At 41.9% G+C, this 144,179-nt stretch overlaps 4 protein-coding genes, 2 long non-coding RNA genes and 1 pseudogene across 9 annotated transcripts; 4 read left to right on the top strand and 3 right to left on the bottom strand.

Annotated features, from left to right (window-relative positions):
• LOC139334186 (cell adhesion molecule CEACAM2-like) overlaps positions 1-10,440 on the bottom strand; it is a 13,651-nt pseudogene extending 3,211 nt beyond the window's left edge.
• A 2,087-nt stretch (positions 10,441-12,527) lies between these two features.
• LOC139334185 (cell adhesion molecule CEACAM5-like) lies at positions 12,528-27,102 on the top strand. Its single transcript, XM_070966946.1, has 9 exons — positions 12,528-12,573; positions 13,148-13,273; positions 13,322-13,468; positions 15,356-15,628; positions 15,803-16,054; positions 24,767-25,039; positions 25,214-25,465; positions 26,030-26,114; positions 27,009-27,102. Exons 1-9 carry the CDS (start codon positions 12,528-12,530, stop codon positions 27,100-27,102), a joined length of 1,548 nt encoding a protein of 515 aa, XP_070823047.1.
• Positions 27,103-27,164: 62 nt separating this feature from the next.
• On the bottom strand, positions 27,165-29,030 carry LOC139334023 (uncharacterized). Of its 2 annotated transcripts, none has more exons than XR_011602361.1 (2): positions 27,953-29,030; positions 27,165-27,369 (listed from the first exon to the last, which is right to left on the bottom strand). It is a non-coding gene; the product is annotated as an uncharacterized lncRNA (long non-coding RNA). The 2 variants fall into 2 exon arrangements; XR_011602360.1 differs by having other exon boundaries at positions 28,282-29,030.
• A 2,672-nt stretch (positions 29,031-31,702) lies between these two features.
• Positions 31,703-39,774, top strand: LOC139334184 (cell adhesion molecule CEACAM6-like). Its single transcript, XM_070966945.1, has 6 exons — positions 31,703-31,718; positions 37,379-37,429; positions 37,510-37,824; positions 38,904-39,179; positions 39,337-39,585; positions 39,701-39,774. The coding sequence occupies exons 1-6, from the start codon at positions 31,703-31,705 to the stop codon at positions 39,772-39,774; spliced, it is 981 nt and encodes a 326-aa protein (XP_070823046.1).
• A 3,542-nt stretch (positions 39,775-43,316) lies between these two features.
• On the top strand, positions 43,317-48,715 carry LOC139334062 (nectin 1a-like). Its single transcript, XM_070966803.1, has 7 exons — positions 43,317-43,343; positions 43,555-43,627; positions 44,913-45,257; positions 45,773-45,875; positions 46,413-46,447; positions 46,561-46,616; positions 46,765-48,715. Exons 2-7 carry the CDS (start codon positions 43,564-43,566, stop codon positions 46,900-46,902), a joined length of 741 nt encoding a protein of 246 aa, XP_070822904.1. The 5' UTR covers positions 43,317-43,343; positions 43,555-43,563; the 3' UTR covers positions 46,903-48,715.
• A 4,313-nt stretch (positions 48,716-53,028) lies between these two features.
• Positions 53,029-53,907, top strand: LOC139333332 (uncharacterized). Its single transcript, XR_011602322.1, has 3 exons — positions 53,029-53,113; positions 53,504-53,542; positions 53,684-53,907. It is a non-coding gene; the product is annotated as an uncharacterized lncRNA (long non-coding RNA).
• A 3,622-nt stretch (positions 53,908-57,529) lies between these two features.
• On the bottom strand, positions 57,530-137,422 carry grik5 (glutamate receptor, ionotropic, kainate 5). Of its 3 annotated transcripts, XM_070965917.1 has the most exons (23): positions 136,813-137,422; positions 136,380-136,534; positions 131,179-133,305; positions 90,567-90,728; positions 88,898-89,062; positions 85,819-85,916; positions 85,235-85,400; positions 81,167-81,345; positions 80,334-80,387; positions 79,446-79,604; positions 78,876-79,028; positions 77,081-77,185; positions 74,737-74,844; positions 73,456-73,659; positions 72,293-72,406; positions 71,586-71,695; positions 71,163-71,336; positions 70,337-70,502; positions 68,895-69,120; positions 65,971-66,099; positions 64,227-64,393; positions 63,635-63,671; positions 62,736-62,920 (listed from the first exon to the last, which is right to left on the bottom strand). In XM_070965917.1, exons 4-23 carry the CDS (start codon positions 90,676-90,678, stop codon positions 62,868-62,870), a joined length of 2,679 nt encoding a protein of 892 aa, XP_070822018.1. In that variant the 5' UTR covers positions 90,679-90,728; positions 131,179-133,305; positions 136,380-136,534; positions 136,813-137,422; the 3' UTR covers positions 62,736-62,867. The 3 variants fall into 3 exon arrangements, with proteins under 3 accessions (XP_070822016.1, XP_070822017.1, XP_070822018.1); XM_070965915.1 differs by lacking the exon at positions 63,635-63,671 and having other exon boundaries at positions 57,530-62,920; XM_070965916.1 differs by lacking the exon at positions 63,635-63,671 and having other exon boundaries at positions 57,530-62,920; positions 64,272-64,393.
• Positions 137,423-144,179: the final 6,757 nt, after the last annotated feature.

Below are 144,179 nucleotides of genomic sequence, written 5' to 3'. Positions count from 1 at the left end.
CCAGCTTTCTAAAACATCTCCCTGTTCATATATAAGGATTTTTGAATTAGTCCTTGGAGCAGCAGACAATGTAAAAATCAGCAGTCAGTAAATTAAGTGCTCTTACCCATCAGTGCCACCACCAACACACAGCACAGACTTTTCCAGTAGGTAATCGTAGTAATGTCTCTCATGGCTGCCTCCACAATCACAGTATCTTACACTGACTGTGAGTTAGAGGAAGGAAGTTATCTTATAAACCTATTACTAAAACATCTTGTTTAACAATGGATTTTTTTATTTTTTTTTTTTTTTGATGACGAAATCAATGCAATCTATAAGAAAAGGAAATTTTCCCGGTCAATATTTAATAATAATAATAATAATAATAATAATAGTAACAATCATTGAAATGTTTTGTTACTTTTTGTGACTTCTGCAAGTTTTGGGGTGACGAGACTGTAGTTTTTTTTCATGCTATCAATGGATTACTTCATTCATGGATGGATTGGGTAATTCAGGAAAGCAGTGAGAAGATGTGTTGAAATTGCACAACCGTTCTGCACAGATTTGTCAGAGCATTGCATTAAACACTAGATGGCGTTGTCTCCTGGCAGTTTGTCATTACTTTTAGTTCCCTCCTTGTTTGAAATGAGGTGCACAGTACGTGGCCTGAATTGTTTTATTACAGCAGCCTCTCGGTCTGTGTGCCTCAGGCCTGCTGATACAATAAACCATCTATTTGTTCCAACTGAGTCTGATATTAATGAGCCTCAGGGACGTGTCGTCCGATTCAACTGTGAGCTACAGCATGAAGTACACCTAATTGTCCTTTTATTACAATGACAATCAAAAATGATATGTTTTAATGACATTAAAAGTCAATTGTTACTCGATGACTCATCCTTTTCCAGTCACACAAGGAGTGGAGAGCAGTCAGTAAATACTGCCTGTGTTCAAAAGGGTGGGGCTTTTCTGATGATCAGCTTTAGAGAGTGAAAGCTTGAATCTGTATCTCGGAGATATATATATATATATATATATATATATATATATATATATATATATATATATATATATATATATATATATATATATATATATATATATATATATATATATATATATATATATATATATATATATATATATATATATATATAGGGCTGCACGGTGGCGCAGCAGGTAGTGCGTGTGCCTCACAGCAAGAAGGTTGCCGGTTCGATCCCCGGGTCAGGCGGGGCCTTTCTGTGTGAAGTTTGCATGTTCTTCCCGTGCATGCGTGGGTTCTCTCCGGGTACTCCGGCTCCCTCCCACAGACCAAAAACATGCTCATTAGGTTAATTGATGACTCTAAATTGTCCATAGGTGTGAATGTGAGTGTAAATGGTTGTTTGTCCTTACATGTTGCCCTGCAATCGGCTGGCGACCGGTTCAGGGTGTACCCCGCCTCTCGCCCATTGTAGCTGGGATAGGCTCCAGCCCCCCGCAACCCCGAAAGGGATAGGCGGTATAGATAATGGATGGATATATATATATATATAATATAAAGTCATTTTAAAGTCTTCCTTTAACTTTGATTAATACATCTAAGAGCACAAAGGATAAATACATTTTCTGGCTTTTGCTCATCCATTGCTGTGAGGCCATTAGGTTGTCAAAGAAACATATTTAGTCACAGTGAACTTTGAATTTATTACTGTAATTCAACTGCAGTGTCATTCCTGGGAATGGGTTTAAGTTTGCATAGTATTTAATTACTTGATTACTTAAATGCTTTTTTTTTTTTTATTTTGTTGTTGTAGAAGACAGATTCATATCATGCTCTGAACTTCTTCTTGGATTTGTGGTTCTTTATTGGCCCTCGGCATGAATAAACAAATCGCTGCTCTTATGTTCCATTAAACTTTGTAAACACAAAAACAGACACAATCAAGAAACTGCAGAATCAGACTCTATGCTGCCTATGCACAAGAGAAAGAGAGACCACTGTGATGTGCGTGGATAATGTCTGCAAATGCACAAATGTCACTAAAGTGGATGTAAGTTCATGAAAAAAAAAGTTTATTCACTGATCAGTCAGCACAAATGCATTATTTCCAACCTGAGAGTTACATTTACTGCATTCTTTCTTTAGTCAAATATTAATCGCACATTCACTGTGGTGTGACAGTTAAAGAAAAAGCCACATTCAAGTCAAACGGTTCAACAATCGAGGTTAATGGTAAAACAAATCATGATACAACACACTCAGTATTAAACAAGGGTCTCTTGAAACAGAATGAAATACTTTTTAATTTAGCCCTGAGAGCTATTTCAAACTGTGTTGAGCTATTCATGCTGTAAATGTGGGATTAATTAACAGGCAAATTCATAGATTACAATGAATTTAAGTATTATAATTGATACATATGGTTTAATTTTGGAATTCTCCCCAAATATGGGAATAATGACTGGATTTTGTGGACAGTACAGTGAATTTTGAAGAGGTAAAAAGCCCCTAAAAATGAACCACGAAATTTATCCCTGAATTTTCACCTTAACTAAAAGATCAAGGCCTCATAAGGTACAAATTACAGGATGGTTTTCATAATCAACTGTGCTTTTAAATCCATTTAAAATCCATTTCATCCACTGATTATCCCATTAAAATCAAATGAAATGGAATTTTTAAGGTAAAAAAAAAGTATTCCTTCCAATACTTCCTCTCCGTGCAGGTCAAATCAGCCGTGGGAAGAACTCACAGGGAGTTTGATCTTTACTAATGGTTAACTGATGGAGGAGGGGAAGTCTGGCCAAACACCCAGATTCATTAGCTCGGGTTGGGAGACTTCATGCTCTTCATCTCATTTGTTCTGAACCAATCAGTTGTTTGAAAAAGAGGCAAAAAGTAAGAAAGAATTTACGTCTAAGTCAACAAAAAGTTCTGTTATATAATCCTGATTCCTGACCTTTGTCATTGGCCTTTATTCAGAGTAGATTGGTGAATTAGATCTGTTGCTGGCCAACAGTCCAACAAAGGAGAACAGCATTGATCTCTTCATGGGGAGCCTGGCTGTAGACAAATGTGTTTGCCTTCACTCTTTAAATAAACCTTTACAACACAGAAAGACACCTGTCGCTTCCCATACTTGTTATTTCATGCATTTGCCGTTTAAAGTGATATCAAATCCAATCTGTCTGTTATGCATCTGTCTACGTAAAACAGCCGTAATCCACGTTTTTACAATGACAATATATCAAATGACCACGTGGAAACAATGTAAAAGGAGTCACTCATATTGTGATAAAATTGAGGATTAAAATACAGATGATGTCTTTTCATTTATTGGTTGTTTTGCTCATGAAAAAAACAACAACTTAACACTGATTGTGTCCTCACTCCACACCATTACTACCTCTATATAAAACACACCTACTTTATCTTTTATTAACAAAAAAGTTATCAAATGAAACCCTCGTTAAAAAAATGTCAGTGCAAACATTTATCTAATGCCTCAGGATCATTACAGTACACAATATTGCATAAAGGCAAACGTCGTCATAAAGTTAGGTTTCGTACAGGTGTGATGCACAGGTGTGGTTTGTGGCACTGTTTACTGGCACTGCTGCACATATTTAAATTACTTTCCTGCTGTCACAGAGAAAGCATCTTATCATGCTGTAACACAGCAACTTTGGCAGACATTTACTGTAAACATGTCCTGAATTACTCTGACTCACTTTGAGGAAAAATATTGACATATTTCTTGTAGGCCACAGTTTCCACATCCCTGTTGGACCTGTACCTTTAAATATTCATTGAATACCTACTGGACATCTCATGGAGGTTCCTTTAACTTCTATCAACTATTGTTTCTCCAGTGGTTAAAGTGCAACTGGAGAGAAATCCCTTGTTTTTGCTTATGCACACATTTTGTATTTTATGTGCCTGTAGACCTCCCATTTGTGGGATATTTTATCATTATGGAATCAAATTGAAAAGATGTGTTTCTCTATTGATCTTTCCGCTGTTCCATTGGACTAACTGATTGCAAGATCATAATGGTTCCTTATTATAATGACAAACTGAACAAGCTCTGTCAGTGTCAAGGAGGATCCTCCCTGACATTTACAGAGCTTGTTCAGTTTGTCCTGAAAACACCACTACGGTGGTCAATATGCATGGCGTGTCAACGGTCAATACAATATAACTAAACAACTGCTATTTTTCATTCTATAATATGCAAAATAAATACAAAATGAATCCACAACTGACAAACTGCGAGCTGGAACCTCAACTGAAATGACACAGCAAACATCTGGAGTGCAGTGTCAAACATTCAGGCTCAAACAAACAACTAAATCACATAAAGAGAATATTTACACTCAGATATTCAAACTTTTCATCGACTGGACAAAAAGGGACAAACAATGATGTTAGGAAAGCTATTCTATGTAGCTTATGCAAACTAATAAGGACATGTTTCTAGGACATGTTCCTTCTAACCGCAGCCATGGCAATAACTGTCATGAACTGATTGATTATTAACCACCGTGAAAGTGCTTTGACTAAGTAAACTCTGTTCCACATTAGTTCTCTGTAAAATATCTGAGAGGGAAGTGCAGGTTTGTCTCACCACATGTCAGCTGACCAGATGATCCATCATGTCCAATTAGTTGCGATCATGAGCGTAAATTTGGGCGTCGTTAGCACCAGGCTGAGCAGCTGACCTCATTCGCTGCATGTGGTCATCGTAGCTGGGAGGTGATGACGGTGCAGGCTGATGGTTGTTCACTTTGACCTGAGCGTATTCTGATGAATAATCCTGTGGCTCCATCTGAACTGTCCCACCATCTTTGTTCTGGAAAAACCTTAAGTCTGCATAGTTTAGCTCCTAAATATGAAAATGGGAGGGGGACAATATTAGCAAACTGTTCAGGGAACCTAATCATCTCTGTTTGAAATTCTACAAAATCTAAGTAATCGTGTGGGTTCAGGCACGTATCGGATCACTTCTACTCTATTTTGTCAACTGAATATCTTCTTCCCGGTTCAAAGTCTGATCTTGAGCACTGTGGTAAACAAAGGCCCTGTGATGGGGGGAGGAAACCTCTTTCAACCTCTATAAAGTCAAACAAACCTGATCACAGACTGGCCGCTAATAGTGCTGTACATTAAATCAAACCATAAAAAGAAGTTTTGTCATGTTGTATTTCCATGAAAATTCAAAACTTCCATCAGATTCATTTGCTACTTTATTACATTGCTATTTCATTATTACTTACTTCTTACAACTATTACCACTACTACTGTTAACAAATAATAATAACAAATAATAACAAATGAAGGCTTGTGCGTACGAGAATGTGCATGTTTACCTTTCACCATTTGACGCTTCTAAAACTGAATGAAGGCGTAATCTGCACTGTTTCGCATTGTGTCGTGTGCAATAAAATCTTTAAGAACGACCTTGTATGTGGATTATTAAGTGTATCCTGATGCATCCATTCCTTCCAGATTGTTCACTGATGTCTCATGACGTAAAACATTACGATGCAGAATACATGTACGCATGCATTCTCCAGTAACCTGGTTTCTGAGGTGTGTGTAAACTGATGGCTGTTACCTGACTTCCTGAGAATGCTGTGTTATTCTGGCCTCCAGCTCCTTTAAAACAAGAAAAAAATAAATAATTCTTACAAGAATTCAATCAAGGGAGAAAACCACGTACACGCAAGCTTATAACGCACTCACCTGTATTTTTTGTCCGTTTTCTGTTGAAGTAATGAGACAGGTATCGTCAGATTTCTTGTGTATGCTCAACAACCAGGTAAACACTATTTATTCTCATAGTGAGAGCTTCAGCACAATCATAATGTGTGTGTCCAAAATGTATTTTTTCATAATGATTTACAAATAATCATACTTAGTTTTACCAGGAAACGTTCCAAAGCATTCCCCTTTAGCCCTGCAGGACACTGCATGTATCAGCCCATTCCATTTAATTCTCCTCTATTGTCTCCATTGTTTTCAACTTGCTTCCCAGCCACCATCTCTTCTGATTCTGACTTCTGCCTGTCTCTGACCACGACTTCATCTTAACTTCTAACTTTATGTGCCTGGTCAAGTCGTGCTTTTGGGTCCAAATACTCCTGAATAATGCAGAGCTGTTACATGTGTCATGATTGTGATAAAAAAAAAAGGCTCCCTGGTTAAATCTTGAGGTATTTTCAACTTACTTTCTGATATAAATGTAGTACCCTCCGCCAGCAGCAGCTACCGCACAGACGACCAAACATGCCATCACGATTCCAACGATGCAACCAGTCGAACAGATTAGTGTTTTGTTTGGGTTGGCTTAAATGAAACACGAGATGAGAACATGATTTCCACAGCATTTTCTAAACAGGATCTCACGGTTTTTGTGGATACAAATCATTCAGTTTCTCCCTTTATGTAATTTTACAGCTGGCTAGTTAATAGCTAGTTAATAGCTAAATATCATCGATATCTCCTTTAGCTGGAGAACATTCCTGTTTCCTGTAGCCTGCTCCTCATCTTCACTTGAAACGAGCGTCTCAAGGCTATGCTGGCATAACAAATCCAAATCTGAGTTTTAACATGAATATCTCTGATTCTACTGCATTCATTTTGATATATATTTTTTTATAAAGCTGTCCATCATGAAACCGAATATTATCCTACCAAGTTTTGCATTTCAAGCCTTTGCTCTTTCATAATCTTAAAATAAATCTGCTACATTCAGTTGGTGGAATGAATCTGGAATAAAAATCTTGAGGCAGCCTGCCAATCTTCACATTATCAGAGGTATAATCCTGTGAGTTAATCTCAATATCCAAAAGAAGCCTAACAAAGTGTGTAATAACCTCCATATTGGTACCTGTTACGGACAATCCATGCACCGCTGATAATGCTCTCCCAGTTACGTTATTCATGGCATGACAGGTGTAGTTGCCGCTGTCAGAGAGTTCAACGTTGTCTTTAGTGAACACAGAAGAGTTGTGAATCTCTGTCCCGTTCAGTGTCCAGGTGTATCGAGCAGATGGTGTGGACTCAGCAGAGCAGGTTAATGTTAAGGTCTGGCCAACACTTATCTCACTTGGACCTGTGATTTGAAGGTTTTCTGGTCCATCTGAAACACAGATAGTTGTCAAGTTTTTACAGCGGCACAGACAAACAGTAGTTGACATGAGAATCTAAAATCTTGGGTTCAAGGCCAGCAAACAAATCATTTCAGTAGTGCACTGTTATTTATGGCACACACCACTTTGAACAGTGAATGTAGACTGTACACTTTGTTACCTACAGTTAACAACCATGTTGTAATTAGCTGCTCCACTGCTGACAGGGTTGTTGATATTACAGGAATATTGTCCGCTGTCTGTTTTCTTCAGAGGGTGAAACGACAGCACTCTGTTGTTGTCGTGAAATACGATGTTGTCGGCCGGGATCAGATCTGAGCCGTCCTTCATCCACGTTCTGCTCAAGAGGGAGCCGGCAGCCTCACAGCTTAAGTTGACAGAGTTCCCCTCAATCGGCAGGTTTATTGATGATTTGACAGAAGCTCCTGATATTCTCTCTGTTGGGCAAGAGATCATTGTGTTGTGTGAAACTTATGAAAAAGTAAAATACTTATTGAGGGCTGACTGGGTAAATAGATATAGCTTCCTATTATATGTCTATCTGAAATGTATTTTAACATTTACAGTTTTGACAACCAACTCTTCACCTATAACAGTAAATAAAAAAAATAAAAACAGAATATAATCATTTACAAACAATCATGTGTTCACAAAGTGGTGAACCTCACTCCATCCTCGCCTGTGAACGACTGAGCCTTCCCAGGATGCCTCTTTCATACCCAATCATGATACTATCACCTGTCACCAATGAACCTGTTTACCTGTCGAATGTTGTATTTGAGTGGATCATGTGACATAACAGGATAGTGTGTCAATTCACACACTGAATAATGGAGAAGAAACCTGTTTATTAAAGCTGAAATATTCTCTAACAACTGACCAAAACAGGTGACGGTTACAAAACAATTTGATCAAAGGTCGTTTTTTAGTTTTATTCCATAAGGTGCACTGATTTGAGAACAGACTTTGCCAGTACACTTCTAACTTACCCACAACGGACACAACTGCAGGCTGAGATGTTTCATGCCTCAGAGTTTTCTGGCTGAAGGCCTGACAGCTGTAGTTACCACTATGACTCATCTGAATGTTCATCAGACTGAGCTCTGATCCAGTATCAGGCAGCTGGTCTCCATTCAGAAACCAGTAAAACAGGGCAGCAGGTCTGGCGACAGCTGAGCACATCAGATTGATGTTTGATCCTTTCTCCAAGTATTCTTGTGATGGAGATTTTGTCAACGTAATATTTTCTGGGCCATCTACAGCGTGCAGCACATGGAGAGTAAGAACAAGCATAAAAAGTAATGTTAGCAGCTTGAAGGAAATGCTACATGACTTATTACACCTGCATGTGTTCAGTATACTGCACGCTTCCACTCACAGCTGATGGAGAGGTTTACTGGATCGCTGGTGCCATTACTGACAAGATTGAACACGTGACACCTGAACGGTCCCTGGTCATAGCGGCTCACATTGACTATAGTGAGAGTGGAGTTTCCATCAGTGAGCTGAACTCTGTCACTTCCTGTCACCTCAGAGCTGCCGTTCAGCCAGAGGAAAGAGAGGGAGGATCCAGAGGAGGAGCAGGACAGACGGACAGTACTGTTGAACTCCACCAAGTCTGTGGTGTCTGAGGTTACCGCGACATTGGCAACACTCACTGTGGGTGAAAATCATGTCACAATTTACTAATCTTTTCTAACATACACTCAATCGAAAACAGTACAAAGACAATATATTTAACGTTTGACCTCATCAGCTTCATTGATTTTTCTAAATATCTGCTTATTCTGAATTCGATGCAGCAACACGTCTCAGACAAGTTGGTCGTGATAGTATCATGATTGGGTATGAAAGGCGCTTCCTGGAAAGGCTCAGTCATTCACAAGCGAGGATGGAGAGAAGTTCACCACTTTGTGAACACATGACTGTATAAAGGACATTACTGCATGGGCTCAGGAACACTTTGGAAAAGCAGTTTCAGCAAACACAGTTTGTTTGCTTCACTTTTTTGGAATCTGGGTTGTACACTTTCCACATTTCTTGCCTAAGAAAGGGACATTGTTCAGTAGAGGGGAGCAATGTAGAGAGAGGAACGAATCCGGTTTTAGTGATACAGTTGTATGATGAGCAATAATGGCTTGAGGTTCAAGATCTCAGTCATAACACAGTTATTGGACGACTTGGAAACTTAAGCAAGAAACCATCCTAAAGAAATACATGTTAAATTAATTTGAGAGTCAAAGTTTATTCTTAACTTTTGAAAGAGTCATTGATCCAAAAAAGAAATGTTTACTTAAGGTACACTTATTTGCTTTTTTCCACATTTTAAATCACATCTCATAAATCAAATTTTCGAAGTAGAAGACATTCAAACTCATTGTGCTGTAATCATGTCTGACGTCACCTCTCCAGTCACCTATAAGAACGTATCCAACTGGCACCGTGATCTAGTCTGTGTATGAGAGATCATTCCCATCATCCTTTGGGGTAAACAGATGGACATCAAAGATCGGAAAGTCAAAGCCAAGAGCAAGAAGAACCTGCAGCACTAAGACATTTCTGCCAAGAGTTAACTCCTCTTACACGTCTATCATCCGTTCAAAGATGATGATGATGATATATAATGATTTAACTCAACCGCCTGTTATCACCTGTGATGACAGCTAAGCTATTTTCATCTGCTGATGAACACCATGAGATGCAGTTGAAAGCTCTGGAAAATGCAAATATAAGTGGACCATGAGTTAAGATTTATAGTTCAGAGTGTAATTGTTGAAGTTTCTTTAAATTAACCCGAAAACAAGGTCTTTTCTTTTAGTTTGTATGTTTTGAATCTTTTTTATTTTTATCTTCTTATTTGAATCCACTGAATGCCAAAACACTGTCATTCGAACAGAAACAGCATTCATTTATTTCTAAAATGCTATGCATGATTTCCATTCAGCATCGAAAGGGATGCAACGTGTGAAACATCTGCTCACCATATATGTCCAGTCTTATGATCCCATTCTTCTGTGCTTCTCCAGGTTGATTAATGTTGACTGTGTATTCTCCACTGTCATTAAGAGACAGATTCCTGAGCTGCAGAGATCCAGTAGAGGGGAAGAAGGTGATCCTGTCTTCATACTCTGGTGGAGTTATGTTTAAAGCATTGAAAGTGAATATATTTGTCACACCAAAGTTCCAGGACACTGATGAAAATGGTTTTTCTGGTGGAGTCAGTGTTGTGGTGAACATCACCATCCCTCCCACAGCTGCATTCAGAGGACCGTCTGGCAACACACCAGCTCCGTTGGTTAAACCTGGAGGAGACAGTCACAGGTCTGAGAAGAACTCTAATAAGCTGAGTAAAAAATGGACCAGTAGGACAATATCTTTCATCACAATCTAAACCAAAACCTCGACAGACTCATGACATATTTCACAGCCTTTTTCACAGTACTTGACACCTTTTCCTTCATACATTGCAGTGAATGTCTATCTGTTTGGGCCAGCAGCTTTTAGATCACATTACCGATCACAAAAGGTCAGATCTATCAAAACAAACAGGCCACACAGTAAGAGGCAGCTCATCTATGGAGATGTTGATACTATTATTAATAATTAACATTTCCTAAACCACATGCAATGGGGCTAACTGTAAACAACTTTTTGGTTTCAGTCAGTTCAGTTTTTATGGTTCGTTACTCGTATAAGTTTCAGGTAGAGTCGAGAAACAAAAGCATTGATTGCAGAGGTGAAGATCAGGTTTGTTCCTTGACTCTGAGTTAAACTCCTTTCCACAACTTTTCATGAATGTATCTAAGTTTTGAAGTTCAGAAAATGCATTTTAAACAATGACAGCAGTGGACTTATTTCTTACCTGTAAAAGCCACAGAGACAACACAAAGTACAAGTAACACCTCCATTTATGTGTATTTGTGAGATTCAAAACAGCTCAGGGAAGGTCAGCAGCTCCTTTAGTATCACTCAGCAAATGCAGAGTTACCTGCGAGCAGAGTGACAAGCTGTCTGCATGAGACAAACCCACTAAATGTGCAGATGCGCCATAAAGCCGCAACACGTCGCCCTCTTGTGGTGGAAATGTGTTTGTGTTGATATATTGACGTATAATAAAAAGACATAAATACCACAGTGGTATTAATAATCCCACAGGCAAAACTCAGGGTGTATTTGAATGGGATATTTTACTTTTACTGATGTAGCTCGAGACACATGCAAAAGATTTTATGACTAAATTAGACATAAAGCCTGCAACTATGTTTATGGACCTGCAGGCCTAATATGCATGCAGCAAAACAATGTCCATACAATGTGACACTTTGTTGTTGATCTATCAGTTAGTCCAAAATTAGACATTATTTTAAATGGTAGTATGCTACAGTACATAGAAAATGCTCACCAATACAGTGCTAACATATTGATGTTTACCAGGTTTAATGTTAACATGTTCACCATCTTAGTTCAGTTACTAACATGCTAACACATAATAATAAGCACTCCATACAAAGCCTAGCTGAGACTGATGGAAATGTCTGTAATTTTGCAAGTATTTAATCACAAACCAAAGACTGGACAAATAGAAATGCTGACCGAAAGATGGTGCTTGGTGACGAGGTACATTAAAGTACTTCCAGAGGAGAAACTGAAGCTCTGAATCAAATTTCAATCTTTCCGGCAGTGAGTTGTCAAGACAGTTCACTCAAAACCACCTCATAGTGGTACCAGAGGACACACCGCCTGGGAAAAAATCAGGATTTGTACAGATTTCTTTAGCAATTCCTCCAGTAGATCATGACATTACAGGATAGGTAAAAATTTTGACCTGCTGGTGGTGCTAGAGAGGAAGTCAGGAGCTCACTAAAGTGCATTCATGATAATCCCTCAAACAGTTGTTGAGATGTTGCATTGCCATTCATGCTACAAGCATGATAGCATAACTGAAAATCCAAACGACAATATACTAGGTATCATATGTCACAGATCACTTGCAGTACAGGAGATGGTCAGTTAAGTCAAGTCAGTTGTGAGCAATGATTGCAGTGCCATCAGGAACCTGAGGGAATCAAAGTCTGACTGAGTGAGCAGTAAATACCTGCAATCAGGTTTCATGTCGTCACCTCAGTTCACTCTTAAAAAACAGAAATCCTTCCCAGTACTTACAATCTTTAATTATCTTTTTAAAAGCTGCTCTGTGCCTACATTGTTAGTGATCAACAAGGCGGGCCCTGCTGATCATGAGGCGGACCTTTCAGAGATACGATGACGGGAAAATCCCCATTGCACAGCACTTCCTTATACTGGCTTCATATACTAAAATCAGCATGAATTTTCCTGAAAATAGCAAAGGAAGAGTGTGATTCCTCGGTCCTCCTGTCATACCTGATGATACTGTAGATGAAATGGAAACAGCTGTGACACACTTCATCATCCTGGGAGTCATCTCAGGTGAGCTCTCACCACTTGATACAGCAGATAAAATGAAATACTTATTCACTTATTTCTCAGAGAGTGATCATCCATTATTGATGCTTCACAGCGTCACATTACACCCCCTCCCCATGCTGCTGTGGGAGATAAAATGTTACTGCAAATGATTCGTTCAGTTTTTCTAACCATAGCATGATATGAGCCTCTCACTGGTGCTAGTTTCAGTGTACAGACGCACTCGTTCAGTCCACAGGTGCAGTGGATGGAGAAGTCCCTGTTATACCTACATCCCTGACCCTTGTTAGAGCTTGTTAAAAGCCTTTTAAAACAGAACGTGAAACATTTAGTGTAACACTGGACAATATTGTTAAGAGAATCATAAAGGAAATGTTTTCCTAACTCAGACAAGTATTTTCTTCACATGTTAAATGTTGTGGCCACAACGTGAGCGCTACTATTTGAGTAGTATAAAAACGTGTCAGAATATACTGCACACTGATAAGAAGTACATGCATGAACCAGAATCATTGTGATTTAAGGACATCATCATCATCATGAGAGTTCTTTTCAGACCTGTGACTGTCTCCTCCAGGTTTAACCAACGGAGCTGGTGTGTTGCCAGACGGTCCTCTGAATGCAGCTGTGGGAGGGACGGTGATGTTCACCACAACACTGGCTCGACAAGAAAAACCATTTTCATCAGTCTCCTGGAACTTTGGTAATAGAAATATATTCACTTTCAATGCTTTAAACATAACTCCACCAGAGTATGAAGACAGGATCACCTTCTTCCCCTCTACTGGATCTCTGCAGCTCAGGAATCTGTCTCTTCATGACAGTGGAGAATACACAGTCAACATTAATCAACCTGGAGAAGCACAGAAGAATGGGATCATAAGACTGGATGTATATGGTGAGCAGATGTTTCACACGTTGCATCCCTTTCGATGCTGAATTGAAATCATGCATAGCATTTCAGAAATAAATGAATGCTGTTTCTGTTTGAATGACAGTGTTTTGGTGCTCAGTGGATTCAAATAAGAAGATAAAAATAAAAAGATTCAAAACATACAAACTAAAAGGAAAGACCTTGTTTTCGGGTTAATTAATTTAAAGAAACTTCAAGAATTACACTCTGAGTCAGCATTAGACTGGACGTATATGGTGAGTAGATGTTTCCCATATTGCATCTCTTTCAATGCTGAATGGCGAATATTAACAATAACAATTGAACATTACATACTGTTAATTCACAATCGCTGTGATGGGAAACGAAACAGTGATGTACTTGTATTCTAAAGAAGCATGAGTATAATTCTACTCAACTCTCCATCATTGTTCATGAAGTTTATCACTATGATCAAGTAAATCCACATTATTTGCACCAACTGACGAAAATTTACGGTATTTTAGCATGACCAGTCACAGTGTTGTGGTCTATGAGGTCTATCAAGATATAAAAGTTAAAAGTATCTAAATGGAAGCACCTGTACATCACTGCAGCAAGGTGAGAAGTTTAAGCATCATGGTATAATGAATATTTTATGAGATTAATTCCAGGACTCCACTGAACATTACATCCTTTGGTAGATGGTAGCCATTTTGTTTTTCACCCACAGTGCATGTTGCCAATGTCGTGGTAACATGAGACATGAAACATCTCAACCTTCAGTTGTGTCCGTTGTGGTTTAGAAGTTAGAAGTGTCCTGGCAAAGTCTGTTCTCAAATCAGTGCACCTTATGGAATAAAACTAAAAAATGACCTTTGATCAAATTGTTTTGTAACTATCAACTGTCTTTGGTCAGTTGTTAGAGAATATTTCGGCCTTAATAAACAGGTTTCAGGTGGCACGGTGGAACAGCAGGTAGCGCGCGTCCCTCACAGCAAGAAGATCGCCGGTTCGATTCCCGGGTCAGATGGGGCCTTTCTGTGTGAAGTTTGCATGTTCTTCCCGTGCATGCGTGGGTTCTCTCCGGGCACTCCGGCTTCCTCCCACAGACCAAAAAACATGCTCATTAGGTTAATTGGTGACTGTAAAATTGTGAGCGTGGGCGTGAATGGTTGTTTGTCTTGTGCGTTGCCCTGCGATCGACTGGCAACCAGTCCAAGGTGTACCCCGCCTCTCGCCCGTTGACAGCTGGGATAGGCCACAGGTGTCAAACTCATTCCACAAAGGGCCGAGTAGCTGAAGGTTTTCTTTCCAACCAAGCAGCAGCACACCAGACTTGACTCATTTCATTAGCTGATCTCAGTCTTCAGACAGCTAATTGGTCAGACTGCATGCTCTTGATTGGTTGGAGGAAAAACCTGCAGCCACACGGCCCTTTGTGGAATGAGTTTGACACGCCTGGGATAGGCGGTATAGAAAATGGATGGATGGATGGATGGATGGATGGATGGATGGATGGATGGATGGATGGATGGATGGATGGATGGACTATCCCGTTATGTCACATGATCCACTCAAATACAACATTCGACAGGTAAACAGGTTCATTGGTGACAGGTGATAGTATCATGATTGGGTATGAAAGAGGCATCCTGGAAAGGCTCAGTCGTTCACAGGCGAGGATGGAGTGAAGTTCACCACTTTGTGAACACATGATTGCTTGTAAATGATTATATTCTGTTTTTATTTATTTTATTTACTTTTGCAGCTGATGAGTTGGTTTGTTGGCTGTAAATATTAAAATACATTTCAGATAGACATATAATAAGAAGCTCTATCTATTTACCCAGTCAGCCCTCAATTTTACTTTTTCATAAGTTTCACACAACACAATGATCTCTTGCCCAACAGAGAGAATATCAGGAGCTTCTGTCAAACCATCAATAAACCTGCCGATTGAGGGGAACTCTGTCAACTTAAGCTGTGAGGCTGCCGGCTCCCTCTTGAACAGAACGTGGATGAAGGATGGCTCAGATCTGATCCCAGCCAACAACATCATACTTCAGGACAACAACAGAGTGCTGTCGTTTCACCCTCTGAAGAAAACAGACAGCGGACAATATTCCTGTAATATCAGCAACCCTGTCAGCAGTGGAGCAGCTAATTACAACATGGTTGTTAACTGTAGGTAACAAAGTGTACAGTCTACATTCACTGTTCAAAGTGGTGTGTGCCATAAATAACAGTGCACTACTGAAATGATTTGTTTGCTGGCCTTGAACCCAAGATTTTAGATTCTCATGTCAACTATTGTTTGTCTGTGCCGCTGTAAAAACTTGACAACTATCTGTGTTTCAGATGGACCAGAAAACCTTCAAATCACAGGTCCAAGTGAGATAAGTGTTGGCCAGACCTTAACATTAACCTGCTCTGCTGAGGCCACACCATCTGCTCGATACACCTGGACACTGAACGGGACAGAGATTCACAACTCTTCTGTGTTCACTGAAGACAACGTTGAACTCTCTGACAGCGGCAACTACACCTGTCAAGCCTTGAATAACGTAACTGGGAGAGCATTATCAGCGGTGCATGGATTGTCTATAACAGGTACCAATATGGAGGTTATTACACACTTTGTTAGGCTGCTCTTGAATATTGAGATTAACTCACAGGATTATACCTCTGATAATGTGAAGACTAGCAGGCTGCCTCAAGATTTTTATTCCAGATTCATTCCACCAACTGAATGTAGCAGATTGATTTTAAGATTATGAGACAGCAACGGCTTGAAATGCAAAACTCCACTTAGTGCCTTTTAAAGTGCAACATTTAGCATTGCACCTCTGCAGGATGATATTGTCAGTTTCATGATGGACAGTGTTTTTAAAAAGTATGAAAGTAATGCAGCAGAACCAGAAATGTTGTTATTTCTATTCCAAACATTCTTCTTCCTTGTTAAATCCTAACATTTTTTTTATTATCTTTTACTCAAACTTATAGTCTTCGGTGCCCCCTGTTGCTCACTCAAGTGACACCACTTTACCTCTAGACACCTTTGATGTGTAACATCTGTGGAGATATAATTGAAATCTTTGAGTCCATGGGTACAATGAGACAGTCCTGGTTTACACAATTTTGTAAAAATCATGTTCTTACCCCTTTTTTTATTTAAGCCATCCCAGACAAAACACTAAGATGCTCAGCCGGTTGCATCGCTGGAATCGTGATCGCAGGTTTGGTCATCTGTGGAGCAGCTGCTGGTGGAGGGTACTGCATTTATAAAAGAAAGTAAGTGGAGAGACATAACCACAAAGGCATTTTTATTTACTATTTAGACCCAGTCACAATTATGATAAATGTGACAGCACAGCAAGACCAGGTTTGAGCCCAAGTTCAGCTTTAGCGATGGTTAGAAGCAGGCTAAAGTCAATACAGGACAGGCAAAGACGGCCGAGGACCAAAGAGCAGGCAGGAATGTAAATATAGTTGTACTGCCTAACAATTACACTAACTTCTCAGTTAACAATCCTCTATTAAAGTTTAACCAGACACACACAGGTTACTGTTTGAGTCACTTCTGGTTGCATGACCACATTTGAACTATGCTTCATTTCTAACGTTTAGAATCAAGAACAAAGCTCCGCCACAGTCTGCTAATAAAGGTTAGTATTTATCTGATCGTACTTCATTCTGCACTCACATTGTCATGGATGTAATAACATAGACAGACTGAAGAAAAAGTTTACATGTGAATAACTGAAGGTAACTGCAAGCTTTTTTTTTTTTTTGCCTAGAACAAGAACATGTGTATGAGACCGCTTTGCCGGTTTATGGAAATATATAAACTCAATGGTCTTTCCATTTTAAGGTGAGTTTTGAACTCTGCCTTAGCGAAAAGAGACAGAATCACCATTTTTTTACTGACCGCTCTTAATCAAAACAGTGACTCTGCTTGAACAAAATGTTTGCTTTTTGCCCATTTTTGGCCAAAAAAAGGTGAAAATTTTAAAAAAACATCACTAGTAAAAAGAAGAGACACCAATGTGTGTGTGTGTGTGTGTGTGTGTGTGTGTGTGTGTGTGTGTGTGTGTGTGTGTGTGTGTGTGTGTGTGTGTGTGTGAGCCATGTATTCCTCACGTTGTGGGGACATTAATCTGTTTAGAGTCAGTCACACTGTGGGGACTCACCATCTTTGTGGGGACAAAATGCAGGTCCCCATAATGTAAATCATTAAATTTTAGGATGAAGACTGGGGTTAAGGTTGAGGTAAGGATCAAGGCTAGGCTTAGGGTTAGGCAAGTAGTGGTCTTGGTTATGGTTATGGTAAATCTCCAGTAAATGAATATAAGTCAATGTAATGTCCCCATAAATTATGTAACAGTAAGAGGAATACTAATGTTGACTTTTTTGGCCACCTGGAGGCAGAATAGCTCAGCAAAAGGAGGTAGCAGCTGTGACATCATATCACTTTATTCATTTTTCTATTTAATGTCTTAGCAAACAATTTCCCATTTAATCATCCCCTACAGAGCAACAGTAGCATTTCTCCTGTACTTCTAGCCACCTGTTGAATGCAATTCCAATGTCACTCTCCTTTTAGCAGGTAGCTGGTAGCATTGGAAATGTATCAGAGGCAGAGCCAGAAAGAGGGTTTATGAGAGAAATGTCTTCAAACCCAAAGCTCAAATAGAATAGAAAGCTCCATAGAGCTGCAGAGCCGGGTGGTAATTATTTAGGTTTAATTGTTAAAATGTTCATTTGAAAATAAGAACACTAGCTGGTATTGCACCAAAACAATTAAGCTTAGGTGCATTGCAGTGCTTTTATTAAACAGTGGTGAATATGTCTGCATTTAACTCTGGTGTGTAATAACTGCAGCTATGAAATGACTCTTACTGTTTTATATGTTTTGTGCATGTCTGCAGTGTATCTCTCACGCTTGTCTTTTATTGTCCTGTTCTCATACTGCGTCCAGCTTCACACTGCAAAGAGACAAATATTTGGCTGGGATATGACATAATGCAGATTTCAACAGGATACATCAACATACAATATTGTACTTCAAAAATATGAATGTGTAACAGTTTTTGGATATAATAGTTAAACACTTGCAACTGTGAAAATTAGGTTTGAAGTGTGAAGTATTTTTATAAAGCTGTATAAACACTAATCATCAGTCCTTCTCATAAATGTGGCCCTATGGCAATTTCAATTTTATTTTTACACTTGTCCAACTTTATACTGGAAAAAAAAGAAAAAAAAAATCTAAACGCTGTGTTTCAGTGCCTGCGTAATATGATAATCCTTTGACTCTGCAGAGAACTGTCATGCCTAAAGCTGCAGTATGCTGCCCTCCTGTGGTGTATAACTGTAGTTGTTCTGGCAGTCTGGACTGTGGATAAAAGATATCAAGCCAAGCAGTACTGATGTGATTTACTGAGCAGGATATCTTCCTGGATATTATACTCTCCCTGAGGCTAGAGCAGGCAATTAGCATCAGTTCAAGACACAATCAGATTTTTTTTAGCTCGAGTGAAATTGCATCTTTAATATTTAACATTTACAGGAGTGCAAATAGCAGAAAGAATGTCTGTATTATTTAACAGTTAATGTTTAGCTTTGTCATGGACTGCTGTGACATGTTGCACACACATTCATGTGTCCCTCAGGATGAATTTTTATAACTTTGACCTTCATCTGTCATCAGGTACTAATTATCAAATGTTTGCATACTAAAATATTAAACCAAGATGGTGACAACAATAAGGATTAAACCTCTTGTACCTGTGCTGTGCGCCATTTAATAATGCTAGCACACAGTTTTGATTCCAACATGTTTTATCTGTTTTATTATTATTACTGTTTTTCTTTTTGTTTTAATTGTCTGATTTAATTTTCCTCAGTGCAGCTCTGAAATGTTTCTGTCCTGGTACAACCATGTCAAGCATGTTGTAACTTAGAAAAGTGCATTATAAATAAAGTTCATATTATTGTTGTCATAAACTTCATCATGTTAACATTGTTGTTGCATGTTAGCATGCTGATGTTAGCATTTACCTCAATACACTGCTATGCTTAAATGCAGCAGACCTGCTTGAACAGACTCTGACTTTTGCTCCTAAAACTTCTGACATGATCAAATTTGTGCAGAAACAATGAGCCACGATAACAAAGTCTTAACAGAGATAATAATAGAGGCAATAATTAAGCATGTCAAGCCTGTGGATGTCTTAATGACATGTTTTAACTTATTCCATTGTTGCACAAACACAGAGAGCAGAAGGTTAGATAACATGAGAAGAGGACCACACTGAGTTATACACCGTGAAGTAAAGATTTCTCAAGCTCACCATACTTGTGTTCTTCTCCTCAGGTAAGAAATGCATGAGAAGGGATTTTCCAATTCATCATCACAGACTGTGAAATGTTGGAACTATATTCATATTTCAGCAGGTGTTCGCTATAAAGTCAAACCGTCACAACATCTATAAAATTGGCTTGGAGTTTCAGTGGTACATAACTTTATACAGTGCAGTGGAACAAGGCTATCATCCAGGAGCTGATTCAATGCTGAGCTGGAGGTGCAGGGTCAGATTTATTGATCTGACGCTGTATTTAATGTTAGAGAAGAATTGGGAGGAATGCCTGGGAAATGTCTGTTTTAAGAATTCTTTTTTATTAAATACACTGTCACGGGGTTCTCCTTTAAAACACAGGCGTAGTCGAAAATACACTGTTGGTGTTATTTTATTTGCCGGCCTCCCCAGGTGCAAACATATTTACAAAAAAGTGAAATGCAGAAAAAAAAAGAAAATAGAACAAAGTTCAAATAATATTCTAAAAAAAAAAAAAAGTCCTTCAATAACTCACAGTAGTATATTTTCCCTTCAAAGAAATCACTCACACAGTCTCGAGATCGAACACTGTTACCTCCTCTGTAACCAAGTCAAGACTCTCAATCTAGGGCTGAGCAGCCTCCTTTTAAACCAGTTGCCCCTCCCACTAGGCTCGGTATACACATAAAAAAACATATTCAACATTTTCCTTAACCCTATCCATATATTTAGTCTCCCAACTTCCACTATAAATAGAGCAAAAAATAGTATTTATGTTCACAAATGTTCCCCTTTAACCATCCTTAGTTATTCATCACAAAATTCAACTTTACAAACAAAACAAATAATAACGTCAGTCACAGGATCATAAAAACGCGCGAAGACAGACTATTTAATGTAGCTGTCAGTTACGCCCCTGTTTGGCCAACCAAACTAACGACAGCGTGAGAGAGCAGGATGGACACGCAGCACATCTCCACATGGTAGGTGATAAATGGTGGTATGAATACATGTGGAAATATATGTATGAACAGAGGTAGAACTACCAAGTGTGCACCCTTGGCCATGCTACAGAAACGGAGGAGAAAAGGGAAATGGCTATGGGGTATTTTTAATTACTTATTGAAAAGACGGGGAAAGTGAGCAGGGACGTGTGAATGAAAGCGTTTGCGTGCCTATGTCTGTGCGTATGTGTGTGAGTGCGCTGCCCAACGTTAGTGACGGAGCCGCTCCGTCACATACACTGTCACAATGCTTGGATATGCTGTCTTTTATTATCTTTGTTTTCATTTTATGTGCAAAGCCAAAGTGTCAATACCTGCCCTGCAAAAACTTAATAGAAGGTAAAATGTCTATGAACCTTCATGTCCACCAGAGGGTGAATGAAGCACGACCAACCTCTGTTTCTGCGGAGAGTTTGAGCTCAACAAAGTGTTGTCTGTCAGCCTAGAAGAGTTTCTTTGAAAGGTCAGAAATGACTTCAGCATTGAAACAGCCAAATGCAGACTTCAGGTCTATTATAACTGCTTTCAGTTATACTCAGCCATCAAACTTTTGATTGTCATAATAAATGAAAGCAGCTCCTTTAGTATCACTCAGCAAATGCAGAGTTACCTGCGAGCAGAGTGACAAGCTGTCTGCATGAGACAAACCCACTAACGTGCAGATGCGCCATAAAGCCGCAACACGTCGCCCTCTTGTGGTGGAAATGTGTTTGTGTTGATATATTGATGTATAATAAAAAGACATAAATACCACAGTGGTATTAATAATCCCACAGGCAAAACTCAGGGTGTATTTGAATGGGATTTTTAACTTTCACTGATGTAGCTCGAGACTCATGCAAAAGATTTTATGACTGATTTAGACACAAAGCCTGCGACCATGTTTATGGACCTGCAGGCCTAATATGCATGCAGCAAAACAATGTCCATACAATGTGACACTTTGTTGTTGTTGATCTCTCAGTTAGTCCAAAATTAGACATTACTTTAAGTAGTAGCATGCTACGTGTAAAATGCTCACCAATACAGTGCTAACAAATCGATGTTTACCAAGTTTAATGTTTAACATGTTCACCATCTTAGTTGACCTGCTGGTGGTGCTAGAGAGGAAGTCAGGAGCTCACTAAAGTGCATTCATGATAGTCCCTCAAACAGTTGTTGAGATGTTGCATTGCCATTCATGCAACAAGCATGATAACATAACTGAAAATCCAAATGACAATATACTAAGTATCATATGTCACAGATCACTTGCAGTACAGGAGATGGTTATGTAATCAAGTCAGTTGTGAGCAATGATTGCAGTGCCACCAGGAACTTGAGGGAATCAAAGTCTGACTGAGTGAGCAGTAAATACCTGCAATCAGGTTTTATGGTGTCACCTTAGTTCACTGTTAAAAAACAGAAATCCTTCCAAGTACTTACAATCTTTAATTATCTTTTTAAAAGCTGCTCTGTGCCTACATTGTTAGTGACAAAGAAGGCGGACCCTGCTGATCATGAGGCGGACCTTTCAGAGATACGATGACGAGAAAATCCCCATTGCACAGCACTTCCTTATACTGGCTATATACTGAAATCAGCATGAATTTTCCTGAAAATAGCAAAGGAAGAGTGTGATTCCTCGGTCCTCCTGTCATACTTGATGATACTGTAGATGAAATGGAAACAGCTGTGACACACTTCATCATCCTGGGAGTCATCTCAGGTGAGCTCTCACCACTTGATACAGCAGATAAAATGAAATACTTATTCACTTATTTCTCAGAGAGTGATCATCCATTATTGATGCTTCACAGCGTCACATTACACCCCCTCCCCATGCTGCTGTGGGAGATAAAATGTTACTGCAAATGATTCGTTCAGTTTTTCTAACCATAGCATGACATGAGCCTCTCACTGGTGCTAGTTTCAGTGTACAGACGCACTTGTTCAGTCCACAGGTGCAGTGGATGGAGAAGTCCCTGTTATACCTACATCCCTGACCCTTGTTAGAGCTTGTTAAAAGCCTTTTAAAACAGAACGTGAAACATTTAGTGTAACACTGGACAATTTAGTTGAAAGAATCATAAAGGAAATGTTTTCCTAACTCAGACAAGTATTTTCGTCACATGTTAAATGTTGTGGCCACAACGTGAGCGCTACTATTTGAGTAGTATAAAAATGTGTCAGAATATACTGCACACTGATAAGAAGTACATGCATGAACCAGAATCATTGTGATTTAAGGACATCATCATCATCATGAGAGTTCTTTTCAGACCTGTGACTGTCTCCTCCAGGTTTAACCAACGGAGCTGGTGTGTTGCCAGATGGTCCTCTGAATGCAGCTGTGGGAGGGACGGTGATGTTCACCACAACACTGGCTCGACAAGAAAAACCATTTTCATCAGTCTCCTGGAACTTTGGTGTTAGAAATATAATCACTTTCAGTGGTTATAATATGATTTCACCAGAGTATGAAAACAGAATCACCCTCTTCCCCTCTACTGGATCTCTGCAGCTCAGGAATCTGTCTCTTCATGACAGTGGAGAATACAGAGTCAGCATTAATCAACCTGGAGAAGCACGGAAGAATGGGATCATAAGACTGCACGTATATGGTGAGCAGATGTTTCACATGTTGCATCCCTTTCGATGCTGAATGGTAATCATGCATAGCATTTCAGAAATAAATGAATGCTGTTTCCGTTCGAATGACAGTGTTTTGGTGCTCAGTGGATTCAAATAAGAAGATAAAAATAAAAAGATTCAAAATATACAAACAAAAAGAAAAGACCTTTTTTTCGGGATAATTGATTTAAAGAAAGTCAGCATTACACCATTTGGAGAAGCACAGAAGAATGGGAACACAAGACTGGATGTATATGGTGAGCAGATGTTTCACATGTTGCATTTCCTTCAACGCTGAATGGCGAATATTAACCATAACAACATTACATACTGTTAATTCACAATCGCTGTGATGGGAAACGAAACAATGACGTACTTGTATTTTAAAGAAGCATGAAAATGAATCTACTCAACTCTCCATCATTATTCATAAAGCTAATCACTATGATCAAGTGAATCCACCTTATTTGTACCAACTGATGAAAATTTACAGTATTTTAGCATGACCAGTCACAGTGTTGTGGTCTATGAGGTCTATCAAGTTATAAAAGTTAATGAGTATCCAAACAGAGGCCCTGAAACATCACTGCAGCAAGGTGAGAGGTTTAAGCACTGGAGGTCAGCAAAATTTGGATTTTCGGAGGATGTTAAAGGACAAATTCATGATTTGTCAAGTTTATCTTGAAACAACAGTCAGGTGCTGATATGAACTTTGAAACAGGGGCATGGGCTCGGGAACACTTTGTAAAACTGTTAACGCAGTTTGTTTGCAGATACTTATATTTTAAAGAAGCATAAATATGAATCTACTCAACTCTCCATCATTATTCATAAAGCTAATTAGTATGATCAAGTAAATCCACATAATTTGTACCACCTGATGAAAATTTACAGTATCTTAGCATGACCAGTCACAGTGTGGTCTATGAGGTCTATCAAGACATAAAAGTTAATGAGTATCGAAACAGAGGCACTTAGACATCACGGCAGCAAAGTGAGAGGTTTAAGCACTGGAGGTCAGCAAAAATTGGATTTTCAGGGGATGTTAAAGGACAAATTCATGATTTGTCAAGTTTATCTCAAAACAACAGTCAGGTGCTGATATAAAGTTCGAAACAGGAACACTTTGTAAAACTGTTAACACAGTTTGTTTGCAGATGATTATATTCTGTTTTTCTGTATTTACATTTTATCACAGCACCCCACTTTTTTGGAATCAGGGTTGTATAAGAATACTTATATATATATTAATTCTATATATTTATTCTTATACTTATAAGGAACTGTATCTATTTACTCAGTCAGCCCTCAATAGTAATTGCACCTTTTATAAGTTTCACACAACACAATGATCTCTTGCCCAACAGAGAGAACATCAGGAGCTTCTGTCAAACCATCAATAAACCTGCCGATTGAGAGGAACCCTGTCAACTTAATCTGTGAGGCTGCCGGCTCCTTCTTGAGCAGAACGTGGATGAAGGATGGCTCAGATCTGATCCCAGCCAACAACATCATACTTCAGGACAACAACAGAGTGCTGTCGTTTCAGCCTCTGAAGAAAACAGACACTGGACAATATTCCTGTAATATCAAGAATCCCGTCAGCAATGGAGCAGCTAATTACAACATGGTTGTTAACTGTAGGTAACAAAGTGTACAGTCTACATTCACTGTTCAAAGTGGTGTGTGCCATAAATAACAGTGCACTACTGAAATGATTTGTTTGCTGGCCTTGAACCCAAGATTTTAGATTTTCATGTCGACTATTGTTTGTCTGTGCCGCTGTAAAAACTTGACAACTATCTGTGTTTCAGATGGACCAGAAAACCTTCAAATCACAGGTCCAAGTGAGATAAGTGTTGGCCAGACCTTAACATTAACCTGCTCTGCTGAGTCCACACCATCTGCTCGATACACCTGGACACTGAACGGGACAGAGATTCACAACTCTTCTGTGTTCACTGAAGACAACGTTGAACTCTCTGACAGCGGCAACTACACCTGTCAAGCCATGAATAGAATAACTGGGAGAGCATTATCAGTGGTGCATGGATTGTCTATAACAGGTACCAATATGGAGGTTATTACACACTTTGTTAGGCTGCTCTTGAATATTGAGATTAACTCACAGGATTATACCTCTGATAATGTGAAGACTAGCAGGCTGCCTCAAGATTTTTATTCCAGATTCATTCCACCAACTGAATGTAGCAGATTGATTTTAAGATAATTATAAAAGCAAAAGCTTGAAATGCCAAACTCCACTTAGTGCCTTTTAAAGAGCAACATTTAGCATTGCACCTCTGCAGGATGATATTGTCAGATTCATGATGGACAGTGTTTGAAAAGTATGAATGTAAAGCAGCAGAACCAGAAATGTTGTTATTTTTATCCCAAACATTCTTCTTCCTTGTTAAAACCTAACATTTTTATTATCTTTTACTCAAACTTATAGTCTTCGGTGCCCCCTGTTGTTCACTCAAGTGACACTACTTGAGGGAATTTACAAGACCTCTAGACACCTTTGATGTGTAACATCTGGGGAAAAATAATTGACATCTTTGAGTCCATGGGCACAATGAGACAGTCCCGGTTTACACTATTTTTTTTTTTTATTTAAACCATCCCAGACAAAACACTAAAATGCTCGGCCGGTTGCATCGCTGGAATCATGATCACAGCTTTGGTCATCTGTGGAGCAGCTGCTGGTGGAGGGTACTGCATTTCTAAAAGAAAGTAAGTGGAGAGACATAACCACAAAGGCATTTTTATTTATTATTTACACCCACAATTATGATAAATGTGACAGCTCAGCAAGACCAGGTTTGAGCCCAAGTTCAGCTTTAGTGATGGTCAGAAACAGGCTAATGTCAATACAAGATTGCCACAGCTTAAGGCAAGTTAAATGTAAGACTTTTTAAGACTTTTCTACTGCCCTTTGAAATTAAATTTCAGACCAACTTCACAATAAACACAAGTGGAAAAAAAAAAAAAAAAAACACCACATCAATTATCAATTACATAGGGTTAGGGACAGCTTTACCCAAATGTTTATTTTCACATAAAACATGACTTTTTGGTCCAGTGAAAAATTTCATCTTGAAAAACACAACACTTTCCAGAGTGAGAGACATGCAAAACAATACATAAAAGGATGTATACATCATGAATCCTCACTAAAAACACAACTGGCAGATAACTATTTATTCCAAATAACTATTCTGCTGCATTCATGAAGTATTTTGACTCCTAGTGAAGCATCATAAAAACACATGCTTGCAAAAAACACAGTATAACCATTGGCGTTTACTCTTTTTCGCAGCTATGGCATGGATGTGCGGGTTTTCGCCAGTTCCTCCTCCACCTGTTGCAATTCTGTCATTTTTTCTTTGTACCACTTCCTTAGTGTGTTTGATTTGGTGATGAGCTGTGCCATCAGGTCGCCAGCCTTTCCCTCAGCTTGTGTAGCGAGCTGATCGGCATTATCCAGCAGAACTTTTGCCACCTCAGACAGACATTTTTTCTTCTTCTTAAGTTCCTCGATGCGCTCTGCAGCTGCCCTTTGGTTCTGTGTTGCAATTTCATTTTCTTTTGCTTTTCCTCATCTAGGTACATCCTGTACCTCGGCCTAACTGATGCAACTGAGGACAGCGCCTACTTAGTGATGGAGACCTTGAGGACACCGTCACAAACGGTGACATAGTCACAGATCAGTCGCTGGGTGACCATTGTTTCTTCTTGCATGTTGCAAGTTTCAACCTCGTCATTGAGAAGCCTCTCTCCACTGTTGCCTGGCCATGCGATAGAAGAAGTTTCTTACAAAACTCCCATAGCTCAGAGTAACAGTTGCTCTGGAAAGCATGATGGAGGAAGACATCCACCCATGTCTCAGTGGGTCGGTAGGAGTGGAAGGTGTCATTTCTAGCCTCAACAGATAAGAAGTCACAAAACTGCTGTGTAATCACGTCACCTGCAAGAAACAATACCAAGGCACAGGCAAAATTCAATAAAAAATGCAAACACTCACATTTTACAGTCACACTAATTACTAGATAAGAATCAGCCAAATTCATAGTAATTATATGCGCTTTCTGGAAACCTAACGCTTCTTCATATGCTATTCACATCACTCTTAGTTTCTTTTAGATTTAGAGACAGATATCGTAATGAATGCAGAAAGAAAACCTAAACTGCTTTATTCTCTCATACCGGCTGAGACACCTCCTGACAACTGCTTATTGTACAGGAACCTCTGGACGAGACTCCTCATCTTTCTCTGGCACCATTCTGGATCAGAGAACATCTTTCTAGGGTTCAAACAGGTCAGCTGCCTCACAGTGGGATATTTTAAGGGGCTCTTGTCTTGCACTTTCTGCAGTATAGTTGACATCACCTTGATGCAGTCCCTCTTAAACTCTAGGACTGTGAGTTCTCCTATCTTTGTCTGTCTTTGGAGTTACTGACAGGGATATTGAGAGTAACCTATATAACAACTAGTAAATCCATTTTCTGGATCCTGGTAATATTTTAAACAATCACTTGAAACACTATACCTTCAGGGTTGATTCTGCACCCAAGCCAATGTTCACTTCCTTAGGATGGAGCCAATTCTTTTTGTCACCGATATCCAGTCTGGCTAACTGGAGTGGACTGATGACCTGTAGGACCTCCCTCTTGATGAAATGCCTCAAAATACACTGTAAACAGAAAAGCTAAAATGTAACCCAAATAATTATAACCATATTGACTTGACAATATGTCAACACTCCTTTGCTTCTTTGTTTTCAAGATTTTTTCAACATGATATAATTGTCACATCATGTCTATAATATATGTATAAAATCAGAAATACAAACAATGTTCAGTAGTAGAATATAATTGCCTTCATCAATTCTGCCAAATCGTTCACAAGGAATGGTATCATTGGCTGATCTGTGTGGTACTGTATGTGGTCAGGAAGGGGCTGAAGGTCCTGATGACAGACATGTAGAAATGAAGTTTTGCCATAATGAGAGGATCTTTCTGTGCTGCTTCAAGGATGTCAAATGATGAGGTTCCTGGATTTGGTAGCCTCTTGGTCCCGACTACATCCACGCAAATGGTCACTGAAGGACATACCTCTAAAGCCCTCTCCACAGCTGGTAGGTTCTCAAGCCACTGGTGGCCACATAATGGCAGTGGAAATTGTGTGGTTTTGGTAAGAACCGTGAAGTCCTCCTTCCTTGCAGGTGTATTATGGAAGAGTGCGTGCATGGCCCTCAGAACCTTGTCCAGTTGCCACATGACGAAGCCACCTTTGCAAGCGTTATGTAAGGTGTGGATGCCACAGCTTCCTACCACAATCAGTTGAGCGCCCCCATACTGCTCTGCCTGTTCTTGCTGCAATAGCTCCACGAACCTTCCAATTAACGTTTGGTCCATCCATGGAGACAGATAACAGCTTACGCCTATCCAAGCCCTTGGCACCTTCCTGAGAATAAACAATGTTGAAGTAGATGAAGCATATAAAAATCATACTGGATTAATCCAGTAAAGATTTAGCAAACTGTCATACAGCATATTATCTTTGTAACAGATGGAAGGCTGACACAGAAAAGGTATCAATAATAATATCATTTGATACCTTAACAAGTCAAAGTACATTTATAAAGCTGTATATACACTAATCATCAGTCCTTCTTATAAATGTGGCCCTATGGCAATTTCAATTTTATGACTCTTGTCCAACTTTATGCTGGAAAAAAAAGAAAAATCTAAATGGTGTGTTGCTGCGTAATGTGATAATCCTTTGACTCTGCAGAGAACTGTCATGCCTAAAGCTGCAGTATGCTGCCCTCCTGTGGTGTATAACTGTAGTTGTTCTGGCAGTCTAGACTGTGGATGAAAGATATCAAGCCAGGCAGTACTGATGTGATTTACTGAGCAGGATATCTTCCTGGATATTATACTCTCCCTGAGGCTAGAGCAGGCAATTAGCATCAGTTCAAGACACAATCAGATTTTTTTAGCTCAAGTGAAATTGCATCTTTAATATTTAACATTTACAGGAGTGCAAATAGCAGAAAGAATGTCTGTATTATTTAACAGTTAGTGTTTAGCTTTGTCATGGACTGCTGTGACATGTTGCACACACATTCATGTGTCCCTCAGGATGAATTTTTATAACTCTGACCTTCATCTGTCATCAGGTACTAATTATCAAATGTTTGCATACTAAAATATTAAACCAAGATGGTGACCACCATAAGGATTAAACCTCTTGTACCTGTGCTGAGCGCCGTTTAATAATGCTAGCACACAGTTCTGATTCCAACATGTTTTATCTGTTTTATTATTATTACTGTTTTTCTTTTGTTTTAATTGTCTGATTTAATTTTCCTCAGTGCAGCTCTGAAATGTTTCTGTCCTGGTACAACCATGTCAAGCATGTTGTAACTTAGAAAAGTGCATTATAAATAAAGTTTATATTATTGCTGTCATAAACTTCATCATGTTAACATTGTTGTTGCATGTTAGCATGCTGATGTTAGCATTTATCTCAATGCACTGCTATGCTTAAATGTAGCAGACCTGCTTGAACAGACTCTGAATTTTGCTCCTAAAACTTCTGACATGATCAAATTTGTGCAGAAACAATGAGCCACAGTAACAAAGTCTTAACAGAGATAATAATAGAGGCAATAATTAAGCATGTCAAGCCTGTGGATGTCTTAATGACATGTTTTAACTTATTCCATTGTTGCACAAACACAGAGAGCAGAAGGTTAGATAACATGAGAAGAGGACCACACTGAGTTTTACACCGTGAAGTAAAGATTTCTCAAGCTCACCATACTTGTGTTCCTCTCCTCAGGTAAGAAATGCATGAGAAGGGATTTTCCAATTCATCATCACAGACTGTGAAATGTTGGTTAACTATATTCATATTTTAGCAGGTGTTCGCTATAAAGTCAAACTGTCACATCTATAAAATTGGCTTGGAGTTTCAGTGGTACATAACTTTATACAGTGCAGTGGAACAAGGCTATCATCCAGGAGCTGATTCAAGGAGCTGCTGAGCTGGAGGTGCAGGGTCAGATTTATTGATCTGACATTGTATTTAATGTTAGAGAAGAACTGGGAAGAATGCCTGGGAAATGTCTGTTTTAAGAATTCTTTTTTATTAAATACACTGTCACAATGCTTGGATATGTTGTCAACAAGTCTTTTATTATCTTTATTTTCGTTTTATGTGCAAAGCCAAAGTGTCAATACCTGCCCTGCAAAAACTTAATAGAAGGTAAAATGTCTATGAACCTTCATGTCCACCAGAGGGTGAATGAAGCACGACCAACCTCTGTTTCTGCGGAGAGTTTGAGCTCAACAAAGTGTTGTCTGTCAGCCCAGGAGAGTTTCTTTGAAAGGTCAGAAATGACTTCAGCGTTGATACAGCCAAATACAGACTTCAGGTCTATATAACTGCTTTCAGTTGTACTTTAATATGCCACAACACATTTTTTTAACATCTAAAGATTTTGAGTATGGTCTTGTAATTGTTTAAGGCTTTTCTGTTCAGCCTTGTCATGATTATTTTCTATTAACTAATGAACTCTGCTCTGTGAGCTAAATGCTAACAGTGACATGACGTCATGTGCATACAACCTGTTTAACTATGAGGGAAACACTTGTACATAACACATTATATACTTATACGTTCTTAGGTATTCTAGACTATGGGGACAAGAGTTGCAATGATTAATCAATTATCTGATTGGTTGGCAACTGTTGAACAAATTGTCAACTATTCTGATTATCAGTTTATCAGTTTGAGTACGTTTTTTTGAGAAAAGAGTCAAAATTCCCTGATTCCAGCCTCTGAAAAGTGGCTATTTTCTGGTTCTTTTACTCCTCTGCGACAGTAAACTGAACATCTTTGGGTTGTGGACAAAACAAGACATTTGAGGACGTCCTCTCTGGCTCTGAGATACACTGATGGACATTTTCACCACTTTCTAACTTTTTATAGACCAAACAAGTTATCAATTAATTCAGAAAATAATTGACAGATTGTTAGCTGCAACCCTAATGGGAACATTACATGAATGCTGCCTCCTCTACACTTCACTGCCTGTACTCTGTGTATCACAACAGCTCTCTAAGTTTTATACCAAACTCATTGTTCCATACACATCCCTGTGTATTTTATGGATTTTGGTTTCCTGGTCTTCATTAGGTCTAAGGAGACAGCAGCATATTTTTGATAGATCTTTATTTACAAAGCCATGCTGGGTAAACTCCCTTCATATCTGTGTAATCTCCTCTAGATGGCTGCTCCAGCAGGTAACTGGGATTTGATCAGAACTTGGAAGAGCAACTTTCTCCTAGTCAACAACAACTTTGTGATTTTGGCTCTCTGTGAAAGTTCAAAGTCTTTACAAAAAACTGTCTAACTCAAAAACTGTTGTCCCTGTTCAATTTCATAATTATGTAACTTTGTCATGGTGGCCAGGTCTCCCTCGAAAAGAAAGATTGTGCCAGTCCTCTTTCTCTGTGTGTGTCTGTGTTAATGCTCTGATTGCAGGAGTGGGATCAGGTGTGCAAGTGTCGGGCAGCCAGCCGCTGATCATCTCCAATTTTCTCCGGTTTAATCACCAGGTCTAAATTCCAGCACACTGCCCAATCAAAGCCTCAGCTACACAGCTAGTCTTGCTCCAGCCTGTGAATCTCTCAGTTTGATTAAGCTCTTGATAATCGTTTTTCCTCTGTGGCTGCAGCCTCCCCGCTCCAACTCCTGCATCTGATCCACTGCTGAACTACCAGGAAGCATCTTTGGATCAGCACTCTGACACCTCCCACCCCATCCTATATACTCCTAAACACAATGTTATTTACAATGATATGCTTTAAGCAGCTTGCAGTGTTCTTCTACATAATGTTGACAGAATATTCATGGTAGATTTTTAGTGTTTTGCTGTTATATTGCTCCAACTAAGCTTCTTTTTTCTATCCCTACCTTTTCAGCGGTGTTTTTATTTTCCAATTCTGACTATATTAATGCAGTATTTCAGATTATTTTACATAAAATAAGAGATATCCCAGCTATGAACAGCAGCACATTTAGCTCACAGTTCAACAGTCAGTTCAAAGTTTTTACTATCCAAACCACAACTTTGTATCATGGAGCACTTTTATGAAGTATTTGATGAATACCTTAACCGAAAATTTGATTTGTCCCTGAAATGCATCTCTGCTCTGAAATTTTCAATCCACACATTTTGTCCTCGCTCAGAGGTTACAGCCAGCGAGAGTTCAGCTCACTGATGGAGGCTCCATTCTCTCTATAATTACTGTGACACTCTGCGACCGGGGGCCATTCATGTGTCATGTGTTCAGTAATTTCAGTAATTACACCACCAGCCAGTGAACTTCTCCATCAGCTGTGAGTTGCAGTGCTTACCTGCATGATTAGTCTTTGCTGTTACAGCATCTGCATGCAAATGCTGGATAAACCTTTAAATTTGCCGCTTGATTCATGATTATTACGACCGTCATGTCAGGAGTGTTTTTGCCTAAATGACTTTTTATTGTGCTCCTTGCTGTTTGATTGTCGCGCTGTTTGGCTGGTACTGAGTAAATGATAGCTGTATTTAGTTTAATGATGCAGTTCAGCATTTGAACGACATACTTAACAGTAATGACCCCTTCACACTGAGCCAAGCTGAATGCAATATGCAGCATTTCTCAAGCTACTACTCTTTTATTGGTGACCATACTGTTTCATGCCTTCTTCCCCATTTAGCCCATCATAAGAACACAATGTGGAGGGGTCAAACTTCAGCGGACTCCAGACCCTCTGCCCCGTCTCACTGGTTTCTGAATGGAGACATCCTGTCTGATCCTAGACCAGAGCTCAGACTGATGAACCTTCTTCCTTTGCAGGTTTTCTTTGAGTTTTTGTTTTCATATTGTGCCTGTGCTTAATCAATGTATTAACTATGTGCCACAAATAAAAACAATTTTCAGTTTCCCTGTTGTTGTTCAGATTGGCTCATAAATGACACCTTGCTTTAGCCAAGCATTTACTGACAACAGCAGTAGGCGTAGTGTTGATTAAAACACTTAATCCTCTTTCTTTCATTCCTCAACTTTTCCTCCTGCAGCATAAGTAAAATGAGGAAACACTCATAAAAAGCCTTCTGTAATTTCAAAGATCAGCAGTGTCGCAGAAAAACAGCAGCGTTATTGTTTTTTAATGTATTTATTCAACGCAGCCCGTCTCTGCCTCCTTCAGATTGCGGCTCACTGTGCTGCGTGTGATGCTAGAAGCAGCTGCATTGCAACTTTCATTTGACCTTATGAGAATGTCTGATGGTTGTGCAATAATTGCTTTCAAATAGTTAGAAGCATGAGAATCCCCACCGAACTCGGCGTGACTTCCTTTGCCCTTTAAAAGCTTAAAACGCCGTGTAAGTTCGTCAGACATCCACACCGAACTGCTCAGATGCACACATCTACTGGCTAAACGTGACAGCCTCACTCGGTTTAATGAAGCCAAACTCCCTGAAGGATCATGAAATGTTTGCACTAATCTTATCTTTGAAGCTCACAAAGCAATTATAGGTGAGAACAGATAGATAAATATTTGTTGTTTACCATCCTCAATTTAATTTTGATTTGATTTGATTGGTCCTCCGCCACGTCTGATAGTGTGTATGTATTCTGTGTTTTTCACACTCTATGAGCACTGTAAATGAAGCAGTGACCTGCTCTCAGTGGCATTTTACTGACAAGTCGAAAGTTAATTTTATTTGTACAGCCTAATAACACAAAACACAGATTTCAAGGTGCAGAGGCATTTCTGCTAATGGTTATATTGCTGCATTTGTTTTTGCATGTCATCACCATTGAGTCTGCAGAGATGACTGAAAAACGAATAATAACCATTGATAATAATCTCACCATACTGTAAGAGGGTTTCTTGTCAGCAAGGTGATAATAATGTAAATTTGAAGATTTGTGAGACGCAAAACGGCAGATTTTCTCTGCGGTAAAATATTATCATTAAAGAACAGATAAGGCTCGGCAGTAGCTGCACTCTGTGGAGGTCACAGGTTCACTCAGTTGAAAGATCTAAAATGTTGAGACGTTTTAAGCGGCTTTTATCCTTTTATCAAAATCAAACACATGACACAGCCCACGTTCCCTCCTAAATGTTAATTTTCTTTTTGTGGAATCTCAAGGTTAAGCTTTTTGTCGTCACCAAAGGGGACTAACATACAAACTTTCTTTTAGTGTCAGAAATGTGCTGGGGCCCGTTTAATGAAGAAAAACTCTTTTGAGCCTCTCATATCATTGCAAACGGATGAAGGACGCTGTCAGTCTGCGCTGGGTTTCTGGGACATTACATAAACTGTGTGTGTGTGTGTGTGTGAGAGCGAGCAATGAAATGATTAATCATTAGTCACTTGACTGACAAAAAACAGGATTTTAATTATTCCTTTTCAATGATTTTTGACAGAGCACTTTGGCCCTTCTCTTTGTTTGTGCGTGCTGTGACTGTTTCATACATTTACCCAGAGACCAGAACCATACAGTTCAATAGAATAAGGCATTTTCTGTCATGACAATCCATCTCAGGTGAAAGTCTTTGAAAGGAGCGTGTTTCTCAGCAGAACTACGTTGCTTTCAAAAACAGAACACAGACACATGAGATACAGTCATATTGGTTAGAATGTATGCACCGTCTATTAAACCGTGGTCTCCCGTTTGCTTTACCGCTGACTACATACTGTGACATATTTACAGTCTTGGAAAAAAGCCAAAGAATCCATTCAGAGCTCATAAAACCTCAGAGATATAGCATGACTCCATATGTTAAGAATGTGTTTTGTGTCACATACTGTAAACTTTGGTTTCTGTATGAATCAATAAGTGTGACATTCAGCTTTGAAAAAGTGTGTTCGTTTGACATTTATGCTGGATTTTGATTTGACTGTATGTGCCGACTTGGTCTTGATGTAAAGCATTAGGAAGTCATTTGTGTCTGTTTTGTTTTGTTTTGTTTTTTGTTTTTGGGTATCGCAAGATAAACCTGAGGCGCTGTGAGATGATTTAAGAGAACAGATAGAACAAAATAATAAATCTGTTTCATATACATGCTTTGTAAACCAAGTCGATTTTTTTCACAAACAGAAATTTCATTTATGGCGTCACAAGCCAAAAACACCACTTCTCGACTGAAGGATGTGTCTTATCAGTCGCTCAGCACCTGATGAGCCACATTACCTCCATCACTCGCAGCATACAGTGTGACAACAGAGGTAACGCAACATCATATTTACACTGCGAGTGCCTCTTAGCAAAGCACGTCTTATCTGCCAGTGACACTTCCACGACTAACGCTTCCTCCCGCATTGTACAGTGAGTTGTCAGGACGTGCACTTTGTTAATACCTCATTGTTCATTTGATCGTATGGTTGCATCACAGCATCTGGATGGACTGTGACTCATTCCGGATAGATGTTTAAAAGACAGGAAGAATAAGCATTTTAAGAGACACTACATGACATATTTCTGCATTGTTTTCCAATTTAAAATTCAGCCTGCAGACACTGAAGGCAGAGGCCTGTTTGCGAAGCTGTCTGAAGGAGGCTAAGTGTCTCCTGGAGGTCTTTGATCCTCCTCCTCCTCAAGGAATGCTATGGGTCACTGCTGCTTCTCAAACACGATCCTCAAACAGAGACCCAAAACCACTTACTGAAGCCCTCATAAAACTGATTCACAACACGCCTCCAACACCATGACTCAGGCTCTATACCATATCGCCTAATACACTTTTATCCACGACTAGTCTGTTATTAAGTTACTTTATAATTGATTGAATGTTAATGATCTACCATCTTCAGCTCTCTTAAATTTGACTGTTGTCCTAAAGCTGGTGTCCCTGTGCAGGAAGACTTTATTCAGTAATTTTAGGGCAAACATCTGTTTCATAATCAATGCATAACTAATTAATGGTTGTCCTTAATGTAATTTATGTAATTCAGATCAGTGCACAGCCTGGAGACAGTCAAAATATTATGTTTTCATGCCTGTTTTTAATCAATTCTGGTTTGGTGTCAGCACATAAATTCAGAGTTTGGGTCATTTATAGACTTATAGCTGTTCAGCGCAGCCAGTCTGGTGCAACTAGCTTCATACTTGACGCACAAAAACAAGATTCAGGTACAGTCTTGCAAGGAGAGGCAGCTTGATCAAATGTTCTGGTGGTTTATATTTGAGGAGTTGTTAATTATTATCATATTTATTAGAATTACATTCATAAATTGATGGTTGATTAAATGTTAAGTAATTACATGACCTTAAGCATGCGACAAATTATGCATTGATTTGTGCAGCAGAGCTTTCTTTTTCTTATTACCAATTTTCTTTTTTTATTAAGTGGGAAACAATATTAATATGAGGACTGGCTGTGAAGAAATTGCTTTATCAATGAGGTGTCTGGCAGCATGAGATCTCCAGCAAAATCATTATTCAAAATTTTTATTTCAGCGTCTTATTCTGAAAGGATTATGCTCTATCACACTTTGATAGGGGCACATCTACTGACAGCTATGTGATTGCAAAGATCAGGTCAAAGTATGGCTGAGACGTGTTGAGCTAGAGATTCTTCTTTTGATTACACCTTTTTCTGTCTTCGGATGAAGAATTGCTCCTCAAATACTGCTGACCACTGTTTGTCTGATCGAAGGATATCTCGACAAAAACCAGCCAGTCCGACAGAGTCCAGCAACCTGGTTAACTCCTGACTGAACATGTACCCACAGGCGTTTTGGTGTATGTACACAGTGGCATCGTAAACAGTATTTGTGTTTTTCTTGACTGAGTTGGGGGGCTGGAGTTGTGCAGTGGGTGTGGGTTGATAAAAGAGCAGAAGCACCATGACTCAGATATTTTCAGAGAGGACTGTGACACAACCGCACATAAGTCATCATTCACAGTGGACAACAAGATGCTCAGGACTGCTGCGTGTTTGGTGCTCGTTTTCTCAGGTAGATTCAATTCAAATGTGCGAAATCAGTTTGTTTTGTTGAATGCCACAATGGGCTCACAAAATTTTCTATTCAATTAGGTATGTGTGAGGGTATCTTACCTCCCGGGCCCCTGAGCGGAGCTGTGGCAGGCACGGTGAAGTTTACCACCACCCTTAGACCTCCAGAGAAGCCGTTCACGTCAGTCAGCTGGAGCTTCAAAGGGGTGAACTTCATCACATCCACCGACATCAACATCACAGAGCAGAGCCATGCCAACAGGATCACATTAGACAGAACCACGGGGTCCCTGGAGCTCAGGAACCTGGTGCCGGAGGACAGCGGGGAGTACACGGTCACCGTCATACCAAGCGGAGAGCAGCAGAAGCAAGGGAAGACCATACTGAACGTGTATGGTGGGTGTTGTGTTCATGTGATGTTTAAAATATCTGATAAGAAATCGCCTGTTGGTTACATTGCACTGATATGAATTCACTATTTGTTACCTGTATAATAATGCAATATATAATACAGTAATCCTGCAATGACTAATACATTTTCCAGGCTGATATTGCATTACGTTTTTCAATTTAAATTCTTTGAGGTCACAGCATGTGGTTGGGTTGAGTTGTTGCTGTTGGTAAGTATGCTCTGGTGTTAGCTTGTGATGGATTCATTAGGTGTAGCTCAATAAATCCATTATTCTATTCAGTCCTTTTTTCCTGTGTGAGCGCCGGAGTTTCTACTAAGATTCAAGATTTCAAGGTTTAATTTGTATAAGATGTGTAGTGAAATGCTGGGTAGCTAAAGACGAGTATATAAAGAGAGAGGGAGTTTATTGAAATAGTAAATCCAGAGTGGATATAATTTTGTTGTGCTGTTTTACAATCATTAAATTGCTTAAGATTTGCTAGAATACAGTGTCGTGCAAAAGTCTGGGTACCCCCTTATTAAAATTTACTGTGAGTAGTGATTTCCAAACAGCATAAAGTGAAAAATAACACATTTCTTTCACATTTTATGCAAGACTACTTTTTTATTTCCATCTTTTACAGCTTCAAAATCACAAAAAAAAAAGTAAACAAAAGCAAAAGAAGCAAAGCAGAAGCAAACTTTTGGGCACCCTGAATAGTCAGTACTTAGTAACACCCCCACTGGCAAGTATCACAGCTTGTGAAGGCTTTTTGTTGCAAGCTAAGAGCCTTTCAGTTCTGATATGGGGTATTTTTGTCCATTCTTCCTGCAAAGGGCTGTGAGACACTTGGGCCAGCCTGCGTGCACTGCTCTTCTCAGGTTTATCCACACATTTTGGATGATCTTTAGGTCTGGGGACTGTGGGGGCCACTGCAAAACCTTCATATTGCATTTCTTGAGGGAGTCCACTGTAGATTTTCTGTTTTAACTTCATTAGTCCAGTAGTCAGAGCATCTTTTTTCTTTTCTTTTCTTTTTTCTTTTCAATTCTCACTGGATTGACACTGGTGATGTTTTACCAGAGCTGGTCACTGAAGCCACCATCCGCAGCCCCGAAGCCGTCTTGATCGAAGATAGAAGCTCCACCAACCTCAGCTGTGAGGCCTCCGGCTCCATCAGCACCAGAGTGTGGATGAAGGATGGTCGGCCTCTCCAACCGAGCGCCAGAGTGAGCTTCTCCATCGGCAACAGGACCGTGTTCATACAACCCGTTCACAGCTCCAGCCAAGGCACCTACCAGTGTCGAATCAGCAACCCAGTCAGCACCATGACGGCCAGCCATAATCTCAGAGTCAACTGTGAGTACTTCTCATTGTAGGCCACCACTTAGTATTTATGGCAATGAGGCATTTACAGAAATATTGATTACTATGTTGTCCTTAGAAATAAATAAATAGCTCTTGATTCTTTGCCAGTATTAAAGGCCTTTGTGGTACATCTCTTTTCTCTGTGCAGTTGGACCACATAACATATCAATCAGTGGACCGTCGGCAGCGGCACCTGGCCGTAGAGTGACGCTGCAGTGCAAGGCTGACTCTGTCCCACCAGCCAACTTCAGCTGGACGTTCAACGGCAATGAGACACAAGTTAATGACTCCATGTATATTATAAAGCGGATGGAGGCAGAAAGCATTGGGAATTACACCTGCACTGCCAGAAATATGGTGACCATGTTGGAAAACTCCACAGTTCTGAATCTGAGAGGTGAGATCGGAGAGTGACGCATCAGTTTATTCACCAAAAGGAATTTGTGTTTTTTATGCTGTAATTTCATGGCGTTTCATTGGGTAATAATTGTTGTCTTTTTTCCTTCATGAAGCATCCTGCACTGCCCCCTGCTGGTCGTTTTTAGCGCTGCTGATCAGTGCGCTGCCTCTGAGACTGTTGATGTAAAAGGAAGTGGCAGGTGGGAATAATAATTCATGACATATCTTCCTTATTGGTCATATTTTACTTCCATTGATTTATTTGTCATATTCATTTACACTGACACTGCTTTACTTTTTTTTTTTCTTTTCAGATTTGTCGAATGTGTGATAAATGACCTTACATTTGAAAGACTAAGCCTTAAGAGACCATGATGCTGCAGCTTGTCTTTTCTAAGACAAAGTGGAAACTCTTGCATTGGAAAAACAATCATTTATTATTTGCATTTCCTGGGTATTATTTTTGCATGTATGCAGATGTAAGAGTGCCAAACAAATAACAAATTATCGCACAATGAATGCCTTTTCCATAGTAACTTACACAACACCCGTGGACACACAGGTCCTTCACTGTTGATGTGAAAGGCTTGTAGGATTTTTGTTTTGTTTTTGTTTTTTGATCACTGGATTCTAGGATTTCCATTTTTATGTCCCTCCTCACAGATAAACCAGAATGCCATGTGGATGCTTGTAGGCTCCTTGCATCAGTTTTGTGTATTTCAAATTGTGTGTGATAACATGAAAGCGTGATTGTTACGTCATTTATATATTTATTTTCTGGCATATCAAAGTGTATAAATGCATATGCGTATCTTATACTATTCAAAATGATGCATAAATAAACATAATTTCCTCAATAATATGGGATAATCTTCCAGGAGAAATTATGCAGCAAAGCTCAAGTCTAGTTTGTGCCAAATATTATTCCTGTTTACAGCATGACTCAAATTCAGACATTTACATTAAATGTTCTACATCCCTGCAATTTTGCAATATGTTCTTTCACTGAGTGATTAGGTTTTATATTGACCACCAGTGGCCAAAAAAGTTTTTAAGAAAAAAGAAAGGAAAAGAAGGAAAAGGGTCTTCTACAAGAAGTCTAAAAGTCAGCCTAATCAGATCTTTGTGGTTTCCAGAGCTACCAAATATGACAGAAAGTTAGACAAGCCAGCATGCTAACAAACCCTCCTTCTCGGTTGTTCTGATTGCACATTTTGTAAATTTTCTGTGCTTTGACTTGGAGGAATGTAACTCAGGATGCAGCATCTGTTACAGTTGTATTGCCCTGTAGACCAGTGATTTACATGCAGGCGAGAAGCTTCTGGAGTTCGACCAACTGAAACAGGCAAAGCTTTGCATCCCCGACCTGATTACCCTGCCGAACACCTGGGGCAAATTCAGCCAGGGACTTTCCTAAGATGCAGCTTCCTCCAGGAGGCCTGACACAAGGTCACTGGTGTGAAGCGTTAAGATTAATGCACTGTTCAGCTTTATGCCATTTTGTTTCTTCACGCTGTTATCTTCCAGCATCTGGGCTGAAAGTGTGAAGCGAGGAGAGCTGCACCTTTGACTGACAGCCTGAACAAAATCTCTATGTATAAGTGTCGGTGTTGCAACAGCTTTCTACTTCAGTCTGAGGATTTTGTGTGCTCTAATACAACATTTAGACCATCGTGTGCCGACAAAACTCAAGAACTGATGAGGCTGTTTCACAATGAGAAGCACCTCTGAAGGACAATAGCACTTACACAGTTAAAACCTTATGACGCTTTCTTATTATTTTACACAGAAATAAAGAGGACATTAGATAATGCAGACATTACAGATCAGTCACAATTAGAAAATTGGCCGTGCATTAATATTGATAATCACAGCTGATTATAAATGAGGAATATCTGTTGGACAAAAAGTCCAATGTGTGTGCCAGTGAGGTTGATGCTGTCCCTCTAGTGGTGGTGTTGGATGCAATTGTTGAGTTTTTCACTGCAACATAACATGAAATACCAAATTATGACCATGAAGATGGCTGGTGGTATTCACAAAATTTACAGCTAAAGCAAGAAAAGTTTCTTTACATTGTATTTTCAGTCAAAAATGGAAAGTAATGTTTTTTGTTCTCTTGCATGCAATGAAATCTTTTGTCATATCTCTAAATTCAATACGTCTTTGTCGAAGATTTGATTGCAAATTGAAAAATTATGATGAGAAAGTGATTTGGATCTTGCAATGAAAAGGTGTCTCTGTTGATAATAATGCTCTCTGCTGGAGTGTATCACTGCCATGCTTTAAACTGTGCCACAGTTCATGGCTGTCGTTTTTTCTTCTCTTGACGATTCAAACTTTTGATTTCATATCGATTTGATTTTCATAACTTACCTGGAAAAACTTGCAAGCTTCAAAACTTCTTCTTCTTTTTTTAAACTTTTTGGACCAATTTCTCATTTAATTTTACTCTTAAAACTATCTCCGTTCCCTGCTTGTTCTCTTTGAATTCTCTCTAACACACACAGTATCTCACATTTATGGAGATGTTGATATGAAGAGACAAGCAATGGCTCCTCCAACAGTGAAAATCCACTTTTAATTTGACTCTCCATAGTAGTAGGGCACAGATTTCAGAATTGTGCAAAGTGTATATTTATAGAATATAAGCCATCAAAAGCATTGCACGTGACAGGATACCAAATCAAACACTATTAAACTTACTGACAGATCAGTTTTGACTCACATCCGGTATCTACTATCATCTCCAGGAAATCTCTTCACCGCCATCAATCATGTTTGTGTGTGTTTGTGTGTGTCACGCATATGGAGCTGAAATAGAACTGAAACGAGTGCAAAAAGTAGCAGCGCTTATCAGAATCAGAAATACTTTATTGATCCCTGAGGGGAAATTGTTTAATTGTTTTACTTAAACTTCATTAAATGCATTCATCACCACATCCCAACATGCTATTGCAAGTGAAAGGATTAGAGAATTTGATCCACCATAATCCGCACATCTGAATGTTTTTTACCCCCCAGAAATGACGCAAAGCTTCTTAAATTGACGCAGATCTAACCTCAACTCAGTCTTGCTTATGGAGGAACTGCTTTGCTCCGGCAGTGAAGTCTCGTTACATGAGCGGCGTCATTATCATCCTTTGACCGCCTGAGGTCACTGCTCTCCTGGTGGGCACTGCATGCGCGGCAGAGGGGAGTCATGCTGACTGCTGACTTGGAAATTGCAAACTTGAACGCTCACAGGAGGAACGATCGGCCTTGTAAGCGCTTTGATATAGTTTGTAGTGCTGGTAAAAGTGCTGACAGATGGGAAAGCGCTTCCTGCCGCAGTCATGTCCCTGTCATGCTCTTCTCTGTCTTGGGTAAGTTATGTTGATCAGTAAAAACTAATGAGGCAGGTGTGAACACACTTCAGTAAGATCTTATCTAACTTGAAGCTTTAGGATTCTACAGGTCAAGATATTGTAGGCTGTGCACCTTAAAGTGCTGCTCGGTTGTGATTTATTCTCGTCTATCAGAACCAACTGATTTTTGACGCCGTGGTTTTTGTAGCGTTGTGTTGCAGCAGATGTGTATCAGTCAGTACTGGGGATGGCCTTGCTCAGACAATGTTCCTCTTTGCAAATGCTCATTTTTCTGTTTGCCACACATCAGCAGACTCATTGAGATTTTCCTCCTGCTGCCGCTCTGCATGCTTTCTCAGTGTTTTCGACTGAAGCATCAGCTGCAGGACATCAGCGGATCTGCCACCTTGTAAGTTTCCTTCATGTTGGCTTGAAAGTTGATCCAATTATAGTCCTCTACCCAAAGCTGTCACATGATGTGCTCTTTTAACTTCACGTGGCCCAGCCTGTAATATTATCATATTTACTTCCTAAATTTCAGGCGCATTTAATCTAATTATGGCTTTCACACAGCAGGACCGCTGTGTTGCACTGTAACGCATGTCTCTTATTTTGTCCAGTTGCGCACAATGAAAACTTGCATCAGATCACCTCTCGTGCTGCTGAAGTTGATGCACATCACGTTACTTCCAGGTAAGACTTTTTGTTGTGATAACGCTTTAGATGATGTGCAAACGCGTAACGCACAGCGGAATACTTCCCAATTTACAGTGCGCGTATTTCTCCTAATTTTTTTATTTTTATATCAGCACATGTACTGATATAAAAAATACAGGCAGGCCTACACAGGAACAGGATTTGAAGTTGGGGAATTAAAAAGAATTCATATGTTGGGTGTTTTTTAACTATTTGGTACGTGTTGTGTTATTACAGCATACGGTATGGCCTGATGAACAATAGGATTAGTTTTGGGTAAGATGAGGTGATAAGCACCACTAGAATATTATAAATCTGATGAGATTTATTTAAAAAATGATCATACACTAATTATTAACACTGAAGGGTACAAATGATAACAACATGAGTGCAGGCAGACTGCATTTTACTGTGTGTGTTTGTCCTGCAGAGCAAACAGAGGTCCAGGAACATACTGCAGGCCTGTAGAAATGTTGTATAGTAGGCCACCGTACAGTGTGAGCTACAACATGCACTTAGAGGGGACTTCAGCAGCCTGAGGCGGTGCAGATTTATGCAGATGGACGCTGTTGTTACGCAGAGTGCAGTTCATTGTTGTGATGCTGTACTGTAGGAGAGCTCTTTGATGGTGGGGCAGCTGCAGAAGATGAGCGATTTTCTGCCCTGCCACAGTGTAACCGCCATGAACGCTAAAGGACAGAAACACCAATCACTGAAAGAGGTATTAAACTTAAAACTTAATGAGAGTCATTGCACAATATGATGTGATGAGCGCTGGGTCGTAACTTTCAACCTCAGCGTGACTTTTCTCAAGGTAGCTATACAAATCATCTCTACATCATCCCTGAACAGCTCACTTCACCAGCAGCCATGAATGGTGGACGCTCATTTATGACCCGTGTGCAGCTCTCAAGGATGCACAAGCTCACATAAAATATAAAAAAAAGTTGCCCCCACTCACTTCACATCTTGTTCACGTCAGCCTAATTTAGAAGAATGATCTATAATTATTAATTCTAATAATCTAAAGCCTTTTTTTTTTTTTCAGAAGTGTTTGCAGTGCATATTTATTGTAGGCTATTGCAGGTACAGTATAACATGTGGTCACTGGCTACTTCCCCTTCCCCCTGTTTTAGAGTTAGTTCAGTGAATACTCAGTGATGTGAAAAGATAAGTTCGTCTGTAATGTGCTGTAACAGACAAAAAAAAACAAGGTCAGTCAAAGGCCACCAGAGTTCAACAAAGCAGCTCATCTCCTGCCATTATGTCATCTTTTTTTCAGCAGTTCTTGAGGCACAAGAAGTCAAAGTCCAGCCTGAAGTGACTGGATACCTCGGCCGTGATGTCACCCTGCCATGCCAGTTCATCCAAGGACCAAAGCACAGCAATATCACTCAGGTTCAGTGGGAGCTCAAGCCACCAGAAGGAGAGAAAATCATCATTATTGTTTCTAATGATGAATTAGGAGTTAGTATTCAGGATACATTTCGAGAGGAGAGAGTGGAGCTCGCAGAACATTCTTTGGTAATTAGAGCTGCGGAAATGAGAGATGCAGGGTTGTACACCTGCAGCATTGTAACCTTTCCTAGTGGTTCATTTGAAGGAACCACCAACTTTGTCGTTCAAGGTGAGTAAGAAAAGCATTTTCACATAAAGTGGACACATTGACATGAAGCATATAGACAATCTTCAAAATTAAATCTGATGACTTTTCCTGCTGTGACCCAAAATTCATGAAAATCTAAATATTTAAAATCATCATACTTTTGTAAAGGTGCCACAGATATTTGTACATCCAAGCTGCTCCGAGTCAAATTTGACCCGTATCTATTGAAACAGATTTTATAGCAGTGAGGACAGTATTTGATGTTTGGGATAAATGGTTTAATAATAAACCCTATTTTCAGTTTTCACACAATATATTCAAATCATCTTATGTTATTCACATCTTAAGTAAAACAGGTAGGACATGATAATATGTGATCATAGTTGTTTTTTCTCCAAAAGTTAGTGATGTAAAAAAACATACTGTAATGTTTAAAACAAATACTGTGCTGTTATTATTGGATAAACACCATTAACTTAAAATAATGTCCTGATAAACACACACAGGGTTAATAACAGTCATGTTTCTTCCCTCAGAGCAGATGCCGTTATCATCGGGGGTGGTTTCTGCCATCGTGATTGCTGTCTTGTTGCTGTTAGTGATCTTGGCAGCCACAGCATACCTCATCTTCATCAGAAGGTGTGTGTGTGAAGTACAGAAGCTGTAGAAAAGAAAGCTGTTCTATCTGTCAGGCTGATGGTTCTCTTGAAGGCGTATTAATTGATAAATTACTGATGACTATTATATTGATAACTTAATGGACCAGCAATCTTCAATACACTGGTGGCCGACCTTGAGCTATTGATGCATGTGCAAAACTATGCATCATGTATTTTTGTGTTATATTCTGAAGACTGTTCTTTAAATTCACTCCCTTCACTTGCAAGATTGTTTATTTTTTACTCTTAATTTTTAAAGTTGCACATATCTTTAAAATAGCATTTTTACTCTCCCCCTTCACGTGTTTTGAACATTTATTGGTAATAATTTTTTAGTTTAAATGAAGGTTAAGTTCATTTTATATTTAGTTCATTCAAACCACTGAAGTGCATTTTGTATTTGCATAATTTTTTTATTGAAGAAGGGAAATTTATACGAAAAGGTTTTCAGGTTTAGAGAGAAGTTTCATTTAATTATACAGAAACTAACCACAGAACTTTTGATTCCCTCACTCAGACCTGGTTCTTCGGTCAGACACCGTGTCTACATTGGTGAGTACGAAAGCACGAGTTCCCTGTCGTTCTATTTCCAAACAGCATGGGGCTCATTTATATCTTTTGTGGTTTACTTTGCTTCCTGTTACAAAAGCTTGTCTGTCTTTCAGATGCCCACGGTCCAGTGATGGATGCGGCCAGGCCATCTGTTACTGTAAGACAGGAGGTGAGCTCAGAGCTGGTTTGAAGCAGTTTGAAGTTTAGTCACGCTGTTGTTGTTGTTGTTGTTGTTGTTGTTGTTGTTGTTGTTGTTTTCAGCAAAGCAACATATTGATACAGCCAATCTCCACCTTAACACTCCCTCATGCTTACAGGATGTGGTCTACTCTGACGTCAAGCTCAAGTCATCCAGAGGTGCTACGCCTTTATCCAATGACATCAACACACAGACCCCGCATGCTGACGACGTCACGTACTGCAAGGTCGTAGTTAATCGTCAGCAGCCCAAATAAGATGAAATATACACCAGAGCAATGTTAAAGTTCTCTTTTTTGTACTTGCCCACAGGATGTGGTCTACTCTGATGTCAAGCTCAAGCCATCCAGAGATGCTACGCCTTCATCCAGTGACATCCATACAGAGACCCTGCATGCTGACGACGTCACGTACTCCGAGGTCGTAGTCAAACGTCAGCAGCCCAAATAAGATGAAATGTACACCAGAGCAATGTTAAAGTTCTCTTTTTTTGTACTTGCTAAAAAATCTTAAAACTGCTGTCCGTGAGTTGCATTTACCATCATTTTGGTATCATTTATAGCATATCCGGAAAGGTGTCCATCAATCAGCTGCTCCTAAAATATAAGTTTAGCTTTGTGGCTGCTCCAGGCCTTCTGTTCATGCGCTCACATAGGGTGTTTTCATGGGCTCATACCAAGCCAAGCCTTGATTCCACTACAGCCTCACAGCAGCTGACTTTACCGTCCCTATGCAAATATTACAGGGAGGAACAGTGCAGGCACATCAGCACACCTCCAACACGTCATCCAGCTGAAAGACGTCTTTTACCTCGCCGTGCTGTGGGCGTACCGCCCGAGTGGTTATGGATGCTCTGAGCTCTGCTCGGTGCAGCTATCTGCTCCACTATCAACAAACAGCCATAAATGTGACTGCACCTCAGTCAAACCCTCCTGCAGGAGGTTTCAGTCACGTAATGACAGCTGCTCCAGTTATGGATGAGAAAGGCCACCATACTGTCTGGCCCCCGAGGTGTCACATGACTTGCACTTCTGAAGGTGGTCATAACACTGAAGCCCTCACACGGATGTGCTGTTCTTCTGCCCTTTGGTTATCAAATGAGGAAGACAACAAAGGAAGGTTACTCAACAAAAAGGGAACTAACTCAGTAACGCAACACTAGTGTTGCGTGTAAATAATGGCGAGAGCTGATGGTGTTTTGAGATTTGAATGTGACACCAAATTTGCTCAATTTCATCAGAAAAATTAACCTCCTAGATTCCCATTTTGTTGTGAGCCAACTTCACTGGACATCATCATGTGTGAGGCTACGATGCACACCTCTGGCTTTGACTCAGTGACTATAGGTAGCATTAGCAGGGTTAAAGGGGTCATGAGTCAGAGAGGAAGGCTGGGGTGGTTGTGGTTGTACTCTTTCAAATTCTTACTTCTTCTTTCATATTTCTGCCTGTTTCTTCACACTTACCTGCAGCAGTATTAATCCACTATCAAGAATTGCATATCATGACACAATACTGCGTGTATTCCAGTAGCACAGATATTGTATGTAGTTGCACAGCAGTACTATTTTACCCAACCCTGTATTCTACCTGCTGTGGGTTTGTTGTGCAGATGCAGATGTTGCAGCCTGAGACTGTATGTGAAAAGGTGATAAAATATGGTTTGCACTGCATACCATCACTGAAAGCTACCATCAGTCACTATCTATGACCTGCTGTCAGGGTTTCCTGGCAGTGTGATTTTGTGGGTGTGAGATTATGTCTGCTCAGTCAGAACGTGTGAGAACATAAGCAGTTTTTTGTAGTGTAAAAATACTAACTTAAGGGCTCATATTTAATTGTTGTCCCATTTAGTTTATATTCAAAGTCAGTGTTTGGAACTTTGATTACAATCAATGCAATGCATTTGAGATATTTCAGTCCTGTTGCTTGTTTATCAAATCATGCAATCAGGCAGATTGACAGAAGCAGCAGTGCACACTTCTGCAAACTGTCTCGATGTTTGCTTTGAATTATGACTTCTGTTAGTTGCTTTTGTGGCTTAATAAAGTTTTCCAATTTGACACACCTTACGAAATGCGTTTCTTATTTTTGTTTTGTGCTGTAGAGTTCTGCTACGGCAGGAAACAGATAAGAAAGATAAGCTAAATGCTGATTGAAGGGAGTGCATAGTGAAAGACTCTCTATAGCAGTGCAAGGTATTACTCAGACTGAGACGAAAAAAGACGCAGCAAAGACGTGTGTGTGACTCTGGTACTACTGAAAATGAGCCACACCTCAGCTGTGTCATCTAAGTCAAACTCAAGGACAGACAATAAGTGAGCATGCACACAGTGGAAGGGATGATGTGCAAATTGGTAGTTTTCTTGCATTTCAAAAATAGTTTGGTAGCTCAAAACACTCAGCCACCTCATTTGTAGTCACTTTTTCTCTGTTTGTAGTAGTTTTGTGTCTCTTTTTAGTCACTTTGTGTGTGTTTGTAGTAATTTTGTGGGTCTTTTTAGTCACTTTGTGTGTCTTTGTAGTCATTTTGTGTCTCCTTATGGGCATTTTGAATCTTTGTGGTCAGTTTGCATCATTGTAGTGGTTTTGTGTCTCTTTTGGCCTGTCCAGTAATCCATTCATGATATTAATACATAAGATAACTAACTACCTGTCACCTCGTGAGTCATAACAATAACAATTGTTGAATCTTGCAGATCTGAAAGTTATAAAACCTACAAGCATGACGATGATTTACATTACAAGTTTTACCCAAGATGTGAAAATCTCTTACATGCTTTTCCCTTTGCATTAATCCTGAGCTCACTGTGCACAGATACAGTATAAATCCTTGTGATGTCGTGCTTTCTTGTTTCACCTCAGAATGGGAGTTCATTTCCTGGTGGAAATGAACTCCCATTCATAATTGAGAGTTTAGGAAACACCACCCTGATACAGGAGAGATAGCCGAAAGTGTTTGGGGAATAAAATGTGGTTTATTTCTAAGAGTTATCCGACTTGTTTAATTTTTTTGAGGATGTGTTCAAGCTCACTGGTCACCAGGAAACATCATTTTTGTAATTTCACCTTATTGCAGACACATATCCTTTGGTTCTAACAACAGCATGTTTGCCAGTGTATCGTTTACTTGGATCCTTTCTGGGGTCCATATTTAAATACATTACGTATAATCCACAGTGCGTTTACATACAGTAAACAGCAGAGTTACATTGCCTCTGTCTCCAACAACAAAGTGATAGATGTACAAAACATTAAAATAAACGATTTCAATGGATTGACCAGTAAAACAAAACATTAACACTCTCACTTTCCCGAAAGTTCATGTACTGTATTTAATACAGTTTTTAGCAGCCAGAAGCTCACTGGAATTGTTTTGCTCCATTTATACTCTATAAGTATTCATTATACCATGGCCACTGAGAGTTCTCAGTTCTGATTGGTTGGAAGCTGTGGATTAACTTTCAGTAACCAGACAGTATAACCGGACACCTATGATGTACGTGTTTGATTGCAGTATTAAACTGTAGGTTTAAACTTGCTACTCAGACACTCAGTTCTACTTAAGTGAAGACCTACTTTAAGTGTCATAAGTAAGTGCTGATCATGCAAAACAGCCCATTTAAGAAGAATTTATGTGATGTTATCGCATTATAATTATTGATGTGTTCATGAGTTGAATGTTGCAGCTGGTAAGGGGGGAGCTAAGTTTATTTACTCTATGTACTGCCATGCAGTAGTAATCTCTAATAACACATCATAATATATATATTTGCACTAATAATCTGAATCTGCAAATAAGTGACTAAAGTAGACCTAGTGGAGTAAAAAGTACACTATTTCCCACCAAAATGAAGTTGAGAAGAAGTAAAGTAGACATTAAATGGAACTGCTCAAGTTAAGTACAAGTACCTCAAAACTGTATTAAGTACTGTACTTGAGTTTATGGTTACTTCACACCACTGGTAAAGACAGCAACAGTGAGGCTTAGCTAAAGAGCTTGGTGTAGCACAAACAACAACCAAAAAATGGAATGAATAGCTTCCCAGCGAGAACCAGTTTAATTTAATATGGTTTTGACATCTGCATAAATCTGTGGGCCTACGTCCACATTAAGTAACGGCCAGAGGAGGATGTAAATAGAGGACCTAAATAAGCTAAGCCACGGTGAACATGGTAGCATGTGTCTGGGGCACAGCTGGAGGAGAAAGGAGGGAGGACTGGAGAGGAACTATAACCAAACCCACGCAGAAAAGAAGTAAATAGCTTGTTTCAAAACTTTTAAAAGTCCAAGCCTGTTCCTGTTTCCCAAGCTGCACAGACGACAGATACTCTGAGACCAGGAACAAGGGTTCAGCTCTACTTTATGATGTTTAGCTACTTGGAACAGAAAAGTGAGATCAAAATTAGCAGAATCTGTAAATTAACGACTGATATGTTTTGATGGTGTTTTGTTGATGGTGTCCTTAGTGTCGGTAAACATGCTGCACATCATTGTCAAAAATACATCAAAGCATGCTACATATAACCTGCTGTATATAGATATGTACACTGTATGCATGAGTTTATACTGGTTTGGCCTAAATCCAGCGATGTACTGATTTACACATTTCTATTGATTTCTTTGCACTACTTATTGTTTGCACATTATAGAAAGACTTTGACATGTGGAAGTTGTATGTTGTTATTTATTGTTGCCTTCCTTATGTTAGCATCAGTTTCTTTCTTCCTGTAAATTGTTCCTGCAGCTGTGTGCGTGCATTGGCAACAACTTCAAAACAAAGTCAGACTCCTTGTATGTGTGCACAAACGTGGCCACTAAAGATGATTCTGATTCATCCCGCGCGTGTTGTACATCGGCCTATAACTTGACAGGTATTTGCCGTTTCTTTTATTTCACAAAACAGGAGCGCTTCTCTGCACATTATCATCATTTGACCACATGAGGCCACTGTGCTTCTGAGGGTTTCCGGCCCTGACCATGGCAGGGAGGAAGGAACTACTGCAAGTCATGACAAGTCAATTGAAGTTTTATGATGGGAAAACTGAGAAAACACAGCAGGACCTTCTACTATTGAAGCATATCTGTCATTTCGTTGGCCTCCTGCAGACACAGTGTGCAAAATGGAAACCCTCAGCAGATCAGCTCTTGTATTCATGTGCTTCATTTACATCACGATCCAAGGTAGGATAAAAGATGTTCAATTTTGGCAATTTATGAAATGCTGACTGCAGTTATATTAAAACCATTCATCTTTCACTTCTTTCACACCAGTAGCAACCCCACACGATAAAAAGTTAAGAATAATAATCATTATCTTGATTAAATAAACCTTTCTTAAGTAAAAGTACACAAGTACTAGCAGCAAAATATGCATCAAAAATGATAGTAATGTTCTTCTTGAGTTTTAGCCGGCTGAGGACCATGCAGTATATACAGTTGTCCAGTTGAATCTATCACAGTGCATCATAGTTTGTGAATGCCTCATGTTCTGTATGTAAAGTCTGAATCTTCAGTCACTCAACTGTCGGATTAATGTAGTGGAGAAAAAAGGATATTTCTCTCTGAAATGTAGCAAGGTGAAAGTGTAAAGTAACTCAACACTGTACCTAAAGTCAACTTTAGTATGGCTTCAGTTTTGAATAAAGAATCATAAAAGAGTAAAACTGACATGATTTTTTCATGGATCGTTTCCATTTCTATCATTCTTCCTGCTACAGCTTTCTTTTTCTTTTTCTTTTTCTTTTCCAGCTCTTGAGGCGCAAGAAGTCAAAGTCCAGCCTAAAGTGACTGGATACCTCGGCCATGATGTCACCCTGCCATGCCAATTCATCCAAGGACCAAAGCACAGCAATATCACTCACGTTAAGTGGAAGCTCAAGCCACCAGAAGGAGAGAAAATCGTCATTGTTGTTTCTTATTGTTCATTTGGAGTTAATATTTATGATACACTTCTAAAGGAGAGAGTGGAGATCGCAGAACTTTCTTTGGTAATTAGAGCTGTGGAAATGAGAGATGCAGGGTTGTACACCTGCCACATTGCAACTTTTCCTGGCGGGGCATTTAAAGGAATCACCAACTTTGTCGTTCAAGGTGAGTAAGAAAAGCATTTTCACATAAAGTGGACACATTGACATGAAGCATATAGACAATCTTCAAAATTAGCAATTTGAATCCAGTGTTTGTCTGTTTTCTCTGTTCTTATCTAACTCTTTCAGTGAGACTTTCACCTGGCTAAATGAAGAAAAATCCAAAAATTAAACAAATAAATGTATTTCCCAAGATTTCAAACTATTCCTTTAACGTAACATCAGCGAAAGAGAGACTGTGATGGAGTTTGGAGTTGATCGTGGTTGTGTTTCTTTTCTCAGAACAGATATCGATGTTACCGATGATGATTGCTGCTGGAGTTTTCGTGCTCATCGTTGTGAGCGTGTTTGCCTCAACTTACTTCATCATCAGAATCAGGTGTGTGTCTCGTGTATTTTATGAAGAATTATAGGGTCTGAGCTGCTGAAAAGGAAACTCCTTCCATAACTAGGAAGATTAAGTTCATTTTTACATTCAGTCCAGTCAAAATGTAGAGAAGCTGTGATCCATTGGTTTATTTAAGTTTATTATTATTAAGTTTATTTAAGATCCTTTAACAGTACACTATGTACTGTTAGGGTTAGGGTTATCTCAGTGAGTTAAAAGGATATTCACTTCTGAAGACCGCTGCAAAGTAATTACTTATAACTGTATTTTCTTTATCCAGAAAGCCTGCGAGTCTTCCTCTATTTCTAACCAGCAGCATATTTATTTATATATCTTGGTGTTTGTTTCAGTTCCCTTGACAAACGCTCATCTGTCTTTCAGATACGGTCGGTCCAGCGATCAGTGATTGAAAGAGATGAGGTGAGCTCGGAGTTGGTTTGAGGTTTCATACTTCATTATAATGAAGGAACATGTCACCCAGTGCAACAGCGAGACTCATTGATGTGTTTTTATTAGACTTTGGACAACAATGGATCAATGTTGGTTTTGTTCTTTTTGCAGGGTTTGATGGCAATAAGAAAAATGTAGAATATCCTCCAAAACCTCAGCTTGAAGCTTCTCCAGGCCCTCGATTCCTGCTCTCATGAATCTCAGTGCACCTCATTTTCACCAGCCAATCATGATATTTTTCTGTAGGTGATGCTCCTACGTGCCACTCATATCATGCACACAGTTTTAATTAACAAAAAGTTTGGATGTAATAAATAATACATGAGAAATCCAAACATGGCAGCCATTTATTCCTGTGAAAACTGCTCACCCAGCACATAAACTGAAAAAAAGTTTCTCCTCCTGCAGTGGGAGGCCAAAATAGTGATGAATAGCAATAAAAAATATTGTATATATATTTTATATATACTGTAATTGACATAATTCTTGTATTTTTAGCAGTGCTAGCACTGCAGCTGTGAGACGGCAATGTCGGTTTGTTGGTTCTTAGACTGAAATATCTCAAATATTAGTGGACGGATTGCCCTGAAATTTTGTGAATACATTCATTGTCCCTAGACGATAATTCCTGACTTTGATGCTTCCCTGACTTTTCCTCTAGCGCCACCATGTGGCTGACATTTGTGGTTTTGAGTGAAATTTTCCCGGAAATCTGGTTTATGGCTGAACTTGTTGTATTTTGGCAGGATTTGGACCCAATAGCAGACAGAAAGCAAGGGTAGAATAGGAATTTATTGAGTGGATAATGAAGGAAAAGGGGAGAAGGGAGATGAGGATGCACTGCAGTCCAGAAAGCCTGGGGGTCAAGGCTCGTGGCTAAATGATCAACGGCCATGGGTGGATGTAGGCTGGAGACTCCAGGTATCAGGAAACTAGTAGCAAGGAAGTCCTGGGAATAGCAGGTGAGGCAGAGGCACTGAGGTAGAGAGCAGCTCAGAGAAACACTGGAGCGCACAGAGCTCAGATGGCGTGAGTACAGCATTGAAAGCACGAGGTGGTGGAGGCACAGGTAAAACTAGGTGGTGATGGCTGTGGACTAGAGGCTCGAGGCAGGTGGAGGTAAGAGGCTGGGCGGCGTGGTGGCAGAGACGCAACACAAGAGATCAAGTACCAGTAATCAACATGAGAGAAACCAAGACTAAAAATAAACTTCTACTTGCAGATAGCACTAGTAAAGCAGCCAACTCCACCACCAGGTCCTCTGCAGTCCACAGTCTTTATGCTGTGCTTGATTGTGATGAGTCCCAGCTGTGTTGGAGCCAACTCCCAAGTCACTGGGAGAACCACGCCCAGCCTCTGCCAAAAAATGACACCCAGGAAACAAAGGCCCACACCTCTCCACAGTACACAAGAAAATACCAGAATTTCCCAAACCACCACAAAACTATGATGATGACATTCCCATCAGCCTCAACTGTACTTAAATGCTAATTAGCAGTTATTAGCATGCTAACATTTTAAACAGCGTCACAGAGGCACTAGTATGGCTGACTTTAGTCTCATCTGAATGTATGTTACAGTCTGGAAATTCGCTATTTACAGCCCTTTCTGTTTGGTAACAAGTCTATATGAGTCCCAGGGTGATTCCCAGCTTTCGATTTTGACTCTGACAGACAAACAACAAACAAACGCTGCTCCTGAGGGCTTGACATAAGGTGCCTCATCTTATTGCAATCAGCCAAAAATACAAAGCTATGTCGAACAGTACAAGAGCAGCACAGAGATTTTCCTTCCAGCGTGTTGCTCAGTTCTGGGATATAGACAACATAAATGCATGCAATAAGAGTTAACAACATCTCTCCAATCCATCAAAGAGGAACAAAGAAAAGAGAGACAAACATTTAAAGTTACACAACCAAAAGGAAAATGGGTGAAAAATAACATTCTGCTCCATGTGGCTGTGATTTATTGACGTGAGCCCTCTTTATTACAGCTGGTTTGCAGTGTTTTGAATGTGAGCCCTTTTTAGGGTTAGAGCCTTTGAGAATCAGAGGGTTGTTGTGGTTGAACTCCTTCAAAGTGTTAATTCTTCTTTCCTAATTATGCCCCTTTCTTCAAATGTACCTACAGCAGCTTTAAACCAAATACACGAATATCATATTATGATACAGTACTGTGCTGCGTGCATAGATTCTATGTATGCAGGTGTTGTAGTCTGAGTATGCTTTATTCTACCAAAAACAAAAAGTTAAGGATGTTTACATGAAAAAAGAGAGCTGCTCAGCTTGATCTCCTCCTGCAGGTCGTTCCGGAGTCGAGGGTCGCTGGCTCTATGTTGCCACTATGTTGCCAGAACGAGAAAAAAAAATGCTAAAAGTAAAAATATCCTTAGAGACTTCATCTTATATTGAAATTTACTGACATGTGTGCACAGGTCCGTAAACTGTCTCTTCCTTTGCTTTAAAACGGAACTAACTTTTTGTTAGTGGCCATTGTTGCTTAATAAAGCTCTGCATTTTCCCAGAAACCTGCAGTTTCTCATTTCTCTTGCGTGCTGTAGAGTTCTCAGGACAGGAAATTGATGATAAAGACAATACAAATGCTGGGATTGAGGGCCATTTTCCTACAGAACAAGTACTTTTACTTTTGATACAAATACATTTTGCTGATGATAATGCTGCATTTAGGCAGAATTTGGACCCAACAGCAGACATGCACACAGGGACAAAGGGTAAAGGGAGGTGGGCTGCACGGTGGCGCAGCAGGTAGCGCGTGAGAAGGTCGCCGGTTCGATTCCCGAGTTGGCCATTCTGTGTGAAGTTTGCATGTTCTTCCTGTGTATGCATGGGTTCTCTCCGGGTACTCTGGCTTCCTCCCACAGACCAAAAACATGCTCATTGGGTTAACTGGTGACTCTAAATTGCCCCTAGGTGTGAGTGTGAGCGTGAATGGTTGTTTGTGTATATATGTTGCCCTGCAGTTGGCTGGTGACCGGTCCAGGGTGTACCCCGCCCCCTGCATAGAAAATGGGTGGATGAAGGGAGGCTACAGGTATGCAGGAAACCTGGGAGTCCTGGGAATAGCTGGTGAGGCACGAGGTACTGAGGTGGAGAGGAGGTCAGGGATCTGCCCTGACCTGGAGCGCACAGAGCTCAGTTGGTGTGAGTACCTGTGTTGAGGGAACATGGTGGTAGAGGCACAGGTGGGGACGGTTGTTAACTGGAGGCTCAATACAGGTGATGGCAAGAGGTTGGAGATCAGTGCAGGAGAACTCACTGAGCAAAACGGAAAAAGACAGGACACTGTAACTGACACGAAAGAAAACTAAATATACACTTATACTCGCAGGTAGCACTAGTAAACAACCAACTCTACCACTAAGCAGCGGAAACAATCCAGCAACGAGTCCTCTGCAGTCCACAGTGCTTGATGGTGATGAGTCCCAGCTGTGTTGGAGCCAGCTCCCAAGCCACCTGGAGAACCACGCCCAGCCTCTGCCAAAAGAGGAAACACAGGAAACAAAGGCCCACACCTCTCCACAGCACACAGGAAAACAAACCACCACAAACACCTTTGTACTTTTGCTTTAGCAGTAGTTTGAATGCAGGAATGGAGAACTGTCACATAATTGTAGAGGCAGTTTAAATAAATTATCTGTGCACTTCCTCCATCTGTGGCTCGATGACAGCGTTTCAGTGGATCACATCACTCAGACATGAGAGGAGAAAACGCAGCGAAGCTTCCGCTCAGAAAGCAGACACGTTTCACTGTGGGGCTGTTTCAATATTTTTTATTCCAAAAGAAGTTTGTGTGTCTATAGGTTTGAACAACAGGGCGAACTCTCTGAGGAACATCTTTGCACCTTCACCCCAGCACCTCCCGCCCCACACCCTTCACCCACAATCACACTATAGAACCTCTTGCTCCTCAATAGGAATAATAACAACAATTTAATCATAATATTCATCATCAGTTTTAATAATCCATTTAGCACTAGTATAGAAATATGAAAAAATACCAAAGAAAAGAACATAAAAGTAAACAAAAAAGGTTTGTCTCGTGGAGCGACCGTTCAGACACCCCATCTGATTTGTTTTGTGACCCTCCCTTCCCTTTCATATTAACACTAACAATATTTTGGCTTTGTAGGGTTTGTACCCTCCTCTTGCCTCTCCACAATAATGCTTTGCAGCTAACAAATGCTTTCAGCTGATGGTTTAAAGCTGTTGATAGCCACTCAATGGCCATGTGGTGCTGTCACATATCTTACACAGAAGAAACCAAAGAAGACATGGAGAAGAGACCGGAGACAATTTTGAAAATTACAAGAACAACCAGCGGGTTTACAGCCCTTAGACGACAAGGGAATCAGAAATGAAGATGCTATAGATGCTTGTGTCTCTGTTTATGTGTGTGTGTGTGCGTGTGTGCTCTGACTACATGTGACTACAAGTTTGATTGGCTCCCGTTGCCTTGTCAGCAATTCTGAACACAAAGGCAGAACTAAACAGAGAGAAGCAGACACGTCAAATCCAGGCCTGCTTCTGCTGACAGCAATCATGCACACAAACAGCATAATGTGTGCAAACAATGTTATCATTCGTTATCTGGAGCACAACAGTGTCGACAAATCTATTTCACTGCAGAATGCATAATTTTATACAGCAATGCAATGTTTGCCTAGACAACAATACCGGCTTTTTTTTTTTTTTTTTTTCAGGGGATTTGTAAAGGGCTGAACCGGTGGTTTTGCAGGCCACCTCACACATTTCCTATTACTGCTGAATATGGATGGATGGGAAGGCAGTGAGTGATCGCGTCCTTGTTGCTGCACTCGTGCTGTTTGGTGACATCTGAGGCCTGGTCCACATGTACACGGGTGTTTTGTGAAATGTAGCTTTGCCTGCGGGTTTTGGCAACTCGTCCACACACAAATTGCATTTTAGGTCACTGGAAACAGACCTTTCAGAAAACGTGAAGATATTCAGAAACTCTGGTTTCAGTGTTTACATCAGGGACAACAGAGTTTCTGGCTTGTGATATCAGAGTGGGTGCCGTTACCTCCTTTGTTTACATGAGGCTATGTTTTGCCGAACAGCAGACGTGGCCCGGTGCTGCTGGTGCTAACCTCGCTAACAGGACTTTTTTATAAATGTACAGTTACTCTTCCACTATGTTGAGGAGCAGAGGCGTCAGAATGCGCTACAGAGGTCACTGCTACATAATCCAACACTCCCATGAGACAGGCCCCGCTGCCGACGTTGCCAGTTTTGGATGAGACCCGACATCCAGCTTATTGGTGCAATTTAGAGCCGTCTGATTGGCCAAATGGCTTAGGGTTATGTTTATATCACAGCCAGATGGTTTAGCATGCTCTGGATACTGCTTCAATGGAGTTTTTGCGTTTTCATTTGCACAGAGATTAAAAAAAAATGCTTGTGTGGATGGCATTTTATTTTATTTTTTGAGACCAAAGTAGGAAAAAGCCTGTTTTCCAAAACACCCGTGTGCATGTGGACCAGTCATGAGGTGGCTGCATGAAGCTCCTCAGTTAAAGATGAAAAAAAAAAAAAAGCAGTTGGTAACTTTATGTGTATTGGAGGAGACTCACAGGTGTCAAGAAGTTTCCAGAGACAGATTGTGGTGTAAATGGGCAAACTGACATTTCAAACCAGGAGAAAAAGCTGAAAAGGAAAAACTGATGCATTCAGAAGGCAGGAAACATTGACTTTGGAGCATTGAGAATCACTGCTGAAAAGCATTACATTCATAAAATCTGCTGTCAGGAAATCAAACTGTGAAAGACAAACAATAAGCAAATATGGACACTGAGCAGGATGATGGGAATTCAGTCACATCTTCCACTGAAAACGCTGCATCAGCTAACCCTCAAATCTTGGATGTCAGCATTTCCTTGAATACCCCAGAAAGACGTTTTATAATTAAGCGTACTATCTATAACTCAGTATGTGTATCAAACCACCCTGTAGTCCAGTAAGCAGTGAGTCTCTCTACAGTGAGTATGTTGGGAACTGATTAGGTAACTGATTCAACGAACAGTGAGACACTGATGAGTCAATGACCTGCAGTGCAGAAAATGCTAATACAGCACTTGATAATGATGTCATATATAAAAATAATAATCTGGGGATGATAGGCTATTGTGCAAATAATGACACACTTACATTTGCTCTGAGGGGATCCTTTCAGAGGTGTCATACCACAGACAACACAGCTGCAGCACATAAAAGTAATCACGGGTACATTTGATTGGAGTAAACTAAAGGGAAATCATGCTGCAGTAACAAATCACGCCCGATAGCTGTCATGCATTCATGTAAACAAGTGGATTGCAGCTCGTTCTTTTACGACAGACCTAAAACTGATCTGATCTGTTTTACTTGTGATCCTGAACATCAATGGAAGCGGGTTCTTGGTTCCATTTGGATGAATAAAATGACTGATCTGCCCACAAACAGGCGCTGATGAGAGGCCATGGTGTATAAAATAAAGCAGACTTAAAGAGGCTGGCAATACTGCGTATTTTTTTCTTTGTCAACAGATCCCATTAAAAGCCCCAAACCACCAATGTGTTAGTCTGTCTCGCAATACTCTGACTTCCCAGCCTGTTTGTGATACTCTGCCCCAAGCCCCTTTGGTCCCACTGAAGATGCAACTCTTAAAAAATGGGCACAAATATAAAGTTTCATTAAAAACATTTTTTCTTTTTTTGCAAAAATAGCTGGGCACTGCACTTTTCAGCAAACATTACTCAGTGCAGCGACGTGACTCATTAATGTGTTTTTAATAGTTTTTAAACAATGGAGGTTTATGGCACAGAGGAATAAGCTACATGAGGCTTTGGCTACTTATTATGATTCTGGTCTTTTCATTAGATTTGTTGACAAGAAGAAAAAATACTGAATGTCACCAGCCGCATCCTTTAACGTTCCTCATGATGTGATAACTAAAGCAAGTTTGTGAAAGCTGTAGCTGCTTGAGAGATTGGTAATCTGTGTGTACTGTAAAACATATGGTACACTTTGAGTAATCATCAGCAATAATATGAAGTGTACACAATTTAAGGTTAAAGGGCTAAAACATGCAAATCCACCAGAGTATTCCCATCAAGCACCGTGGCTAATATACTGTAGCGTTTAGATTGTTTTAGTTGTAGTTTCACACACCAGTAAGGCTGTAACTTCAACAACACAATTAAAAGAGAGCAGATTCCTTTCCCAGCCAGAGAAAAAAGCATGTATTTCTTCACAATCTATTTATCAGCATGTTTCCCTGCATTCAACCCCCTCCTGAACGAGTCCCCAGCCACCGAGGGGAGTAATTAGGCGATCAAAAGCTTGAGACAGTATTGACAAGGCTGTGTTGAGTCTATCACTCTGGCAGGAGCCTCTACTGCGAACAGCCAAGTCTGTCTGTTAAACAGAGAGAAGGGAGGAAGCTGCAGCTACAGCCTGCTGGCGCATTAACAAGCCCCTTAAAAGATGCCCAGAATTAACAGATCAGGACAGATCTAATAATGGAAGTAGTTCAGTGAGGGATTTCTCATTCAAATTCAGGAGTGTCCTTTTCACTCTCTGCCTCTTTCTGTTCTTCTCCGTCTTTGCCTCGCCTGGTCTCTCTATCTCGTCTACGCTGTGTGAACAGAGGTGAAAAAGAAGTAAAGGCTTGGCAAGCGTTACCCAGGATAACGAGGGACATTAATTTCACATTTCAAAGCCTCTTGCTCCCTCTCTCTCCCTCTCTCTCTCTCTCTTTCTTTTGTGGCTGTTTGATGATCTAACATTTGTGGAAGGGTGCTGTTGCTGCGTACATGTTCTCCTCATTTTGAGTAGTTACAGCAGACTTAGGGGAACACAATTTTGTACATACATACATACATACATACACACACACACGCACAGTGTAAAGAAAGACAGGCCAACAGTTTCCTCTGCTACTGTTTGCATTATGTTGTCTTGAAGCTGTCTCATCCACCTTCCTTGAAACCATCCAAAAAGCAGCTGTGGGGCACAGGGAGGGACACAAAACACAATGAGCCGCAGTCAAGTTTCTTAGTATGTTATAATCCACCATATTGTCACACATAGTCTGTATTTAACTCTGTAATTCCCACTTTGAACAATGGTAACAAAACAAGAAAGACAACAAAAGAAAAAAACAACAGGAAATAATTCTCTGGAAGTCTTTTAGTTGCTTAGTTTTAAATCACATACGGATACAGTATGTCCTCCGACAAGGCTTCGTTTTTCTAGGGGGGTAGTTCACTTCCAGGGAAGAGTCAGCGGAGGAAAACCAGCGCCCTCAGCTCTAAAGGTGAAGTGAGACGGGAGTAAGGAGGGAAAAAGGAGGCCAGTGGAAAACCATCATCTGGTCATGTGCATTCCCGCTCAGATTTGTCCAAACTGAACAGTTATTCGATACAGAAGCCTAACCATCTCACAGCCTGCTCGCAGCCAGTACTGTATCTGTACGCCTCAAGCTCAACTGGAGAAAGGGTGACGGTTTAATCTCCTTTAAACTGGCTCGTTTTCTACTGGCTGACCTCACTTAGTTCTACTATTTTCCCTCCTTCTCTCCCTCTTTTGTTCTCCGATGAATTTCACCTGTGGAAACAAGCAGTGTCTCCCTCAGCAGCTCAAACGTTCCTCAGTCACCTCATCACTGGCAGCCCTCTCACCCCACCCGCTGCTTCTGCTCTCAGTCCTGATCACCCAGTAGGTCTGTGGTGTTGCTGTTCTGTGGAGGTGGAATGGGTCGGGAGGTATGAGGTGGAGGGCTGTGGTGTAGCCGCCTTGGGCTGGGCCCCCCTCCACCCTCACTGTCTGTGTTGGATGAGGATGGGGGTGGGGGTGGGGGTAGCCTGGGTAGGGGTGCTGATGAAGGTGGTATTCGTGTCGTGGTTGATCCTAAACTGCTGCCTGATCTCAGGCTCTGGATCCTCCGGCACTCCTGGCAGATCCTCACGTGGGTGCAGCTGCGGGCAGGCAGCATCACAGGGGTAGGGGCTGGTGGAGGAGGGGTGGTGTTGGCCCCCAGCGGATCATCTAGGATCCGCTGCGGCCCTGGCCCAAGATCGGACGGCCCCGTCCCTCCAGCTCCGCCTGCTCCAGCTCCACCTGTCAGCGGGCCGGCTCCACTGTAGAGCTTGCCATTGCTGAGACGCATCTCGCGGACCAGGCGCAGCGGCCGAGGGGCCCCCAGGGCTATGCGTGTGGGGTGGCGCAGAGCCGCTGAGCTGCTGAGGGGCCGACGACGACGCATACGGGAGCTCTTCTTACAAGAGACGGCGTTTCGGAACTCTGTGATCATCTCCCGACAGACAGACACCTAAAGGAGAAAAGGAAGGAGGGAGGAAAGAGGGAAAGACGGAAGGGAAGGAGGCAAAGGTAGGAGGGGCGCCACAGACCCAAAGTAGGCAGGCAGCAGAACAACACAGTGGTAAGGCAGTACGTAAACAGGAGAGCAGAGGAAAAACAAGAAAATTGAAGGGAAAAGCAAAACAAAAAGAAAAACAAGGCAGGAACAAGGCAGAAAGAACAGACACAGTAAGGCATGGTAAACAAAAAAAGTCGCAGGAGAAGCGAGGGCACAGAGATCAACAAATGGAGGGATGGTTTTTGAAAACAGAAACGAGGAGGTGATGGGGGAGGACATGGAGATGGGAGAATATCCAAGGAGCAGAGAGAGTTATTACAATCCAAACACACAAAACACCAAAATGTTGTTTAGTTTATGGGCACTTCATTATGACACTATGCACTATGAACGGACAGGCAGGCCTGCAAACTCAGGTGCACATGAACAAACGCACACTCACGCATACAGCAGCTGTACACACACACACACACACACACACACACACACACACACACACACACACATTAAAACACACTTTCACGCCCATCTTTTTTTTTTTTTTTTTTTTATCATTCCAGCAGCATGACTACTGTAATTTGCACACACGACAAACAAAATGCATCAAGTCCACCACAGACAAACAACATTCTCGGTGAAATCATAATAAAAAAGTTATGTGCTCACATAAACAGAAACAGTACTCATTATCGGAAAACAGACACTGATGACAGGAGGTGTGTGTTTGAGAGAGAGATAGAGGGAGACACAGTGAGATGGGTGAGAGGTAATCCAAAAATGGAAACGAAGAATACCAGCGTACATGTGAGGCATGTAAAAGAAGATACATCATGACATTTAATGCCAGGGAAAAAGATCACACTACTTTATGCAAGCAAATATTGGCATTTCTCAATATTGCTTATCCATACCATCAAGTTTAGCTCACAAACACTTAGTGCCATACTGTTAAACACCAAAAACGTAAAGGGCACACTGACTTCAAAACAGGCAGGACATGCAAAGTGAAACCAAACTCTCTATTTGTTGTATTCATTGTGGGCACTGCAGCATTTCAGTGCCGCATATTTGAACATTCCTCCCATCTCACATGCACATAACACACTGCACCTCAAGTGTTACAGCACACACAAACCGACACGTACAAATGGAGGAAAAAGCTGAATCTACCCACACTCACACACAAACACACACACACACACACACACACACAAAACATCATAATCAAAAGGGTTGGCGGGATGCCATGGGAACCTACTGGGGTGTGTCTGTGGGGTCGGCGAGGGCAGGTATGGGGGCATACCTCATCAGTCTCTGCCGAGCGGCGTGTCGACCACACAAACTCCATAATGGCCACAAAAACGGCAATAATGAGGCCACAGATCAGCACCACAAAGATGCCCCCAATGTTCTCCATGCCCAGACCTGAAAGTGGGCCACAGGAAACAAACAGTATTACACACACCTTTTTTATTTAATTTACCACTTTTTAAATGTACTCGTCATGGGGAGCCAGTGTTGTTTTCGTCAAAGAAAATTATGACTAAATATCGTCATGAACTAACCTTTATAACGTGACAGAAACGAGACGCAACGTAAATGCTGGTCATGTGACTTAAGTATATAATGCAATATTGTTGACGAATAAAAACGAGACAAAATGTGGTTTACAAATAAAAACTCTAAACGCTGAAACGTCTCTTCATTTTCGACGAAATGTTATTTCGTTTCGTCTCGTTTTAGTCAACAAATGTTTTTATTCTATTTTTTGAGTTTTTATTTTGTAAACCACATTTAGTCTCGTTTTTATTCGTCAACAATATTGCATTATATATTCAGTTATAGTTATAGTCACATGACCAGCATTTACGTTGCATCTCGTCTCGTTTCCGTCACGATATTAAGTCATAATTTTCGTTGCTACAACACTAGCAGTTGTACGTATAAAGCAGATCTTTGCTGTCTTGCCAGGAGTTAGATGTGATCGATAGCACTCTTGTGTCTGTATGATAAATGTAGCAATGCCCAGCAGCTGCTTAGCTTAGCTTAGTTTAGCATAAAGACTTGGAAACTGTTAGCCTGGCTCTGTTTGTACATATCAAACAACCCAGATATGATAAGACATGGTGTGCATTGTAGAGGTCCAGATTTTGTTACCATGCTAAGCTAAGCTAACCAGCTGCCAGTTGTAGGGCCATATTTGTTGTCCAGACATGAGCATGGTATCAATCTCCTCATCCAACTCTCAGCAAGAAAGCAAATGTTGAACTACAAGTGACCTCACTTGTGTAATCTGGAGACCACAAATCTTTAAATAGACACACTGTGTAACAAATTGCCGGGAGTTTGAAAGACACAGGCCTTTCCACTCAAGGACAATCTAAGTGTATGATTGTATTTTTGGAATTTGACTCACACAAGGGACTGAAAATCTGGATTTGTCAGCCTCTGCAGCTCCAATTCTGACCATTCTGCTTTAAAATCTGTCTCATGCGAGCGTCTCAGAATGCGATACTGAATCGCAGGAGTGCTCACTCTCAATTGCATTAAAAAATGTAAATGGCGCATGATGAAGTGGGTGAGTGAATGGCAGAATTATGTGGCTCTGAAACGCAGATACACGGTATAGATGAAGCTCAGTGATGCTGAAAAGTAAGGTATGAAATCTTTTCCCAAGGCTACCAAAACCATTTTCAAAAGAGATTTTGATCTGACAGCAGTGGAATAGATTCCAAGGCAAGGCGTCTTTGTCATTTATAGAGACACAGACACATTTAACACATAAGCATGAACAGACACACTCAGGCTAATAAAAGTCCCATTACACACCACCTGAGACAAACACAAGACATTTGGTAAAGTAGATTGTGCTAAGCACCCTTCACAAGGACATTAGGTCAGGCATTAGCCATTAGCTGGACTGTAGCAGAGAGTGAGGAGACTATTACTGAGGACATTAGAGAGAAGGAGGGAGAGGAGACAGACAGCTGCGGTCGACTGACCCTTGGCACGGTGGTCTTCCTCTTTGGGACATTGGCCTCCCTCCCACCACCTCCTCTTCAATATCTCCAGCCTGTTATTCTCCTGCAGCTGGAGGATGGCCAGCGTGATCTCATCTCTGAACGGAGACCCTGGCAAATGACAGGAAAGGAGGATAAGAGCAAGTGGTGGGGGATGGAAAGGGTGTGGCGAAAAAGCCCAAACAAGAGAGGGGATATTTCAGAAGAGGGGAAGAAAAACACAGAATGAGGAGAAATAAGAGAAAAAGGAGAAGGAATTGCTGGTGCAGCCTGGAGATGGTTACGAGTAATCTTACTGCGAGAATAAAGGGAGGATTAGTGAGAGATAAAGAGCGAGATTACAACCAGACAGAGCCAGTGGTACAGCTGCTGGTCAGACAGCATACAAAGCATGTTACGAAGGGGATACAGCAGAAAAGAATGGGAAGGTTTGAAGGGTCAGTTCATCTGAAATTACAAATATGCTTTCTCAGTTACCCCAGAAATGTTATCGAGCCGTGAAGTTAATCAGCGGACCTCACTGCAAACAGTTTTCACTGGAACTACTTTCTGCAAGGAGATTGTTGACAGTGTGCTCTGTGAATTGTAACAAGGATAGTTTCTTCAAACGAAACCCAAACTGCCCCAAAACAACCTGGAGACAGAGCAGGGAAAATGGTCTCAGATGGCACTAACCCAGATCATCACCTGTTCCGGCTGTTATCCTCACAGAGGCACTACAAATCACTTCGCACCACGACAAACCATCTCCAAGTACAATGGTTTCATTCCCCACTGCAATACAGAGCCTGAACTGCTGGCTCCATACAGTAAGCACACGCTGGCCTCTATACCAATGATAATGATAAATATGCCACTAGCATATCTGAAGTGAATTAAAGGAATAGTTCAACATTTTGGAAAACACGCTTATTTGCTTTCTAGCTGAGAGTTAAAGGAGAGGATTGATGCTACTCCCATGTCTGTCCATTAAAAATGAAGCTACAGCCAGGAGATTATTAGCTTATCTGGAAAAACCTATACTGTTTCTATCTAAATGGAAAATACATTCAGCTTACCAGCACTTATAAAGCCCACTAATTAACACATTACATCTCTGTGTGTGTTTATCTGTAGAAAAACTGAAACGTAAAAGCAGCAAGATGCAGATTTGTTGACTTCAGATTCCCACTGTTCCCTTCCAAGAAACAGTCCAGTACATAACTCCCTATAAAACTGTGTTTTATTAACCTTTGGATGCAGCCAGAGTATCAGTTCCCCTGCTATTTCCAGCCTTTATGCTAAACTAAGCTGTAGCTTCACATTTAGCATACTTCAGACTGTTTTCCATCATTTAACTTCAGACAAGAAAGCGATCAAGTGTGTTTAGCAAAGATGTCAAACTTTTCCTTGAAAGTGAACTAGAACTAGAGCTAAATGAGAAAACATGTTTTTAGTTGGGATTATTGTTATTGGGGTTAACCAAATATCGAAAGTTTCTCCTTTTGGTCTGCCTCAAGACCTTTTTCTCCTCTCTGGGCTGTCTCTCCATGCTGATGTACAGTAACTCTGCTTTGTCTTTCTCCTCACTTTTGGTCGGTCACATCTCACTTCCTGTCCTTTTCCTTCCTCTCTCTAGCCATGCCCTCCTCCTCTTCATTAGAACAGATCACTGTGATGCACTGACACCACCTCTATGTGCTAAAAAAGGAGCTTCAGAGGAGCTGGACGCGTGTGGAAAAGCAATTAACTGCATGTTCATTACTTCCAGTTCAAATACTTACTAATCCCTGAGATAAAAAATAAATCAACCACGTACAAGACATTTTTCAGATGTAATCTCTCACCAATCAGCGCTACTACATGTGTCTATTTAGCATAATTGATCTCATGCAGGTGTTTCTGCACAGTCAACTGAGGATTTTTTTTGATGAGATTTATTAAGAAGGTCCTTCAAGAGCAGCATTTACACAGTTTTAATTATATATGCCATCTTAACTACAGTAAATCTGTGACACCACTGACACATAACAGGCACATACAATATGATTATACCCCTGGAAATACACTAATTATTCTCATCTTAACTTTGATGTTGAAGATTTTGTGTCCCACTAGTTGTGTTACAGTATGTCATTAGTTTGCTGATGTTCAGGGCTGGATATCTGACACAGATATGACAGAAATATTTCTGAAGGTAAACAAAGCTCAAGAACGCAGGAATATCACTGCGAATTCAATCATTTTTCTCAGCTGTTCCTCAGAAACCCCACAAGGGCCTGCAAGGTTAATCTAAGGGGTTGTGAGACGATTACCAGGGGAGGAAATAAGAAAATCAAAATTCTGCTGCATCGTATGTTGTCTTTTTCTACGATATTTGCTTTTTTCTGGTGAAGTATGGAACAGTTTTATCTCATTGGGTCTTAATGAAGTATTCAAAAGAAGCAGTCTATCAAAGGAAGATTACTATGACGGACTTCTAACACATGCAACCTCTGACGGGGGTCTGCAAGCTGCATGCAGCAGCAACATTTACATTTTTTGGTGTTTTCCAGTTTTGTTTCAGTAGTTTGCTTGTGTGTAGCAGCAACTCTGTAACAATATTCCACTAACTCATCAAATGTGATAACATACTGTATTTCTCTAAATAGTAAACACACTAAAAAAGAAGACAGATTGCCAAATAGTAGCTTTACACAGTGATAATCTCTAATAACTTGATGATTACATCTTAAGCAGTGTAAGATTTGTTGAACTAATGATGAGATAACACTGGGATAACTGAAGTTTACGCAAAGAAGTTATGAATCAGTTATTATCAGGATGCCATTTCCTTCAAGTAATTCGTCAAATTTGCAGGTTTTACCACATATTTACAGCACAAGCACCTTGTAACATCTGTTTTGTATGAAAAATGACATGATTACCCAGTGGCATGCCGATGCCGTAGCCCTTGGTGTCCAGCAGGCCTCCGATCTGTGTGAGATTACAGTTGAGGCCGCGGTGGTACTCGTTCATGGTGCTCTCCATCAGGAAGGCATACTTGGAGTTGACCACGCGGGCGATGCCCTCCTCTGTGCTTTTCACAAATACACTGGGCTGCTTCGAGTTCATGTAGTTCCACATCCGCTGGTAGGTCTGGTAACGCGAGTTCTGCAGATGAATGGGAACACAACAACGGGAATTAAACACCGACTACAGATGTTTGTACATTCCAGGCTCCGAGCGTGTCCTATCATCTGTATTTGAGGCGAAATCAAATGGAGGTCGATAAAAATGAAAGAGGGAAGATGGAAAAGAGGAAGAGAGATGCACCCTCGATAAACATTTGGAGGGACGTGCACACAGAATGGAGAATCCACTGTGAATAATGACAAGCGCAGTCAAAACATCAATGGCAAATATAGGGAAAAGGGAGAGAAAATAGCAGAGGGAAGAAAAGCCACATGAATCAAGGCAACAGATTATTCGCTCATGGTGTAGCTGATGCATCATCTTTCATACAGATGGAGGTAAATCAGCACACAGGAGGTGGTTCAGCACTTAGCAAAATATGGCAACCTCCAAAACAGGATTAAGTGTACAATTACATGTTGTATCTCTGTTTATTTTGTGTGAGAAGAAAGGAAAAGAGTAGAGAAGGCAGCCTCAGCGTGTAATACCGTGGGTGTGTATTGTATGTGTGTGTGTTTATGTGTGTGTGTGGATTAGGCACTGAGAGGAGTAATGTACTGTAGCACTGAAACTGGCTTATTTAGGCAAATACAAACCCCTCTTTCTTACATTGTCAATATGTACAAACACCCTGAGAATGCAAAACACACACACTCACAATTTGGCATGTAGCCATTTCCCATGCATGCACAAAAATAAACAAATACATAGCTTTTCATACGCTCACCTACACACACTCCCACATGCAAACACACCTACACATACACACACACACACACACACACACACACACACACACACACACACACACACACACACACACACACACGCTCTATGACAAACACAGATGCCGGCACAGATGCCGGAAGCACTCTCATAAGCAAACACAGGCAGTCAGCCACTTAACACAAACACAAACAGCCATAAAGAAAACAGCAGAGGATCTCAGAGATATAGTAGCAAATATGAAGACAACCGCTCACTCCAGGCACGGCAATAAAGACAAAAACAGTGCACTAAATCACACATGCACACACAAATGCAAAAACTTTTGTCGCTATAGCTGCAATTTAGGAAATTGTCCGATTCTAGAGTGAATGCAAGTGCCACCGAGAACAACAGAGTTTAACTCATACACACGAATACAAACACACATAAAGTCAACCAAAGCCGCAGCAGCTGCAGAGGGTCGTACCATGAAGAACGTCATGGTGCTCCCTCCGTGGATGGTGCCATACTCAATGTTGGTCTGGTCGGCCAAGTCGTCCGGAGACTCGATGGGAGCCTCCATCCTCTGAACGGTCAGGAAGGCTGCCAGGTTGGCCGTGTAGGAGGAGATGATGATCAGGGTGAACGCCCACCTGTGAGGTGGAGACAAAGGAGAAAGTCTAAAATGAAAACTATGGATGACATCTTTTATCCTGGAATATACGATTTCTTGATCACAAAGGTTTCATATCATGATAAAGCAGACTGTCGGGAAAATCAATTGGGGGAATTTTAATTTACAATATATTGTCAATGGCTGAGTCTGTTAATATGTTTTTCTCATATAATCTTGTTCATCAGCCATTTTGTCATTTTGATGTGTTTAAACGTATTAATGTTAATCTTTTTCAACCATTCAGCATTTCTTTGTTTCTCTTTTTATTTTGCACTTTGTAAACCTCTGATTTTGTACTACACAAATAGCTTTTCATATCATTATTATGGCAACGTCTGAATTAAATATGTAACACCATATGTAAAATTTTTACACGATGTGACATCTTGGAAGCTTAAGTTCTTCTCCAGAAATGTTTGAATATGTATAAATATACTCTGCTTTGAATAATAATTTGTTTCTAATGAATGAACTGGTTAAAATTCACAGTCTTCACATTAATATTCAATATAATATAAATGATATACAATTTACATTTTTTGTTGAAGGTCAAACATCCAAGTGAGGCAACACATTTCTGAGACGATGAGCACTTTAAACTGCACACAAGCACAAACCCGACCATCCTGTAACTTACCACACCCCACTAACACATCTGGTGGACAGCGCTCTGGGCATTATCTCTGATCCTTGCTGCATGAAGCCTCCAACTGGGAACCACAGGCTGTTTCCCAGTGTGTACTGGTTCTCCAACATGTCCCTGCGCTCTCGCAGACACGGGTGAGGGTTGTACCACTCATAGGGGCTCAACCTGATCGAGAAACACAGGTACAGTAGAATGACCTTGAGGTCAGATTGCAGCACAGTAATGCACTTCTGTCACATCATTCAAGTCAGCACCAATCAGTCATTCGATCCCTGTCAAGCTGTCTGCAGCAGGTTGTGTAAGGTAAAAAATTCCATTATGTGACAGGCGACTCATGTTCAACAAGATAAATGGTGAGAGAGCACAGATGTGAGCTGCAGACTATCAGTGCAGTGTGTGATATAAAGTATGGACCTTGCAGCCAGGAAGAGCACACAGCTGACAGCCAGGTAGGCGAGCAGCATGAAGAGCCAGACAGCTGGGGAGAAAGGATCGAGGAAGGAGAAGTAACCCGGCTTCCGACCCTGATACAGAGAGACAGAAGAGGAGAAAGAGAAGTAGAGAGATGGAGCAGCAGAGACAGACAGACAGGAAGGGACAGTTTGTTAGAAAACAAGGTGTCCTGTCTACACAGACGGGGAAAGCCCCCTTTGCACCACAGGAGGGCAGTGTCCTCACTGCACTCTGATAGTAAGTCTGCAGTGCTTTGATACGCTAATGCTACAATCCATAAACGCTCCGTTTCACAATGCCTACTGCTGAAGCATACTTGGCTTAGACCCAAAACCTCATTAGCAATGTAAAGCTGCCACTGTTACCCAGTAACAAAACAGTGACTTACTGAGCATTTTAAATTACACCTATAAATTTCACTGTGGACACAGTGGATGCAGCATGCAGCGTACTACACAAACACAATCCCCGGCTTCAAAAGATGAGATCAACTCTTATGTAATATTCAGTCTGATTCGTTAAGACTCGTCTAACAAGTGCAACCCGTCGTCTTCTGTGTGACCCTGCCAGCTTTAAAAGCAGAGCAAACAAAAGAAATGAAATCCAACACAAGATCTGTTGTGAGCATCACCCAGCAGGCGCCCTACAGGCCCAGATAACACCCTCACCAGTTGAACTCTGTACAAGATGCTGATCCCCAGGGTCATGAACGGCTTAGAGAAGTCGATAACTTTCTCTCTCTCTGACGTGATGGTGAAGCCTGCCACGGCCAGGTCAGCTTTCTGTGGGATTGACAAAGATAGATAGGCAGATAGATAGTCGTGGGGGCGAGAGAAAGATAGAGGCAGTGGAGGAGAGTCAGAGCGAAAAACGACAAGCGGTCAGGTAACTGTGCAAAAATAGAAAGACACTTGATGCTGCACCGGGTAGAAGAGAGCTCTGTTTGTATAAAATGTTGACTTCCCGAATGAAAAATGAAAAGTCTGACTATGCACTTGAAAACACATTTGGAAAAACATACAGACGTGCACTCTGTCCCTTTCCCTCTGGCACTCACACTCACACATTATCCACCATCCAAATGAGGCTAATTGCAAGTAAGCACTAGGTGGCTGGTCTTTGCACCTGTATAAAACCTTGCAGGTCTCTGGTCGCTCTGCCTCCCCTCCATCTCTTCCATTAAAAGCTAATTGATGAACATGGGCTGCTAATTAGAGCTGAGTGATCAGGCAGTGGGGAGGGCAAGGAGGGAGAGGAAGCGTGGAGAGCTGGGGGAGCACCAGTGTTTCAGGCCCCACACAGGGACCACAGCCTGGTAATTGAAGTATACCGTATGGTAATTAAGCAAAGAGGGGCTCTCATTAGCCTGCTTCAACCAGAGTGTCTGTCAGAGGCGCGCTCGGCCTGGACTGGGAGAGAAAGAGGGGGCGCAGGCTGAGAAGGAGGAGGGTTACTGCGAGGAAAGATGGTGCAGACAATTTTAGGCATTGCTACCACTCTCTTTTGGGGAATTATCAAGTCAGCTTTTGTCCTAGATAAGAGTCTTACTCCCCTCTGAGGGCAATTTGAGACATGGGAAGTTACAGCAGAGTTGTGGTTTGGGGCTATAGCGTGTGTGTGTGTGTGTGTGTGTGTGTGTGTGTGTGTGTGTGTGAATTTGTGTGTGTTCACTGTAAGTTTCTGTTTGTAGAGACACGGGTTGGAACATTTGAGCATGTTTCTTCATTTCTGGTGTGTGTGTGTGTGTGTGTGTGTGTGTGTGTGTGTGTGTGTGTGTGTGAGACAGAGAGAGAGTGAGAGAAAAAGAGGGAGGGAGAGGCAGAGCGCTCACCCTGTTGATTAGCTCTCCAACCATGCCAGTCCAAGAGCCGTTGGGCTCTGGAGCCCCATACAGCCCATCATCCACCAGCTTGATCTTGAAGGAGAATTTCAAGATGTCTGCCAGTTCCCTCAGCATGTCGACACAGAAGCCCTCATACTGGTCATTTCCCTGGAAGTCCTGGTAGTTGTCTTTGCGCATCACATATGGGTTCTCCTGAACATGGGGGAAACATGAGGGGCTTCAATCCAAAACTAAGAAAATCCAGCATTACTGACTGAAATGTGAGGCACAATGTTTCAAAAAGATGGATATCGATTGTCTGGCTTCATATTTGCTGTGCAGAGATGAGAGCGGATTCGATCTTCTCATCCAAGAGAACGAATGAGCGTATTTTCCAAGTATTGAACCATTCCTTTAACATAGCTAACATACCAGCATAAGTTGCTATCAGCATGCCATTGGTTATTTTGTCAGAGCAAGCACCTTTTTTCAACTCAAATGAAAGGGAAGCATTTGAAAGGGAATTCCACAAGTTTTAAACATCATATTAAGTTTATTCGTCACATCACAAAATCAGTTCATTCAGTCTGTCAGAACAGTCGTGCCTATAAACTGGAGGCATTGAGTTTTAAAGACACAGGACTTGACCAGGCAGGCAGAGTCTGACCAAAAAAAAAGTGTTATTAAAAATTCTATATGTCCAGTTTCATCATGGGAATTATAGGATTCAGCTATTTTGGAGCTTGACCAAAACCTTGGACTGGTCAGGATATCATGACCTCTGCAAAATCAGTTTTTTGGGTTTGTTTTCATTCTGTCTCCTGTGAGTCTCCCAACACTGTTGAGGTCCAGTGCTAAACTGCTGGAGTACTCTTTTAAAATACATAAAATGACTTGAGAGAGTCAAGATGACTCATTCAGTGACCACAGTTTGGCCACTGAAACGGCGCAGACAAACATACTGTATCAGGTGCTATTACACATCTAGGCTGACCTGAAGATGATGGAGCAGCATCATGTAAGGGATTTATTGATTTTCTGATGTGACATTGCTCATATGGAAACCAGAAGGAGACAACTCCTTGTGTTCTGTCCAGGATTTTGGCAGTTTGAAATTGGTGACACATCTCTCCCTCAGTGCTCTGTCAGTTGCTATGACAGCTACAGTGACAGCAAAATTAGCAGAAACAGACCACAACACAGCACGAGCTACGGCACAGCCTGCACAGCAACACGAAAACAACTCTGACCTCGCCAGCGTGCTGGTCCAGAAGGTAAATGTGACCTTACCAGTATGGTGGTGACAATGAGCGTCTTGTTTGCCAGTGTCTCCGAGACATTAATATCCAGGCTGGTGGAGTTCATTGCCAGGGTGTTGTTGGAGTACCAGATCCCAATCTAACAAAGGAGGGAAAGCGAGGGAAAATCAATGGCTATTGTAGGATGAATAATGTACTGTTAAGCTCAAACTTCACTGTAACTGTTTTACTATTGTGACAGACTACACACCGTGTAGAGCAAATAAGTATTTCAGGGAGAGTATTAACTCTGTTGGTCTGTTTTATCGGGTAATGCTGTATGCTGAATATTCTATGCTTTGTTTTGATATCCATACTGCTACATACTGAATATGCACATTGATTTAATTGCCCTCATTGGAGCCATGCACGTACTTATAGCACCATGCATTGTTAAAAAAAAAAAAAAAAAAATTAAAAAGCTGTTTACAAGCAGGGCAATGAGCTGAGACAAGATGGCAAAGCGAAAGCATTCATGATCTGGAGTTTCATTGCCGTGTCTATTTTCCTTTACTAACACCTTTCTTAAATTGCATAAAGCAACCGCTCACATATTTTCATTTTATGGAGACAGTAAAGTCGCTTAGGTACATAAGTGTGTGATTATGACTTAACTAGTGTGCAGGGGTGGAACCGCAGCTCGCAGAGGTGTTTCTTTCGAAGATATTACTGTACATCTTTCAATAGGTCAGAGGAGAGGTAATGACTCCTCAGACGGAATCACAGTTTTTCAATGACACTCTTTATCCTGCCCTGACATTTAAGAGTGGTCTTTTCCCTGTTAAACACCACCGCCTGCCTACAGCAGGAGTTTAAGTGTTAATTACCATAACCGAACTCTCCCACAGAGTTAACATCCAGCTTTAGCTTTGGTTATCAGGTGGCATTTAGTGTTGGTCTTCAATAGAGTTCAGAAGGACAATTAATTCCCTCAGTCTGGATCCACAGTGATGTGTGCACTCATGCTTTATTTAAACTTGACTTTGAAATGCAGGTGAAAACGCAGCCTGCATTGACAGAATAATGCACCGAAATGATCCTCAACTCCTCGCTGGCTGGGCAACATTTTATTTTGGTTTGCCACACTGTCCATCTACCCTTAACAAATCTGTTGTGACTCTTAACTGGTCAAAGATGAAATGTCCTCACTAAGGAGGAAAAGAATAAAGGTCTGAATTTTAAGACAAGACTGCTTAAACCTTTGAAAGAAAAAATGACAAATGATCCCTCTTACAAATTAAAAAAAAAAAAAAAGTCTCTTGCTTAATTCAATACACTTAAGGGTTTTGCTGCTTCAGTTTTAATTGGTCCAGGATGACCAGTAGCTTATGGTGGCTAATGTTAGCTAAATTCACCGAGACAGTGCTTTGTAACCGACATTACTGAGTAAATTTGGAAACTTCTCACTTCTCCTCTGCACTAATTGTGCTATACAAAAGTGCCATAGCCTCACTAAACAAATCATTCATGTAAACAACAACAGGATTTGACAATATTGTCATGAGCAATAACAATATCAAGACACCACAGGGTGCTAAAAAAAAAAAGGAGCGGGTATATTTAGAATAATCTTTTCAACATGATGACATTTCATTGTTTTATAATCATCAAAACACAAGTTCAAGATGTTCTAAGAAACATGACCACTTAAGTCTGATCTTGGTCAACTGCGAGACCTGATGCAGTTCCATACAAGACAAAGACAAAAATAAACTCCATTAAGAGTCCTTATAAATATTATATACACTATTGCGTATAGGACGCGCAGTAATGTAGATTTATGTGCACATACTGTACACTCTGTACTGAGCTTGAGGCCAAGTACAAAAAACTGATTCTGACAAATTAATGTCATTGTTTGTAGCTGTGGGAAACCATGTTTGTGTGTTTTTAGATCAGGATCCAGTCCACATCCAATTGTGAAGAAGAAAAAACAGAACGTCTTCATAAGACTAAGAACGATACTTACACTGGAATCAATACTGCAGACCTGCTGTAAAATTAGCAACCGCTCCATTAAATGAAGTGAAACTGATGGACTGCACAAGCAGCTAATGTATTCCAATGGCCTTCAGATAAAGCAAATGTGTAAACTGCAGCTACTTCATGACTCACGTCTGATGGCAGGTTACAATGCAGTGCCGTCAGGTGAAACGCATCAAACCAACTTCACAAAGTAAATATATTTGGCTACTATCAGGGGAGCCTGTGATGAGGCTGACCTCAGTGTTAAATGCCTCCCCTGGCATTGTGAAATCAGACAAGCGACCTGTAACTAACCCAAAGCCTATGGGCAATGTGACCTGGCTGCTGCATGCTAACAGGTGACTCCTGACCTCTTTGTGGCCTCCTCGGTGTTTCTCCAGGATCCGCAGGGTGTAGTTGGTCCTCTGACCTTTGCTGTTGAACTCCACACGCCCTGTCAGACCATCATACTCCACCTGGCAGGCAGATGGAGAGCGTGAGGTGAGAATGGGAGGGAAAGCAGAGAAGGCAAGATAAGAAAATGAGAGGGGAGTAGGGAGAAACAATGAACGAAAAATAAACACAGGCAATCTTCTCTATACAACAAGATAAGAGATGAGATAAGATAAGACTTTATTGATCCCACACCGGGGAAATTCTGTCGTTACAGCCAGCAAGTATTAAAGTGTACAGGATAAAGAACAGAAAAACAACTATGTACATTTATGTACAGATTATAAAAATCCTACTGCCATAAAAAGTACTATTGCCAATATTCTTATGAGAAAAACTTCTGATGTCATATATTGTATTGCACAAACCTTCTTCTTCTCACTATCCATTATGAGTAGGTAAACAGGTGGTTAGGAGAAAAAAGAGGGTGGAAAACAAAAAGAAAGAAAGAGCTCGAGGGGCAGAGTAAGCGTCTGAGGCTGGACCACACAGGGATGATCAGTTATCAGTTTTGGATCAGCTCAGAGAAACAGATTGACTGAGCGAGAGAGGCACACACAGAGCAGCAAAACGAGTCAACGGCTTCCTAATAAGACTCAGAACTGCACCTCACAGCTCAGCTCTGCCTCTCCAAAACCCAGATGCTGGCACAGTTAGCGAGATCTATGATGAATGGCACAGTGCTGAAGATGGAGCACATCATGATGTTGACTAACAAAGGCAGATGTCGGGCCGGTGGTGCGGAGGCAATGAGGGATGGGGCCCGGGCTGCCTTGACAACAGGTCGTCGATGAGAGAGACACACAGACGACCAGAGATGGGAGATGACAAAGAGTAACAAGAGACAGACGTTACATGCAACATGAGATGAGGGTGACACAGAATGTAGCTGTACCGTAGTCGTTAATCAATAATTCCAGTTATAATCATTTGAGTCATTTTCAAGCAAAAATGCTAAACATGTTCTAACTGTACCTTCTCAAATCTGAGGATTTCTATTTTTCTCTGATTCATATAAATAGAAATTGAAAATATTGGGGCTGCTGGTCAAGACAACAAGATTACATTTATTATTGATTAATCTGATCATTTGTTTTTTGTTTAATACATTTCCTTGAGTCCAAATTGGCATTTTCAAAGGTTTCATTTTATCAGTCCAAAACACAATGAGAGCAAATCCTCACATTTTAAGAGTCCAGAATGAGAAAATGTGAGACAATGTTTGGCATCTTTTGTTTTGAAATGACTCAATAGCAATTAGTCAATTATCATCATAGTTGCCAACAAATTTTTGGTAGCTCAAGTGATCGTTGTAGCTCTGATTTGAAGGTGTCACCTTATAGGCTTTGGGAAACTGTAATGGTATTTTCTCTACTTTAACCTTTAACATCGCAATAAACTTCTGACTTTCTATAATTTATTTAGAATTTCTTACAAAATGATTTATAGATTAATGAAAGCATCAGTTTTATCAATAATGAAAATAATAGTTAGCTGCAGTCCAACACAGAGTAAAAACATCTTGACTATGATGATAACACATGGAGACATTACAATGGTTGTGAATCTCAAATGTATCTAAATAATTGAATATGTAATTAAACTGAGACTTCAAGCACTATCTTACCGATGTTTCTCATGATATGTCATATGTACGAGTGTGCAAATCAGCAGGTGATTTTACAGTACATGTCGTATTTATCAAGCGTTTACCATTCGCAGGTAGTTCATAAGACTGGTCCCGTGTTGCCAGATCTGAGGTGAGGTGCAGCTGAGTGGCTTCACTCCGATTTCCTGACTGCGGTTCAATTCCCTCACCGCCCCCACCACCACATGCACCGCATCAAACATGAGCGCTGACGAGAGCTGGAGAAGAGGGAGAGGAAACAAGAGAAATGTAGAGGGGGAAAAGGGCAAGGGAGGGGGATGGAAACAAAGCGAGCAAAGAAGGAGTCAAGGGAGAAGATGCAACAAGGAGAGAGGTGCGAGCAGAGATGATGGAATGGTTAACAGGGATGGAGGGAGGGAGGCAGGGAAAATACGAGGAGAGAGAGAGAGAGAGAGAAAAGATGTGTGGTAAGAGCAAACCAGTGGGGAGGAAACACAGATGGATACATCAATACCCATTAAACACAAGCAAAAGACTAGCTGAATCTCTTTAACTGCTCCATGAATCAGAGTGAGGAATAAAGTAGCTTAATGCTACGTGGCATACAAACAAAGCCTTGAAAATGACTACTGAATGTGTGCATGCTTGAATGCTCAAGTGTCCATGAGACTGACCGCAGGGCCGGGGTACGTTAAGTCACAGCCCTCCCTCCAAGAGAGGTTCAGGCTCCTGATGAACTCCAAGTAGAAGGGATGGGTGGTGTTAAACATGGAGAAACCCACAATGTTGGACTGCTCATCCACTATATCATCCAGTCTCAGTAGTGGGAAGTCCTAGAAGGGAGGAAGAGGGACAGAGAGAAATTCATGTGAGTGGCAGTGTTGACACTGTATCAAATCCTGAATAATACAGGCAAAGGAGAGCATGATGAAGAAAAAGAGAGGCTACGGGGAGTGACAACATCTAATCTCTGATGGAGGGAGAAAAAAGGATACAGGCAGGGCGGAAAAGAGGAAAACAGTGATAGAGGGGAACGAGAGGTTGATGGAAATGACTCCGGCAGCTTTCACAGAAATATACACACAAGACATCTAAAGCACAAGAGTGAAGAGGGGATAAAAAAGTAAAAATGAGGCGCCCGGCATAAAGTGACACATTAATTCAAATGGTAGAAGGGCAGGGGAGCCTATCAAAGAGGCAGATGAAAACACCAGGAGCGCAGAGAAGCTGGTGGGTAGAAGAAACGGGCGCATCACGTCTGTCATCACCTTCACCTCAGACCCTCCTTTTTTTTGCCATCCTCCTCTGCACTTCCACATCTTTGTACAGTATGTTCACTTCGCAGGTCTTTTCTCTCTCCTTCCCTCTCCTCATCCTTCATCTCCCCTCTCCTTTTCTCTCTCTGTCACCTCTATTTTCTCCCTTTATCTCACATTTTCTCCACCTTAGCACCTCTGCCCGCTCATAAAGGGACAAAAGAGGAGGAGCGGGAAAGAGGAGCAGGTGAAAATGGAGCCATAGAAGGCCGAGGAGAGGATGGGATAGAATTGGTAAGCTCTTACCATGGTGGTGAGGATGTACTTGTAAAATGCTGATGTCATCCCCAGCTCTGACGCCTGTAGGACAAAAAGACAGAGGGAGTGAGAGGAAAAAATAAAGAAGAGCCAGGTGGAATACAGAATGTGGAAAGAGAGAATAAGGGAAGATGTAGAAAGATTGATAGAGTGAGAGAGAGAAAGGGCAAAAGAGGAGAGTTATTGAGAGGCCGAGAGCAGAGGGGACAGTTAGGGGACAAAGTAGGAGAGAATATGGAGGAGGAGAGGTGGAGGGAGAGGGAGCATACGTTAATCACAGTTTTACATCATCAGGCTAACACTAGGACATTTCGCTGAGGGCGGACAGCCGCTCCAATGTGCCCAGCGAAAACATCCAGTACGTATTCAAACTGTGACTCACTGCGCTGGCTATCGGCATTACAGGCCGCACCATGAATCAGAACAAGCCTGGGTAACATCTGCACCGCATCCCAGCAAAATGTTCTTTCGTCAAATATTTTCTTAAGAGTGTAAGTGATTGTTGCTGGCAGACATGAATAAATATTGTTCCCTATGCAGCTCTGGAGGGCAGAGAAGGTAAAAATACACATTAATTCTGTTAGGACTACAAATGTGCAGCCTGTGGGACTCTGAGGAAGTTGTTTTGTTTGTTTTACAGATGGTAAGCTCTGCATACCCTTCATGACTGTAACCTGAATGTGACAAATGTATACATTAAAGAGAAAAGCTCAATTTCCAGAGTATTACTGTGTCCAATACAAGTGTGTGTACACAAGAGTAACTTCACTTGATGCGTGTGTGTGCAGCTCTGAGGGATGTATTGATGTTTCAGAGCTGACCTTCTTGAGGATGAGATAGGAGACTGAAGCATTGGCGTCAATGATGATTGTGGCCACTTTGTCGTCACGGATCTCCTTCAGCAGTGGCGTAGGGTCCAGGTTGTCATCCAGCATCCTGATTGACAGCGTCTCCCGGGAGATGAGAAAGCGGCGGACCAGTTCCTCCAATCTCAGCAGGCCTGAGGCAGAGCCAAAGCAGAGCCGAGCTGCATATCAATGTCTGTATCAGTAGACACAACTCATATTTCCAAAATGTAAGCATCGCAGGACCTGTGAAAATCTTGATTTATCCTCGGATGGCCATATATTTGTGTCATTTTGCAAAACATGATCGATGGTTTGCCTGCATCCCCACTGAAATGAAACATAATTTCATATGGACTCTTCAGTATGCATTCACTGTTTCTCACAGGAGGACTTATTTCTATTTCTTCTTTTGACCTCTGCCAAGGAGGTTTTGTGTCCTGTAGCGTATGTTTGTGTGTTACTTAACCCGCCGCAATGTCTCCCATTTGCACTACCGTTTTGAGGCCTTGAGTGTGGCATTATGGCTGTCGCCATCATGGTACTTTGGAGGCAGAAGTGGCCTTGTTACCCCTCTTTCCTGATTTGATCTGACTGAAAACCTGAGGACAAGCCGTAGTAGCAACAAGGTAGCCACACCCTCAAGTACACCCTGCTTTATCGTCTCTTTGACTCCAGGACAGGACTGTAGTTTACAAAATGGGTATCATGCTGTGCTGACGAGGACTTCCAGCTATTGAGACCGCAAACTCATTAGGTAAATGTTTACTGAAGTAATAAATCAAGTGAGAAGTAGGCTCTTTTTCTCATAAGCTTATATACACTTGGGCTTCTTTTTGCAGCCAGTGGAGTCGCCCCCTGCTGGTCATTAGACAGAATGAAGCTTTAGGGCACTTTCACAGTGGCTTCACTTTTCTAAGTCGGAAGCTCCTTCCACTATTTGTATTGTTTATATTATGGGTCAGGGAATAACTGATTAGTTTGTGCTGTATAGTGTAACCATGTGGTGATTCATAAATCATTTTATATTTTGCACATAACACCTGAACAGAGAGGCACAGACGCAGAATTCTTCCTCTAGATACTTTGACTCTACATCAATCTTTCAGACTACATCCAATTACACCATACATAGTGTCTGCAGGTCGATTTTATATATTACACACGGATCTTCACATACTGTATTTTTCCATTTGAAGTTTTCTTCCCTACTCCTTTGGTTATACTCTTTATAAATATGCTTTGAACAATAATTTGGCTCTGGTATTGTTTCTCCATGTCTGAATCTTTGCACAAAATTCTACTACTGCCAGGTTTTAAGCAGCGGCCATTGGTGCCATCAGCCAATCAGTATGACAAATTTCTTAACATTTTCTATGAATAGAATAATACATTTTGAGGACGGTGCCTTGTCATAGGTAGGCACTTTTTGAGTGCTTTGTAATTCAGTTTGTGCCCGTTGTCTCATCCATTAATAATTGCTTTTCAGTTCTTTGAGCAATGTATGTACTTTGAGTGTAATAGTGTGTGTTCAAAAAAACTGAGTACCTTAAAATCAAATAAGAAAACTGCAGATGCAGGAATTCTGCAACCCAAAAAGACAGAAATGCAGGAGCAGAAAGACTCAAATACAGCATTCGAGACAGTTCACCCGCTTTAAGTGAATTCCTCTTGAAAAATGAGTATAACCAATGGCAGTCAAGACTCACTTGACACTGTGCGTGGAATGAGCCTTTACTAGAAAGTCTACCCTGCTGCTTTCTAATTGTAATTCCATAGTAAAGCACCCCTAGCTATGTAAATAAGTGGTGGGGCAGGCATCTGGGGGACAGAGGGGAAGGGGAGTGAGAGGAGAGGAGGAGGAGAGAGGTAGCGCAGAGCCCTTCAGCAGGAGAAAGCCTCTGTAAGCAGTGGGGTAATCACTGAACCAGGCCAAAACTTTAATTAGTTTGAGGAAGGAGGGGAAAAATCAATGCACTTTACAGCTTCCTCTCCTCTCCTCTCTCATTCTCCTTCTTTCACATATTCTCTCTCTCACACAGAAGCTCTAACCCCTACACGTCTCTCGCCTTAGCCCTGTGCTCTAGTTACCTCTCTCTGTCTTTATCCATCTTGCTCTTACGACGCCACCATCTCCACCTCCTTGTGTTCAGTCTCTCCCTCTCGCTGTCCTTAACCTCATCCATCTCATGAAAACTGCATAATGGAATTAGGCTCTGATAGCACGTTGTAACCCAGCCACAGCGAGAGAAGGATACGTCGGAAATGACCCAAAAATCTCTGACTCACTCATTTAACAGAATATCTGTGAACTGCTACTTGCACGGGCTAAAGAGGGACAAATTAGATTAACGCCATTAACATGCTGCTGCAAAAATGACCAGTTTCTAAATAGGTTGCTTAATTAGGATGCATGCACAGTGGGTGTCAATGAAATGTGTGACTTCGCACATTACTCGCCTCACTGACAAAAAAGAGAGAATGTCTACTTCACTTGAACACACCACTGGGGTAAACAAGATGAATAAAACAAGCGCGCTCTGGTGGTAAACATTGTCTGATGTTGAACCTCTGCGGTGCCACAGCAGAGCCACACACACACACACAATCACACAAGTCCCCCTAAACACACTCCTACACATACAGCCATACAGTACGCTCACACATGTACAAAGTAAAATAAGAACAAAAAACATATATGTTAAACACACACACACGGTGTGCCACACACACGCCCACACTGTCGTTCAGTGTGGAACAAGCCTGTTGAGTGGCAGTTAGCACCTATTCTGCAGCCATGGCAACCAGCTCCATGGCGATAGATAGCGCAGCCAAGTGGGTCAGAGTCTGTGAGTGTGATAACCTTGTATAGATCACCTTCAAGCCAAATATATTACACACACGCACCCCTCAGTCGCTCTGCCAGTAAAAGCTGCACGCTTTGGCCCGAACAGTAACTATCTGTTGCCTCTAATTCCTATGAGACATGACTGTAATCTACCCATTCAACTGATGATCAAAAGTGAAAAAATGATGTCTGATGCCATTTCAAAGCTCTTTTGCTTAAATGAAATGACAAGTCCACAAGGAATTCAGCTTACTTTCAGGATGCTGCAGGAGGGCTGCTAAACTGCTCGGGAAATAATGAAAGCATCTCACTGATTGAATCGATTTTTCTTAATGTCACAGCGTTTTGTTTGTCAAAATCTACCCTTTTCACACTGCTATGAGAACTGTTCACAGGCTTCAATGGTCCCACTTATTCTTTATGTAATTGCCCTTGAGTTCTTGTACAGTTCTACTAGTGTGAGCAGTCAACTGCTGCACAACAACTCATCCCAGCTCAGTTTTGCTCAGGAATGGGCAAAAAGTCGGGCAGTTCGGGGGAAAATTTGGATTTTGCCATGTTTTACAGCACATGGTGTAGCCTGTCATGTATTCACAAAGCTTTGTTTGAATACTACAGCCACCAACCGACCAAGCCCTTTAATTCCTGCAACTCGACAGGGTAGTGCATAATAAATCAATAACGCACTCTTTCAAAATGAAAATAAAGAGGGCTAGTGACTAAGCCCTGAATCCCCTGTGATGTTAAAGCTCTCTGAGTGCCTGGCAAGTTAAATCAAATGTCCCCTAAGTTCTTCCAATACTGGAAAGCATTTCAAATACGAATATTTATTAAATTGGTTTGGCCTAACAACCCTCTGAGGTGGATAAGAGACGGTGTGCGAGAGCATGAGTAATAAATAGGAAGGCTGAAGCCTGAGCCATGTTCCGAACTCTGACAACAGACAGAACTTTATGACCAGACTGTCAAAATGAGTGTCCAACGGCGCAAAACAGTCATATCCGCCCAAACAGTGTGAACGTGCCAACACTCCCACGGAGGCATTTGCACACATACACGCAAACACACACATATAGTAAGCGAATAAGCTCGCCAGAACACAGCCAATGCAATTACACCCACCTAAACACAAACATAGCCATGCAGTCGCACATTATGTACTGTATGACTTTAAAACAGGCTGCATGTGCACTCACACTCAGCCTTGGCGCAGACCAGGCTGGCTGAGGGGTAACTGAACGAGCGCAAGATGGCTCCTATGGCCAGGCTCAGGTCCTCGTTGCTAGGGTACAGAGTGACAGAGGCGAAGCGCAGGTACGGCAAGCGGGGAGTTTCCTCCGGACCAATCTTTACATGAGGGATCTGGCAGAAGGAGAGCAGAGAGGAGAGGAGAAACATTGAAGAAGGTGTTATGATTAACTCCGCTCCAAACAAACACAACAGGAAAAAAACTGTGAATAAGGAATATCAATTAGAGATGCTACATGGAGAAAAGAGAGATAAGAGAGACGGCAGAGGCAGAGAACACAGAGACCTACAGATAAAAGGCTACGGGAATAAAAGGAGAAACCACTTAGAAGAACTGGATGACGTTTCAATAAATGAGAAGAAATTCAATGAGCAAGAAAAATCGAATCTCTGGATGCATTCATCGTGATGTCTACGTGGGTAGGATGGGTAGCAACTCGGAGAGAATGCGGTATTTGATGTCTATGCACACATGACACAGAGACAGCTTTGTACATTTGTTTGTGTGTGTGTGTTTATCTTCCACACTCACCTCCTTCTCTCCACATATATGACTGACAGTAGAGCCAGAGGCGGGGCTGGAGGCGGGACCTATCACAGAGACGACGCCTTTGGGTAGAATCTGACACACTGAAAGGAAAAAAGGAACATAAACACAGAATATGCAGACACACACCTTTCCTCTGCTTCATTCTGATGGCAGCTGGCATACAGTAGAGGCTGCAGGCAGGAGAAAAACGTGGAAATTTAAAATGCAGCGCAAACTCAGAGGGTGCATCGTGATTTTCAGTTTAACCACTGATTCTTTTGTAGCTTCAGAAAATCTTTCTCAAAATAATCGGATTTATTTTGAGATCTACACTCAAAGGACTGCAGCAGGGCAGGCCAGGGGTTACCTGCTGCTATTATTCACTTGTTAAGACGTTTAGACAATTTTTAAGACATTTTGCTAAAATTACATATCTGGCATCAGAATAACACAACAGATTGTTGCTTGCCTTCAATAAATAAATGCCAGTTTGAGTGATTACCCTTTTTGCAGGAGGACACTAATGTAGGAGAAACTGTTACACATTTGTCGATTATATTAACTACTTCGCTCAGCAATGGCTCAAGTAAACACTATGATTCAGTATGTAGTCTATTCAAGAACAGATTTCACTGTTCAAAACCCAAAAGTGACAACGGTTTTCTGTCATTATCTCCCACCTTTAACCCCTGACAAAGATCAGCTGTGGTCAAAACCGTTTGTTTGTTAAACTGTTTCATGAAGACGCCAACTAAGCTAAACTAATGATTTATTTTTTTGCATCAAAACGCCACACACTCCTGCTCCACTACACATGGCTGCCTGAAGTTTGCTCTTTTACACATATCTGAAATGTCTATTCTGAGTGGATGCATGAATGATTAAATGCCAGGTTATTGACGAATTGACCAGCTTGTAGTCTGTGTTACGGAACAACAGCTGTAACAGACTCAGACAGAAACTAGGAAATGGTGAAACAAGACTTCAGAATTAGATGAGAAGTCCTATGTCTACACTAAGGTGAGATAACCAGCTGTAGTTTCTTACTTTGCGTACAAATAAAAGAGTTGTGTCAGTCTCCTCTTCTAAAGCCAGGCTCAGACTTACCACTAACTAATTTTGAAATCGGGTTGCATCACTCACATAAGGGGAAACTTAACAGATGTTCTTCTCTCTAATCTCAAATATGACTACAAGATTTGAAAATAATGGCACATCAAACAATACATTATTAAGATTATCACGCAAGAGGGGGGCAATGCACCACCTCACATGATTTCTCTCAAGTGATCTCACGGGGAAGGAGACGTAAACAAAACGGAGACTGACATGATGCGATAACCTGGTGTAGAAACGCTTTGCAGTGAGAAAAAAACAAAAGCAGAGGGCTGAATGATTCTCATTGGTTGTTGAGGTCCTGCTCAGAAAGTACTGGATAGATTTTAACTCCTAAATATCAAACATGTTTGAAATTATTGAGGCTGTCCTGATGAGTGTGCAAGACATTTGCGAGGTTAAGGCTGGGCCTGTAAACCTCTCACATGACCACATGAGCATGGTCCAGGACCAAATTTCTCCTCCAACTGTGGTGAAGGGTAGATCATCTCAAAATGTTGTAAAATATAAACTGAGGCCAACTTAACACAAATGAGCTAATGTGCCAAAATGTCTTTTTCCTTGAACTCAAACATATGCTATTGTAGAAGTACTAACCTGTTGTTGTACAGTATCTCTTGCGTGTGCTGTGAGTTCATTTTTATTGACAATATGTTTTCTGTCTACCCATCTGAAAAATGCTTTCAAGGCTAGAGCAGAATTTAGCCCTGTGATTTCCCTGAGTTACTCGGATAGTCCTGAAATTCTTCTCGCTGGTATATCTGGTTGGTATTTTAATTCATCCCAATTAAGTCCTCCTCAGTCCCTGCCACTGTGTGTGTATGTATGTATGTATGTGTGTGTGTGTGTGTGTGTGTGTGTGTGTGTGTGTGTGTGTGTGTGTGCGAGTGTGTAAGCACACACTGTGCCCATGTGTGAATGTGCATCTGTGTCTGCAGAAAGGGACGTATGTGCATGCATGTGTAAACGCCTGCACGCGCGGGTGTGTGTGTGTGTGTGTGCATTTGTGTGCGATTGTGCAAGCGTGCCTCAGACAGCCGTAGCTGTAAGATGATGAGCTCTCTGATCCAGAGACCAAAAAACGCTGCGAGCAAACAAGCCTGTCAGAGTCTCCTGCCCATCGGTCAAGGACACACACACACACACACACACACACACACACACACACACACACACACACACACACACACACACACACACATGCCTGCAACTCAAGCATGCACATATGTACACAACCCTTCTCAAGCACACATAGACATTTTGCCAGTAGCTTGTGGCAGGGTCAGTAACCTATTAGAATAGGAGCAGAGAGCCTGTGTCTCCTCAGTGACTGGATTCAGCAGTTCTTCTTCAGTCTTTACAGAGTCCAAACATTCAGTTTTATCTCTGTATATCATACAAATTTCATGCAGCGGCCTCTGTGGTGTGGCACTACTTTCTGCTGGCCTGCGCTGCTGCTCTGTATTAGTATTTGATGATGTGTTTTTGTCGTGGCCTGCAGAGTAGACCATGCCAGCTGTTACTGGAGGGCACCAGTCCACTGTTTTTAATGAGACAGGCTTACTGGCCCATTACCAGTCTCCACTGACATGTAAACTAATCAGCAGAAGCCCTGACTGGTTCCTAATCACATGAAAGTGGTGGGGTTTTTATCACTTTACTCATCATTTGAGGCTTTTGCTCAAAAAAGGGCAGCTTTTTAGAAAATGTAATTATCTTTTTTGAAAAATATAAACACCCCTCTCCAGTGGAACTGCTCTTTTCTTCTCTGTGCTGGTCACTATTAATATTAATATTCCATATTACTAATAATATCTACTGGTATTTTTAGTGTCCAGTTTTTGCCTGGATAATTAGACACACACCCTATTGGAGTGTAATGGATTTAGCTGGATTTTATCATTCTCTGATGGGTTGTTTGAATCTACTCCACTGGTCTTCTTTGGCGTGCATCAGCTTCACTCACTGGTGTCGGTAGTGTCGTACTGGGAGTCTTTCTGCAGCTCGTATATGTCCACCTCCACACGGGCTCGGGCCGGACCCTCCATCACGCTGTTGATGTTCTCCCTGGCCAGGGCCAACGCCAGCCGCTCCCCACGCCCACATACAGACTGGTCATCCAAGATTGCCGCTAGAGAGGCAGAGAGAGAGAGAGAGGGAGAGGGGAGAGAGGGAAGGGGAGAACATGTGAGGAGGAAGCACAAGATGGGGGAAGTATAGGAGGAAGAGATGGAAGAAGGTTCCCCTTGACATGTTAAATCATTTGGGCCGATAAGATCTGGCCTGAGTGGCCTTAGTTAATTATCAAAGCTGACAAATGCTGCTATTTGGAATTCAGCACATTTTCACCCAGTTTTTTAGCAGTGTTTTTTAGCATAATTAAGTTTCTTCAAAGCTCAAGTCATTTACTGTACAATATGTTTACTTTCTTTTGACTAAATTAGCTTGTTCGGTGAGACAAAAATCTTAAGTTCTTACAGAAAATGCCCATCTCTAACTTCTGATACTCTGCAGGTACATATCCTTACACCTGAATCTAGGGGATTCACTGATATTTAAAACAGAGTCGTGAGGACAGAGGCATTGCTGTAACTCTGCTCTTATTCTTACACCCACGTACATAAAGTAGAGCAAAAAGACTTCAAGGTCCAATAAGTGTTGATAGCCATATTAAGATAGATTGGTAGTTTTAAGTATCAAACACCACTTTGATATAGTTTTATCTCCTCTCCCATGCCTCTCTGTGGAGAGAACAGAGCATTTTGTGCCTGTGTCATTCATAATCATGTGCCTCTCTCCTGATTGACTGTTTTCTGGGTGATGCATGGCCAGGCCAACCACAGCCCAACGCCTGCTGTTGTTTGGGAAAACTTGCCAGTAAATGCAAATGATGATGGCCACCGCTGAGGAGAACACTGTCCGACCTTACATGTTTGAGCTGGAATCAGATCCTGAATCGGAGATGGCAGGAGACAACGAAACACCTCTTCAAAAAAAGTTTGATAACTAACTCAGACTAATTTATTTTGTAAAAACGATTTGTGTAAAAACTCAATTAATGTAATAATAGCATTTGTTAGCATACACCTAATTTGAGATTGTATCTGTCAATCACTCTTTGGCTGCCAACGTATTTTACTGTAAAAGGACACTTTGAACACTTACATGTACATCCATCCATCCATCCATCCATCCGTTTTCTATGCCGCTTATCCCTTCCGGGGTCGCGGGGGGTCCGGAGCCTATCTCGGCTGTCAACGGGCGAGAGGCGGGGTACACCCTGGACTGGTCGCCAGCCGATCGCAGGGCACATACACACAACCATTCACACTCACACTCACACCTAGGGGCAATTTAGAGTCACCAATCAAAAATAAGCATGTTTTTGGTCTGTGGGAGGAAGCCGGAGTACCCGGAGAGAACCCAGCAGACAGAAAGGCCCGACCCAGGAATCGAACCTGCGACCTTCTTGCTGTGAAGCACGTGCACTACCTGCTGCGCACCGTGCAGCACCTACATGTATATTATTATTGCTAATTCGTCTTTTAAGTGCTTTGCTGTGACTTTAATGCCCACTCGCTCAGAAACGTTTTGAACCAGTTGTGGTGGGGATGGAGGGACGGCGGACCACTCACCCATACGGACGGAGGAGAGCAAGGGGGCTTGACTGAGGGAGCGTGGCGGCATGGTGACTAGCAGGAAGGAGAGGAAGTGTATTGACAGCAGCAGTGCTGGCAGAGCCGGCATCTTCTACTGCTCCTCATGGAGAATGGTCTGCTGGCTGCCTGTACCACCACCTGCAGGAGTGGAGGACACACTGCATGTTACTGGACGCACATCATACTCCTGGCACGAGATGTCTCTCTTTAAATTGTCATCCTGTGGCTTATCTTGAGTTCGGTCAGTCACATTTCCATGTAGTGGGACTACATGTAATTTGACAGCACATACAATAGACATTTCATATTCAAATATGAAGATGTTCGCTGTCATATCACAGAGGCAGCCCAGTCCCTTGCATACAGCCTGTCTAATAAAATACAGCACACACATCTCTTTTCACATCTCCTCTAGAAAGACTCCCGTTTAGAAGTGACAGGACTCAGCCTTGAAGAGATCTCCAGGGTTTCAAGGACAACATCACAGCGACTGGCTCACACGTCGCCACACATAGGCATCTTCACTGCACACACACACATAAACAAATGATGCGGTTACATACTTCAAATGCTAAGCGAACACACACAAGAGACTCACAAGGCTGAAGACATCTGCATTGACTACACACAACCATTCAATATACACCCGCACATGCCTGTACACACTTATATGTTTCCATAACCTAGCCCTCACCCCACCTCTAAACAACCACACAAACACAAAAAAGCACACGAAAAGAGCTCAGCTGAGCTCCAGTGGTGCTGAGCAGCCCTCTCAAGGAGTGACAAAGCCTTGCTCTGACTGACAACCTGACAAGGCAGAGTGTGAAAGGATGGAGAGATGAAAGGAGGGATGAAGACACAGGCGAGGAGGAGAAGTGTTGTGTGACGGACTAGGCAGGGAGGTTGAGGGAGGGGTGGTGTTGGTGATGGCGGTGATGGTGGTGGGGGCTGTGAATGTTTCAAACGTCTGGTTCGCCAGTCGGAGCTTTAGACTCCTCTGACAGACAACTGAAAGAGTCAGTTCACGGCCTTCAATTGACCCCTGCTGCTGTAAACAAGGGGATGCTGGAGTGGTGGAAGGCCGACCTTTGACCCAGACAAGTGCATGTGGGGTTTGCGTTGAATGAACTTTCCTCCCACCTCCATCCTTTTTTCTTTTCTCACAGCCTTTTCACTTTGAGATCATTTTGTCTTTTTTCCTCCTCCGCTCACCTTTCCAACACTTGTTTAGCTTTGAAGTTGAAAGCACATCAAAAACAATCTGCAACGCTGTGCTTTGAATCCATCTTCAAGTCTCATAAATCAACCATACTTCCCTTTTAATCCTTTTTTTTCCCCCTTGCTCTCTATGCAATTACTGTCCTCCCTTACGTCCTGTCAAACTTTACATGTCTCACATTCTCAGGTTGGTTGTGTCAAAGGGTGGGCAAGGGTGTACACCAACACGTTTGCAATACTAATAGCATGCGCCATACTGTGCAGATGGCTGTGTTGCTCTCATTACGGTTATCCCAGTTCAAAGTAAGCAGAGGCAGGGCTTATGCAGGCCATCTGTATGTGTGACACAACATAGAATAACAGGCACACAGTGGGAGTGTTTCTTTCCCCCACTCATTGTTTTCAATAAATTATTCTTACTCTAACACAGTATGGTACATCGAAGGTGCAAATAAATTATTACTGCAGCAAAAAGTAAAATGTTCTTCGCTGCTGTCATGTCTGTGAGCATGTATCCTCTGTACATAATGGTGTACAACAGAGACAGTTATGCAACAGCTGATTATTCTGACCATACAATGAGATCACTGCTGTCACACAGTATGTGTTGTGCTGAACAGTGCTCCATTTTGCTGGTTACAACTGTATTCTGTTTACTCCACACACCAGCGGTCTCTTTCTCAATTTACTCTTCATTAAAGTGTGTGTGTGTGTGTGTGTGTGAAGCATCCGGACCTGTGGGTTTAGTCCATGTATGGGCTTTTGCTTACTTTGTGCGAGTGTGATAGCGTATTGATCGAGCCCAGCTGAAGTGGCAGGCCCTCAGGTGTGGTCAATCAAAACAATGGGGAACCTATCACGGGAGCACTGCATTTCACAGGAGTCATCTGATTGGTTATTACCAAGGAGCAGATTGCCATGATGACGAATAAGATCCTAACTGGAGCTATGCCTTCATCAATGATGGGATGGAACCGGTGCTATTTCATTGTTATTGAAAGCTATTGACAGCATTAGACAGGGAAGATTACGGCATCTATACTCCAAGGAGATGAGGAGGGGGGAGGAAGAAAGGAGATGGAAAGCTGTGATAGAAGTAAGGAGAATGAGAGAGAAAAAGAAGCAGAGGGAATGGGCTGGGGACGATGGGGGAATAAAAGAACAAAATTGAAAGCGCAGAGAAGAGATTGGAAAGAGAGACGCAGAGCAGAATAGAGACAGAAACACAGAAGAGCAGTGGTGGAAAGTAACAAAGTACATTTACTCAAGTGCTGTACTCAGGTATAATATTGTAGTTTTAATCCCACTACTTTTATTTGACAGCTGCTAACTGCTTTGTAGAAATAAGATTAACCTACAAAACATGTGATCCACATGTATGATTATTATTATTATTAAGCTCCCAACAGTATGTGAAGTAAAATTAGCTCCACCTCACCAAGCTGCAACATTAAAATGCTGCTCATATGTTCATCAGTAACTATAATCCAGTCCAATATATAGTAAAATATATTGGGGACATTCTGTGCTGTCAGGCTGCTCAATCATTACTTCAGCAATTAAACTCTGTTTATCACACCGCCTTACACTTTATCGCTAATGACAAATTTCATATTCATCAGTGCTCTCCGTATGATAAATCTGGATGAACTTCCGACTGACAAGAAGGAATATTATCATGATATTCCCCTCTAAAGCTCTCACATCAAGTACCTCACATCTCTCTTAGATATCCCATGTGTACAGTACGCACTAAACTATATGCTCCACTTGGAGCAAAGGACTGAACTGCACACTGCCCTAAAGGTAGATTCTCTCTTTGCCCTTTGAGATTTTAAAGCTTTAGTATCAGGTAACACTTTATATTCAAGTGCACATATTGGCCATTAACTATATTTGCTTATTAGCATACATATTAGTAGCATATTGGCTCTTTATTAGTCATTATAAGGCACTAAATAAGTTATTCTGCATGACCATATTCTACAACTATGAGGCCCACAACTGAGAGTTTTCCAACAGTAACATCCTGATTACTGCTTATTGATAGCAAATAAGGAAGCTTTTGGACGTGAACTGTGATCTTAATAGCATAATCCTGATCAATGGGTAATTCAAATCAATCTCCAACCATTCATTTTGCTTGATGTTTTTCTGTTTAGATGTGTTGCAAGTCGAGTGGACACCTGACTATTAACATTTCAGTCTTAAGTCTCTTTTGAAAAAAAGATCCTGACCTCAGATATAACTCTCTAAAAGGAGCTATTTATTTTGCATAATGAGTAGGTTATGGAAAACATTTGATACAAGTGCAAAGTACCTCTAATGCTTCTACACTTTGGTACAATTTTGAACGCAAGACTTGTGTATGAGTAGTATTTTTACACCGAGGCCTTTGTGATTTTACATCTTCCACCACTGCAGGCGAGTGAGAGAAAGCGAGCAGCTATAATGTGGTAGTAAAAGGTGGAGGGAGTCAGGGAAACAGATACAGTCAGAGAAAGAGAGCAAATGGTGAGATACTATTTCCATGTTCAATCTGTGAGGACTGCGTGTCTGGCTGCTGTACGTGCTCTGTTGCTGTAGTATTACATGGCTGAGTCCCTGTAGCAGTCGGGTGTCAGTCTGCAGGGAGCTGGAGCAGCGAGAGGCCCGAGCAGAGCCAGACTAGTCTGTCTGAGCAGTACAGAACGCACCGCTTCTAGCCCCCCTCGCCTGCTTTCATTCTGCACCCTGCTGTAAGTCACCCCGCATGCTGGCACCACTGAGAAATACACAAAAGCAAAAATACATAAATATCCTGACTTGCTCTGTGTGTGTGTGTGTGTGTGTGTGTGTGTGTGTGTGCATGAGAGTATAAAAGGCAGAGAGTCAGAGAGAGAACTGGGAGTGAGAGAGGGGACATTCATCCCAGTTAGAGATTTAGCTGTTTGGTGCATGCATTCATCTTAGTGTGTGTATGAGAGCATATGCATATTTGTGTGTTTTCTTTTTGTTTGTGTGTGTGTGTGTGTGTGTGTGTGTGTGTGTGTGTGTGTGTGCTGGAGACTTGGCAGCTTGCTTATAGTGTCTGCAGTACCTATTATGAAAGAGAAAACCGTAAAATCAGAGATCTTAATTATCTAGAGAGAGTGTGAGGAAAAGGGGGGAGGGAGGGCCAGAGCGGGACAGAGGTGGGGGGGGGGATATGGAGAAAATCAGAAAACGAGGGAACGCTATCTCGCCTCAAACCCCCAGGCAGATGAGGAGAGGATGAACGGAGACCAAGGAAGAGGAAGCAGGATGAGCGATAGCAAGGGAGGAGTGGAGGAAGAGGGGGATGCGGAGAAAGACAAAGAGGACTCAGATGGAGAAAAGCAGCTTGCGGGGGGTTGGGGGTGAGGAGAGGAGAAGGGTGTCGGTGGGGGGCCTGGCGAATCATTTGTTTTTCCCCTTCTGCCTTATTGTATGACACAAGAAAATCTGACAGTTATCATAATGGAAGGATGAATCATTCCCATAATTGAATTTGCAAGTGGAACGGCTTCAGCGGCTGTGGATTTAAAAAAGACTGTACCGCCAGCCATGATGGGACGCAAGTGTTGTTTTGCTCATTCTTCTCAAAATTAAGAGTCATTGCTGTCTGTAGAAGGGCCACAGCAGACAGCTGGGCTGCCGTCCCTGAATGAGCACGGTCAGGCCATTTCAGAGCATTTCTTGCGTGTGTAAGTATCAGTGTCAGTGAGAGTCGGAAAAAATACCAGGGACCCTTCACTCACCCCTTTTGGCTTTTCATAGGATTAAGTGTTTAGTACTTTGTGTCTGCATGTAATACCAAAGCAGCAGCGCATGTTCTTGGTCGCATTGACTCAGCATTTTCACTTTGCACCCATTTGCACTTCCTCCCTCTCCTCTCCTCTTACATGTACCTCTCCAATCTCACCATCCCTGCCTTCCCCTTCTATCTTATCCTTGTCCTCCCCCATACCACCTCTGCCTGGTCCTCCGTTTCAGGATTTTCCTTTTTTTTTTTTAATACCCTCACCTTTGCATCTTATTGCCACTCTGGTGTAACAGGCTTTTGTGAACAATACAGTCAAACACGACCACGTGAGGCTTACCGTGTTTTGGAGAAGAGTTCCTCTCACTCTAGCACAGGAAGCAGTTAAATAAACACCTGACAACATAATGCGATTTAACACAGCAACACCACAAAACACAGCCTTGAAAATCAGCTGAATCAACACCTCTCAAGCCAAATCTATTACAATAACTTTGATACTGAATGATTCTGCAAAACCAATATTTTTTAAAATTCAGTGCACCTTCTTTCTGCATGGTTAAAGAGGGGCAACTAAACCCGCTGGTTTAAGGTTTGGTATTATTACTATTGCATTCTCCTGCACACTCTTACATTCTGCTTTGTTCCATAATAGGGCACACTACTTCCTGCATTGTTACGGTATGACTGGCACCAAACACTGGCAACGGGCATAAATTATGTACCACAGAAATCCATCAATATGACCAAGAATACTAATTTGATGCAAAGATTTAAAGAATGTGCTGGCTCCAGCTTCTCCAATGTGAGGATTTGTTGCATTTCTGCTACAAATCATTGCAAAAGTGAATTTCTTTCTTTGGGAAAGTGCATTTTTAAGTCCTTGCGTATAAGAATGACGCATAGAGAAATGCTTGCACATTGACTCCAACCAAGTGGACAATGTCTCAATCCCTGTCAGGTCTTCATCAGGCCATGGGAAAAAAAAACAAAAGTCGAAGGCAGCCCCGACTGGGATTGAAACGTTGTCTGCTTCGATGAATAAGTGTGCAGGCGTTACTCGTTCCATCAGTGTTGATTTCCACCCTCGCACCCATTGATGTGCGCTTAACGGCGCCATTTCTAATTTGTAGAATAAACATTAGCAGCAACGCTTATTCTGAGCTTCACAAAATTAAGTACATGGCCATCACATTGTGGATTGCATCAGGTGTTCGTGTTATTTTGTCCAACCCGAGTAACTCCAGTCTGCAGCCTTCTGTCTCGCTGTTACTCCCACCCACTTCCTATATGTTTTCACCTTGTCCTCCCTCAGCAGGGCTGCAGACACTTTGATCTCTCATTTTCAGTCTCTCTGCCCTCTCCTCTCTCTCTCCATCGCTCTCCCTCTCTCCATCCTCCCCACCTCCATCTCTCCTCACTCAGCCTCTATCTATTTTGTCTCCCTTCCTCAGGAACACTCTATACCCCTGTCTCTTTACTGACCTCTCTCTCTGTTCTCTCTCCCTATCTTAGCTCTCACCGGTCTCTTCAATCTCGACAGTGCACTGTCTCTGTTACAGTCCCCCCCCCCCCCCCCCCCCCCCCCCCCCCGCTCTCCCTCCTCCCTCTCTCTGTTCATTGGACATGGATAAATTCTTCCCAGTGTTCTCCTTGACAAAGAGGCCCTCAGTCAGTGACACCGGCTGCTTGGGGAACCACCATGCTCCTGTGACACTGTCACATCTGAGTATGTCACGCACAAGCATATACACACACAAACACACAAGCATCAACTAGCTGCCCACACATACACCAACTCTCGAGGAAGGATCAAAAAACACAGTGTGTGAGCGCACTTGCTTATGGGCAGGCGCACGTCTTTTTGTTTTCTCCACGTCCGCGTCCCGATGCATGCCTGTGTGTTATATATTTGTACACGCCAGCAGCGAGTTTGCATTTCAGCCTTCCTGCATGCATATGTACCACCTGCTGTTCACCTGCTGTGGTTTGGAGGGGGTGGGGGGGCGGTGGAGCTCAGTGCACTGCGTTCCCCAGGAGCTGTTTAAAAAAGATGTGCTGTTCAGTGTCACTAGCTGTCGACGCAGGTCCCACTTGTTGCAGCTGTGGCTTATGTAAGCACGGCAGTTTAATCACAATTAGGAAGCTCTCCTTGAACTCACTCGCCCCCTGGCTTGTTTGGAGTGCTAAAATTTGCATTCAGAACAAAGCCTTGGAAATATGAGTGATATTAATACACACGGTGCTGCGAAGAGAACAATGAGTCAGAATTGAGTGCTGTCAATCTAAATCAGCGTTATCTATCAGGTGGATGTCACAGCGAATGTCTCAATTTTCATTATCATAAACAGCTGCTATGGTTTAGTTATAGGATTTTATAGTGTTGGTGTATACTTAACTGCATTTGACTTACTACAATCGTACTGCTGGACCATAAATCCCCTGTGCTTTGAATTTTCACTAACTTGCTCTTTTTTTTGTACTATAGTTGTCTCTTTCCCAAATACTGCTCCCACTTTACAACCGGCCATCCGAGGAGGAGGAGGGATTTCTTTTTGAATTACCTCTCCTGAGGCTTCTTTCACATTTTTTCCCTTATGTGCTGAAGGCTTTTTGTGTGTGTGAATAGTATTTTACTTGTCTTCTTAGAAAGCTTCGCACCAATGGTGTGAGCTTGTGAGGCCCGCTGAGACATTTGGAAGTTACATTATTTGTGGTTGTACAAATAAATCTGACTTGATTCGACCTTATATTAACACAGGGATCTTCTGTGCATGTCAGCTGACTGCTGATGCGCAATATTCAAATTCAGCCTCTCACTGTACAATAAGAGAAAGCACTTCAGAGTCAGAAGTTGAGTTTGTTCAATCAGTCAGAGCGCAAAGGCTTCACCACACAGAGATGTTTGTGAATCACTCAAAGCTGGTGAGTGAATATTGCTTTAAAATAACCGCATATTTACAGTGAACATGAAATAGAAAAACGGAAACAGTGCTGCTATATGCAGTGAGACTGGCAAAGGTAGAGTGTTTGCCTGCGCACTGCCGTAGCTCTGTGGTGAACCGATGAACCGACTCCACACAGCTCTCCCACTTAAACACCCACGCACACACACACACACATCAGACACACACAAAACAGATACATAGAGATGTACACAAAAATATCCAACATATTTGCCCTCATACACACACACATACACAGGTTGTGGATTAAATGACTCAGATGGCATTTGCTCTCTGTCTCTCTCTCTCTCCCCCTCTCTCTCTCATTGTCAGGTTTTGCTGCCGTGGCAACAGAGTCGAGAATGAGAGGAGGAGGGAGTGGGAGTGGGGAGGTAGGAGAGAGAGGAGAGGAGAGAGAAGAGGAGAGGGAGCCGGTGATGGACCAGGTAAATGAGAGATCGGGGAGTCAGAGCCCACTGGTCATGTGAGGCGGGGCTTCGCCGTTGCTGCAGTGTGTGTATGTGTGTGATTGACTATGTGAGAGGCAGAAACACAAGGAATGTGTTTTCGCTACGTGACTGGGAACAAGTGTGCACTCTGCGCCTGACTCGGGTGTGTGTGCTGTATGAGTAGGGCATGTTGCGTGTCCACTCAGATAGTTGTGTAATTCCGTCACCCACGACCACGTCTAAAATTGGTCATCTGAGATCAGGACGAGCCGTCACACTATCCGAGCTGATAGAGAGTGACTGGGTGGAGAGGAGACAAGCTCGAAAAAAACATAATGAAAATAAAGGGGTAACTGAGTGCTGCGAAAGTGCTCTTGTGATTCAAGTTTACATGAGGGGCTTCTGGTTTGTGTTTTCGTCTGTACTAATTTGCTCTGCAGAAAGCAGCATGCTCAAATTTGGTTTGTTTTCAGCTGCCCCCGGCAAGAGACAAATTCTCTCTGACTGCACTTCTCAGACTCAGTTCAACATCTGAAAAGGATTCACTTGCAACTATGCAAAGTAACTATGCAAAGACCAAAATATGTAGGGCAAGCCACTGTTCTCACTCAGGAGAGGAAAGATCGTGCTCTCTTGTAGAGTTAAATTGTCAAGTGTTTACGTGGAGCGTCGTGGTTAAAATCCTGCCGAAAAACAAAACGTTACATCAGGTTTTTCTACCAGCTCTTTCATTGAAGATATTTCCCAAAGAAATCTGCGAGAAATCAGCTTCTCTTCTCAAGCACAGCGTGCATGGCTGTGTAATAAATGAACAAGACTTGAATCATCTCTAAGTTAGGTGAAATGTACTTTTATGATCGCTGCAGGTGTGATGAAAGCCTTTCAGAGAATCAATATGACAACATAAAAACATCATTATGGCTTTCCAGCAAACATCTTTCTGTGAACTGACATTTAATTTGATCACTGAAACGATGAGACAATGCGATGATTTCAAATTAACAACAGCATAAGAACAGTGTTTTATTAGTAACTGCTATTTGTAAGTACTTGCCAGTTCAGCCTTTTGGCTGAATCACAGCCTTCTCCACATATTCACTTGTTAATCTGTTACTGTAATGCACTTAGAAGTTAAGTAGGCACCAGGCAGCGGATGTTAAAATACTTTAATTTAATGAAAACAAATGCAGTAATTATCTTGTTTACTTCATGTTTCTCTGCCAGACATTGTTGTCTGCTTGTGTTTAGGATTGTGCCTTGGGATAAACACATAAAAAATACATTCTTACTTTAGATGCTGCTGCTAAAATAGCTGAGAACTTTGTATCAGTGCCAGATGGTGAATATAAACCATGAATAATGCCATTCAACTCAAGACAGCACCAATCTGTGTTGACTCAGTGACAATCTGAAGTCTGCGTCTTAATAGATAACACTGACTTTGGCCGTCATGTTACTGCAGCGGAAAAATCTCACTGTCACTGAAAACTGACTCTAAATACCTACAATTAAAGGAATAAATGTTGAAATAATACAAACAATTCAAAGTAACTCTCATCACTATGCATGCACGAGCATGGATAAAAGAGGAAAAACTGATGAACAGGGGCACTCCTGGTGGCAGCATTGGATTACATAATTGATCAAATTATTTATGAGCAATTTATGAGCAGGAAAAAAAAAAAAAAAACAGCACCGTCCATTTTGAAAAGGTCACAGAAGCGATAGCATAACTCAATGAAGGCCCGAGGGCTTTTATTTCATTGTGTCTCATGTTGAAAACAACATGGATATGAACACTGCTCATGACCTTGGTCCATGTCATTGCCTCTCTTCCACGTCGTCTTTCATTCAGCGCTCTGTAACATCCAGCGCAGTGGAAATACCAGGAGAATAATCTTTAATAATGCCTTCTGCCAGATTGTGGAGTTGCTAAAACGCATAGAAAATGCCATGTTGCTGGAGGAGGCAACAAGCGCAAAATAATGACTTTTCAGTGTTCTATTTGTGTTGAGCCATAAATTATTCTTTTAATCAAATGATTTCATCAGTTTTACTCTCCTTTTTCAATTTTACGACATAAGCCTGCAGACCATAAATACATTAATAACTTTATTTCAAAACTGACCACGAAAACTGCTTTAATCCGACCACATTTTATTATGTTAATCCAAAAGCTGTGCATATGTTGTATCGCGGCTGCTTGCTTCAGATTATAATTGTATATTATGAAATAAAAATGTAATTTAGTGGCGTTTATGTTATGTAAATTGCCCAGGGATAGTTTGTTCTCCTCTGATTGATGCTAGCCTGGCTGAGCTATTCAACCAGCTGTGATACATATTAATTAGATCAAATTAGTCATATAATTATCTTTTTAGATTTGTGGTCCAAACAGGGGCTAACGGTTGGTATTTATCAGGATTTTATTCGCCTAAAAATTATTTCACAGTTTGCCTGAATATGTCACATGTCTCCTCAAGAAGTTGTATAATTCTGTCACCCATGACTGAGTCTAAAATTGGTCATCTCCGCTCAACACGGGACATCACACTATTAGGCCTGATTGGGACTGACTGGAGAGGGGAGAGGGAGGGGCAGCAAGATTCAGCAAAACACAGAAATATGGAGTGACTGGGCACTTTCAAAATGTTGTTGTGCATCAGTTTTGCATAAAAAGCTTTTTATTTGTGTATCCATCTGTGCTAAATGCATTACCGACAACAGCATTCTCAAATTGTTTTCAGATGCCCCGAGCAAGAGGCATTTTCTCTTCTTCTGTACCTCTCAGACCCGGCTGAGAAACAAAAAAAAAAAAGGACATCACGCAAGAAGCAAAAGTGACTTTTGAGGATTCAACCACTTAGTATGATTAAGGAAGACAATTTTAGTTTCCATGTTGTAGGAGGATGAATGCGTTTTACTATTGTTATTGAAAAAGCAAAAAAAATCTTCATTTTACTAAAATTTTTCTGAATAAATATTCAAGGAAGAGCTTAAAGGAACGCATACTAATAAATACTGTTTCAATAAAGGTTTTGCTTCACTAGCAACAACATTTATGAGCATTGGACTTTGAAATCCAAACTTTATTGTGCGCCGAGCAAATGCAAATACCATCTGTCAGCAATTAAGGAAAAATAAGGGTACATAAAAGACTCCCTAATATTCTCAGATCAGTGTTTTCAGCTGCTCAGATCACGTTTTAAAGAAGTAAGCTGTTAACTTCAACTTGCACTTCATCTTAACATGAATATGACGGTCAGCAGCAGAGCACTGCAGGCCAGAGGGCTGAAGCATAACAATGGCTTGGATGATCAAAAACATTGTATCCGACAACTGATGAATAATTTCTTGCTATTTGGGCCTTGATTCTATCTGTAAGTCAATATTTAATGTCCCTCACCACCAGGACAGATTGGCTCTTCAACCATCTCCACACGTTTCAGCTCAGTAGGAGAGCTGCCTCGCTGCAGAAGAGCCATCGAAATATAAAAAGAAAACAAAGTGCTTGTACTGCTTATTTTCAGTAGAAATGCAGGTCACTTTCAGGCAGTGTGTGCGCATGTTTGTGTGTGTGAGTGTCAATGACCGCAGTGTAACCTTCACAAGGTCAATTAAGTGATTCAGTGGTCAAACACTGCTGCAGTACATTCAGTTCAGCTTTCTCATGCTAAATTGTTGGTTATCCCTCCGCTGGCTCTATGCTAATAGATGGTAGCATATGCTAAAAGCAATGTCAGAATATTTATGCAACAGCACCGTATTTAATGCAAGATTAGCATTTGTTTGCTCCATTGTTCAGTAAATCAGTCCCAAGCACTGGTGAATAAATGCATAATACATTCAGTTAGCCCATGGTACATTAGCCTTAGAAGTTCCACAACTTACTACAGAATTATGAATATCCACATTCATTTTTTATACGACTTACAACTGGCATCTCAAATTAGAATCACTCATTCATGTTGCTTGATCTAGGGCAGGTTTAACTCAATTATGCATGAGAAATGTGTGTTAATTAAATTTTATTTATTTGAATTACTATGTGGGGCGTACTATCACCTTTTTTGTGCCTAACAGCTGCATTTTTCCATGTCTGAATCCAGACTGAATGAAAAAAAAATTAAAAACCTGGTTTGTGGATGAAATATATAATATGTGCTATAATATCCAATAACACGATGCGATTTAATGTGCATGTTTTTATGTACTGCACACATGTGTTGCGCATTATGACAGCAGGAACACAGTTGTGTTGGCACTTATACAACTTATACAACTCCATTGTATTGGTGTGCATAGAAATCCCATAATTAGGCTTTTGGCATGCAGTACATGTACTAGAATTTGATTCTAGTTCTGATATATGTAACAGCATCTAGCCCGAACCCAAATGTCACAGGCTCTCTCTATTAGATCAGCACCATGAAACAAAAGCTATTCCACTGTCAAAGGAGCTTCTGCATAAAGCTCTGCAATCATTATGACAATGTCCAAAAACTGCCCGAGAGAAGAGAAACCAACCTCTCTGTTTCCATAATAATCCATGAAAGAGTGGACACCAAACGCCACAAAACGGTGTTATGGGCGATAGAAAAGAGATAGTTTTAATTGAATCACCCATATTAGCATTTTAACTGCAGTGTATGTCTGACAGTGTGTTACTGTCCATGCTGCAGTGGTGATTATTGAGGAGCATAGCTCAGGATTTGGCAACAACAAAGCACACGGTGTTTTTGAAAACATCACTTTTGATATCCTGCATGTCTGAGATAAATATAAAAGAATGTAATATGACGGGAGGGGAGACTAGTCACCGCAGTTCCTGAATTTACTCGTCCATTTTATTGCCAGTCTTTTCACATGGTGTGTCTGGTCAAAAAAAAAAAGAGTTCCTCGGGGGAATAAATAGGGTGTGATTTGAAAGTTGCCCTATATTTGGCTCAGTTGCTTTCAAATGCAGCCTGTCAAGTCACGCCGTGTGCTGCAGCACCTCTCACTCCGCCTGCCCGGCGGCCGTCCGCTCGGTCAGGTGAGTTATTGCCAGGACTGTTCCTTAAACACCCCACCACTACCACCAGCACCATCACACACACACACACACACACACACACACACACACACACACACACACACACACACACACACACACACACACACACACACACACACACGCACGCACACACGCTCCAAGTCGTCCATTACCGTGCCTGTCAGCCAAGCGTGCAATCAATACTCCCCCTCTGACAGCGTGCACACATGTGATGGAAGGCAAAAAGGGAGGAGAGGAGGACAACAAGGGTAAAGAAGTGATGTTGGAGGGAGAAGAGGGAGGAGAGGGGTAGAAAGGATGGGCAGCGGGGGGGGGGGGGTAGTGATGGGGAGTGTAGGGCTCGGGGGCAGCGGGTGAAGGAACAGGGGAAAAAAGAGAGATGACAAGAAAAATGTCCAGAGAGAGGAGACAAACAACAGAGAGCAGTAATATATAACAAAACACAGAGATGGAGTGAGTGTGGGAGTAGGAGATGGAGGACAGAGATGAGGAGTGGCAGAGGCAGAGGAGAGATGGAAAACAGGGAAAAAAGAGAAAATGTGTGCATGTGCATGTGTGTCTGTGTGAAAGTGAGAAATGGAGAGAGGTTGTGGGTGTATGAGAATGCTATATATAATGGCAGAGGTTCAGGAATAGATCAGAGTGATTGTGTTTTGTGATTACCTAACACTCACATCTGCAAACAGTAGCAGCCACCAGCTGACATCAAAGACCACACACATACAAATACCCTACAGACACACACACTCATTGACACACATACACGCAGGAACACACTCGGCAAAGTAAGGCTGGCGCACGGGGGCCAGCAAACCTCATCTTCATGCTAAACTGAACTAACTCTCCACTAAAGGGCTTCTGTCGTCTGGCCCGGATTGATAACGGAAGCAAACACTACCCACTCATAAACACAAACACTTGGACACAAACACACTCTTGCCGTGCCTCGAACACATCTCATATACATAAAAAGATTCATAATCACATATAAACACACAGACATGGTTGCACTGTAAACACTCCACCCAAATAGCCATGCTACACTCCTGCCAAACACACACACACATAAAACACGCACAATGAGCCATGGCAAAGGTCTTAATTGTTAATTTTTTGCTCTTTAACCCTTTTCTACTGAGTGGGGGTACTAAGTAGGGTTGAAAACTGGCAAAGAAATCCCACTATCACCTGAAATTCTGGCAAACAACTACTAAATTTTTCATGGGAAAAATAGCTGCAGGAACCTGGTGCTTTCAGCATGTTTGCTTGTGTGTCTGTATGCCTGTGTGTTCACACATGATGACACTCACATTTAACGGAACACAGACGTGTACTTCATTAATGCTATGCGAAGTCCAACCTTGAGATAGCATTGCTATGGTAATACAACCCGATCAATTACAGCAGCAGGTTTGTCCAGTGGTCTAAAACGGCAGATTACAGCTCAACTGGGCAGAAAAAGGCATGTTTTTAAAGTGTGAAGGAAACAGAGTGCAGAATCTTAACAAGTACCTTAATCTGACATGCAGGCCTCTATCCTGAAATCGATGGTATTCAACAAGTTGAGCACTGATTGCAGAAGACAATGACAACGTTAGAACCAAATGTCTAAGAGCAGTACTTTGCGTCAAACCACTAAGACAAGGGTTCAAAATGGCTGCGACAGACTTTCCTTCCCTGCTAGTGCATGCAGCAATAAGGTCAGCAGCACCATAACATTCTTCATACACTCACATGGTCCCATACTCAGACTGGTAAATGAATCACACTGGTGAGATGTTTCTGTATGGTTGGAAGGGTGTTTCCCAATTCAAAGACGGTGTAATTTTCAGATGAATTGTTTTTTTCCACTAAAAGATATTAACACATAATCTAATAAATCAGGACGGATCCACTCCCAGAAATAAGCTTTTAAAATAAAGGGAAAACATTCAACCCAAATACCAGGGGATGTGCATGAGGATGTGCGTGCGTGCCTGGATCCCAAACAGCTTCCTTCAGCCTCAGGAGGACCAGTCTTCAGCTAGCTACTCCACCTCCTTTGATTCTCAGCGATTGGGGAAATTAAATAGTTTCTGCACGTGGGTGCGTGCGCGCTTGTGAGAGAGTATACGAGCCTTTCCTGTATGTCTCTGTTTGTGTGTATGTGCAACTGTGCACAGTCTGTGAGTAAGTGTTGTGCGAATCTCTGCACAACATTGCCTGGCGTGTTTCCTTACAGTCTGAGGTGGTGAGAGGAAAGGCTGAGGGCTCGGAGGGGATGCTACCACCAGGGCACAGGAGGAGCCTCTCTCCTCTCCACTTAGACACCAAATTACTAACAAAAGCCAACGATCACTTTGTGTCTCCTTACCAAGCTGTGGAGTCCAAGAATATCTTGAGTGGGGATATAGGTATGGAGGTGCTCCAGTTTCATGCCTTCATAGAGCAGGCGGTAAGCAGCACGCAGCCAAGGTGATCCCTGCCAGCCATTTTGCCCTGCATTTAGTATTCATTTTCCAGGCGATCAAACCTGCTGCCAGGAGGTGGAGAGAGCATGTGTGTGTGTGACTATTGACTCACACAAACTGAGTGTGTGTGTGAAAGTGCACATGCTTAAACAAACACGTGGGTGTGGGTGTGCAGATGTAGGCTTAACACATTCACAGACTGATACATAACAATAGTGTCTGTGCACGTGTGAGGATGTGCGTACGTTAATGAATTTTGCAAACACATGTGCATCATGCAGCAGGGCTGGTTAGGAACACAGGGATGGAACCAGAATAGGCCAGGGGCCAGCAGACCCAGCTCCCCGTACACAGCCAGCGGAGTAAACCTGGATGTGTACCGCTTCCTGCTGGGGAAGGATAAGGGAGAAAGGGGGAACACAGGAAGTAATGAGAAGGGAAAGAACAAAGGAAGCAGTAAAGAGGGGTGAAGCAGGGAGAAGGAGGATGAGCGGAAGAAGTGGGTTTGGGGAGAAAAGACAAAACAGCGCAGTAACAGGATGAGCAGGAGAGAGGAGGAGGGGAAAGGAGCGATAAGGGGCAGAGTGAGCAGAAAGAGAAACCAAGAGGGGGATGAAAAGTGTTCTGTTCTGGTGGTGGAGGAGGAGAGGAAGGAGGAGAAAACAGAGGAAATGGGGATAGACGAGGGAAGGAGCTGAGCAGCAGTGCCCTGGCAGCGTGCGGTGGAGGCAGGCAAGATGGCTGCAGGGGACAGAGCACCCGGCCAAATATGGTCATCAGGACCCAGCTCTGTCCTACTTTTTCTAATGGGCTAAACCAAAGCCTGGATGATGCAGGAAGAACCATATATGGTCAGCGGGCAGCAACGTTGGCTCCTGTCTCTTTGATGTGTCGTGCTGGAATGAGTGATGCAGGACTTAAGCCTAATATACAAACAAAGCCCTACAGCGTGCTAACACACACGCATGTACACACACTGATCCCTCTCTAATTCCCTTTCTTTCATAGTGAGCTAGTTAACACGCCGACCCCATCTAGAAAACGGCAACGAGGAACGCTTCTGGAGTATGTGAGGGTGACTGTTCATGTTGCAAACACATTGTACCTGTCCATCTGTGTTTGTGTGTGAATGTGTTTGTCTCTGACCACATAAGTGTGTCTGCTTCTGTGTCATGCCACCCGGGGCCTCACCGAGCTGCGTGAACTCTCATCAATCTGTGAAGGCTACCCTCAGGTTTCTCTTTGGGCCACAGTGTAATAGACTGGAGACATCCACCATACACACACCATGTGGCCAGGTCAACAACCTTCAACTGCAACATCTGTACGCATGGCCAGCAATCAGGGATGCACAAACACAGAGCGACCAAGGGCATCGCTGCAAGTGGCTCACCTCCTGTAGTTGCTTGTGTCTTCTCTAGCTTTACAAGTCTAAGCAGATTTATCTTTCACATAAAAGCAAAACATTGTTTTCTCTACTGAATTATCCCAACTCCTAATTAGCTTCTTATGTCCACAGCGCATTTCTTGGCAATGTTATCCACCCCAGAATGTGGGGACAAACTGTCAAATACTGATCACAAAGGCGTTGTCATGGCCAGGAGATAAAGCATGCCAACAGTAAAGCACTGTTACTGATTCATCTCATCTATTTCAGTTGTCCTACGCAGGTCTTGTTGCTATGTGAGTTGCTATGATTGACCAGTGGGTCTCACATCCGTACGTGCAGAGAAATTCCATTCCTGCCTGAATTAAGCCATTATATGAGAAGCAGTGCTTCAAAAGAAGGGGTCTCTTTCATTATGGCTTCTGTGTCAGGAGCTGCAGAAACAATCACATTCCTGCAGCTGTGGGAACACCTTAAACAACTAATATATTGTACAGAAAAGTCAGTCATGCAGCAAAGAAATGCCTTCAAACAATAGGGCTGCTAGGTGAGATGGCTCTAAATGTGACAAAGTGAAGTCCCCTTACGCTACTGCATATATGGACACATAAAGGAAGGTGTCAGTCTGGCTATTATTGAAGCGAATACGTCTTAAATGATCCCATCACAACGGCCTGCAGGCTAAAATAACAGCTGACAAACTACATACAAGCAATCGGGGCAGCCAGAAAGATTTAAAGAACCATGGCTTTATCATTACGAACATATATTTCATGGGGAAACTGAAATGTAGGCCTACGCCGTATCTGCAAGCATACTGTAAACACTGACACACCAAAGAGATGCGTTGTACAGTGTGTTTGTGACAGCCCACACACAAATGTGCCCATGATCATCAAAAAATAACTGCACATTTTCAAATCCTTCTCCTCCGCCCAGGAAATATTTTCAACAACAACTCTGGGAATTGTTCAACTGTTCAAATGTCACTCGCATTCTTCTGCAAGGCACCGTCTTCTTCATCAGCCGCTCATCTGGTGTGCGTTCGAAACAGGCCCCAGTGTGGGGCTTAGTTCCTGTTCATCCTGACAGCTACACTCACAACGAGGCCTGCTGGCATCACAGTATTGGTTAACATTCAGCTACTATGCTGCTTAACAACTCCGCTGTGGCTGCTAAGCCCCGTATTAAAGCATAGATAGCATGCCAAAAGAGTTCTCTGTATGCCACGTTAGACAGGCATGCTTTCATTCAGAGTCCCGCTGAGCAGGGAAAATTACAGACTTCCTGAAAACAAAAAATAGCAATTTCAAGTAAGCAATTACAAGTCCAGTGTATCCTGGCAACTGGTTTATAACGCTGTTAAAAAAAAAAACCTATGAGGGTTTCATCTGATAAAAACCGAACAGTGGTCAGGTGTAACAAAGGAACTAGATAAGGAACAGAGACAGAAACAAGAAATGTGTCAGTATTAAGTGAGAATATGTCAACTTCAGTTGAATTTAAGTGCAGTGAAGAGTCTGCCTGAGGATGGATGAGGTTGGAGTGAGAGAAAATGGGATAGTGAGGGAGGAAGATGGCCCTCTGTTCCTGTCAGGTGAGCTGACACACACTCACAGTTTCTGACAGTGTTTTGTTAGGAGTTTGCATAACATGGACACTCACCAATGGCCAGTGGGAAAACTGACAGAGCAGGAAGCATGTGCGTTCACGAGGGGGCATGTCCTGTACTTGTCTATGCTCACAGAATGCCTGATAAATAGTACATTAGATGTGCATGTGTGCATTTATGCACATTCAAACACTTGTGTGTTTGTGAAGGTGTGTCCATCTCTGTCAGTGTTGAGAATGCATCCAGCAGTGCGCTGATGGCTGCGCTGCGTGGATGACACCTCCTGTTGACAGTGGGCTCGGAGCGAGGACGCCAGTCATAACATAACAGCAGGAAGGTGGGAGGACATCACCTCCAAGCACACACACACACATACAGTGACACGCTGTGACACAGTGCTAAAGTCACATCAAGGTCCTTATTTAGATTGGCTATCATCTCTGACCTCTCTCTCCATCCTCATTAGTCGGACTAGACAGCCTCTGCAGGCCTGAATCTGCCGCAGGCCCACACATAAGATGTCACATTGCTTCATCAGTGATACAGTAACTATTGCACACAGCCTGCAGGTTTCATCCTGCTTATGGATGTCTTGTGCCATAATTGACTGTCTGATTGACATTCAGTCTGGTTCTTATGATAGCCCTTTCACTAAACTCAAACAGGTTCCAAATAAACTCAACACTGGTCTCTAAGAATCAGTTTCACCAGCATTTTCTCAGAATGTACTGTAGGTGGGTTGCACAGGACCCTTTGATGGATCTGGAACAGATAAGAGGAAGTATTATACAACATCAGGGTCATGAAATTTGAAGACTTCTGTTGTCATTGGAGGAACAGTTAGAGGTGCAAAATGACTGGAGAGGAAGGCATAACATGAAGTCTGGCAATGCTCCAGTACTGGCACGAGAGCCAGAAATGGGTTCAAATCAGGCCTGTGTCACATTTCTCTCTCTTCACATTTTAGCTTCAATGTACTCGCCCCCAAAAAAGAAAACCTAATAAAATGCCAAAGTAACATCTACTGCCCACTCTTTTTAAATGTCAGATGTTAAAATGTCAAATGGCCCTTGAATATGACCTTAAAAATCAAAATGAAGGTTGAAACAAGCATTATCTAAGGACGTCATCTGTCCCTATCGAGGGACCCCATCCAGCCTGGCTATCCTTTAATTATTAATGTTAGCATAGGTGACAGAAAAAAAATGGCAGGTCTTTACCTGGAGGACAAAACCTTTCATTATCTCTTTCTTTCTTTCAGTCTTTGTTCCTAATTCCATTTCTCTTTTTCTCTTTTTCTTCTCCTCCCCTTTCTCCACATGTCTCAAGTCAATTCGGTTCAGTTCAAAGGGTCTTTATTAGCGTGACCAGCCCTGTGGCGAAGTGCCAGCTCACTGAGGGGGAACGCTATGATGGAACATCAGCAAACCACAGGAATCTCAGCACTGCTATATAAACACACTCATCAGGTGAAGGACAATCAACGTAGAGATGAGAAAATCTATGTGAACATATATTTGTGTGTGTGTGTGTGTGTGTGTGTGTGTGCGCGCACGCTGTGTGTGGTTCGCGTGTGTCATCTTGTATCATGCCTTATAATCCAGGCTTATGTATATTTAGCAGATGAAATTATTTTATTAAGCGCACACAAATGGTAAATCTGAGAATTCACTCGCCCACACATGTCTAGCTCGCTTTGATTGGCAGATATATTGTGTGTTCCATGCCTTAGTCATGTCTGCAAGGAGGACACATCCGCAGCATGCCAAGCAGCTACTGCTAGAGTCAGAAAGAGAGAGAGCAGGTAGTGATTGGCTGAACTCATTGACTGCAGAGGAACAGGGGATTAGCATCTGTGACATCACCTAAGGGTGTCTGATGGGAGGTTTTAAAGCCTGGAGCTGGATTAATCACTCTCTGCCATCAGATACCAATGCCACAAATTCTAAATTTTGGCAATGGCGCAGAGACTCTGTGGAGCTGAGGTGATTTAAGGAAGTGGCAACAGTCGCGGCTGACTGCAGTAGCTTGGGAAAACTACTTCAATTTAAACCTTTATGGAACAATAATTTTCAAAATCACCACCAAGTACAACACTTATCGAAAATGACTTACTGTGGACTAACTTTGGATTTCTGAATAGAGGCTGAGGAGTTTTCTGTTGAATTCAACAGACTCGAAGTCCTCATGTGACATTTGAGCTATCTGCTGTTTCCCTAGCTTCTGCAAATCAATGAAACCTCCCACTGAGGGCTTATTTCATCTGTCTGTCTGAAAAAGCAAAGAAATGTGCTTTGAGTGTAAGATGGATACACTAAGATAAATAGGAAAACAAACAACAACCTGTTACAACACCCACTATGTTGTAATTGTTTAAAGGTGCTGCTAGCCGGACTGTTGAACTTTGGACATAGCCTGGCTAGCTGTTTCCCATAGCTTCCAGTCTTTATGCTAAGCTAAGGCTAACCACCTCCAGGCTTTAGCTTTTTTAATGATTTCTTCTAGGAACACTAGCTTCAGAGGTGGTTGCAGCTTGGTCCAACATGTGCATTTAAGGTTCTTTGATCTCCACAAACATTTCGACCACTGATGCTCCAAGAGGACGAATCATGTGCTGCACATCCTTTGTTGCCTTCCTCATTGGCTTGTGTTACATTCTGTGGCGTCTCTTGTGAATCTAATGAGCACATACCATCCTCACAGCCTAATGAGTACAACCAAATGCGTACACATACACATACACATACACATACACATACACATACACATACACATACACATACACACACTGCTGTCAACCAAGCCATGAAACACATGCACATACACACCCAGGTGGTCTCATACCCTCGTTGTGTCTCAAGCCAGCTCACCTATTAGAAAACCAATCATGTTCTGCACCTGGGCCTATCGACCATGAGAATTTGGAGCAACACTAAAAATCTGACTTGTTCTCCTGCAATCTGCTTATTTCTTGTCGCACAAATGTTCCATTTGTCATAGAGGGAAAATCATGAATGCTGCTGAAAAACCTGAGAAATTGGGCAGCATTTGGTAGATTGTTCCTATATTGGAATAAATGGTTTGTGTCAGGCGGGTATGTTTTTGTGTGTTTGTGTGAGAGTGCAGTACACAGAGTGTGTAGAGAGAGCACAGTCTATGTTCTTTCAGAGTATAAATACTGACAGACAACCAGTATAAACTCGGAAATGATAATATAGGAGAGGGTCACTGAAGGTCAAAGTGCTCAACATCCTCTCTTTGTTGTCAAATTTTTATAAAAATTGAGAGGAGAGGGAGACGGGTTGGTAAGTGACTGATTCAAACTTACATTATGACAAATACAGGGGTCAATGCAATAACATAATAACTCAGTATACTATAATAAAAATGAATAAACTCTTTTCTGACATAGACTCAAAAGAACAGCTTCACAAAGGCAGTTATTGCAGAGCTTTTGAACTAAACAGGATTATTGTGCAGGTGCTGGTGGCATTAGCATGCTATTGTGTTGTCAAGATAATGTTAGCGTTCAGGTAACAATGTCTGATCAGAGTTGTAGAGGCAAGTAGAGTCTGAGACATACTAAAATAAATCCTGTTGTTCATGCAGCAGTGTGGTCTTTCCTCTGGCACAACCCTCAAGCCAAATTCAAACTTTTCCCCACTATTTAGTTTTCTGGTTCATAATGAGCATTACAGCCTCACAGAATTCAGCTCTACACACTAGGGCTGTAATTCTTTATTCCAAAGTCAAATTACCGTTCAAACACGGGTAAATATTGGGTTTGTAATGAATTCAAAAAGTCAGTGAATAAGAGAAGAGACTGAGCTTCAGCAGGGAGTGTTCCTAAAATGCACTCTTTTTTTGTACTAACAGGATATGATGCAATATGCGAGCAACTCCTCCATTTCCTTTGTGCATTGCAATGGGAATAATATACATCACATGGATGAATTAAGGAGAACTGGATACCACGCTCAAAGATGGCACCCCATTCAGTCTGAGTTAAGCTGCCAACTGAGCGCATGCTTCCACAAACTTCTACATTCATGAACCCATATGCCACTTCATGTGATGATCCTGGAAGTTACCTTGTGAGGCCACATCACCAGAATCACCTCACAGACCAGCGGTGTTCCAGGGAGCTTAATGCACCAACAGTACACTCAAAAACCAAGTGATCTTTGCATGAAATCTGACTGCACACACTACAGCCTACGTAAACCAACTGGAAAACAGTACGTTGCATGGAATGAGACACAGCTTTAACTATTACTGGATGAACAGATCATTCTCTAACCCCAATAATTATTAAAGTCTGACTAAATCAAAACATGTAACATGTAATTAAGAGAGCCTGTGACCTCAGTGACAGTATGGTAGCTGACTGCAGCCCTCTAATTATCCTGGGTTGTAAATACTGTATTGTTCCATATTGAGCAGCTAATTACACTGTGGTAACACATCCGGTATTAAATACTGCTGATGAGAGATGACATGCTGACGCCTCTGTCTGTATCTGCACCCCGGCCTCACCTTTCACCTGTCTCTAAATATGCCATCGTCATCACTCCCCCACACACACATGCAAACCACAAACCAGCTAATGCACCATCCACCATAATCACTTTCACACCTCAGAGGGACGGGGGGGGGGGGGGGGGGGGGGGGCAGAGGCAGAGTGATTAGCTTGACATCACACAAAATAAGGGTGATCGAGGAGAGATAGAAGGCGGTTGTACGAGAAAAATGAAGATCAGGTGAGAGGGAGGAATGAGAACAAAGCTAATAAGACGGCGAGATGGAGCCAGTCACTGAACGGAGGCATATAAATGAGAGAGAAAAAAGAGATGGGCAGTCTGCACTAAAATAGAGATGGGACGTGGATAGACAGTGAGGGGAGAATGAAAGTCAACACCATTTCATTTTTATTTAAAAGAGAGAGGCGAAAGAGAGAGAAGAATTCCTTAATGGTGGAGGAAAAATGAGCGATAGATAGGACATGCCTGGAGGATAACACTATATTTATACTCTACTATGCCATTATTTATTTCTTTCTCTCCCTCTCTCCCCTGCTCCCTTGCTCCCTTTGACGGGCCTGATTTTTAATAACATGCACATCTTTGTTCTTCTTCTTGATTAAGGGATGGGGATTGGGAAGACAGTGCCTCAGGGGCCAGTGAAGACCACACTCCTGCCGGATGGAGGACAAATCCCCCTCCTTCCCTTCCTTCCAACAATCCCTCCATCCTTTTCCCCACTCCTTCGCAACATGCTGCCAACCCCCCAGCCCCTGCGTATCTTCAGCCTCTCATCAACATTCCCTGTTGCTTTCTCAATCTTGACTTCTTTCCCCTCCCTCATCCTGGGTAGCCTCCTTCTGCCCCTCCTCTCTCCGTCATTCCCCCCATCTTCGTCTCATCTGCCACTCTCTGCATCCACTACCACTTACATAGGAGGGCCCTCTGTTCATCACCTCTATTTATTTGTTCTGTGGGAACACATGACCTAAATTAGGTTGTCACAATTATTCCATAATGTGATCGCAATGATTTGAGCTGACCGCGACCACTTTTAGAATCATTTCCATCAAACAGCTGGATGACAGTAACAGGAATGTTGTATTTCCATCATATTTGCACTTATTACTGTATTTATTATCCATATTGGCAACAGTATTTTTTTATAAACTGTGCATATTGTGCATATACACAGACTCATGAAATTTAGTGTTATGTCTATGAAACAGTATTTCATTGGTAGTTTTCTCATAAAAATATTGTCAATATTGTTTTTATGGGCAGTAGTATTTTATGGCATTTTGTAGTTTTTTAATCTGTACACAATGTACATTTCGTAGCTGATTTTTTATTCTATATCCTGTATACCTTTTCTCTTGCCACTTCTGTGCCACTGTTTTTGCTTTTTAATACTTGCTGGCTGTAACGATTAATTTCCCCGGCGTGGGATCAATAAAGTCTTATCTTATCATATTTCCATTGTTTCAGGTTTGAAACAATGGCTCTTTTAATAACTTCTTCCCATTGCACCCTCGTCCTCTGCTGTGGTTTCATAACACCTGAGAGGGGAATTAGCGCCACCAACTGTTAATCTTGTGGTGCAGAACAAGACACACTGTTGCATCTATTGACATGGATTTTTAATATGTATATGTTCCACTGTGCAATGCCAATAAATGGTTTTACTTCTTCATAAAGTGTATGTGTATTAGTGAACTGTTAGCAGGCTTATACTATAACAGCTGTGCAAAATGAACACAAAAAGACAATGAGATTGTTAATTGCAATTATTTGTGTGACAAGCAATCATCAATTAAAATTCAAGGATGCGACAGCCTTAACCTAAAGTTGATCCTTCTGTATAAGAGCTAGAAAATACAGTTTAAATCAACAAAAGGATACTAATAACAGTATTTTTCACTTGTTAATATATATCACAGTACTTATTAAAAATCACATAAAATAGTCAAACTGAAGTCAAGTAATGAGTTAAGTTTCACTATGATGAATTACACCAGACTGAACTTTGTATAACAAAAAAGAAATTAATATAGTCTCTCCTGTCTGTTCTCTAGTAACTCATTATCTACTATATAGTCCTTGAATCTGAGTTATTAAGGAGCTACTGATGAATGATTCATGAGTTATCGGGCCGTCCCTAACGCGATCCTCAGTATCTGCTCACATTTTTGTGTACCGTCCTGTAAAGTGCAACTGATCATTTTATATGTCTAAATCTTTCGCAAGGAAAAATAAAAGCTGCATGTGCTCTTAATAATTTTACATGATTAGACGTCACTCTTTGCAGAAGAGCTGGATAAATCATTCAAAGTTTTTGTTTTGCCCCCGCACCACCATCCTTCTCCTTGCCTCCCTCTTCTCGACTCCTCAAACTCCTCCATCCTGCTGGTAACCACACAAACCTCCAGGCTCCCTGGCATATTAACATGACAGCCGTCAGCACCTCTGTGCAGCGTGGCCTTTGCACTGCGAGTCTGTAAGGATGTGTGGATGGGTGTGTAACTGTAAAGATGTGTCACGGCTCGTGTGGTTCAGTCAAGTGTGCGGGAGTTGTGAGGGCAAGAGCACAGTATATGCATGAATATTTATTTGTAGTTATTCTTCTGTGTGTGAGTTTTCAGTGCCTTTTCAGCTGTTTGCTGCTTTTTGGTTTATTGTACTTTTAACCCGACCACTTTAATTTGACAGCTATAGTTTCATTTTCATGAGTAAAATCTTAACTCCAAACATGTGATCAGATTGTTAACTAGATGAGCACTCTGAGAGCACAGAGCTCTGCCGCGGCTGTTCTATGATGTAAATCTGCAAACTTCACGATCAGTATTATTGCTGCTTGTCCTCATGAAGCTTAATGTTGAAACATTTTTGGTACATGTGTGGGCTATTCGAGAAGATTGGTACCCATGAATTGACTGTGAGTCATCATATTGTCACTTTTGAATTTAACTACCACCTACTGTCTTTTAAGATGTATGGTATTTATTCAGCCAAGGCCAAATTCCCTATCTAAGTTATTGAAAGAGAAAAATAATTTGTGTGTTCGCTCTGCAATTCAGATCTGTTCCATAGTTTAATGAGCTCTTCTTTGGCCTATGCCACCAAGTTTCATGAAAACAGGGCCAGTAGATTTCCATAATCCTGCTGACAGACAAGCAGTCAAACATACCAACAAACCAGAATGAAAACAGTGTGTAGTTCAATTTAGATTTTTTTTTTTTTTACCAGTTGCAACATTAAATATTGCTTACATGTTAATGTATCAACAATAATATCCAATATCCGAATGGCTTGATCCCACCAGAAGCAAATGAGAAATTATGTAATTTGGCTGAACTGACCATTTACGTGAGATTTGAAATGCAGGAATTTTGTTAGTAATAGAGTATTTATGGCATTGCTGCTTTCATGTAATGTAATGGATCTAAATACTTGCTCCATCACAGCTTCCGGCCATGTACCTTGGCAAGCATCACCACAGCAACCAAACCCAGACAGGCCTCTGCCTGACACCAGCTTTTATTGGTCCAATAAAGCTTCAACAATGCAACGCTGCTTGCAATAAGCTGCTGTAACTAAATATGTGTGTGCATGGACGAGTGTGTGTCAGGGCATTTTTCCCCTATGAATGAGAATAGGCGACTTTGTGTGCCTACAATATGTATGTCTCTGTGTCATATCACATTTAACGCGTCGCTTCACTCACCACCCATTGCTTCATACTGCCATGATGATCTCTCACTATCACTTCTTTCTTTTTGCCATTTTGCACTATCTGTCTCACTGTGATGCATTTTTCCCTTCCCTCCCTTAAGCCTGTAATACATGCATGGCCATACACACACACACACACACACACACACACACACACACACACACACACACACACGGATTGCGGATGTGCTGACACAAGGATATTCTTCCTTCCGCATGAGCTTTCTCCTCTAAGCTTCGGGTCAGGAAAGAACACATAGCATCCACATACTAGTAAAAGCTTAAAGACTGGATCTCATTCTCTGAAACTGACAAATACACAAACACACGTGCACAGAAACAAACACACACACATGTGCTGCATTTATTTTTCATTATCTTTCACCTTCTCTGGAGGCCTCTGTTCTCCCCCAACAACACTTGCTAATCGTCATCTTTCCCTCCCTCCTTCCCTCCTGGAACAAAGGTGAAGGGCACAGAAAAGAGCAGATGAGGGAGGGAAACAGAGGGAGACTCTAATGGTGATGTTTTTCAATTGGGTTGATTTATGGCTGGCTGTTGCCATTATTTTACCATTTACTCCAGCGGGCTGGAGGAACCAGGCTGGACAGCTCAAGCCGGAGGGGGGATAGAGAAAGGAACACCAGAGACACAGGACACCTACAGTAGGTGGGACACAATGAAGAAGAAATGCAGCCAGGCTTTTGGGATGAAGACAACCAGGGCAGAGAAAGATAGGAGAAAATGAAGGAAGAAAGGAGCAAGTGGGAGAAAGATAAAGAGGCAGAGGACAGAGCAGAGGGGGCTTTAATGAATGTAAAGGCTATAACAATGAGGTGAGGTAAATTGTCCATTAACTCAAGAGCTTCTCATGCGTGTGTGTTGCCTCACCATAAAGTTCCAATTTAGCAGGTTACACTCTGATGCTTCCTGGCTAGAGACATGCAAAGCGTCTTTAGGATACTGAGTTCGACTGAAGTAAGACAGAAGAGAGTGATTGAGGTGGACAGATAAGAGGCGAGAGCCAATTGTGACTGAGGAGAGAACGGAGAAGGTGGGAGAATAAGGCAGAGGGAGCAAGATGGAGGAAATGTAGTGGTGAAGGAGAGATAAGGCAAGAAGATAGGGAAGCCAGAGAGGAAATATTGAAAGTTGAGAAAGAGAGCAATAGGGGGAGAATGGATAATTCAGGTGGAGAGGAGGAAATTCACAGGGGGAGGGAGATACAATCAGTTCTTCAGATACGAAGGGAGATAGCCACTGCAGAGGGACAGGATCTAGATTTCAATAGAGACCCGAAAGGAACAGAGAGCACCGCATTATCACAGAGCAAGAAACACAATTATTACTTTCGACAGGCCCAGGGAGAGTGCAACAAAAAACAAAGAGTGTCTCAGGCAGCCATGATGCTCTATAAATGACACAACAATTTGATGGCAGAAAGGGCTGAACTGGATAAGAGGCTAATTCGTTTTAATTGGTCTGTGCAATCACAGAGTGCGATGAGGAAGATAATGACGGGAGGGACAAAATGACTTCTCGCTCTGATCCAGCCTAACTGGCTAAATTGAGTCTGTCACATCAATGTCATTTAAATGATTCAACAATGGATATCAAATGTCACGTATCAATTAATGTTTAATGACTTGAACGAGTGCGCAACGATAGATAAAGCACCTCATCCTACAGAATGTTTGCACACGTTTGATGCTAGTGATGGCAGGCACTTGGCAGCGTTTCCAAACCGCAAACCGAACACAAAGGGACACCTGTCATTAGCACTTATAATGAGTCGATTTGGTCTAAGTAGCTAGTAGCACTGTGCCAGAAATATCCACACACACTACTCTAACACCTTAGCCACTAGCATGACTTGGAGCAGCACTTCCTGGTGGGATGACAACATTCATCCCACTATGGTGGCCTGAGCAGTTTTGACAGATGCCAAGTTTAAATAATGAAACACATCAAGAAATTATCAACAGTTCAAAGACCTCTCCATTCATCAGTTCAGCCAAGACTGCTGCGTACTGATTTGTTTATTTGCGTAGTGTTGACAAATGCGTGTCTGTGCCCATGAGTGCATGCGCGCGTGTGTGTGCTTTGTGCCTGTATACATGTGGCACATCTGTGTACGTGTTTGGATGTTGCCAGTGTGTGTCGGAAAGGAACACACACTAAATAAAAAGGATTAACTCACTATTATAGAGGAGCTGTCAGATGCCTATAAGACCAAAACACATTTCCCCTCCCGTCTCCCTTTAACCGATGTTGCTTAATCTCCACCCAGATCCGCCTCAGAAAGACTTAAGGGCTGTTACTGATTCCTCTAATGCTTTCAGATGAACCCTATCCTCTGACATGTATTCAGTTAGCTAGAAAAAAAAAACGCTTAAAGTGCACAGCGTAAAACACTGATGGAAAAGCAGTGAAAACTGTGTATTTCACCCTGAGTGATGTGGGGGAGGGTCGGTTATGTGGAGGGTTATTCATAACCAGCAGCCTGCTACACTGGAGGCTATCAAACTTCAGCGAGTGTATTAGCAAATCACCAGGCAGGGTTTCTAATCACACCACCGCTGCACAGGGCTGCCTGGGCTTATAAGGTGCTGGTTCATATTGTCAGCCTTGGGGGAGCACTGGGTTAATATTCCAAGTGCCTATAGATGAGTTATGATTTGGGAGAGTGTTGGGAGAGTTATGTAATTTTGTTATCATTATCAGCAGTAACAGACATTATCATCAGTTTGTTTGCAAATGAAAAATGTGAAACCTACACCTGCAAAATGGCATTACAGTGAAGCTCTAGAGATTATCATAATAGTCTCCTTAATGAATGTGCTGACACAATAGCATTATTGGGTAGCTGACAGCATAATTGGTCGGTAATTTTGAAATACTGAGCTATGGCTTGATAATACCGTACAGTAGATGATCTCAGATGTTTTCAAGTCTGCACGGTACACTTGAGTTTTGTGGGGTTTTCTTTTAAATTAGTGCCTCCGTTCTTTATCATCAGCGCACGCATGATTAGACGAGTGTGAGGGTTAAAATGATAAATGCCAGCGAGCTTTTCAGTGCAGTAAATGATCGTGGCTACTGTTCTTTTATCAACATTGCCTCTTGGTCTCTAATGAGCCTCACACCTTCAGCTTTGCCTTGCTCGAAAGCAAACATTGCTCATGTTTATTCATGATATGCCAATATGGGCCACTTCAAAAGATTGTCCGTTTGGCACTTTCAAGAGAGATGCTCTCTTCCTCTCACTCTGTCTCTCTGTCTCTCTCTCTCTCTCTCTCTCTCCCCCTGAGTTACAGTAGCTCTCCTTTGGCCCGGCCTGCCGCACCTGTCTCCCTGCCAGGACTCCAGCTTTATTTACCGTAAAGCTTTCACACAGATAAACACAGCAACTCAGCAGCTGCCGTGCACGCACACTCACATATACACACACACGCACATGCACGTAGGCAGACGCAAGTGCATTTGGTGCACCAGCACGCTCCCAGATTTTGGCTTATGATCAGAGCAAAACAAAACACGGCTGTTCTGGGCTCGCCTGTTTGTTTGATTCCTGTCTCTCTTTCTGTCGATTGTTCTCGCTCAACACACCTTCCTAATTATTCATCCACTTCATTTCTGACTGCTCTCCTTCCACCCTCAATCTTGTCTGTACTGTACCCGTGAGAAAGCAGTGGCCTGAGCAGGAGGAGGTGGTCGGAGGACGTGGAGGGAGAGAGGATAGGAGAGTCCCCTCCGTATTACCATCCCCTTCCTGAAGGCTAATCGATGTGTTTGGGTTTCCCCCCGTGGCTGTGGCCCAGGCGGCTTGAAAGGTGAACCCAACACAGCTTTCCGCTTCCTCCATGAGGGCACGAAGAAAGCCAGGCACCCTAAATCTAGCAAATTAGCTAGCCACTGGAGGACTTTACACCTTTCTGCTGAGCTATCGCTTCCTATCTCCTCCTCCTCCCCTCTACCTCCAACAACCCCTCACTACAGAAGCCTTGGAGGATACAGTTGTAGACACACACACACACACACACACACACACACACACACACACGCACACACACACACACACACACACACACTTCCCTTTATTAGCATATATCTGAATTTGTTTTTTCTTTTAAAATGGATTATTGTACAACGGTGTTTTAATATCACAGCCTCTGTGGGACAGTAAATCAGGTTGCTGTTGTAATGGTGTGGTCTCCCGTGAAAGGAGCCACATGTTTTCTCTGCCTCACAGTAAAACTGAGTGAGATAGATACACGGAGGCAGCAAAGATGAGGGCCCACAGGTAAGCATTTAGATGAATTACGCGCACACACACATGCACATACACATCACAATCATCCAAATGGTACACTGATCTCTGCAGCAGCATGGCCCGACAGGCCTGATTGCCAAATGAAAACAAAGGCTGCATGTACAGTGCTGACACACACCATCAGTCACAGATAGCCTGCGGTCACAATGATTACCTGCTGTATGTAAATCCATTGAGCAATAAGGAAGGTTATCCCCTCATGAGACGCCGTTGTTATTATCATGGACAGGATATCACCAGCGAGTGCCACTGGCCAACTGCTAACAACTGATTATGTCCCACTGAGACTAGATGGCGAAATTGGAAAATGGTGATATCGGGAGCTGAGGTTACGCAAATCTTCAGGCAGTGCAAATGATGGCTGTGTGTTCTGTCCTCATTTGTCGGAGTGGGCAAAGGTCTGACACTGTCGGGTAAACAAGGAGTCTTCACTGGGAAAACAACATATCACTGCTAATTAGCCACCTGGTATGTATCTGGATTTCCACCAAGAAACAGTCAGATAACAAAAGTTTCTAATACACAGTGCAGATTATTCTTACATTCATCAGGTGGTCAGACGACTCACACTGAATGCTAATGTTTCTGTGCATTTAAACATGCAACTGTTCGCTAACACGTTCGCAGACGTTATGAGGTGATAATATGGCAGCTTTGTGTTTAGAGCTTCTTTCTGATACTCCAAAAAAATCAATTCTTGCAAGTTTAGATGTTAAATAAAATTAAAGTCAACATAGCATCTGGTATATAAAACCTCCATACAATGCTATTCCTAATCCCCAGTTTGCTCACTCATTACCAATGCTTAGCAGCTTTGATCTAGCAGCTGTTAAGTAAGACACACATGTGGTATCCCAAGTTATCCTACTGACTTTCTTATATATTTTCTACTCCTGATCTACAAACAGCAGAGCTGAGGCTGACGGCAGGTGCTAATAGGATGCTATCGCCTGTGTGGATCAGCAGAGTATGTGCTCCCTCGGCCTGTTTTACTTTGGATCAAAGACCGTCTGAAATCCTCTGTGCCTTTCAGCATGACTACAGCTGCTACTGCTTGTGTGATATACTGAATACATTGATTCTGGCAACTACAGCGCACCGGCGCTAACCGTGACACGGGCAGAATGCACAGATGAAACCTCCCCTTTGGGTTTCATCATGTATGGAATTCAGAGGAAGCATATGCGGGCAGCACAATGTAGCTCTCATCTTGACAGATCACTCATCTTGACACAGACGGTAGAAAACGCCTACGCGACATTTATATTGCATACACCAGCATGGTTTGTATAAAGATGGCATACACATGCACGCACAAGCTACATCAGATGTTAAGTATAAACAGACATATAATGGGGTAATGCTCACACACGCAAACAGCCCGTCAATCTTTTTGTGTACAAATGCAGTTCATCGTGCATTTATACACTTAGTATTTTGTTTTCGTGTGGCTAACATTTCTGGGGTTGGTGGATCTGAAAAATCACTGCAACACTTGGAGATTCAGAGAAAAGCACAAGATAAATTAGCCTAGCTGTAGACTTTGATTCCCAAGCAAGTGAATAGCTCAGGAGGACTTGAAATAAACACTGGTCAAACAACTCTGTGGATTACATCAAGTATCACTGAACCAGAGGCAAAAACTGTTTTTCATTTTAACGGAGACTCTGGGATGATGTGCTGCTATTGTGTAGCTCAAGTGAAGTAGAAAAGCATCGCCCTCAGGAAGGTGTCACACTGTTTAAAGACTTACTTTGCTTTAGCGAAGCATTTTTACTTTATGTCACGCACACCTCCATATGAGCTTAATTGCAGTCTACACTTCTTTCCCTGGGTCTCTGAATTTAACGTATTCACAGCCTACCATTTTACATCCCAGCTAATCTGAAAGTTATACCTCAGAAATGCAATGATGCAGATAATATTGTACTATTTCATGACACTTCTGTGTATGTGGTTGCAGCAGGGGGCAGTGGTGGGGGGTTGCCAAGTTTTGTCTCAGCAGCAAAAACGCTGCCATACTTCCCAGACCCTCCACACATAACTGGAACTACAAAGCCCATAAAATCACAAATGAGTTAATTAATCACATCTGTTGTATTTTTTTAATTCGGTTATAATGACATGATATGAGCCCATTTGGAGTGTAATGTTACATTGAGTCAATTAAATATTGAGCAGTTTAAGATCAGGCAGTAGCCCATAATCAACTGCTGCAACACCATTTGGGCCGAGGCAGCTGAGCTGGAACTGACTCGCATGTTAATACTTCTGATTGGTGGAGCTGATTGCAGGCTCTTGACTCCCAATCACAAAATGCCAGTGTTGTGGAAACAATGGGACACAGGGCAAAACAATGAAGTGGTGATGAAATGTGTCCGTAGACTACAGGGAAAGGAAGCAGAGATGACATCTTCTGCATTTACTGTGCTGCAATTTTGGTTGATTGCAGTTTTTGTTAACAAATGCAGGAAAGACCTGGGTTGCTGGCTAATTAGGAGGGAAAAGACCCCAAAAGGCGACCACTTATTAAGTGAATTAACATTTTACAGATTATTTGTCAGAGGTGGATGCATCTGCTGCAGTCTGAGGTCAAAAATGCCATGAGGATGATTTAACTCCGAACTATTTAGATAATTATAAAAGAGATAAAAAATCTCAGGTGGGTGATTTGATTGACATCCTAAAATATTTATGCATGCCATGATTTCTTGAAAAAACGCTGTGTCATGTTCTGTGGATATCAAGGTGAGATTTAGGATGAGAAATTTAAAGGAAGTCCACAAAAATCTTTCATTGGCGCATTTTGTATGAACATCTGTGGAATACTGACATTTTTTATGTCTTCACTGTTGTCTAATAATTACTATTGGACTATATTTAAGTATCTCTTGTGACAATGTCATAATCCCAGAGTTGGATTTGAAAATACTCTGGCTCCGTGTGCTGTTTCCCCGCTGCTTCTCGGATGTCCGCCCTCTCTCTCTCGCTCCTCTACCAATTTGGTGAATTATGGGTTTACTTCCACCAAACCAGCGTTAGTGGTGACTGTTGGACGGTTGTGGAGTTTTATTTCGTATTTGTTTGAAAAAAGTGTGTCTTGCGATGATAAAATCACTGTATCTGTGAACAGAGTCTGGTGGCTTTGGTGAGAGTGACATAACAGCTGTTTCTGGTTAAAAAAAGAGATCTTGCTCTTTAACAAACAGTATCTCTCTCTGTAGGGATCCTTTCCATAATGTTATCAGACACTCATTATAACAGCTGCAACTGACAAAAGTCAGTGGCAAAAAGCGACGGTACACTTGGAGGAATTAAATTGCAGTCCATTTTGTGGCTGCCGGCTGCTGCGCTCTCATTCAATGCTGAAAAAAACTTCAAAAATTGTTGTCTCCATAAGACACTTGGACACAAAAACAGGTTTATAATCAGATAATAAGTGGAACTCCTCCAGTTTGTCCGGGACTCTGAAATCTCCCAGGACGTGTGGACCAGCACCAAGTGGAAACTGCACACAACATCACTTTCATTGATTGAAACTAGCATGTAGGTCAAGCTGAAATGAGCACATAGTTCAATAACACCGTACAGGACATTATTTTGTGTAGATATATATATCTTTTAAAAGACATTTTTATGTTGAAATAAAGTTTCTCGCTGTATTGGTTTTCTCTCTTATGGACATAACACAGAAAAGTTGAATGGTCGAACATGCCGCTTTAGAGGGAGTATTGAAACGTCATTTGGTCAAATGGTTTGCCTGTTTTGTTTGCCTGTTTGCCCTTCCCTGGTTTTTGACCCTTGCCTGCCTCACCATCCTGTAAGCCTTTTGCACGTTGCCTTTTTGCAATAAAATCATTGAACTGCACCAGCTCCGCCTCTGTAGTCTGCACTGAGGTCCCTTCCCCTGTATTCACTGTTCCCCTGCTTGCACAAACAGTACACCTGTAGAGTCTAGCAGAGCTGAATCGTACGTTTATTAATGATCACCTTCAGAGAGAGGCGATACCTGTAGATATCATGATGAGTGCCATTATTACACTGTCAGGCAAACTGCCGCTCAGCAAGAGCCGCGGTGAAACATTAAAATGTAAAATAGACTCACTAGACCAAGGCTGACAAAGCTGTTACCTGAATGACTTTTGAACAATTTTTCACACAAAAGCAATTATGTAGAATTGTACCGGAATGGATGAACAGTACAAGACTGCTTGCAGAGTGCCTCAGTTCATACTGAAATAGAAGACACTGCCCTTGTACTGTAGTCACACTGACTGAACACAGGCTTTTCAAACGTCCTCACAAAATGTTCTCCAAACCCGTACACATATAATTTCAATCCACTACAATTTACAACCGCACAACTTTCAATCCTGTGATAACTAACGGTGGTGAAAGCTCTGATCAGAACCCTCACTCCGATAATATGCTCTCAGTATGCCATCTCAAAATAAAATAATGGTGATATTAAATCAGTTTTCCTTGTTTTGCAGCATGACCCCCTCAGGCCTCCTCAGGGGTCTACAGACAGGTTTGATCAGTGATTGCAGCATGACATCGCCTGCTGAGACTCCATTTTCTGGCTACAGGCTTTGCCTGCTTAGTAACTGATTAGATTAAAAAATGTGCTCTTTCAATCATTTTGAAATTCACTGCCTGATCTTCTGATGGAATACATGGACTGACACCGCTTGGCAAATAAACGTGGCTATAACCAGGAGGCTGGCTAAGCTCAGTGAGTGTGGAATATATGCAAACAGCGTAGTGACCTCTATTTTGAGTTTTAATAAAAAGTTTCACTTTGTAAAACTGAGAAAAACAATTATGAATATACACAAAGTTTAGCAGTCAAAATATTGACTCCATGTCTGGCCTAATTAGGAAGAGTTTTGTCCTGTTTTAATTATTTTGTCCTGTGATTTAATGTTAATTCTGCCTGCAAACTAGCTTTCCCTCATGGTGCTGTAAAGGCTGCAATTCACTGAATACAACAAGTGAATGAGGCAAGCTGGACCGACCTCAGCTGAAGCTTAAAACATGATGAGCACGGTGACATAAGCGAACCCTCTGGTAAGAATCAAGAAATTGACATAGACTTAATGAGCAGTCATGCCACCATGAAAACAACACGCAACACTACCCAGAATGCCTTTCTCCAGCCTTGCCATATTCTCTCAGGGACAGGTCCTGGAACGACCTCCGATGAAGCCTATCAGCCTTTGTCACTTACACACTTACACAAGGCAGCGACAATCTAGTGGTGAAACATTAAAGCTGTGACTTTCTGAGCCTCTGCCAGCCTCTGCCAGGTCAGGACTGATCACCTGAGCCTCAGACCGTATTACAATTACACTGATAGAATACTGACCTTTTCTACTAATGCTAATGCAGGAGAGTGTCACTGCTGCCTTTAGTGTTGTCCTGGCCACTAAATAACTACAAATACACAAAGCGGTTACAGTAACAGTACACATATACAAACAATCACACTTCCGCCCGGTTCACACACATTATACACATTGCTTTTATCTTTTTGCAATCCAATCTTAATGACTCCATTAACCGAGAGGCCATTAGCAGCATTCACTTTATGGCCAGCCAAACAGCCCAGCCGGGAGCACATTATGGAAAGGGCATGTGTGTCCTAATGTCCATTTCTTGTCATCCTCCTCTCTCTCTCTCTCTCTCTCTCTCATACACACACACACACATACACTGTCTCTATCTTTCTCTCTTACACACACACACACACACACACACACACACACACACACACACACACACACACACACACACACACACACACACACACACACACACACACACACACACACACACACACACACACTCAATCTTCCCCCCAAGGCCAGCTAGCCTGAAGCAAGCAGGAGTGGACAAACGACTAAGCAAACAGGGCCATTTTTTGTGCTCCATTAGGCAATGAGGACCAAAGGTTTAGTGCAGGCTGCAGTGCCTCGCGCTGGTGGTCAAGCGGCAGAAGATTGAAGGCAGAGGAAACTGAAGTGCTGCTCAGTGTTAGAAGAGATCTCATATCCCCAATTAGCCCGGCTCATTTTGTAGCAGGTGTCTGAGACACTTCAGGGGTCAACTACCAAGCCAGTCACAGTCCCAAGTTGATAAGAAAATGATGGATTCAACATTGACAAAAATCTAACAATTACCTATTCCTCCTATAACTCTATAAATGTATACTTTTTCTGAGAAGAATGAAGCATTTCCTGCTACATTACAGACCAGCTTAAGAAACACCAGATGCTGGCCATCTCTGAAGAAAGAACAGCTGTTGCCACCAAAGAACTGTCAAATGATTAATGATGCAAACAATGTAAAATGTGCTTTGCCTAAACAGTAACAGAAGTACAGAATAATCCATTAGAATTGACAAAATTTTCAAGCACAATCAAAACTGGAACCAGCAAATAAAAATCGAGAACAGATATTAGAAAGTCTAACCCTGAGGGATGATGGGTTCGCTGATCTGAAAGGACCTAACTGGTACAAACAGGGGCAATGGGAAGCTCTGAACCCCAATGTGAAAGATTATCTTATGAACCATGTGCATTTCTGCCACAATTTAGACCAAGTGGAGTGAAATGATTTACTGTACAACACAGCATACTGCTGCTGTGAAAAGCACTTAAAAGGGGGAGGCCGAATGAACGCGTAACCGATAATTTGGCACATCATCTGCATGCTGCCTCTCTGTTTCTGCATGTCTGGACTCACTGAGCAGAGTGTGATTCAACATGGATGCTTCTTGACTGGCGCTGTACTGGTTCTACAGAGTGACTCATATGGTTATTTTGTGACTATGGGTCTCAGCTGGGGAGGGCTTGGGGTCAAAGTTCATTCGATGTCGCTGAAGCAAATACACTCCATGACATGTACAGTACATGAAACCTCCCCTAGATGACAAATGCGCTGCACAGGAACAGAAACTGAAATGAATGGTTGCCAGCTCGCAGTAGTTCAGGGCAGTTTTAAGCTGCATGTTTGTGCTATGTGTCATATTTCATTGATTTCCTTTTGTACCCTCCACTCTGCTTTGTTATTTGTTACTCTTGTACTACACCATCACATGCTAAATAAGTCTTTTCTGTTTCCCGCTCCAAGCTAATCTTTAGCTCTGCAGGCAAATGGTTGGTCCTGCTGAGAGGAGAGTGGAGATACTTCATATCTCATAGAAGGGGGTTTGAGCCCAGTCCAACCCTGATATTAGCTCACTCTGGGAGCAGTGGGTTTCAGACGGTTGTACTTTACTTCAGCTGAGCAGGACTGGACAGCGATTTTTGCTGCCTGCTTGTTTTTCCCCTCTCCCGAGGGGTGGGAGACCATTTATCAGCTACCAGAAGAACACGTATCGATGTGCAACACAGCCTGGGAATTCAGCTTTTATTACACTTTAAACTGCAAGGTCAACTTGGCAGGGTTTCGTGTCAAAGCTGTCAAGCGCGGAAACATGAAACAAATAGCCCACGCAGAGGATATGGTGTAAAACATCGAGATAAGGGGCAACGTTTCACCACGAGAGCCTTGGTTTATGTTCACACACGTGGAATCAGGTAATATCCAGAGCATTTTCTCGGTTTACTTGTTGTTTTGTCCCTTTTGGTGCCAACAGTGCACCATTAACAACTGGAGATAAGGCGATGTCACATGACTGGACAGGACGATAACATCCATCACTTTGAGTAAGAAACCTGGGCTGACATCACTTTTGCCTCAGTATGTCTTTTGTTTATGGCCACTTGTCATATGAAAGTCAGACCGACTCTTTCCAGCAGAGAGGCCATGTTGTGAAGCGTGGACCCTTGTGACAGTGTAGTGTAGTCAGTACTGTCAGGCCTTTGATGCCATCATATGCCACTCCTCCTCTCTTCTCTTGGTCTTCTGACAGTGACAAAGGGGATCGGCAGCAGTGTGTTATCAGTGTGCAGCTGCAGTAATCGTATTATTTAGTAATCTTAATTCTGAGAGGCTGACCAACAGTGTGAACAAAGCGGGGCTTTGCTAAGCCCATCAGAGTGCTCCCATGGAGCAGAGGTCTTTTCCTGCTCCGCGGCCCCTCTAGACCCACGCACTCCCTGTTCCCTCTCTGTTTCTCACCCTCCCCTCTCTGTGTGTCCTCCCCTCTGTTGCTTTCTGTCTCACACTCTCTGTCTCATTCTGCTCTTTTTCTTCTGTCTCCAGAATGAATTTCATTCTCTCTCTCTCTCTCTCTCTCTCTCTCTCACTTTTTTCCTTCCTTTTTTCTTCACCGTCCCAATCTTTCTGTCTCTGTGACGCTCTGAGCTGGGAGTTTGTGTAATGGCGTTATTCACAGTTCATTGGTCTGTTTGAAGGGACTATCTTGATTGAGCGTCTCCCGGTGCAGGGCCTGGTGACTGTGGAGTGTATAAAGATGTGGATGTGTCTGCGGAGATAGATGGGCTTAGTAATATGCAGGACATTGCAGAGGCTGGGTCTCAGGATAGGGTTTCATCCAAGGCAACACATTGGGAGATAAAAGGAGGCTGAAATGATATGCGGCCGGGGTGTGTAATGCTCAGGGCATTAGACGTGAAATGGAGGCAACAAAGAACTAGTCAGGGAATCAGAGTCATTCTCATTAGCTGGTTCACCCTCTTCAGTTTTAGCCCCCCATTCCCTTTCCATCTCACCCTAATGAATGCAAGCACACTGACACAGAACCAAAAAAACTGCTCTGAGAAGCAAAAAATACTCACCACTAATTAGTTCAAATTAACCTCAGGACCAATATGTAGGCGTGCGTGCACACACACACAACCCTCCACACACACACAGAAAGGCACCTCCTTCGCCTCTTTCTGACACTCTGATGCTGTTGTAAGCTTGGCTGTAAGATCAAAATCTCTGTCTTTGGCAGACACACGCACACACAGAAGCACACATGCTCAAATTGCCTAGAGCAGAGGAAGCACAGGAAAGCAAATCCGCTGTGAAGACACCATAAAACCAACACTGCAGAAAGACGGACCACATCTGTGTTGCTGCGTACGAGCTGAATAAACGCTAATAACATGCGGTGTACATGTGAACACATACAAACACACAGATAGAAAGTGAGAGAGTCCTACTTACAGAATGAATCAGACGTTATCAGAAGCGCTGTGCCATATTACCGCTGTAGTAGTGAGTCAACACAGGCATTGAGATGTGAGACCTTGGGGTTTTAGAACCTCAGCCGAGGGGGGGACGCTGTGGGGGAGTCAGAGGGGTTCACACTGTGTCATTGGGGGTGAGGACATATAGGGGGAATCGAGAGGATTCCAGTGTTTATACTCTGATGGAGAAATAATCCCTTCAGGACAATGCAAGAAAAATCAACAATTGATGAGGAGAGGTTCAACTCTGTGTACAAAGAGAATAAGGGATTGATTGGGCCGGTGTTTTTCTTCTTTCTCTTAAAAAAAGCCAAAAAATAACAAGAGCCCGTCTTGACAACTAAGAAAAGGAATCGGTGAAAAATTAGTCAATCAAAATGGGGCTCCACCTTTCATTTTATGCTGTCTTTCTCTGCTTTCCTCTGTCTGCCCACCTCTTGTTTTTCCTCGGGATTGTGGAGGGCCTATGAGCAGAGGAACGCCGGCATCAGAAAACCAATCACCTCGCCAGACGACGAGAGAACATAAAGGAGTAAATGACAAGCAGATGAAGGGGAGGATTTCCGACACCTGCTCTCTCCCTCTGTTTCTCTGCCTGCCTCTCTCCCTCCCTCTCTCTCTCGCTCGCTCTCCAACCTGTATTTCCTTTCTAGTAACAGCCCCCCTCGCTCCAAGCCTGTTTTTCAGTGCATGGGCTTGCCACAGTACTGACAGAGGTGGATGCAGATGGAGTGAGATTCTCCAGAAGCTACACACACAGGGATGCTCCTCTTCTTTATTTCTGTCTCTGCTTTCTTTCCTTCTCCCTGTCTCTTCCTCACACACTGCATAGAATGACAATGAATCGCACGCTGTCTACTGTGCCGGCACTGGATGTCTGCCTGGCTCTCTGCCTGACACTTGGAATAGGCTGCGTGCCCGTCTGTCTGTCTGTCTGTCTGTCTGTCTGTCTGTCTGTCTGTCTGTCTGTCTGTCTGTCTGTCTGTCTGTCTGTCTGTCTGTCTGTCTGTCTGTCTGTCTGTCTGTCTCTCTCTCTCTGTCTTACCAGCCTCAGAGCTTGTCTGTCATTCAGTATAGCTGTCTGTTTACCGGGCCATCTTTCAATCTGTCTTCCTGCCAAACAATGAGACACAGACCAGGCAGGTGCAGGGGGGACATAACCCTACTCTCCCGCTCAAGTGCCCCCCCTGGTGTAAATCCTGACCCCTGCCCTGCCCATGGCGCTAACTAGCCTCCAACACGGCACAGACGAATTAGAAAGAGACTCTTAATCTCCGATAGGATTTTAAAAAATCCTAGTTAATTCGATATTTTTCTTTTTTTCCCTTCTCTGTTTTTTTCTGTCTTCTTTCTCTCTCTACCTGTTTCCCTCTATTTTCTCCTTTTTTCCTCCTTCTCCTCTCCACAGTGCCAGTCTCCTTGCTCGTTATCTATTCTGGACAGTCTGTCCCTCCTCTCTCTCCATCACCGAGGGAGGATGAAGAAGAATGGCGCTGCTTCATAATGTATTTCTCCGCAATGTGTGAGAAAGACTGCAAAAAAGAAAGAGGGTGAAATGTGGGATAAAGAGAGGGGTTTTTTGAAATTGTTCCTTTTTGAAAAAAGAAAAAAAAAAAACCTCTTCCCCCACAACAAATCAGAAGAGAGACCCTCTCGAGGGGGGATTTTCAATTACTCGCTTGTGCCCACAAGCCAATCTGGAAAAAGTGGCCCAGCTCTGAGGTGTGCACAAAAGTGTCGTAATCTCGATAGGATATCCGGTCGATAAATCCGGACATGTCCAAACGCTCCATACCATCGCTCAAGCATCACTGCAGCCTATTTCATTTCAGATGAAGTCCTAGAAGCTCAATCGTATGATCAACAGGTTGATTGGTTTGTTGTAAGTCAACTCCTCTGAGGCTTGTTGCCTTCTGCTTCTCTCTACTTCCTGTTCTGGTGTCTCTGGTCTGGCCTCAACTCTGCCGGTTCAGTCCTTGTTGGGGTAGCTCAAGCTGATGGCTGGAGATGGTGGCGGCAGTTAGGTGAGGAAAGCTAGTCGCTGGAGGGTGTGTGTTGGCTTCCATGCTGTCCATTTGGTGTCCATCTCTGCAAGGCTTCAGATCTAGCAGAAGAGAGGCGAGAAAGTAGAGAGGAGAGAGAGTGAAAGTGCATGAAAGGTTAGCATGGTGACATTTGTGTCACTCTGCCTTATCGCGTACGTCATTCTCCTCCTCGTCACACTCCACCCTGCCTGTCGTCCTGCTGTCTATTCCGTCCTTGTCACTCTTCCTCCGACTTTGCTGCTTGTTTGCTCCTTCCTACTCTCCACTCACTCTATGATTTGATCCTTTCACTCCCTCCAAACAAGCTCATCTTCAAACACTCTCACATCTCTCTTCTATTGCCTCTATCCAATTTTATATCTACACCTAGCCCGTTTTCATCCAATCATTTCTCCTGTCTTTTTCTTCAATTCTAAGTCCATCACGCTCTGCAGTAACCCAGGCAAGATGCATGTGAAGGAGCACACTGAAGGACGGAGCGAGACCTCTGACTGGTGAATGTGCCTGAGGCAGGTGGAGGACTGCAGTCCAGACTCGTAGCAGTGGTCAGGTACAAGAAGCTATACTTGACTGGTGTAGACTAGGGCTGGCATTTCTATTTGAAATTCAAACTAGCGTTCGTCTGGCATCTGTTATGACGTATTAGAATTGATCATGAATGGATAACCAAAGCATCTTAGAAGTAATTCAACAAAGCATTGTGGACTCAACATAGATGTAGAAAACATATATAGCGCTGTTTGCTAACTTTGTAAAATGCAACTACCTTATGGTAACGCCAGCATGTCACTCAACTGAGGCAGCTGAGGCACCACGAATGAGTTAAATCAACGATGTATTTTAGGATGAAGCACCATGGTTGAGTTCAAACAGCTTACATTATCAGTCTGAATGTGCTCAAATCAGTTGAAGTGACAGCCCCAGTATAGAATGGCATCACTTTGGCTATCAAACTAATAAGACAATCGCAATAATCAGCTCATGTTTCAGGACAATACAGGATACAGGTATCATAGTTTGATACGCTTTGATACTGTAAGCTCAGTTGGACTTGTTAGGGGTAAAGCTATGCTTTTAAGTTTTACTATTCATAGTTTTTCTAATAGGTTTTAGGGTGAATACAAATAATAGAATCTGTTAAATTAGTCATGGAGCAGCAGTGAATTGTTCCAGACACAAATAAAGAATAAAAATGTACAGATGAGAATGTCCTCGTAAAGAAAAGGAGCAAATGTCTGAACATGTGGGAAGTAACACTCTCAGTTTGCCACAAACTCTAATTTCCATGTTTTTACATAAATTGATTTCAGATTCAGACATTTTTGAAACTGTAACATTTCCAGGCAGCATTGAGACTTCCAGCAGGTGATAATGTCGGTATTTGAGCTCTCTTGCATTTAATGTGCACAAATAAAGTTTAGTGCCTTTTGGGAGTCATAACTGATCAGATTTAGTTTATACTTTGATCAATTATTCAGCTCCATTATGGATATTGTTACAATTATGTACCTTTATATTGTGCCGAGACATATTCTTACATCCCTTCAAACAAACAATGATCCAGCAGACAAGTATGCAAACGACAGATGACAGATGGTAAAACTAATGTTGGTCTGAGCTTAGACAGATTTGGATGCCTACTGAGCTCCTATTTTATTTAGCCTCCTAATAAATCATTCTGCCTTTTGTCAAATGGATTGCCTAAGCCTAAAATATCAGTAGGATGTCACGTCTTTGCTACCCAACAGGTAGTGTCACGTCTGTTACTATGCAACAGTTTGCACCTGTTGAATAAATAATAAAGTAATTAATTTCTGAATTCTGATCAAAAAGCTCACGACTCACAGCTGAATGATGAATATCTGCTTAATTCAGAACAGCATGGAGAAAGCGTGCATTTCTTTATGAGCTCAGAGCCGTGCAGCGACAAAGTCATCTTTTGAGCAGAAAAAAATGAAATCATTAAATAGGTTTAGTGACTCCTTCCCTTTCCCAGAGTTCAGTGAGGTGACGGTCCATTTAAAATGAAACATTAGGGGCCATTCAGCGTATCAGCTCCAATCAATACTGCTGTGAGGACAGATGTGACCCTGCTGTGACACCCATATCCTCATAGGACCATTTAAGATGAGACCATGTGTGTGTGTGTTGGCTTACTGCTGAGGTTAGTGCTCAGTGTCTCTATGTGTGTCTATGTGTGTGCACAGCCTTTGTTTGGCATCATTTGCATGCTTTCGTGTCGCACGTGTGAAAAGATGTAGGTGGGTGTGAATTGGTGTGCAGAAGGTATGTCAGCAAGGAGTGCAAAGACGGAGGTGCGTGTGAAGCCAGTAACAGTGTGTGTGTGTGTGTGTGTGTGTGTGTGTGTGTGTGTGTGCATGTACATACGTGTCACAGCTGTCATGCCTGAAGCAATTAAATACATTGATCTACCTCATAACCCTCTGTTCTACCTATCCCACACACTGAGGCTGAACACACACCTCTGCCCTCTCTGCATTGTGTCACACACGCACACACATGAAACGCTATCAAAATGATTGGCAGAGACACAAAAATAGCAAGCATTTCACATACACACACATCCACCGCATCTCCATTCATTGCCTGTGTCAGGAAAGAGACTCAAACATCTTCGGTGTGTCTGAATTCAAACAGAATGTAGAGAGGAGCTTGAAGAGACAGAGAGAAGGATGGAGGCGAGGAGGGGGGAGGGGTGACACTGCTGAAGAGGGGAAGAGATAGAGAGGCAAAGAGGGAATGGGGGGACAGGGTGAGAGGGGGTGGGAAGCAACAAATTGAAGTGAGCCATTCAGATTTCATTCAAATCCATCAAACTGGACAGGCCTGTGTACATCTCGATGGGGGGGGGGGGGGTTGATGCTGGATGAAAAGAGGATGGAAGAAGGGATGGAGGGAAACAGGTGGGGGAGTGGTAGGAAGGGTGGACAGTGTGAGTGGGTGAGAGACACAAGGAAACGAAGGGAAAACTCATCAGTGGTTGGAAATGCTCTGAACATAACTGCAGACTGAAGAAGAGGAGGCAGACAGAGAGATCATGAGAAACAAGAAAATGAGAGGTGAAAGAGAGTGGAAAGAGGAAAAAAGGAGGAAGAGAAGGACGGACACTCACCCATTTCAGCGGGCTCTCCACAGGCGAGCACAATCCCTGCTCTGTGATCCCATCCTGGGGAAAGGCGCAGCGAGATCCTGGAGCTCCCTCCGCTGAATACCAATGGGGCTGCTATTATCAGCTCACACACACACACACACTCACACACACCGGCACTGTGGAGGGAAAGGCACAAACATACAGAGTCAAGTCCGGGGTAGTTGTTTAAAAAGGAAAAAAAAATGAAAATAAATACCAGATGAGTGATGCAAACAGCATATCACAATAGAAGAGACATTGCAGCACAACTGCATTTGCATCCCCTTCTTCCTCTCTTATTTCCCTCTTTCTTCATGAAAAAAGCATCAGAGGCAGCGCACAAGCCACAGGCATCAATGCACACACACATACACATGCTCATACACTGGCATTTGCCGCCTATACAAATACTTACTGAGCATATATTCAATCCCAGCGAGTCCCACGGTCGACTCTATTCTGGCTCACACCACCTCAGCTTCCAAGGATGTTAGGGAGAAATGAGTTGTCCGCTATTTTCTTTTCCCTCCCCGTGGGTTCCTCATAGCGGTATCTGATGCAGAGATAAAAGGAAATGAAGGCAGACTCTTGGTCCTCCCTTATTTTCTTCTCAGAGGCAGTGTACGTCCAGTTTTTCTGTATCCATTTGTTGATTCAGGTCCAATCCGTCTGCCTGCCTGTGCACTTCGCTGTGATTCAGCGACACGCGACGGCAAACTGCATTCACTTAGTCACCCTCCTGCTCGCCTCCCTCTGCTCTGTCTCTCCCCTTGCTCAATAGTATGCCCGTACCTCCTTGGCTTTCTCCAATCTAATCAGCTCTCCCTCTCTCTCTCTATCTCTCTCTCCCTGCACCCTCCCACTCTCTGCCCTCCCTCCCTCCTCCTTCCCAACACCCACTCCTTGACTCTCTCTCCCTCCTAGGTATTTTTTTTCTCAGAGATGAATATCAACTCACCCCCCCCCCCCTTCTCTCTGTCAGTCTCTGCGATAAGCATTTGAAATAAGTGGAAAGGCAAAAAACTGGCCATGAAGAAAACACACACTATCTGAAACAGGCACACACTCTCTCTCTCTCTCTCTCACACACACATACACACACACACCAATGGAGAGGGAGTGAGATAGAGAGTAATCATAGGGATGTGTTACATCCCCAGCCAGGGTAAACTACCCTGACAGGGTCTGACATGGCTACATGCTCAGGGTGACAAACACTATCACACCACCATGCAACTCCCCTCATACCCTGTGACACATATCACGCACTGACACACATACACGCAAACATATACATATCTGCACACACACGCGGCAGAATCAGATGTAAACACCCAACTGGGCTCACATACTGAGGCACATATTGACATTATGTCACTGATATGCACAAACAGAAGCGGGGGAAGCAGAGGGAAATGCACACACATAAATCTTGTCAGTGCACGAGGCAAGATCAAACATGTATGCAGCTTTACACAGTGGTGGAATGTAACTAAGTACATTAACTCAAATAGTGTGCAATTGTGCAGTGAGGAGTTTCAACTGCATTAGCTTTCAGTTGAAAGTGTAGTTTTTACTTACTTAGTTTCTTTGGAGTACTTAGTTTTTTTGTCTGCTTGTTTTTTTTTTGTCTTGGGCCTTTTATGCCGGCACCGGACACCCAACAGTAGCGGGATGAGAGGAAATGTAGAAACCATCCCACCAGACATGAAGTTGTGGTTCATGGTCATCTGCAATGCTTAGGCCACCAGGGCACCCAGTAGATTACAAAGTTACATACAAAACATGTCATAAGCTTAAAAAATAGGATTCACTTTCATAGATTTACTACACAGTCATACAGTTTATATACTTTACATTTCAGCGTTTCTACTCTTACTTCAGAAAATGATTTGAATAGCTCTTCCACCACTGGGCGCACATGGGCACATACTGTACACTTGCTGAAAATCATCCTTCCTCTCACCAGTGCACCCTGACACTTCATGTGGGACTCCCTTGAATGGGGCTGACATCTTCCTCAGTATTTATAATGTTCACTCATATAAGGCACAACTCCAACAACAGCACGAGCCCACTGCAAGCAGACAGCAGTCTCCAGAGAAGCAGCTCACACCATATGATGTCACTGCATAACTCCCATATCCCACTTCTATCACACTACGATGTCTCATCCCCCTTAACGAGACTGGGACATTGGCCTTATGATGCCTTTGTTCCTCTCCGGTGCTCTGGTCGGTCCAAGTAGCCTTTTCAATATAGATCTTTTTCTTAACCTTGCAGCGCCAACGCTCTCTTAGCATTTCATGTCCTCCAAGGCTATTAAACTTGCCACAGTGTGTTGAATCATTGATTTTGTCACTCTGTGCATGAGGTGGCTCTTTAATTGCTGGAGACAACACTGTGTTGCCTTCCAGCAATATTTGTAAATTATGCTTTAAAAGATTTTAGAAGAGGTGTCAGGTTACAGGACTGCTGTTAGCGGGTAAATTTGCTTTGTGTATTTCTAATTCATCCACATTGTTCCAGTCAAACCAGTAATTTTAACTCAAGCACTCATAATATAAATACGCAGTGGCATAAAGTTAGGGCCTATTTGTGTCTCCCATATTGACTAATACCCTCTGATCTGAGCCTTTGGATACATCAACTCTGGTTCGTCCACTAAGCTGTCCCCTAATCAAACAGGGAAGCAAATATAGTATGTGACAATGCTGAGCTGTCTCCTCTGCTTTGGTCTCAAACAACCCCCCCCCCCCCAATGCTTCATCGTGTTTTCACCTATTCACTTTGCATCTCATAAAATAACGTGCATCTCAAGATGTCTTTGTCCAGTGGGCGGACAGTGCTGGAACACCTATTACTCACTCATGCTTGAGCCTATTAGGCTGCAGCCATGTCACGCCAGAGGTTCCCTTAGGCCATGGTGTGTGTGTTGTGGAGTGGACATTTGGATATGACTGTTCCTGCATCCGTCCAAATTGCAAATTTCAAATTCGTTATTAGGCTCTGTGCACGTGGTGTGTGTGTGTGTGTGTGTATAAGGGTTGGGAGGGTTGTGTACACAGCATTACCCCTGGCTGTGACCCACAGCTGCAGTTTTCAGGAAGTCAGGAGGAGTCTCCGTGTGCTGTCTCTCTCATTCCATCACACACACTGACACACGCCCTGCAGTCCCAGAGTATGTGTGTGTGTGTGTGTGTGTCGTCTAATTTACCTCTGGTTTAATTTACCCCTCTCTTGGTTTTCAGCACTATTGGGAGACACTGAATCTGCTCTGTGAGAGTGACTGTCAGCGTATTACCTCAGACTTTTTATGTTTATACTATATATTGATTATCCAACATGTAGAAATGCAATGAAGTTGTTTGACTTACCAGTAACATTACTGGTGACTTAAGCCTTGTTGCACCCCCTCAAAGTCTGCTGTCACCCTCTGTTTTAGTCTCCCTCTTCTCTCTAAATATGCATTCAACAGCTGTCTCTCTCTCATCTCCATCCCACACCACTTTGCTCTTGACAAATTGATGTGGAGCACTTTTACATAACAACTACATATCACATACACTCACACACACTCCAAATACCATCCTCAGCGCAAATGTAAACCTAACTCAACCATTACACACACACACACACACACACACACACACACACACACACACACACACACACACACACACCTCGCTGCAGGTGTTGAGAGCCCAGTGTTTGCAACTGTGAATGTGCATTTGAGTTTCTTTACTTTCGTCTCTATTGAACACAAATGTGGTTTCCGTGTTAACTATTGCTTGGACAGCATGCAAAAGAGGGGAGGGAGAGGGAGAGGAAGACAGAGGGAGGGGGGAGAATTGACATTCTGCCCAAGCACTGCGCTGTGCTCGTGGAATAATGATTAGCTCCTCAGTATTCTAGTCACAAATGCTTCACTATCAATGAGAGAGAGGAAGGAGGAAACATGAGGGAGGGGACAGAGAGGGAGGAGACAAGCAGAGAGAGGTGGGGGAGCGAAGGGGAGGGATTGTGAGAGAAGAGGAGTACACAGGGAGAAACAAGGTGAACTGGAGAGCAGGGGATGAAAAAAGTAGTGGGTAATGGAGGACAAAACAGAGGAGTATAATATGACATAAGCACTAGTAGGTGCTAGTATGCTGCAGTATGTTCTCACACATACACACACACACACACACACACACACACACACACATAGAGAGGGGGAGAGAGAGAGAGAGAGAGAGAGAGAGAGAGAGAGAGAGAGAGAGAGAGAGAGAGATGCATGCTGTATGTGTTCAATGTGCACATTTAAATAAATGCAACAGTCAAACAAATTTGCAAACTAAAAATGAAGCTAGAGCAAGCAGTGCATGCACACAAGCACTCGTGTATGCCACTGCACGCACGCACGCACGCACGCACGCACGCACGCACGCACACACACACACACACACACACACAGAGAAAAATACACCACTACACGTGTGGAGACTACTTTGTCAAAGTCACAGCAGGTACAGCCACCTCAGCAAAGAGAGACAGAGGCTATGTCGCAGGGGGGTAGAGAGGGAGAGACAGAACAGGGGAGTGATGATGAAAAAGAGAGAGAAAGGAGAAAAAGAAAATAAGAGAAGGACAGAGGGTGGAGAGGAAGCACGGGCAATAAATATGCAATCACAAGGCATAGAGAATGATAAATGTATACCATTATTTAAATAGGTCAATCATACATTAATAAATACGATATGATAATAGAGTTGGGAAGTCAGCTGTAGCTGAATGACTAAGTTTACATAAATGTGCTCACTTAGTCAAATACAAAGAACTACATCATGTTTTTGCACACCCCCCTACTTAGACTTTCTCTTTTAAGACAGATTATTGTGCCCTTGTAGAGTACGGCAGATAATTATTATAACCATCCATTACTGTAGGAGATTTCATTTTAAGGGCAGAAACAATATATCAGCCAAATGTTAATACTTTGATTTTAGACAGTTGATGCTATCTGCGTTTAACTCTGGTAAAGTGCATCAACAACCTCATGATGTTGCATCTTAATCAGCCTAATATCTGCTGGACTGCATGTGTAAAAGAGAAAGGAATATTAAAACAACAGAGCAGCTAAGATGAACATGACTAGGGGTGCACGATTTTGGCTAACATGTATAACACAGCCAACTGTATCATTTGTATTGCAGGGACATATCCTTAATGTGATTTATATTTTCATTCTCCTGTAGCATTACTACTGCATGTGATTTTCACTGGCATAATGTCTAACCTTTAATGGTTACATGATAGTTTGCGGTGATATTTACATTGTCTCCCTTCAGATATGTATTACTTGAGTTCCCTGTTTAAGAAGTGGATGAAATCAGTTGCCTTTCTTCCACACCTGAGACTTGATTTGCTTGGAGTACTCGGGGCGAAGTTTGCTAGTGTAGCATAAAAATACAGCAATTCATCCACTGAGTCTGCTCGTACAGCATTAACAGTATAGCACACATGCATGTAAAGATAACACAGTGACGCTGCAATTTTCAGTGACAGAAAATTCCATGATAACGTTTTCAGTCTTTTTCGCCAGTGCCAATATGTGTCATCAAACATGTTACCTTGGAAACAGAGCTTTGCCCAGCATCTCTCTTGCAAGATGTCAATATAAATGTCATCAACAAAGCATGACTTTAATAGTCCTTTGGAGACTCTGTTGTTAATAGGTTTACAGTGATTGTGTAGAAGTTTACTGTGGTGTTCTGTGTTTTTGTTTTCAATGATTTACTATAATATACCTGCAGGATATTGTAGCCTGGTTTTGCACTGTCTGTGTCTTTCAAACAGATTATTATAGCATTACTGTGGGCCTTGTACTGGAAGCCCATACTGTAGACTGAAAAAGCTTCAGTTTATACTCAACAGGAGGGGGAAGAGTACTGACAATACAGTTGCGTATGTTAATGACATTTGTTATTATAATTATCATTATAATAGTATTGTTATGGAAAGCAAAACTTTAGGACAAAGGTTAACACCTGCGATTCAAAATCAGGGCTATTTGCACTCCAGGGGGGTGCCTCTGCAGTTATTAGGAGGGTCAATGGTAAGAAAGTGGAGCAGCTCAGTTCTAATTTGAGAAACCATGAATTTGTGAAGATGTGTGTGTAAAGGAAAGCCGAGAAGCTGAAATAGTTAAAATGAAATTGATAAAAGCAGGAGATTAAGGGGCGACATAAGATACTTAGATAAAATAATGGATTCATGGTTGAACTTGCTAAAAGTTATGAATTAATGGTTAAAATGGCTGAAAAATGAATGGAGAAGAGATTGAAACAGCTTAAGAAAAAATAGAAATGGTTGAAATATGTGAAAGCAAAATGGGGTTAGAGGCTGAAGGATAGCTACAAAAATGGATAAATGGTTAAGTGTTGAACAGTTGAAAGTGCTAAATATAATGGCTATACAGTTGAAATATCAGCAATGTCAGTTAAAAGTAAAAGATAAATTGTTGAAAAATCAAACAGCAATGGGTGAGCGGAGGAAACGTTTAGCTAAAACAACGGATAACCGCTTAACGGTAAACCTTCCTAGCATAACGATAGCTAACGCTAGCTAAAAGTGCGGATGGATACATTGTTAGCTAACTTCACGGTAAACAGCCCGTCTTCTGCCGCCAGCAGTGGCGCTAAATTTGTGCTAGAATGAATGCGCCTGACGATGTTTTACGTTGACCACAGAAAAAAAAACACTTTTTAAAAGCTGTACTTAAAATGTAAAGTACCTTGAAGCTGCTATAAGCCTGTGTATCCACTTTATAGCAGTTATCCTTACCTGGAGGTGTTAGCCAAAACGGAGCTCGTGGTGTCCTCCACCTGCACGGGACACTGTGATGTCAGCGAGTTTACTGCTGTGAGAGCTGAATATGCACATTCTCTTCTGAGGGTCACTTGGGTATTTTTAGTGTTTATGATATAAAAAGAGGTGAGAATCAAAGGGATGCCCAGGGTGAAAGCAGCTCCTGCATGTGCTCTTTCCTTATATTTTCATTTGTAGCAATGACATTCCTAAATCAGATGGTTATTTTAGGCCCACATCGTATCAGAATAATTGTCCGTTTCATTTGGTTGTATTAAAAGATAAAAACCCTCTTCTCATCGCCTGCTTCTACAGCCTATCAATGCCATGAATAATTTAAATGCATAATTGCAAAAATCATCACACACGCGAGCATATACAGCGGTTCAGATTCCTCTCAGCTGTGTACATGCATGATTTTAACTCATTTACTGTATATTGGCTTGTGTTTTCATCAGAGAGATGCAAAATACAGAAGCTATTCTGTTCAACAGCAGCCATGCCAGTTTTCAGTGAAACATAAAAATAATTCCAGTGCACTCAAGGGTTTTTCTTGTAATAAAGGCATCCTTGAAAGTATTTTAAAAAGTAGCCGCTCTCAAGCGAAGGTCATTACTATCATGACTAAACATCAAGTTTTTTTTTATTTTTATGTAACACTGAATTATACACATGATGGTGTGGGGTTACATCATCATGATTCAGTTTAGCTTTCTGAAAAATGACAGCTACTTCTTTCTGCATCTACTCTCATATCTATGGATCATACACCAGCTGTATTTATATATTGACGGTTACATTAAATGTTCCATTTTCATAGTCAAACATGAACGTTTCTGAAATCAGTTAGATTCGCCATTCTCTATCCCACCATTTATAGTCTGCTGTTTAACAACCAAGACACAGTGCATGTAAAATCAGATCTGTCAACTG

This window comes from Chaetodon trifascialis, chromosome 7 (assembly GCF_039877785.1).
Source record: "Chaetodon trifascialis isolate fChaTrf1 chromosome 7, fChaTrf1.hap1, whole genome shotgun sequence".
NCBI lineage: Eukaryota > Metazoa > Chordata > Actinopteri > Chaetodontiformes > Chaetodontidae > Chaetodon > Chaetodon trifascialis.
Note: the sequence above shows the minus strand (reverse complement) of the source record. Positions and strands in the feature narration are given on the sequence as shown.

Coding starts and splice junctions, on each gene's coding strand:
- LOC139334185 (XM_070966946.1), top strand. CDS start 12,528: ATGGAAACAGCTGTGACACACTTCATCATCCTGGGAGTCATCTCAG. Junction 13,469..15,355: donor CATAAGACTGGATGTATATG/GTGAGCAGATGT, acceptor CTTGCCCAACAG/AGAGAATATCAGGAGCTTCT. Junction 15,629..15,802: donor TTACAACATGGTTGTTAACT/GTAGGTAACAAA, acceptor TCTGTGTTTCAG/ATGGACCAGAAAACCTTCAA.
- LOC139334184 (XM_070966945.1), top strand. Junction 37,825..38,903: donor GACCATACTGAACGTGTATG/GTGGGTGTTGTG, acceptor ATGTTTTACCAG/AGCTGGTCACTGAAGCCACC. Junction 39,586..39,700: donor CACAGTTCTGAATCTGAGAG/GTGAGATCGGAG, acceptor TCCTTCATGAAG/CATCCTGCACTGCCCCCTGC.
- LOC139334062 (XM_070966803.1), top strand. CDS start 43,564: ATGAAAACTTGCATCAGATCACCTCTCGTGCTGCTGAAGTTGATGCAC. Junction 43,628..44,912: donor GCACATCACGTTACTTCCAG/GTAAGACTTTTT, acceptor TCTTTTTTTCAG/CAGTTCTTGAGGCACAAGAA. Junction 46,617..46,764: donor CTGTTACTGTAAGACAGGAG/GTGAGCTCAGAG, acceptor TCATGCTTACAG/GATGTGGTCTACTCTGACGT.
- grik5 (XM_070965915.1), bottom strand. CDS start 90,678: ATGCCGGCTCTGCCAGCACTGCTGCTGTCAATACACTTCCTCTCCTTC. Junction 79,605..80,333: donor AGTACATCCTCACCACCATG/GTAAGAGCTTAC, acceptor CCTCCCTTCTAG/GACTTCCCACTACTGAGACT. Junction 72,407..73,455: donor TTGGAGAGCTAATCAACAGG/GTGAGCGCTCTG, acceptor TCAATCCCACAG/AAAGCTGACCTGGCCGTGGC.